The 144,179-nt window shown below is 41.9% G+C and overlaps 6 protein-coding genes and 2 long non-coding RNA genes across 15 annotated transcripts in view; 3 read left to right on the forward strand and 5 right to left on the reverse strand.

Moving 5' to 3' along the window:
* Positions 1–8,410: 8,410 nt before the first annotated feature.
* Positions 8,411–25,408, reverse strand: LOC118216002 (somatostatin receptor type 5-like). 2 transcript variants are annotated; one of them, XR_004762947.1, is made up of 3 exons: positions 24,986–25,408; positions 11,937–13,674; positions 8,411–8,998 (listed from the first exon to the last, which is right to left on the reverse strand). XR_004762947.1 is itself a non-coding variant. In XM_035396996.1 (2 exons), exon 2 carries the CDS (start codon positions 13,606–13,608, stop codon positions 12,151–12,153), a length of 1,458 nt encoding a protein of 485 aa, XP_035252887.1. In that variant the 5' UTR covers positions 13,609–13,674; positions 24,986–25,408; the 3' UTR covers positions 11,549–12,150. The 2 variants fall into 2 exon arrangements, 1 of the variants encoding a protein (XP_035252887.1); XM_035396996.1 differs by lacking the exon at positions 8,411–8,998 and having other exon boundaries at positions 11,549–13,674.
* LOC118216005 lies at positions 8,547–11,587 on the forward strand. The gene is made up of 2 exons (XR_004762948.1): positions 8,547–8,627; positions 10,944–11,587. It is a non-coding gene; the product is annotated as an uncharacterized LOC118216005 (long non-coding RNA).
* Positions 25,409–36,526: 11,118 nt separating the features above from the next.
* On the reverse strand, positions 36,527–52,057 carry rac2 (Rac family small GTPase 2). Its single transcript, XM_035398522.1, has 7 exons — positions 51,901–52,057; positions 45,680–45,751; positions 45,186–45,303; positions 44,369–44,431; positions 38,387–38,546; positions 37,749–37,881; positions 36,527–37,094 (listed from the first exon to the last, which is right to left on the reverse strand). The coding sequence occupies exons 1-6, from the start codon at positions 51,933–51,935 to the stop codon at positions 37,751–37,753; spliced, it is 579 nt and encodes a 192-aa protein (XP_035254413.1). The 5' UTR covers positions 51,936–52,057; the 3' UTR covers positions 36,527–37,094; positions 37,749–37,750.
* An 827-nt stretch (positions 52,058–52,884) lies between these two features.
* LOC118217392 (cytohesin-3-like) lies at positions 52,885–70,207 on the forward strand. 3 transcript variants are annotated; one of them, XM_035399353.1, is made up of 14 exons: positions 52,885–53,129; positions 54,027–54,179; positions 56,771–56,853; positions 58,207–58,271; positions 60,602–60,668; positions 62,807–62,925; positions 63,038–63,118; positions 63,333–63,445; positions 64,720–64,868; positions 66,948–67,059; positions 67,629–67,705; positions 68,152–68,223; positions 68,540–68,694; positions 69,306–70,207. In XM_035399353.1, the coding sequence occupies exons 2-14, from the start codon at positions 54,134–54,136 to the stop codon at positions 69,385–69,387; spliced, it is 1,221 nt and encodes a 406-aa protein (XP_035255244.1). In that variant the 5' UTR covers positions 52,885–53,129; positions 54,027–54,133; the 3' UTR covers positions 69,388–70,207. The 3 variants fall into 3 exon arrangements, with proteins under 3 accessions (XP_035255244.1, XP_035255243.1, XP_035255242.1); XM_035399352.1 differs by having other exon boundaries at positions 54,121–54,179; XM_035399351.1 differs by lacking the exon at positions 52,885–53,129 and adding an exon at positions 53,794–53,990 and having other exon boundaries at positions 54,121–54,179.
* Positions 70,208–74,865: 4,658 nt separating this feature from the next.
* Positions 74,866–80,117, forward strand: LOC118216786. The gene is made up of 3 exons (XR_004763069.1): positions 74,866–75,839; positions 79,183–79,283; positions 80,035–80,117. It is a non-coding gene; the product is annotated as an uncharacterized LOC118216786 (long non-coding RNA).
* LOC118216784 (protein FAM83F-like) lies at positions 77,716–89,839 on the reverse strand. Its single transcript, XM_035398269.1, has 5 exons — positions 89,121–89,839; positions 80,090–80,257; positions 79,145–79,266; positions 77,924–78,672; positions 77,716–77,828 (listed from the first exon to the last, which is right to left on the reverse strand). Exons 1-5 carry the CDS (start codon positions 89,622–89,624, stop codon positions 77,779–77,781), a joined length of 1,593 nt encoding a protein of 530 aa, XP_035254160.1. The 5' UTR covers positions 89,625–89,839; the 3' UTR covers positions 77,716–77,778.
* A 145-nt stretch (positions 89,840–89,984) lies between these two features.
* Positions 89,985–105,646, reverse strand: LOC118216785 (growth factor receptor-bound protein 2-like). Of its 5 annotated transcripts, XM_035398271.1 has the most exons (10): positions 105,530–105,645; positions 105,342–105,404; positions 99,109–99,172; positions 97,342–97,452; positions 96,908–96,999; positions 95,566–95,685; positions 93,458–93,665; positions 92,675–92,785; positions 91,990–92,106; positions 89,985–91,087 (listed from the first exon to the last, which is right to left on the reverse strand). In XM_035398271.1, exons 4-10 carry the CDS (start codon positions 97,417–97,419, stop codon positions 90,911–90,913), a joined length of 903 nt encoding a protein of 300 aa, XP_035254162.1. In that variant the 5' UTR covers positions 97,420–97,452; positions 99,109–99,172; positions 105,342–105,404; positions 105,530–105,645; the 3' UTR covers positions 89,985–90,910. The 5 variants fall into 5 exon arrangements, with proteins under 5 accessions (XP_035254162.1, XP_035254166.1, XP_035254161.1 ...); XM_035398275.1 differs by lacking the exon at positions 99,109–99,172 and having other exon boundaries at positions 105,530–105,646; XM_035398270.1 differs by having other exon boundaries at positions 105,342–105,594.
* Positions 105,647–133,139: 27,493 nt separating this feature from the next.
* The window catches only part of LOC118216977 (voltage-dependent T-type calcium channel subunit alpha-1I-like), a 217,843-nt gene continuing 206,803 nt past the window's right edge, over positions 133,140–144,179 (reverse strand). Inside the window, exon 38 of the transcript XR_004763109.1 lies at positions 133,140–133,432. The gene's annotated coding sequence lies outside the window, so the exon portion shown is untranslated. The remainder of the gene's footprint in view (positions 133,433–144,179) is intronic.

A 144,179-nucleotide genomic window follows, 5' to 3' on the forward strand; every position in this document is an offset into this window, starting at 1 on the left:
GGAGGGCTCTGAACTTTCTCTTCTGCTTAATTTGTGTAGTGTCAGTGCAATTCTATAACTGATAGCAGTACTTCACCTCTTTGACTGTCCCCGTATTCCCCTTCACTCCTGATCTTCGTTGAGAGCAAAACTTGAACTCACAGCTCCTTCATTAAAAAAAAGAAGATAAAATCGGTGAAAGGTAAAATCGGTGCAAGTGCTGGCCCTTAGCGATTCTATGCGCCCTCCTCATGTTTTTACAAACTGAACAAAAGTAACAACCATGGTCATTTCAACAAGTATGAGATGAATGACTTTCCTGGTTCTGCTGACATGTCCACTAGGCACTAGGCCTTACTGGCGATTTTCCTAATCGACAGGAAGGTAATTCCTCAAAACGTGGAAGTGAACTTGGCTTACGTACCCAGAAATTCAGCAGTACAGTCGGTAACCCCTTTGCGCAAGCCCCCTAGTGGCCGGGAGCCCAGCGTCCTGAGATTGCTCATCGCTTCAGACATTAATTGCTTCTGTAACCATTCTACCGATGGTCATTTTAATGCTTTATTTATACCTAAATTATGAGAATAAACTGAAGTAAAGCTATTATTGTAATTGGTACAAGTTTCTTTCTCTCATCTGGGGTTATACAGCCTTAAATGGAACACCCCCTGAATTGGCAAGAATTGGCCAGATTTGGCATCTGCCTGAAGGGGTGAAAGGATGTCCATCTAGGGCTTCTGATAAAATGGAAAGCAAATGGAATTGGATGTACAGGACATTGTGATACCTGGATCACAGCACAGAACAATACAGCACAGCACACTGATTTCATTTCTGCATTGACAATTCACTTCATTTTGCAAGTGATTTTTTATTTAATGGGGGAAAAAAATTGAAATGCTCCTCAAGGTTGACAAGCTTAGATGGGCTGTAAATGGCCTATTCTCCTCGTTATATATTCATATATTCTATGCTCTTCTATTCTTAATTGTCCTGTTACTGTGCTGTTCTGTACTGCTTCATCACAGTTTTTATGCCCCCCCCCCCCCAAAGTTGCCCGTACTTTCTCATGCATTCAAAACTGTGATATAAGCCCAAAGCTACACCATTTTGGAAAAAACTTGTTTTACGGTTATATATGGTGCCGCATAAAATAACCTAATGCCATAAAAGAAGCATTTGCTGTGGGAGGCCACCTCTGTGTGTTGAGGGGAGAGAGCTGACAAAGCAGTGTGGAGATGGAGGGAGGGGAAGGGTTTCTCTAAAAGGAGAGGAGGGGAAGGCAGAAAGGATTGAGTGGAGGGGGGGGGGGGGGCTGACGCTGCAGGTGCTGAAGTCTCTCCTGGGGATGAAAGAAAGCACCCCGAAGCCCTTCTCACACAGGGGGCTGCATCTTAAATGGCAGCCAGCTGCCTCGCTGCCTATGACCTCGTTGTTCACGGAAAGAGCGATGGGTAATGTGATGATTATCCCTTTGGATCCTTCACGCGTGCCCTTAAGGGTACATTCTTTCCGTTAGTGCATGTGTGTTCAGAATAGGTGTGGCCTACAGTTCAGTCCACAGTGTGGAAATAAATCACAATTTTATGGCGATGCAGACCCACTGTGGGGTGTAGTGGGTACCCATTATCGGGTCTGCTGGATTTCGTAGCACCTTTGTTTTTTTTTAACCATTGTAATTGTGGAGTTTTGGACAACCGGGTGAACTTTTTAATGAGATGTGCCTCAATGCCTTCTTGCCTCAGAGCACTCCCTGTGAAGGCAGCATTTTTACAATTTGAGACACAGCCAGGAATAACAGTCCTGTTCCCTTAACCAGCTTCTCACCTATCTCTGGAGATTTTTGACCAATCAGAAATCATTCCCTTTGCAAAATATGTGAATATGTCTTTTTTGGGAATTCAGCACATCCATTTAGGACATTAGCCCACTTTTTCTTGAATTCAGAGTCAGTTTATTATTCTAATGAACCACTTGTACACTATGCTTGACCTGCCTTAATAGGATGTAAAAAATAGACAGTGATGGTTTGTGGTGAACCCATTTTGCACAAAACCTCCACTTAGAATGGTGGTGCTCAACTTGAGTGAATGGTAAAATGTTTTCATAATTCACAATGGTGTTTTACTTTCTTCCCCATGGCATTGCTTAAAAACCTGTACCTACACTCCAGGTTAGTTATAAAAATCCATTGGTAGTGTGCTGTGCAATGTTATTTATAAAATAATGCAGCATCTGCAAGATTTAGCTGAAGATTATATGGTTTATCATGTCTGTTTAAGTGACTCAACTTGCTGGTTAGGATATGCAGCCCCAGCACTTTTTATAAATGTCTCAATTAGAAACTCAGATTTTACAATTAGTCACTTGCCTGTGCCATTGGAGTGCCTATGGGTACTCCTGGTGGATAAGCACTGAAATACAAGTTTAAATCCCTGCAAGTCCCATGGTTTAGACCAGGGGTGTCAAACTGAATCCAAAGGGGGTCTACAGTGTCTGTGGGTTTTTGTGGTTTCCTTTCAATCAGCTGCCAATTAAGGCCTTGAGAACAAGGTGTGTGGATTCCTTAGCCAATCAATGACGTAAATGAAACACTTGTGCTGAGAACACCCCAAAAACCAGCAGACTCTGCAGCTCTCCAGGACTGGAGGTTGACAACAGTGTTTTGAGAAACTGGTGGCCCCACCAAGAACACACATTCAGGGAGGACTAGTGATACACAGGGACCAAAATAAACAGACATTAACTCGGGACTCAATCTACATTTGTCCTTAAATTTGATTAACAATTCAAAGCAACTTAGTATACACACTTTGATGAGCTGAGCAGTCACTAAAATTAACTTTGCTAAACTGAGTTTGTGAAGAAATAGTGTTAGGCTTGCATTTGTAAGTGAAAGTTAAGGACAAAAGTTGATTGAATTAAGGCCATTCATTGACAATGGTGTAGCATTAGTAGACAAAAGTGCTGAATGTTATGAGTATTGACACATTCTGGAGTATTGTCTAATGTTCATGTTCATTGTATAACAGTTCAGAGGTATTATGGAGTATTAACGAAAACTCTGAAGCATTGTAGAATATTAGCAATGGCTTTGGAGTGTTTTAGTATTAATGCATTTTATGAGCTTTTGCGGGCTGTTTAGAGTGTACTGTGATAAAGGCTATGCAGCATTGGCCTGTAATTCTCGATGTTAAATGGATTTTCAGGTTGAACCGTTCAGGGTAATGGCGGTATATTGTTGACTGTTGCCCAATGGCGATATTGTGTACTTTTCAGTTCATGATTTAATTTTTTTTATATGTGATGAATGATTCAACATCTCTTTTGTAGGATCCCAGTATAAAGGGGTCATTTATTTGCAGTTGTGCGCAGTTCTTTATCGCCTTCCGTCTCGGATGCATATGCATGAATGTTTACAATGAATAAATGCCTGTGAAAGGTGATGGTTAATGGTTAGCGGTGTGGTTGTCAATACCGCTTTTTTTCCCTTTTTTTTTGGAAGGCTTTCAAAGGTGAGCTTCATCGCTTGCCTTATCTCATTCACCGACTTCACATTTGCACTCGAACGCTAGCGCTAATCGAGAGACTGGAATCGCTCCAATATTTGGGAATGAAATTACCGGCAGCTGCTACGTCTCCATTAGGCAATGTGTCTGTGCCTGGGAGGGCGCTGGGGTGAACGCGCACACCTTTCCGGCCCCTTATCTGCCTCTTCATCTCCGCACATCCAATGGCGCCAGGAAGGTTTCGGAACAACGAGTTGCTAAACGATCCTTTCACGGCGCCATGAAGTTCTGTACTGACTATCATGGCAACGCTATTTAGGGCTCCTTGTAGAGATGGGTGTAAGCTACTGAAGGCAGTGGGAGATAAATGTAAGTGGTTCTGGGGACACTGATGGTGTGTTTAACCGGAGCATAGACAGGTAGGCCATTTTTTTAGGGTGCAGTGTGGACCCCCGGTACACCCGGGTGCTCCATTTGTCAGCTACACCGCTCCCAGTTACCTTTATCTCCCGCCTGTTTGATCATTCGTGAGGCGGATACAGCACGTCCAACAGCTGTGACATCTCCTTGACGCATGGTTAAAAAAAAAAGTCCTCGAGCTGAGTCCCCCTGCCGGCCATCGACACCGGGCCCACGTCCGAAATTGCCCCCTGTCCATCCATCCATCCAGGGGCGTCCCGGGCTTACACACCCCCCTCACAGTCGAGCAGGTCGGCTCACCTTCTATGAAGAGAATTGAGTGGCTGTTGTGTAGCTAAAAAAAATAAGTCATTGATTCCTCTCGAAAACTCGTCCAACCTCCTGCCCTCATCGTACGTGGGAAGCTTCTCTCTCTCTCTCCCTCTCTCTCCCTCTCTCTCTCTCTCTCTCTCCCCCTCTCCCCCCTTCTCTCTCTCTCTCTCTCTCTCTCCTACTCTCACTTGTCAGCTGCTGATCGATGCCCACTCCTTCGTTCCTCTGACAGTCCCGGTTTTTATCGACACAAATTTCAGAAACGAATGAAGAAGCAGAGCAGTCAGGCCGCAGGGCCTGTTGACGATAACTAGTCTGTCGGCTCAGGGTTCAGATTACAGGGAAGTCTCGGAATCTCAGAATGCGCAGCCCTTTCCTGCGGAATGCAGCCAGTGGGATAAGAATTCTGTGGGTGCTGTTACTGGCTCTGAATGGCTAACACACTGAGTCACGCAGATACCTCTGCGTTCCTCTCTTCCTGCTGCTAGACCAGCGGAGAGCAAGTTCATTCCTGGGGGTTCTTGACTCCTGGGGCAGCCGTGCTTTACTAAATTAGTTAAATGTACTATTGGTTACGAAACTGGGTGACTGGGAAGATTGTGGGTTCCGTTCCCTGCTGGGAAACTGCCGTTTTCTCCTTGAGCAGGCTGTTTAACCTGAATTGCATCTGTAGACTATTCAGCTGCGTAAGTTGAATGTGTTAGGGGAAAAAAGTAATCTATGTAAGTCACTCCGGATAAGAGTGTCTGCTAAATGCCGAAATGTAATGCGATTACCCTGGCTTAATTAGCTAATTATCTCTATACACCAATGCCAATTCATTTGTAGATTAGATCACTGTACAACATCTTGGGGACACAAGACGCTATCAGCTCTGATTCATGGGTTTATCAATAAATTTAGCTAGAATGACAGACCACATAAATTATTAGGCTAATGAAATAATCAAGTGTAGGTCTTTTCATGAAATCCAGAACCATACATGGCCGTCTGCCTGCCCCTTTAATGCATTTATTACTGCATGATACATGGTTATCAACAGTGTGTCATGTAGTAATAAATTGGATTTTTACTGCATAATGCACTGTTTGAATATTGCACAGCTCTAGAATTCTAGAATCACAAAACTCCAACATCCTAAAACGAGCTCATCTTCTACAGAATATAATATTTTGGTGAAAGGACATGCAACTTGCCGAAATGGGAATGCCCTTTCATGTTAGGAGACACTGAAGGTGGTAAGCAAGGCTTGAGATGTTCAAGAGGGATGCCATACGCGCTTTTTAAAACTGTGTTTATGTTGTATAACTGCTCTTGCCTTGAAATGTGCATTTCCAAGTGGTTACTCAGTGGAATCAATAGGCAACAGCAGGCACAGTGGGTGGCAGGTTTAATGTCCATTTGTGTGATGCATGTAATTACTGTAAATGGAACTGTTGCAGTGAAAAAACTGTTCTTTGGGCCTACAAGTGAATTACTGCAAATGCAATTCTGTAAAGCACTCTGTACAAGTGAAACTTCAATTTCAAGTTTGAGTCTAAAAGGCATTCATTAAATGCCTTTTAGAAAAAAAAAGTAAAATTTATGCCCCTTTTACTCCCCCCCCCACCCGCCCCCCCCACCCAAAGCACACATATACACCCCAAGGGCACAGGAGCAGGAGAATGTTCAAACCCCTGAAACACTGTTCTTCAAGCGCTCTCCAGAATCGCAAACCACCTGGTGTAGGCTACCACAGGAGAGCTAGCAGTAAATAGATGAGGCACATCTCCCTCCAACCTTAACCAGAGTCTTTCAGGTGCCTGCTCAGGGCCCATGAGCTACGTGTTGCTTATTCAATTCAGCTCAGTTCACTTTCATTTGTGCAGCGCTTCTCACAAAGGACCAATGCCCCTGGAGGCAATGGGAATAGGCACTGGCAGACACTGTGCAGATTAATTAAAGTGGTGACAAGAGCATGGGGAGAGGCCATTTTGTGCTGTTTTAACCCATGGAGTCTGGCCAACTTAATCCCACCCTACTGTGACAGCTTGAAGTCAATTGAGTCTCCTCCTGTGAATCTCTAGTCACAGTCAACTAAGGTGTCTCTGCTATAAGGATTTTAGTCACGGTCAGTTTATATGTTTATGCTCTAGGGATTTTAGTCAGTTAGCTAATGTGTCTATGATATGCTATAGTTTTTTTCTAGTCGGTTAGCTAATGTGTCTCGCCTGAAGAGCATAATCTGTTTTTAGAGTGAACAAATTTATTTTTTATTGTATTTTTAAAGATGTTATTCTGGTATTCTGTTCCTTTAAAATATCTTGAGTAAAAATGTTGTCTCATGAGAAAGCTATCTGTCACTTGTCTCATGTTACATGCAATGCACTTAATGGAGTAATTACACAACGTGTACACAGAGGGCCCATATTTGCTTACTGCACATTGCGCTGCACCGATCCTGAGAGGGTTTTATAATTAGCTCTGTGTAGAAATATTAGATTGAGGTCAGCTATGAGGTTAGGATTTTAAAGCGAAGCACGGGTACGATAAACAGGGAAAGCAACACTAACCGATTCCCGCAGCCTCACGGTAGCCGCGTGAGATTTTAATTTGCATCACGCGCAAGCGGAACGCTTGGTCTGACGGAGGCGCCGGGGAGACCCGCTGATCCCAGCTCGTCTGTTAACCTTCTGCGGAGGCTCCGCCGCGTATCTGATTGAGTCCGGAGACGTGTCATAACAGCGGCGTTTTGTCAGCCGTCCTCCAGATCCAATCACGGCCGGAGCCGCCGCCGCCGCCCGGCACCCCGGGCTGAACTCGTGAGAGTGTAAAACAGGGCTCCGGTCTTTTATCCGTTTGGATGTTATTGTTACCCGCCTGTGTGTCCCCGCGGCCAGCCGGGCGATGCGATTTGAGGAGCATCGGGTCCGTCTCTCATTCGATTAGGAGGTTGTTTCATTCTGTTTGCGTTTGGCCTTGCCGAACAGTTTTCGACAATAACCACGGATCGGTTAAAGTGGCATTATGGGTGTTTGGTGTTGTGTGATAAGTGCTCTTGCTGGTGTGCTGGACGTGGTGTCTGCAGTCACATGTCTGCAGCCTGCCAATCGGAGAAGTCAGTGGCGTCTGCAGGTCTTTATGGTTTCTTTTCATTCTGCAGCTTGCTTAGGTGATGGAAAGAAGGTGTGTGACTCTTTAGCCAATCAGTGACTTAATTTAAGGCATCTCAAACTCAGATCCAGGATCTAAATTTGAGATCTGTGGTATAAAGAGTTGTGAGACATCAATATCAATGAAAGGACGAGAAGGCAAAAAAGATCCATTTCACAATGAGCTAATGTTTATTTACACTATCCCACCCCCACCAATATGAGACTTGGCTGCTACTTGAAGAACAAACGCTGGCTCACATGGGAGGATGAGAGAACAGTTCAGTAAATGACAGTTTTACTTCCTTCTTCATCGTCACATTGCGTTAAAAGTTGGGCTGCAGTTGGCAAATCGGTTTCTGAATTTTTCAAAAGGGAAATGCACAACAACAAAAAAAAAACTTCCAAGGTTTTGCATTTCTAAGTGGATGCCCTTATGGGGTTTTCAGAGATGAGCTGCTGGAATGGTGTGGCTTCATCTGCCACCATATTAGTGCTAGCATGGGTCAACAGTGACTCATTTATTTGAAACCTTGTTTTTTTTCTTTAGTATAAACTCTGTTGATTGGTTCATGACTCAACGACTGACGGCACACAATAATGCCTCCCATTATGGAATTCACACAGCCTAAATCTCGCATTACTACTAATGATTAGATGGAATATTACAGTTTAGTCTTCCATATAGTGTCTCAGAGCAGCAAAAGAGAGCCCTTTAAATTTCTTGTTTTCAGATACCCATGAGCTTCCGCTGCAGATGCCTTTTAAAAAGACCATTTTGTGTATCAGATTGTATCCATACAACATTGCTGAGCTGGTTCAAGTGCTACAACGTTAAATATGCAGTGTAAACACCTTTAAATACTGAAATAAAGATTAAAACAATAGAATTTTGCACACCTTAATGAAAATAGGAAACATATCTTGTGGCATGTCAGAATGTCAGGTACAACCAGAAAACATATGTACATGGTAAGGCTGGCAACACTGAGTGATACAGTTATGTGATCATCAGCCTGGGAATTGACTCCGGTAGCGGCTGCAGCATTATGATCTTGTAAAAGAGAGTAACAGCGAGAGAGAGAGAGAGAACCAGGTTTCTCATTAAATTGTCAATGTAAAAATTAGTAAGTGGCAAAATGAAATGAGCGAAACGCAGTGGCACTTGAAAACAACGGAGTCTTTGTTTCTTCACGTCCGCCAGTATACGGCTCTGCCTTATTGAACGGGCTCAGAAGTTTCCTGTTGGCTTATCGAGGGAGTCCCTGACCGGAGAGTGAGTAGCAGATTGAAACGCTGCCAGAAGCCTCCGTGGTTGCCTGCGTCAGCTGGTGCGCGCAGGACCGCGGGACGCCGGGTGATTCACTGCTGCAGCAGAGAGATCTCGCACTCCCCCAGTCCCGCGCTCCTTAGACTGCCACACGGCCTGCGTCCGTACGGATGGGGGGGGTGGGGGGGGGGCATGTCCCGAGGGCGGGGTTATAAACAAAATAAACAGACAGCCGAATACCACGCAGGACAGATGGAAGCGAAGGAGAGGAGTCCGTATCCATTCCCTGCCTCCTCTCCTGTGACTCCTGGCCTCCGGACGCAGCTCCTGTGGAGGAGCCAGTGTCCGCGAGCGCCTCCTCAGCTCTCAGTCCTCCACTGCAGACCATGAGTGAGGAAGGGAGAGGAGGAGAAAAAACTGCTTTTAATTTCCGTTTGAACTCCACTGCCGGTCTTTCTCTGCGTGCGTGTGTGTTCGGCAGTAGCCAGCATGGATCCAAGTGATTTGTGCATTTTTCCTCCCCGCCCCCCCCCCCCCGTACCGCCTCCCTGTACGCCGCTATTTAAGGTAACCCTCTGTCTCATCGCTAACCCGACGCTTCATTAAAACAGATGGAGGGGGTCCTCTTTAAGTGGTGTGTGGTCGGGTGGGAAAAGTGAGTCGTGGGTTGTAGGCACTTCAGATCAAGGCTGAGGGGTGCATTTCTGCAAAAAGCTGTTTATGAATTTGCAAGCACAGCCATCCCATTAGAGCAGTGAGTCAGAGCACTGAGTTGTTCTCTAGTTAGTACAGTTAGTATATCCACCTTTTATGGCAGAAACTAAAGGTAAGATAATATTGATTTTGCAGCAACCCTTGCTGGTTGGGGTGCAGCTATGGTTTTGTACATCCTGATTGCTCTCTGTTGAAAGTGGGCGGTCTCTGTCATGTGACATTGCAGGCAAAAGCCGGTTCGTATTTTGGGTTGGAGCTGTTAGAAACTGTAACATTAGCTAAAAGTGGATGTTTTTCTGTTAGCTCTCCTCCTCTGTCTTCCTTTATGAATGGAGAATAACACAATTATGGACTGGAAAGCTTGCTACATTCACAGTGTCTATCGTGCATGTAATTTTTGTTTTATGCCACTCCTGTTCAGTTATGCCATCACAATATAACCCCATCTTGGCAACTGAATGGATATTCAGCTTTGAATATTCATTACTAAAAAAAAAAACAGAGCTCTGATTATCAAGAGTTACTTGACCGCAAATGTTAGCTAAGTACATTACATTAATTTAGCAGATGCTCAGCATCTACAGCAAATTACAATATATGAGAAATATAAGTGCATTCACACGATTAATATGAGTAATAGTACCAGACCTGGCTAACAACATTCCCAGACCAGCTCCTATAGATGCAACATCACTAAAGCAACTAGTGGAGGTTAACTAACCAGAAACCAGAGGAAAAAATCTGAATGCAATGAGTTCATAACCACAACATATCAATGACTAGTTAGTTTGCAAGGTGGACAGATAAGGGTAGTGAAACCCTGTGTCCTTTTTCACGATATTGGTACTTTTGTAGTTTTGCATTATGGCCCCATCACATTTTCCTTCTCATCTGTTAAGTTTATCAGATGTATGTTACTGAATAGGCATTGAAATTTGTAGGCAAGTTAATGTTAACCAAGGACAATTCTAAAGGGACTGGCCGTATTGCCACAAAATGCGCTTATCAGTTTAGGTGGATAATGTTTCATTACCATGGTAACAAACATAAATTATATTAAAATATTTGTAAAAAAATCAAGAAGATAAGTATTCATAGTTATTTAATTACCTTTGAAATACATATCCGTAAACTAATTTCAAAGATATGATACTCAATAGTGAGATGGACTTGGTATCACTTTACAGTTGGTGCATTTGTGTAAGTGTAGTATAATGGGCTATGAACTGGTCTTGTATCCTGAAGGTCATAGGTTCAATCCTGGGTACACTGTTGTTCCACCCTTGAGCAAGGTACTTAACCTGCATTACTTCAGTATATATAAATGGATGCAATGGCAATGCTATGTAAAAAAAGATCTGTTAGTCGCTCTGCTAAAAACGCCTGTAATGTAATAAAAGGAACTTGATTGTAAATTCCGAGCCTTAAAATAGTAATGCCAAGAAGGACAGGTTGCTCAAGCAACTTCTAATTAAATTTTTATTAAACTTTTAAATTTAACTGAGACAGCTTCACTGCACTGTAAACAGCATTATTTCTCTGCGAAATATACTGTGCAGCTGGCCCATCTCAGATAACATCGAACCCACGTCGGCATTCTTTCCACAGGCAAATCAAACCTGACTGAACTGGAAGCGGCTGAAGCGAGACCTCTCCTGTCATATCCACGCGCCCGACCAGCGTGGCTGCCGAGAATGAGCGGTGGCCTACGCATCTCCGCAGCCCCCGGCCCCCCAGCCAAAAAACGCAAATGCGCTTTCTATATAAAAACCAGCGGCTCATTGATATTCTGCGGAGGGCTGAACGTGAAAAGGGCAATCTTCCTCGTTGGTAGTGTTTTCTCTGGAGCGGAGCCCGGTCTACTCATGCAGGAAGATGAGCGCCTGGGAGTCCACCTGCGCTGGGAGCGATGGCTCCCATGGTTTCCAACAGTGTACACCTCCAATTTAGTCCTTTTTAAATATCTTTTCATGGTCCCTCTCCCCAGAATGAACCCATGAAACCTGTCACAAATGTGCCACCTATTATCAGTGAAGCAACACTAAAATGATCTCGTTATCCCCGAAGACGAATATTGTCCCAGGATCAGCTCGTTAAGCCCAAATCCACATCCCAGCTATTTTTTTGACAGAATGCGGGTTTTGATCAAGATTGAAATCAAGAGAATAATTTAGCCCACATTTTTTGTAATTGGCAAAGGCTGTCAAAAAAGCCACTGTCAACTGCTTAATAAATGGATATGCCAAGTTAAATTATGGCTCAGACAAACTGTTATTGAGAGTCACAGCCCTTGTTTAGGCAAGGTAAAATCACATATACGCACTTTTTTGTTTTTGTTTTACAGGTTTAATGAACATTTTTATCCTGTTCCTGATAGTTTCAGTGTTTAATTCTCTACCTCCTACATTAAACCTGAGCTCTTTATTCATTTTGTTTTTCCTTTTTAAATGTCACGGAAACAGCAGCGAATAAATACCAAAACTTCTCACCCCTGATGCTCCATCTGGAGCACCTACACAAAAAAAGATGGAGGAAAACGGTCAAGCCACTGAAATACACAAAAACTCAAGCTTTTAAGACAGAAATTTTTACATATCTTACCCTTTCTTCACCCGTAACATTAACTAAGATACTGTGCTGATTCAGTTGGCAAGTCAAGGAATTGGTCTGATTAAAATCTCTGTACAAAGCAGTCAGTCAGTGTGACTAGGTTGAAAAGGGCTGCCTGGGTGTTTTAGGATAATTCTTCAAATATAATACTGTGATTCCACTTCAAGTGACAAAAGACAAGGCGGTGAAATGCAGTTTCTTTATATTACAGGTAACTGATCTCAAGTAGGGCATTCTTCTCCACAGGTTCTTCTGGCAGCGGTTTGACGCTGCCGTTTTTGGCCCCATTAAGCAGCTGGGGCATGCCAGCCGCAGGCCCAGAGCCTGGTCCTTTCCCACTGCCCTCCCCAGCTTTAGACCTCTGGCCTGGGGAGTCCGTCTCTACGGCCCCGGCCTGCTTTCCCCTCTCCAACTTCCCGTTCCCATTTGCGTTCTGCGTGATCCTGCAGATCTCGGTCATATCGGTCACCTCCTCCTCCTCCTCCTCTTCCTCCTCTTCCCTCATGGTCCTCCTCACGCTGTCCCGGGGCTTCAGCACCCTCCTGCACTCGTCCTGCTCCTGCAGAGGGTCGGTGGCATCCTGGTTGTCCACCCTACGGGAGGAGCGGCACAGGGCCTTCCGGAAGCCCTGCTTGAAGTTGTCCGAGAGGAAGCCATAGACGAAGGGGTTGGCGCAGCTGTTGGCATAGGAGAGGACGACCACAAAGTAATACAGGCCCTGGGGCTCCTCCGGCAGTAACACCATCTGGTTGATGATGTTCAGGGCGTAGAAGGGGAGCCAGCAGAAGACGAACACAGCCACCACGATGACCACCATCCGGGTGACCTTACGCTCTGACTTCCTGCGCTTGGCAGAGGTGGCGTGGACCTTCTTGCCCGAGCTGCGGATCTTGACCACGATCATCAGGTAGCAGAGGCAGATGACCAGAAGGGGGCAGAAGAATCCGACGGTGGAGGTGTAAATGATAAAGGCCGCCTTCCAGATACTTTTCGGTTCGGGCCATATGATATTGCAGATACCCCCCTCCTTCAAGACGTCGGCGAAGATGACCAAGGGCAGCACCACCATGAAGGAGACTGCCCACACTGTCCCGTTGACAGCTTTGGCCACCTGGGGCCGGCGCCATTTCGAAGAGCGGATGGGATGGACCACAGCCAGGTAGCGGTCGATGCTCATGACCGTCAGGCAGAAGATACTGGTGAACTGGTTGATCCCGTCCACAGTCATCACCAGGCGGCACATGATGGAGCCGAAAGGCCAGGAGTGGATTGCGGTCTGCACAGCCAGGAAGGGCAGGCCCAGCATGAAGAGCTCGTCGGCAATGGCCAGGTTCAGGATGTAGATGTTGGTGACCGACTCGGTCTTGGAGTAATGCAGCACGATGTGGATGACCAGCGTGTTCCCGCCCAGGCCAATGATGCAGACGGTGATGTAGATGAGAGGAATGAGCACCCCCGCTACGGTGGACCCCGACCCCATCCTGGGTCCCGTCGAGTTGCTGGAGTTGAACGGCAAGAAGGAGTCATTCAGGAAAGAGTCATTGAAGAAGGAGTCGTTGAGGATGAAAATGAGGGACTCGGAGAAGCTGGTGTGAGGGGGCAGGGTGGTGACATTACCCCATGTCTCTGGTGTCGCCGGCGGGAGTGTGGAGGTGGATTCCATGGAGGCAGAGGGGAGGAAAAGAGGAATGGAGGGATGTTGGTTTTATTCAGCGTCTGTTCATTTGCCCTGCGGGAGACAGAAAGGAATGGTTGAAAACGGTGGGGGACATCTTTTCAGAATAACACCTAACACTGTACCTGTCTGCAGATGTCAAGGTATTTCAGGAGGTCGTTCCATGGCCAGTGAGGCACATTAAAGGCCTTTGAATGAATTCAGATTCACGTGTTTGGGTGCATGCAGGATTACTGCCACTGAGACACTAACAAATTCTTATCTCCTAAACAATTTGAAAGCCTGTTTCATAATAATCGGTCATCCGGTCGATCAATTAGTCTTCACAACGGACATTTTCCAGAAAAACTTGGTGATATTAAATAATAATAAAATAATGAAAAAACTGGGAAAACTGGGAAATTATTCACAGCCCCGCCCCTGAACAGCTATTGAGCTGAGCTTCTGGAAAGTGGTTATGAATTTTTAAAAGAGCAATACTTTTGATATGCAAAGCTAAAGCCTCAAAATGTGTCTGTGGCAAAACCTAATAACCCTATAATCCCTAGCAAATAACCATGGTATACCACCAGGAAAGACTAGCAGATGGAAAAAAAAAAATCATCAAAGAAAGAAAAGATTAAATGAAAAAGATTAGAAGGGTAAGAAAAACAAGAGAACGTTAGGAAGAATGGGCCGATGTGACTCAGACGGGAAATGATTATGTCAACGGGGGAAGGGGAGAGGAAAGAATGGGCGATAGAGCAGTTGTGTTTGGCTTGCCTTTGCAGCTATTGACACCTCGGAGAAATTAAACAATCTCTGGAATGGCAAATAATTGACTTTGTGTTAGCGACCAAGTGTGGCGGTACACGGATTGTGTTTCTGAGCATACGCGGTGGGTGATTAGTTTGGAGGGTGGGGGGAAGGGGGAGGGTGAGCAAAGAATAATTGAGAGTCATCTCAAAGGAACGGAGGACTCTTAATATCTTGTATTAACTTCCTCAGCTGGGTAAATATGCTTACCGACTGACGTGTCTCTGTGTGTGAGCAAACAAGGACCCCCCCCCCCCCACCCCCTTTGTTTACCAAAGACCAAAATTGCAGATTTTTGAAAAATGAATGTTGACCTATCCTTTCGGTTACGTTAACGGCCCTCTGGCTTTGTGTGAGGGATGAGTAAGCACGTGCTACGGTAAGACCATTATTTTTCGCAGGGTGTCGATTACTGCGCACAGTGAGCACTGATGACTGTGTCTAAGCTCTGATGACTGTGCCATGGTCTGGTCCACGCACACCTCTCGGGGGCCTGGTATGGGACTGTACCCCTGACACTTATATCTGTAAATCCACATGCTGAGCGCTTATTATTTCTTCTTGAGATTTCTGCCATCTCTTGCTGTCCATAATATCTTCTTTATGGGACCTTGAGAGGACCCGTCGAAACAAGGGTGAACCCCTGGGTGCACAGGAGATGGGAAAATTGGCTCACGTGAGAGTATCCCTAACCTGAAGGCTTACATACTACAGCTTTACAAGACCTTCCCATCATGCTCTTCTGCTACCTTATCGTTCCTTTTATTTTATTACAGTTCTTAATCAGCCCATTGTTTGCTTCCAGGAAATTGGAAATGCTGGGCGACGGTGCCCTGTAATGCTCTTGGCCTGTAACTTGTAAAGATTGCGGATCTGATTCCCAGCTGGGGCACTGTCCTTGTACCCTTGAGCCAGGTATTTAACCTGAATCGCTTCAGTAAACATTCAGCCGTATAAATGGATTGCATATAAAAGAATGTAAGTGGCTCTGGATTGGAGCACAGTGCTGTAATGTAATAAAATGAAACCCTAGACATCTCTCTGAAACCGCTTTCCTTTTCCTGTCACCAGATGCTTAAGGGGAAACATAGAATACACTGAGGAATGGGCCAATGAACTATGAAAGATTTTTGTAGTTCACTGCCCCCCTCTCCCCCCAGGAGAGCCAGTATCCCCCCCCCCCCAGGAGCGATATGATCTCTCTCTCTCTCTCTCTCTCTCTCTCTCTCTCTCAAAGCACAGCAGGCATTCTTTTTTTCCTGCAGTTTTTTCATTAAAAGCAAAACGACGTGAATGGAAATAGAAATGCATGCGATTCTCTCTCTCTCCCTCTCGTTTGCTCTCTCTCATCTCTTCACTCGCTCTCTCTCGCTCTCAGCATCTTTACCTCCATACAGTTGAAGGATTCATTAGATAGACACGCTGAGGACACCGTTCCCATTCCACCGCCCCAAACGCCCACGCATACAACGCAGTCATTTTTTAGGGGTTTCCTACAACGCTGTTGACACCAGAGAGAATGCCTGCGGCCGGCAGAGATAAATCAAGCTGTCTAAATGTAAAGGTTTCTCATGGCAGGGTAATACGCTCTGCCTCTCTGTTTTATGTACAGAAGCCAATATTGGAATATGTGCTGTTTCAGTACATCCCCAGGAAAGCTGTCCTTTGATACTCTCCCAAAGGGTTGTGAGAGGTAACCGTCCCTGTGGCCAGCACTGTAAGACTGGAGGGACTGGATTTAGGGCTGTTCCATTGGAGGCGGAGTCTACGGGAGACCTAGCTAATGACACGCCACTCTACAGTGACTGTGCTCCCGTCATTAGTGAGTTTGATAGCACTTTGGGCCAATCGGAGCTCTTGGTGGAGTGCTGTTTAGTTGTCTTAATGGAGGGCCGTTGAGTTGGCTGTACCATTACCATTGTTTTACTTGGGCCACTGCCTCATGAAGAAGCTAAATCCTTCTGAGAAAGGCAATAAAGGCAGAGTGAGCATTCTTAAGCCCCAAAATGGATAAAGCTAACGTGATATGAGTGACACAGGTCTTTAGCACTGATTTAGACCTGGGACACCAGGTCACTGGGATCTCTGATTAATCAGTGCCATTAATCTATCATTCAATTACCTATCAGGTAGAAGAAAAAACTGGCAGTACTTCTGGTCTCTGGGGGTCTGTATGGACAGTGGCAGTAGGCGAATGTAAATGTGATTGCAGAGAAGGGGGACATTTTCCCGCTTTGATTTGATTTCCCGCTGTACCATGTTATGTTCTGCGAGGCCTGCCAACGATGTCCGTTCTGCTAGTCAGAGACCAAACAGCGACACCAAACAGCTTCATATCTAATCTAAATGAGACTTCTCCACATCCCCAGCCCCCCCCCCCCCAAATCATCCCTGACCTCCCCCCTCTCATGGTGCTTCTCTCTGGGAAATCTATTTATCTCACCAATTAGAGTGTGCCATTCTACATTCTACTAGCACAGAACCAAGGGAGTCGGGCATAATAATGAAATCTGACGTGCAGAAAATTGAGAATTTTTCTCCCAACCCCCAAACCCCCCCCCCCCCCCCCCCCACCCCCACCCCATCGACGCCCCATGGGACCCACCAGGACCACCATGCAAGCCCGGCAGAGACACTGGGTACACCATGTCCAACAGCGGACGCCCCCCCCTCACTGGTGACTGGGCTCACGGACAAAGTCCTGTGGTGCGTTGGCGGGTCGCTGCAGAGCTCAGGTGTCAGCCAAATGAACCGTGTGTTCAGTCGGCTCTTGGGGGACCCCTCTTAAACGAGGGCGGGAGAGTGGAACAGTTGTCATGGCAAAAAGCTGCGGATTCGCGGTGAGCCCCATGGCCAACTCAGGGGTGGTAGCGGGCGATTGGTCGGCTGTTGTCGGACCCTGTTCCCTTTTAGTTTTCCAGTCTTTCAAAAACCCTACACCATGAAAAGATTTATGGAACATGGAGCTCCATAAAAATCTTGTTGCACCCCCTCATATTGCAATGTTCTGCCATGCTGAGCTTACTTTAGCGAACACACACACACACACACACACACACACACACACACACACGTCCTTTAATTACTCATGTCAGTTTATGAACCCTGTAATGGATGGAGTAACTGTACTGCCTGTGTTAAAAAAAAAAAAAAATAAATGAAAAAAAAACAACAGAGTTGAAAGAAATACTTCGTCACAAAAATCTCACATTACCGTACCTTAATAGGTGATAACAAAACTGTGAAGGTTATACAAGTCTTATCTTAAAGTGCACAGCATAATAATGCATGCTGGAACCACGCAGAAAAAGCTCTCGTTATACATTTCGTCGTCACAGGTTGAAGCCTTGTAGCAGTTCATCAACCCACATTGAATAATTCGCCCATTGAATTGTTGCTACACTTGAAACCCATAAGGAAATATAACAAAATGGCCCAGGCTTCCCAGATGTCTTAGAAAGGCCTGCAATTAAAATCAAACACAAGTACTATTATGTCAATTTTAAAATAACAATGAAAAAACAATACACAAGAGAAATATATAATCAAAAGGCATATGTATGAAAAATATGTTGAGCAAAATGTACATGTGAGTGTATATATATATATATATATATATATATATATATATATGTGTGTGTGTGTATAATGTGCATATTGCGATTTATATACGATTGCTGTGATGTCTAAGCCTTTTTGAGTTGAAGTGAAATAGCTTATTTCTCTGCTGTTTCATTCAAGGTCATTTAATCACATTTTTGTGGGAGCTGTGTTTTTGCCATTCTTCCTGGCTTTAAATGATGCTCTTTCAGACACACGGCCATCTGGCTTGAAGGGAAGAATGATGAGAAATACTGTGTTTTTCAGAGCCATCTTATGACAGCCACCTTTGCCCCAAACCCCATCAGTTCAAACTATCTCTGTTCAAATAGAAAAATAATCACTGCCTCAAAAACATCCCTACTCACTTCCTTTTGGTAAGCACACACATATATATATATACACACACACACAACATTTCATTAATAATGTCAGTTTATGAACCCTGTAATGGATGGAGTGACTGTTTTGTCACTTACATGTATAAATCAGTCTAAAGACTATGACCTGTTAAAACAATATTTTGATCATCACACAAGTCACATTTTATCTCTACCCAGTTTGAGGTTTGTGAATGCTCACTTAGCACTGATGCAAATGCCATGATAAAGACAACTCAGCAGCCCTCCACCGTGAGCCACAGTGAACAGCGTCAGTCCAGTTCGCCTCAGCCCATTGGTCATCCAGTTGCACTTCCAGAGTAGGAAATAGAACTAAATAACTGTAATTATGTGAAGCGTAATCAGTTTGTGCTTTTACAGTGACCGTTCTGAGAATTAAACCTTTGAACCTTTTCAGTCCCATTTAATGTTCCTTTGACATGTTCCAAGACGCGTTCAAAAACAAATCGAGAGCATGGATGGGGCGCTTATAAAACCATGGTTGTGTAATGCCGTAGTGAACGGCTACAGTACTATGACAGTGGAGCCGATAATTATGCCATCCGTCACAAGCTAACCCGCTCATCTGCCCTGTCAGGCATGCCAGATGGACTGCCATTTGGCCAGTTTGCTTACGTAGCAGTTCAGAAACTGTGCAAAGGGACCCACTAGTTGCAACGTACAGTACACATGCCAAAAATAACTTGATGTATGTACTAAACATTCCACTGACAAATTAATCACAGCACCTGTTGCACACAGCATACTAGCCATGGCTAAACGCTTTATATTTATGCGCTTTTTTTTGACACGTTAGAAACATCTGAGTTCTATATATGAATATCAGATGCGGAAGCGTGCCGCTGGAGATGTGCTCCCTCTCTGGGTTTGTGGGGTCTAAGAGTTTAGGAACCACTGTTCTATGGGGCCAGCAGTAATTTGCATGTTCAACAGCATGTTCACTAAAGTTTGTATATCTTGGCATCCTGTAGACTAATCTGCGAGCCCTGCATCCTTAATTGTAAGCTTAACGTGCTGTAATTAAAGATCTCCCATTGGGCAGAGGGACGGAGTCGCATCAGGTGGGATTTAACGAGAGATTAAGCAAAAGGCTAAGGACACTGGAGGTCCAGTCATTCGCCTTTCAGGATTAATACCCTTGCCTGCCCCCCCCCCCCCCCCCCCCAGTGCTTTTTAATGGCACTTCAACTCTGAGTCTGTGCTTTACACTTCTCTACGTGATTATTTTGTGGTCTGGTCTCCAATTCTAACTACATGAGTCAAACTCAGCTGGCAGCTCCACAAGGTGGGTAATAACTGCCCATAGCCCAGGAAAGGGAGCGTTCCAGTTTGCAAGCGTTCCAAATTCACAAAAATGATAAACAAACTGGGCTTAAAACCAGGTATTTGTAGGAGTTGAGCACTGACGAGGGAATCCTCATTGTAAACAACGTGAATACAACTTGCCATTCTGAATTAAGAGAAAAAGAAACAAAATTTGGGTTATAAGTACATTTGAGAAAAGATTTGGTTATTTAAACAATTGTCATTATCTTGGATATGCGGCTTCATAAAAAAATAATTCTAGAAGGGGCTTTGCTAGCCCTCTGTAGATTTGTTCCACCAGCCAACTCAGTAGAGTACCCCTGATTTAGCCATTCTGAACCTGCGGACGCACAGATGCATACACATTACACCCTATTATAAACCTGACAGTAAAAACAAAAAAGGAACTGGCACAAGTTTAACCTGAGAGAGAGAAAAAAACAGTGGCACAGGCAATCAGGGAAGGTGGTGGGGGGAGGGGGGGCAGCCTTGAAAGACTATGCCCCCTCCCCTCAAATTTAAGATCCCATACCTCACCAATGCCCCCCCCCCCCCCCCCCCCCGCCACATTTCACTGTTCTCCCCGTCACTCACGTTTGGCTCCATGCTGCACTGAGAGGTGGGCTGAGTGGGCTCCAGTTAGCTAATTAACCTCCATCTCCAGCTTGAGGCTACAGCCTCAGATCTGAGTCACTGGCGGCAGTCACAGCTGCAGCACATCTTATTTTCTGTCCCTGCTCCTCTGAAAACCCCTGGAGATGGGAGGCTACCGAATACCCTTAATCAGTGACTCAGCTCCTGTTTCAGCCGCTAGATAGAAATCACAAGTCATATTTACAGCTCTCCAGGCACTATTTTCTATCTTTTTTTTGTTTGTTTGTTTGTTTTTTTGCAGTAAACTTTTTATTTATTTATTTATTTATTTATTTTTGTGCAAATGACAAGATGGTGCTGCACCTACAAGCATTTGCGTGTGAGGATCTGGTGCGAGAGCTCGGTGTCTGCATGTAGGAGTGGAGGCCGCAGGGATGGTGGGTGTATTGCTGTCATACAGCAAGCTGTTCGACCCAAAGAAGCCTGGCTTTTATAAGCCCCTCAATCGCCCCTCCCTCACTCGAGTGTCCATTAAAGGAATACCATTCACCCGAATTGCATCATTAATCAAGAATAATTGCGTTATGGTTTACTCTGCAGAAGATAATGCCAGCACCCTGAGTCTCATATCTGTAACACCCTGCATGACAAGATGGCTAGCGCCTGAGGTAAAGAGGTGCAGATTTAAACCAATCGCTCCAGTTGATGTACAGTAGGTGGGAAGAGTTCCACTCCTGTTCAATATGCACAACCGTATTCATGTTTTTGGCTACTTGTTAATTTCACTATTTTGAAATCAGTCTCGTGTGCAGATATTTGTCAGTGGAGCAATATGACATTTGAATGTGTTCCTATCTAACTGTATGCAGCCATGCCTGTGTTTATCTTATCGAAGTCCCGTAGTTCATTGCAAACTCACTGCTTATGGTGTTTTTTTTTGTAAACATTTTTTTGGGCTTTTTCAGCTTTATTGGACAGGACGGTGTAGAGAGACAGGAAGAACAGGGGAAGAGAGAGGGAGAGACCTGCGGCAAAGGTCGTGCGGTCGGACTCAAACCGCCGACGTCGCGGCTCGTAATGAGCATGTGGACAGTGCTCTACAGGCTACGCCACGAGACACCCCTTGGTGTTTTAGAGATGATGTTAATACATTTCATGGGAACTGAATTACAACAGCAAATTGGGGAAAAAAATATGTTAAAGATTTTTTTTTAAAGGTATGTTTCATAACTTATAGCAATAAGAAATAACATACAGATTGAACTAAGCATGGTTAATTTTCCTTGTTAAAAGGTTCCTTTGCTGTTAAATTACTCCTCTTTAATTTGTTTAAGTATACAATACTGTTAGGTTATTAAAATGCATTTAATAATACTTTACACAAATCTAATTTTCCATCTAATTCGTAAGAGATAAAATACTGGCACATTCTAAAAAGATTATTTGTGAACATTCTAACATTCTTTCAAAGTAGATTATCTAATAGGTTTATCTAGTATTTTATTTAATTGTTTGTGTAGCTCAAGGTAAGCTTGTTTTTTTAATATTTAGTAATGGTGCTACAGAATTCATATTTGAATTCATATTTCATATTTGCCTGCATAATAAGACTGGTCCTTCAAGGATCTCTACTCAATTGAACAGATTTGATCTTTTGAAAAAAAATAAACATCCCCTTACGGAGCCTCAGCCTTCAGTCAGAGGAACAGTGTGAACCACACAAAGGACAGAAAAAAGTCAGAAATGAAATCGAAAGTTTGCTCCATTCAGCCTTGCCTGCCTACTCAATACCTGAGTAGGTCTGCGTGCTTCTGTGTCCCCAGATACTTCCAGCACTTTCCACACCAAAAACTGAATGTGCAGAATTCTGAATATTTTATACATATATTTTTTGGATACAATGCAGGCCTAATTCTGTGGAAAAATACAGAATGGAAAAAGTCTGATCTGACCCTTTGTTCCTATTTACCTGTGCATCAAAATTTTTACCTTGCATATTTTTAAATGCTTGCTCTAGCTCCATCTAGCTTTTTTTCCATGTACACTGTGCACTCATATAGATATCTGAGTCAGACCTCATAGTCACACTGCAAACAGCACTTCTTTTCTCATAATTGAGATTTTTGGCTTTACGCACCTTCTGTTTTCTGTAAGGACCAGTGCGTGACAGATGAGGTTATAATGTGTATTGCGGCCGTTGTCAGGTGGAGGGGAAACGGGCACCTGTGATTGTTGAGGTTTACAGTACGTGCATGTCAAGCGTACGGTCGTGGAACAGGCGTATGGATCTTGCGGTGCCCAGTCCGGTGTGAACACCTCTGAAACACAAATGCAAACGGTGCCCATGCCAGTAGGGACAATGGAATTCCACGTTAAATTAAAAAGTTTGTCGGGTGGAATCCAATTCGGCGGAAATCCCCTTCTGGGTAATTCAGAGAGTCAGGCTGTCCGATGGAGAGGGAGTCTCTAATTGGGCTGTCAGAGGGACTATTTATCACCCTCGCGCTCCCGCAGAGGGACAGCAGCTGGATCTAATGTTAAGGCGCGTGTGTTTACAGGCGCACAGCTAGAGAACTACGCTTAACAGACAGCGGAACGAGACAAGGAGGAGTAGGGACTGGGCCACGTTATATGTGTGTGTGTTCTGTTTTCACCCCTTTAGATTTTTTATTTTTATTTTTTCAGCCTTTAACTGAACTTTTTTCTTGTTTCAGTTATTTAACTTATTTTTGAGATTATTCTAGCGAGGTATTTTTTACTTATTTAATGTATTGTTATTGTTATTATTATTATTATTATTATTTTATTAATGTTGTTGTATTCCTGCTTAACCAAGACAAGAGATGAAGGAAGATTACAGATATAATCATATTATAGCAATAATAGTGATGATAGAAGGAAAATGCAAATGATGATAATAACGATAATGATAGTTATGGTGATGCTAATGGTAATGAAAATTATAATTATAGTAATAAAGCTATAATAAAGTGGTCCTCTGATGAGGGGGGTGGTGTGGGGATAAAAAAGGCAAGGGACTAATTGTTAGCTGCAGATCTCACTGTAACCAGTTTTAACATCATATGAAGCAAACCTGTCAACCACCTGGCATCTAGATACATGTTCCCAACACAACTACATAATGTGGGAGATGCCCACACACCTCAAAACTATATATTTTTCTCTATATGTCAATCCAAATAAATTATGATTCTTAATTTGCCAAATGTCCATGGCAGGCTTAGTATTTTCAGCATTTAAGTAAACATACCATACATAACAGGTGCACAGCTATAAGGTATTAGGTAATACCTTAATTTTGTGAAATATGAAACTGCACCTTGAAATGTATTTGCTATTCAGAAATGTTTTGTGTATGTATATATATATATATATATATATATATATATATATATATATATATATATAGAGAGAGAGAGAGAGAGAGAGCATAACTTGGATCTCAAAATGGTGCCAGTGATATGTAAATGTAAATCTAAATGTAAATATTTACATTCAAATATATGGACGCAGTGCCTCCATATATTTAAATGTATTGTTGAATGTATTGCAGTGCATTTTTAGATATATAGCAATATATTTTCATTGTATTAGAGACTTCCACAGCCAGCAGAAAGAAAGCACCCCACATGCATTAAACGAGACCATAATCTCCTCGTGTAGTGTCTTGTGGATGTCTTGCTTTATGAGACAGAGATTACCAAAGACTGGTAGTGCGGCTGTCTTAATCATGTCTCTAACTTCCGTTCTGTCAAAGCTTGCAGAGCAGCAGTGGACAGTCTCTGCTGTCCAGTCACATCAAGGTCTGTGAGACTACATCATCTAGACCTGTCAAGTACTTGTGGTTTCCTTATATTGTTGGGACATAACAAGACTGCAATGTAAAACCTCTTCTACAGTCTTCTGTGTGTGCATGCTGGAATAGAATTTACATGCTAACACAATTCAGATATGAATTGTGTGTAATTCAGATATGAGTGAATATGTAAGACTACTTTAAACGCACTCACTTGCCTTCTCTCTCTCTCTCTCTCTCTCTCTCTCTCTCTCTCTCTCTCTCACGTACACATACAGAGAGAGAGAGAGAGAGAGACTATAAAACCAATCTACACTTTGGATCAATTTCCAGTTGAATTACACTGGAATTGAATCTCCCACGAACGTCCCAAAGTTATCGTGTCTTGACGCATTCATAAGAAGGCTTACAGGACTTTATTTAAATATTGTTTTAGACTTAGGAACGAAAACATCCATTTAATTTCAAGCAAATGCTACTTTTAATGAACGCACAACAAAAGACCGTTACTTAAATGTTGCCTCGCGTGGTTAACGTCAGCGTGATGTGAGAATCGACTGTAATTTGCACACATCTATTTTGACACCCCTGCGACAGTAATAGAAAGTTAATTCGATAATTCATTCTTTTCCGGAAATGTCCGTAGTAATACAGAAATTTTTATAAACACCAAATTCTCCAGTCTGCATCATAGCATTGTCTTGTAGCTTTGCTGTAGACTGTAAATGCGAACATGTGTGACAGTTTTATTGTTAATTTGAGTTCCATTAAGTCATCGGTGCATTTTGATTTTTCAGTTCTGGCGCGATCCCATATACTCATATTATAAAATTACAACGAAATGTGTACTTACCTTATCAAAACTTGCGTGGTCTGTATTGTCTTGTTACTGCATGTATCCAAAAAGCGATGATTAATGAATGGGTCGATAAAAAAGTTGTAAAATGACTATGATATAAAATATTGCATCAAAGCAGTAAGGATGCAGCTCACTCTGACCCGCGCTTATTTTAGGAATGGACGCAGTTACACGAAAAGAATAAAGTTGACCGGTAGGGACGAGACGACAGAGAAATACGCTGTATCCGTCTGTTACTGTTCCATAACTGAGCTGAAACCCGCAACATTACATTACTCGATGCACCATCTCTCGTTCGTATCCAGGTAACCGATCTCAGCGCCCGTGACAGTGAAGTGGGAGGTGTTGGAATAAATCCCTTCTGTTCCTATGTACGTTCGCGCGCGTATGTGCGGTGCTATGCTGTGTGTGTGTGTGTGCGCGCGCGCGCGCGATCGAAAGAGAGAGAGAGAGAGAGAGAGAGAGAGAAAGAGAGAGCAACAAAGAAAAACGACCGCCGTAATTCATTGAAAACTTTTTATTTGTCCCGTTGATAATGGACGTGATAGCTAACGTACACGAACTGTTAAAATGGAAAATGGCTGAGACTGGCTCAAGGGCGCTTTGTCATTTGGTCACTGGACTTATGCGAAACGCTAAAGCAAACAATGGTACGTGCAGAAAGGAAGGTTATCTACAACGATAAGGAATTTTTCTCTTCGATGTGTTTTTGTTACATTTAACCCTTCTGCTTACTTATTAGCACCTGTGAAACTGTTAGCATGGGTCAATTAGACCCAATTACATTATTTGGGATTTTAAGGCAATACAGAACTACAGTTCATGAAGAAAAAAATCGTATATATATATTTTTTTTTAAATAATTTGATCCAAACTATATAAATAATATATGGTTAATGGTTTCCATTTTCCTCTGCTATATCACATTTAACAAAGTGTCATTCATTTTTGTGAAGATGTGATTTATATTTTGAAAAAATCAACCATGATGAAAACATGTGGGCATAAATCAGGTTTATCTGTGAAATGCTAAAATACAGTAGATTATTGATATTTGTTGTCTGAACTGACATTCTCAATTATTTTTCATCTTTATCTGATTCAAAGAAACCATATTGACAAAACATAATACAGATGGTGAACAACACAAAAAAAGAGCCAGATTTACACTGGTTTAGTCACTGCTTGTGAAATACATCTCTCAGTCTTCCTTTACTAAAAGTTTAAGTGGGTCAGTAAAGGAAAGAGTAAGATTCCCTTTTTCACCCAATTAAAGTTAAATCAATGCAATGCAATGTTTTTGCAAAAAGACTATGCTAACAGTGGACATTTTCAGTCAACATGTACAGTTACAATCACATGTAAGTTACAGTACATGCACCTTGAAAGGAAAAGCAATTTGACAACAGGAAATAAATCCCCCAGAGATAGTCATTGGATCACGCTGAGGCATGATCCAGCTCTTCTTGATCTTGTAGATCTCAGTAATATCTCCCAATGAACATATTGTAGATATCTACAGTGCTGCAAAAAAGCATTTGCCCCCCCCCCCTCCCCACGTGATTTCTTCTATTGTTACATATTTGCCACACTGAATGGTTTCAGATAATGTAATATTAGACGAAGGGACCTCGAGTAAGCACAACACATTTTTTAAATTATTATTTCATTTATTTATTGAAAAAAAAAAACACCCTTATCACCTGTGTGAAAAAGTAAGTAAATATAATAACTGGTTGGATCACCTTTATGAGCAATAACTGCAACCAAATGCTTCCTATAATTTGATAGCAGTATTTCTCATTACTGTGAAGGAATTTTAGCCCACTTTTCTTTGCAGAACTGCATTAATTCAGACAAATTGGTAGGCTTTCAGACATGACATTGCTTGTTTCAGGTCCTGCCACAAAATCTGTATGGAGTTCAAGTAAGGACTTTGACTAGGCCACTCCAAAAATTTAATTTTGTTTCTTTTCAGCCATTCAGTTGTGGGCTTTTGTGTTTTGGAACATTGTCTTGCTGCATAACCCAATTAAGCTTCAGCTTCAGCTCATGGACAGATGACTGGACATTCACAAGAATTTTCTGGTACAGAAAAGAATTCATGATTTCTTCGATAATGGCAAGTCGTCCAGGTTCCAAGGCAGCAAATCACACTTCCACCGCCATGTTTGACTGCTGGTACGATGTTCTTATTATGAAAATAATGTGAGATGAGCATTGATATTTCTTTTGGTTATCAGTGGTTTCCACCGTCCTACTCTCCCATGAATCCCATTTTTCCCCTGTCTCTTTCTTATTGTGGAGTAAGGAACACTGACCTTAGTTGAGGCTGGAGAGGCCTGCAGTTCTTCAGATGCTCTTCTGGGATCTTTTGTGACTTCCTGGATGAGTTGTTACTGCGTCCTTGGAAAAATTTTAGTTAATTGTTTGATTGAGTAACTGAGGGGACAATTACTTTTTCGCATGGGGAATATGGGTGTTTTATAACTTGTTTCATTAAATATATTAAATGATAATGAGAAAAAGTGTCTCTTTTTTAGTGAGAAACAGTTTACTGAGAAACTAATACTTTTTCATGGCACTGGCTATAGGATGGTATTGCACGTTTTGTATTTGAGAGGATGGAAATCTTAAAACCTGAGATATGTTTATGAATTTAAAAAAATGAATGAATTAATTCCAACAATGGCAACCCAGTGTTTTTAGTAGATTTTGATAAATAATTGAATTTAGCAGTCTGTTAAAGGAGCTGCACTGTTATAGGTGTCTGCAGTTCACAGAACGTCCAGTGATTAACATCAGAAACACAGGAAAGAGTCAGGGTTTGAGTTGCATTTTCAGTGATCCAGAGCAAGGAGAGGACCACTATGGGAGCCACAGATTTTTGTTTTGGTTCCCCATGGCGTGGGTGGACGCGTCATCCATTGTGTTTTTCCCAGCCACCGGAGAAGGATGAGTAATTTGATGTAAGAAGTGGTAGCTATGATGATTTTTACAGACTCTGAGCAGAGCACAGGGTGGTGCGATAATTCTCATTTGCAAGCGCTCCTGACAATAATGTCCTGCAGATTCCTTCGGAAAGAGCTTTTCCTTTTTTTCCCCTGCTGAACACAGTTTCTCCGTCTGTCCAATTAATCTTCCATTCGCTCCTGGTGGTAACATTTGATTATTTTCTTTCTGTCAGCATGAGACTGTTGTGTGAGCTGTTTGCCCTTGGGGGAGGGGTGGAGTGGAGTGGAGTGAAGTGCACTGTTATCACTTGGAAGGACTCGAAGAAACAAACAAACAAAAGAAAAAACCTGCTTTGCCTCTTCAGTTCCTAAACAATACATTTTTTTCCAGTGAATGGACACTATATGACCAAAAGTATCTGGACACCTTTTGGTCTGGGGCTATTTTTCATGGTTTGGGCTAGGTCCCTTAGTTTCAGTGTAGGCAAGTCTTAATGCTACAGCATACAATGACATTCTAGATGATTCCGTGCTTCCTCGACAGTTTGGGGAAGGCCCTTTCCCGTTTCAGCCTGACAGTGCCCCTGGGCACACAGTGAGGTCCATACAGAAATGGTTTTGTTGAAAATGGTGTGGAAGAATTTGACTGGCCTGCACAGAGCCCTGACCTCAACCCCAGCCAACACCTTTGGGATCAGTTGGAAAGCCAACTGCAAGCCAGGCCTAATCACCCAATCAGTGCCCGACCTCACTAATGCTCTTCTGGCTGTATGGAAGCAAATCCCTGCAGCAATGCTCCAACATTTAGTAAAATGCCTTCCCAGGAGAGCAGAGGTTGTTATAGCAACAAATGGTGGACTGACTCCATATTAAAGCTCATAATTTTGGATGCGATATTGGACACCAGGTGTCCACATATTTTTGGCCATGCAATGTATGTTCCATTACTACTGGGCTTAAGTTGCATGGTTACTCATTTAACATTTTTTTAACATACTGTGCTGACATTAGAAACGATCTATTTGGGTACTGGAGCATTTTGAATACAGAATTAATGGCCCGAGAGCTTTTTGGCCCAACAGTGGAAGCTGCCTGGCATCAGTCTCCATGTGGTGGGGTGGTGATTCAAAACGCCAGATGAACCAGACGAGCATCAGAATGGGCAGAAGGAGGAGAGGCATTTGTGATTTGGAGAAACAAAAATCAAATAGATATGCATAGAGACTAGTCATATCATTGAACGGTTGCATGAAGCGGCTTTGTATTCCACGCAGCTACATTTACAATTGAAGGATTTGGCAGATCCTCTTATCCAGAGCACAACGGAGCCCTTTTTTTATTTTTTTTTACGTCCAATCCATTTATACAGCTGGGTATTTTTGCTGCAGTGATTCGGTTTAAGTACATTGCTCAGGGGTATAACGGCAGCACCTCCAATGGGAATTGAATAAATGACAATAATTACAATAGTGGCAGGCCAGCCCCTGTTCCTTGTCTTTAAAGGCAAGAGTGGCAACACAGCATCCGCTTAAGAGATGACAGGCCACATTATTTCCTTAACGCTAACTGCTCATTAATGAACAATCGATACATCCGCTAATTAAGGGAAAAGGTTAACAATGCCAGGCTTTTGCCATCGTCTCACTTGCCCATGTCTCCTGGATAATTGCTTTTTTCAGAGCTGATTAATAACAAGAGAATGATGCTGTCCCCACGCTCAACTGAACTGTTACGTGACAGGTTTATTTTAAGGGTGAAAAATGAGGTAAAAAAATTTACTGCAAACAAGCCAATCTCTCCAAATGGGTCCAGTAGGACTGCAGCAGTCCATGTTCGATGCAACTAATGTATGATAATCTTGCTGTTTACAGGACATAATTTGCATGGATTTTTACCAAATATGATTGATTTCTTTGGCACTCTTATATTTGTTCTTGTAATGGCAATGGTGCTGGGATGGAAAGGGGTGGGTCTTGTTGCTGGAAGATTCTAATTGTGGCTGGGACGCTGCTTATCTTAAACCAGGGACTTATTCTGAATCACTTCTACAAATATCCAGCTGGCTATCGTGTAAACAGTGAGTGATGTATTTCATTCTGAATGGGAGCATCTGCTAGACGAATAAAGGTAAAGTCATGACTATTTATTGTATGTTTCCCTTTTTCTGTCCCTATACTTGTAATGGAGAATGAGTTGGTGTATTAGCATGTCAGCCTGTTAGATTGGTTGCTCTTATCCCCTATTGCATGCTGAATGAATAAGTAAATAAATGGGTGTCTTCTGCTCCATTCTGCACATAGAAGCCAGAGCTACGAATTCTTCATGGTACAAAGACATTGGCGTTGAACATGCCTGAAGGTGCTCTGAATCTCCTCAGGGTGACAGGGGCCCCAAAACTCCTTCCTGTGAATTAAACTCCTTCCTCAAGCCTCAGCTGAATCGGGAAGAAAATAAACTCAAAGTGTGCAGCCTCTCTGATTGATGGTTTCTGGTCCTTGTCACAATAACATCTGTTAAGCACCGGAGCATTTGAAATTCATGAAATGCAGCTTTGACAAGAGAGGAACATATTTTGTAATAAATACGAAAGATCCTTGACTTCCATTGCAAATGATTTGGCTTACATCTTTCAATTGATATTAATAATCCCGCCCCATCTATCTCTCTCCCGTGAAAGTAGACAAAGATGGCATTCACTGGAAATTACCATAAATCACAAGCATGATGAGCATTTGCTTCAAAAAAAAAAAAAAAAAAGAAGACTATAAAAAACATATGCACTATCACTGGAATCGTGAGGAATAACCTTCAATCACAGTTATGACGGTGAAGATCAAAATTGTGGCAATCATCTGAAATCACTGGCAAAGATACATTCGCACATAATTTTCTTGCACATTTAAGCTGTGTGTGTGTGTATGTGCATGTGTGCTTTGAGTAGCTGAGTGTGAATGTGTTAGCTGGGTGCAATAACAAGAATCTATGAAGCCCTATGCCCATATACAAAGAGCAAGAAAGGAAGAAAACAAGTATTAATATTTTCCTCAATGTGAAACGCTGCAGAAAAGGAAGCCGTTCTCCTGTGAACAAACAAAGCTGTGATGCAGTCACGGGGTTGAAGTGTCCCTTCCCCATGCCGGCTGGCGCTATGAAAAAAAAAAAAAAGAAAAAGCACAAGCCGCTGCCTGTTCCTTTTGGCAGGGAAAAGTTACCATTTGTTTGCGATGAAAGGATGGAGGGGGAGGGAGAGAAAGGCCGCGGTCTGCGGAGAATCGATAGTTCATTACTCGCTCATGACTCGAGCGGCGCGCTCCTGTTTGTTTGGAGCGGCCGCCGCCGCGGTGTTTTCGATCTCTGCGCGCCGTTCCCTCGCCGTTTACCGACAGGCGCTCCGAGCTCCTGCCAAGCCAACTGTCACCGAGTTTCAGGGATCTTAATTATTCAATTATATTTAGTTATGGTGCTTAGAGCCCGGTCTGCCCATGATTTTCATCATCTGCTCCTTCCCTCCTCCCTGCCCACCCACCCCTGTAACCATTTTTCAACCCGTTTGGAATGCCCGATTGCTGCTGTGGAGGCCCATGTGGCAGTGTAGTATAATGGCTCAGGAGTTGGTCTTGTAACCTGAAGGTAACAGGTTCGATTCCCCGGTGGGACACTGCCGTTGTACCCCTGAGCAAGGTACTTAACCTGCGTTTCTCCAGTAATATATCCAATGTAAGTCGGTCTGGAGGGTCTGCTAAGTGCCTGTAATGTAATCTCATAGCTGCAATGTCCTCTGTTATTTTGGAGGGGGTTGCATCCTGGTGTGTGGGCTAGCCGGCTTTACGCACTCTGTCTTTAGCCAGCTGAGGTCATGTACGCTGGCGTCTGCACTGCAGCACTGCGCAGCCGCTGGGGTAGACGGACAGCAGACACCCCATGGACTCGAGGGGGTCACTGGAACACTCCTCCTTGCGCCCCCAGGTGATGCTACAGCTAGCTCACTGTGCAATGCCTTAAGGGACTCCCGGCCTCTTCTGCAATGGCAAGGTTTCCTCCCGGCCGTTGGGAATATCCTGCAGCTCTCCGCACTGATAGGCGGACGGAGCATTTGGGAGGCTCCCCCAGACTTATAGCAGTGCGTTTGTGTCACCACTAGATGGCGAGAAAGAACTGTAGATGGGATCCCCTGGCACAGTGCTTGTCCTCGTGTGATGGCTTGACTGATTAATTGCCTGGCTCTGTTCATATATCCTTTGAGCCCTACAGCAAATTAAGAAATGCGCAAAGCACTTATATTCACAGAGCGAGCACAAATGAGAGCTGAGACTTGGGGACAGGACATTTAAACACACAGCAGGCAGCAAACATCGGGCAAAAAGCTACTGCAGAGACACGCCTGATATTACATGAGCACCAGGCATCCAAACAGAGCTCCTTGCATAATGTTTGAGTCAACTTCACTCCCGGCAAATGGCTACAGAGACGCCTAGTTAATTGATTGATGAAACGCTGTTGCCTAGAAACAGAGACTCCCGCCTGAACCTTCCCTTTGCCACTCTAATGAAGTGCAGTGATCAATCTTGATTTTGAGATTAGTCACAGAGCATCCTTATACCGCACTATTTGTTTTGTTTTGTAAAGATTATTGGTTACTCTCCCTCTTTCCCTCCCCCCCCTCTCTGTCTCTCTCTCTCTCTCTCTCTCTCTCTCTCTCTCTATATATATATATATATATATATATATATATATATATACACACAGTAAAATGTCCAATGTTAATTCAACTAACAGATAATAGTTTGTTCCACTCTGGTCCTTTAAAACATTAACACACTCTCATAATTAGGCAAACGTAATGCTCAAAAGATCACATTAGGCAACGCTAATGGGATGTCTTTAGCCATTGGGTGGGGGCGTGGTTAATGGAGCTGATGTAATCAGTGCTTATAGTAATGACCCTAATAACCCCCCCCCCCCCTTCCCCACGCTGGGGCCTGAGGTCACTGGACAGGCCTGTAATTTCCTCATTTCCTGAGTGTAGACGGCTGGCCGCCATTAAACAAGCTGTGATTTGATCAGTGTCTTTGGAGATTGATTGACGGCTCGGGTGAACCAGGGTGAACCACATTCCACAGCTGCAGGCAGCTTATTCACATAAATGACCATGCCGATCTGTGCGCAAGTTTCCTTGAGCTCTCCATAATTACCCCCTCCCATTTCAGATTGCCCATTTGCTAATATAGGTCCATCCTCACCACACACTGGGAGAACAGCACTTTTTCTTTTTTAACTTATGTACACATAAATATGGCAATTTAGGCATAATTAAATAGATTATCATAATCATAATCAGTTATCATAATCATTCCTTCCTCCGTTGGTATCATTTATTTATTTTTTGTGCAGATGGGTAGAAAGCAGAGAGGGTGACACTGCTGAGAAAGTGCTATGTCTGGACCCCCACAAGCGCTTGGGGAAAAAGTGTCGACTGCCCTACGAACACTTATTAGCAGCACTTTACAGTATGTCATCACATCATGTAAGTAATAGGTTTGTTCATTAGGGACACGGAGAGAAGCTTTATTGCAATGTTAAAAGCGTCGGAAACATTGCATTAAATGTTCACCACCAAAGGCTGATTTTCTGCATCTGTCATTACATTACATTGCAATCACTTAAACGATGCTCTTATCCCAAGTGACGCAGTCCCTGGGTGAACTATGTAAATCAGAGGAGAAGCAATGCTTGATCAAAGTCTGCATCCCCATTAAGTATTGGGGGGTTTCGCTTAAAGCTGGCCCTGTGAATGCATCCCTCTAACATAATGCTTTCAATGCATTTCAATTCCAGATGCGATTACGCTCCTAGGAAGCCGGATCATTGCATTTCATTAACAGACGAGCGTCGCTTTGCAGGCGCTGAAAAAAAAAGGGAAGGTCGATAAATCGATGAAAGCGCCGAGGGGTGGAGCGTGGCCCGGGTCTCGTCTGGCGGTATGCAAATGCAATCTCCCTCGGTCCCGGCGAAGCCCCCGTTTTCGGTCCCCGGTGCGCGCGCACGCAGCCCTTCTCCCGACGGCATCAGCTCATTGAGATTCTGCAAATTCCTCCGAGGACCGGGGGAGACGCCGGGATCTCGGCGGAGCGATCCTTTTATCCGGGCCTGCAGTCGGGTTTACCGAGGAGGCCCTCCGGTGAAGGGGCTGCTTTGACCGCGGCTCTCTCTTCCCTCGCCGCGGCCCCAGCGCTGCTTGTTCCAGCGGGCCCCTTTTGGCTCCGGCCCGGCGAGGCCCTTTTTACTGCCGCCCGTTCCCCGCCGTCGCGGGGTGCTTTCCCCGCGGGACTCGCGCGTCGCGCGCCTCCAGTCGTTTACCTTCCGGAACGTTCGCTAAGCGCCGGACGCGCGCCGATGCGCCTCGAATTAGGCACCTGGGTCTCGGGCGCCACATCTGCGCCGCACACCCGGGATATAGAGGCTGTCGCCTTCCGGGCCGAAGACCCAGTTTTATAAGCCTGCCCTCTCAGGCTTCTTCGGGCATGCTCCTCTGCCGTGGACGAGTGGGGTTTTTTTCTTTCTGTTTTATGTTTAGAACTGCACTCTCTGGCACTCGTCCTCATCGCTCTCCAGGTCTCCAGATTTATCCGGCCAATGGGGTCAGGTTTTGTTGGTACGCCCGTGTCCATAAAGCAGACATTGGAGTGCCGCATGTTTCTTTATGGCGGGCGCTCCCCCGGAGGCCTGGGGACGTGTCTTCCCTGTGATGAGCTGAGGTAAATGGCAGCGCTTTGATGTCCCTGGGGCTGCCGGGGTGACGGGGGGCTGCTGGCTCTGGGCAGAGGGACGCCGTGTTTGAAGTGCGATGGCTCAGCCGCACAGGCCTGACAGAGCAGCAGGGTGTGATGTCATTGGCCGTCTCTCTCTCTCCCTCCCTCCCTCTCTTACTATTTTTTACCCTCTGTCCCTCACTCTTTTTCTCCCTTTTTTACCCTTTCTGTCTCTTTTGCTTGTTCTCTTTCTCCCTCTTTATCACCCTCTCTCTTACATTCTCTTTCCTCTTTTTCTTTCCACTGTCTCCTTTTTCCATTCTATTTTTGTACTCATGTACCTGTCTACTTGTAAAGATTATTGGTTACTCTCCCTCTTCCCCCCCTCTCTCCCTCTCTCTCTCTCTCTCTCTCCCTCTCTCTCTCTCAGGTGATGGTGTGCAGAAGCAAATTTCAGTGACCAGCTGAGAGAGCTCCAGTCTCCCACGCGGTCTGTACGCAGATGCAACATTGAATTATTTATAAGTGACTCTTCCTTGCCATTTGAGAGGAAATGCAAAAAATAGAAAAGCGTATTATTGTAGAAGTCCTCCAGACAAGTCTGTTGTCGCAGGGTGCAGCTAGTCAGTGTAGTGGAACAGAAAAACCTCACAGGCAAGATAATCAGTCAGACAGTCAGTCACCATCAATCAACATGTATGGAATCATGGCTGTCCTCCTTTGACACCAGCCCATAGAGGTTGTGGAGCCCTGTGATCCAGGGTTGTCTGAAAGCCCATAATCCTAAAAAATATGACAGAAATGGTATTTGAAGCACCCACTCACTTACACACACACACAGTGTAAACATCTATGTATCTAAGCAAGCAGAGTAGGTGTGTATTTGTGCATGCACGTTCATGTGCGTGTGTGCGAGTCTGTGTGTGTGTGTGTGTGCGTGCAAATGTGTATGGAGTGCGAGTAAGTGTGTGGGTGTTTGAAATACCATTTCTGTCACTTTTCTTAGGATTATGTTCTTTCAGCCAACCCTGGATCAGGCACAGGCCACTACAACCTCCGTACTGGGCACACAGTAAAATCAACTCTGACAGCAAATTATTTCCTCTGACAGTGAGCAGGATAAGTTTATTCTGACACGTTATCTCCTTTAGTCTCTCACCTGTCAGCAGTTTGAAGAGTTCAGCAATCACCAAAATTAACTTTCCAAAATGTGTCGTGATGAAGTAAATAATGACCGCATTTATTTGTTAGTCATTGTGTCAGGACAAACACTGACTGGATCCAGGCCTCAGTTGGAACGGAAATTAACTCTCAAGATTTACTTCTGCAAATACATTCGCACCATTGTGCTTGGGTTATTCTAATTATTCTAGGATGCCGCCATGAGCATTCCCATTTGAATAGGTGGGTGTATTCCTATGGACAAACAGTGGAGCTCCGAGATCAATGAGCAGGAAGTGGTTCTGATAATATTCTCTGCTCTGCACACTAGCAGTCTGCCTGCAGTGCAAAGTCAAAAATAGAAGATGACATCCTTTTTCCACGAAACGAGAGGCAGCTGGAGAGCAACAGGTGCTCGTACCTGAGAGGCTGATCTCTGTGTGCGTGGGCGTGGCACCCAGGAAGGACAAAACCGTCATTCACGTACATTTCATTCCACAGGAAACCTTTTCAGATTTCTTTCTACCAGGAACCCTTTCAGTCAAATGTGTTTATTGAGGAGAAGTGCCCTCCCTTGTGTGTGTGTGAGAGACCTTTTCATCTGAGATCTCATTGTATGATGTGAAGAAAAACAGAAAAACATTGGACAAGAGATAAGATCACTCCGCATGGAACTGAAAACAAAGCAACAGTTTTATTTAGAAACCTTTGAAAGTTCAATAATTAAAAAAATGTTCATTTCAGAATATGGTCATGTTGCCAAAACCAAACAGGATCATTGCATTTCTGTTGACAATACCTGTTGACCTGTTGACCAATATGTTGACAGAATTTTGTCTTTTATTACACACAACTGTTAAAAATATAAAATAAAATGCTGAACCCCATTTATGAAGAAGAAAGTATATATATTTTTTTATATTAACCACTCGGATTTTATATAATTTTCACAAGCAAATGTGCAAATTCCCTGGCAAATATAATGTAATATGCTGAAATGTGTTCAAGCAGATACCAGTATACAGGACAACACCATCATTTTTTTTTAGGTTTTTAAATATTTGTAAGACTATTTTTTTACAGTGGTTTTAATTGAATTGAGGTGGAGTTATTAAAATAATTAGGACAAAAGAAAGGCTATAATATAAAAAGCATGAGTGAACCTCTGGTCCTTGTAGTCCCCCCGTCGGTTTTTTCCATGGCCACAGGCCATTAGTGGCTTAGGTAAGCAACGAACGCCTAGAAAGGAGAAAAAAGTTGATGAATCTTACAGATGCTTGAATTTTAAAAAACGGATGACCTGTACAAATGTGCACTTGGCTCAGCCAATGAAAAATCCTTGACATTTTATTACCGAGCAGCACTATAGAAATCCGATGTACTGTGAGTGTGAACTCATCTTTTACTAGTCCCAGAGGATGAACAGAAAGAAAGACTTTTTCAGACATCAGATTTTACAGGGGTTAAAAGTTCACTGTTAGCATTGACGTGCGGCTACATTCAGCCCGACACATTAGTCATACTTAAATAAGATTTAAAGGCAGTTCTGCCTTTTTCTTTTCTTTCCTAAAATTAATTCAGCATTTCAGCAGTCAATGATGACCATGAAAGTATGTGAGAAACAAATAAAAATGTACAAAAATAAAAAATAAAAAAGTAATTTTGTGTTTGTTTGTCTTGACTAGGGCTGCCCAATCCTGTTCATGGAGGTTTGAATTTCAGTCCTAATTTGGCACACCTGATTCTACTAATTAGCAGCTCAAGGAAATCTCTACTGAGATGTTGAATGAGGTGTGCTTTTTTAGGGTTGGAGTGAAAACCTTCAGGGCGGTAGATCTCCTGGAACAGGATTGGGCAGCACTGATCTGGGCTCTGTTCCTCCCCACCTCTCACCTTCAGAGTAGCTGGCAGCCTCGCTTCTTCACCTTGGTGGGCTGGGGGCAGAGCACGGCCCGGATGGCCTCGTCGAACACCGTCTTCAGCCCCCTCTGCGTCAGGGCGGAGCACTCCAGGTACTTCACAGAGTCTGTCCGTGCGGCGTGCACATACAGGACAGACGGACACAGTGTCTCTCATCAGCATGGGGCATAACAGATCATCTGCTGCACGTGATCCTTCACAGATTGAAGAGTCAGGTCCACAGAATCGCTCACAGATATGTCAGACACTCAAAATCGACTGAAAGGGACTCGGTAAGGGAACCCCCCACAGAAAGACTTACAGACGCAGAACAGTCACTCACAGATTGAGTCAGTGTGTTTACTGTATATGCGTCAGTCTGTGGGGACTAAAGCGGTATTTATATTTCAAAAATATATTACAAAAAATATAATGTCTGTTTCCCATCATTCTGTGGAAAAATCCTTCCCGGCACAAAGCTGTTTGTGATTGCTCTTCCCAAATAGTGGGCGGGGCAGTGCCCTCAGGGCAACAACACCAGCCATCTGCAGCTGTTAACAGGTATTGCGACAGGAGCTGAATTAAACAACGCAACACCGCGGTTATTGGAGACAGGGCTGAGGCGAGCCTACCTATTTCCTTGGCCAGCGCCAGGCCTTGTGGGTAAGTGATTGGCGCAAGTTTCTTCTCCTTCAGTTTCTCGATGGTCTCCTTCTCATCCCTCAGATCCAGCTTGGTCCCGACCAGGATGATGGGAGTGGACGGGCAGTGGTGCCGTACCTCCGGGTACCACTGTGGGAGACGGAGACGGAGACGGGGATGAGGACTGCAAAACCAGGTGTGTCAGGGAGAGGGCAGGGGGGGACAGAAGGACATAGGCATGTCCTCCATATTGGCTGTCAGGCCTGGGACTGGGCACGCGGCTAAGAGGCGTGTTTTGGCTTGATCACGGCCCTGATGCTAACGACCCCTTTCTTTCAGGGAGTTTCATGCTGTGTAACTTCCCACTGGTGCTCAAGGAACTCAAATGGTTAATTTTTTAAATCATAATGCAAGCAGTGTATCATGCCAACATTTTCAAAGTGACAGCCTGCCAATCTTAGATGCTGACAATCTAGGTGGGTGGGAGAGACAGTTCTATGGGTGTGCCAAAGTTGATTATTAGAGTTCCTATCACATGCAGTACATTGGTGAGTCACTGTCACCTTTAATTTAACATTGGCAGTAAGTAATATTAGCAGTTTTAAGCATTGCTAGTTCAATGAATTAAAATGGTCTTATTGCCATGGAACGGTAAACTGACCTTTATTTGGTATGAAACAAACAACGGCAGTCATGCAACACCAGTCCAAGTAAATCAGTATTTACAGAAACAGAAAATATAAAATGGAAAAATACATTTTGTTGGCTCTTGAATCACTTCATCGGTACAAGATAGAATTCTATGGCACAGACCAGGAAAAACATCTGTGTGCAGAATGTTTTGTGGCCTTCTGTTCTTCTCAAGGGTGCTGTGGTTGTTATGAACCTCCCACCCACTATTGTACACCAGCACGAAATCACCTTCAAACCCCGAGAACCTTACAAAAGCCAGTGCTCATCGATGAGCCGGCTGCCGAAAGACTTTTTTGAACAACAGGGACAATCCCAACGGCCTTGCTGTTGTTCTCAGTGACGTAGTCATGTAGGGTTCAAAATGTTGTTTTTCCAAATGGTGAAATATATGGGCATGAAATTATTTACAGAAATGCAGTAACAGACAGAATGTGTCCTTCGTGTTCTTTTTTTATTTAAAAAAAACCTATTGCAGATATTCATGTATTGAAACAGCTGTCCTATATAAGAGTTCCATAATCTCAGGGATGACCCTACACATTTTAAACATTCAGAGGGTGCTGTTCTCCAGAGCAACACTCACTCACCCAGTTTGCATTCTTTCGGATATACATATATATATATATATATATATATATATGTGTATATATGTATATATATATATGCACATTTATACAGCTGGATATTCACTGCTGTGATTCAGGTAACATTCCTTGCGCAAGAGTGCAATGGTAACACTCCACCTGTGCGTCAAACCAACACCCTTGGAGTTGCAAGCCAAGCTCCCTGACCATTATGTTACACAGCCAACCCGAGGCTTGTCACATGTCCATTTTCACCCAGACTGTCTGGTATTCAGCCTCTATGTTTGGGTGGCAACAGAACGGCATTCTTATTGTTGTTCAAGAGATGCATCATTGAATTAAATTTTTTTTTTTTTTTTTTAATTACGTAACATTTCCTCTCCAAGATTAGTTAACCCCACCACCACTGCTTGTTGCTTCCTATGACTGGTACTCCAATATCAAATATCGCCAGTTTATCCTGTTCTGGATATATCTGTAAACAGAGGCAATAATAATCCATATTCTCCCAGTGGAGTATCAGGATCTGTTACAACTTATGTAAAAAAAATAGTCTTATTAAAAAAAAAATATGGTTATGGTATTGTTGATGAGGTCTGAGGGAAAAAAAACCTTCAATATAGCACATTGTGCCACTTAGGGGGGAATGTATCCAGTTTTGGCGAGGTGGAAATGTGATGATCCTTAGTGATTCACTGGGCAATATATATAAACATTTGGGTAGAGATAGAGATAGATAGGCAGGTTTTTTCTCTATACCAGGTATACCATCACAAAATGGCACCAAAATGCCAATTACGTTTATGTGAACACAGCTTCAGAGAGTACAGTATCATTATAGATTTTAATAAACAATGATTTTCTCAGGGTTGTGTTACTACTGATTTATACATGCTAACTCATTCTTATATGGGTTAAATTAATCCCAATTTTCCATTATACTATAGTATTAATGACCACAAAAGAAGAACAACAATCATTTGAGAGACCGAGTAGTGTACAACGCGACTTTGAAGAACGTTCCTCTGCATTCTGTACATGCACCTTCCTAATTGTTTTATATCATTACAGAGATTGCATTCGGGTATTGTTACCATGGTTACTCCATGGGAATGCTAGAGAGTGGAAGAGGGAGGGGGAAAAAACTGCTTAGGATTTTGTTTCGGGAAGAAAGTGGAATCTATTTGCATGAAGGCAAGGAAGAGGAGATTGCTACTGATGAGACAGATGCGAAAATCAACAGGACTCTGTAATCACAATTCTGTCGGGCTGTAATAAACAACAATGGATTAATCTTGAAAGTTTTATAACAAATGCCAGTATCAGTAGATTTTACTTTCCTGTCTCCATTATGCATCAATATCCCTGTGAAATGGCTTACTGCTCTGAATGCTTTAACAATTGTAAAACTCTATACTTTGTTATACAGACAGATTTTTTGTGAGCAGATGTACAGAAGTAACTCCAGGGCCTTAGACCCAACCACTGCTATTTATAGGGGTTCTCCAAAGCGGTTAAATCCCTGCTACGTGCTGCATAGTTCTGTGTAGTTAGGTGCAGAACTACCTTGTGCTTTAGAATACTGTGTGAGGTACTGTGCTTTTTCATGAGCTTCATTGTGATGCAATGATCTTATTTTAGGGTTTAGTGGCTTTGTAAATTTAGTTGACTTTCACTGGTTTACTTGTTAAAAAAACCTTCTCAGTGCCTTAAAAACAAACTTGTTTAATTTTGACAGTTGTGGCCAAAAGCCACTGTTGGTAGCACAAACAACACGTTGAGAGAGAAACAAGGGCTGATTTGTCTAAACAGACTTAGAAGACATGTCACTTACGCCATTTTACGCTTCTGCCTAATTTTACACACTCAGAATGCCTCTTGCCCTCACCTTATGTGATACATTTCAGAAAGTTAAATGTTTTCACTTCTTTGAGATTTTATTGTCACTCATCATTGTTTGTTTACTGGTCAATAACAAAACGTGAAATAATAAAAAAACATCAACTTGATTTTTCTTCTTGAACAAGAAACACGAGACTGAATCTGGGCTTTAAATGTGCCTGGTTTAATTGTATTTTGCTGCCCTAGAGCTGATGTTTTTAGGCTTAACATTTTCACGACTTGATGCAGTGCGCTTATTCATTATTCTAAAACCGATAGCATCTAACTGTGCCGCAACACCAATCATCCATTTTACTGACATTGTCGTTACTTTATGGTGACATAAATCAATAGCATGAAAACAGCAGTTTTTCCTAATTTACATATTTAAACAGTCATGTTGAAAGGTGTCGTTTGTACGAATCCCAGATATAAATGCAAGAAGCAGCTAAAATTGTGGATGCAGCTTGTCAGGGCGGGGAGAAGATGGGAGTGATTTATCGATCTGCGTGTTTTCAGAGTTTGTTTTAATCGTCGACATCAGTCACTCCGGTGCTTCTTAGCATCTCTGGAGGTCATAATTTCACGATCTTTGGGTTTTTGTGTAACATTGCAAGAACAGGGCCCTTTTAGGCAGAACGTGAATGGCCTTCCATTGCTTAGACATGACAGTGACAGCAGGCATGCAATGTCTGTGTTCCACAGTCCTTTACGCAGTTACCCGAGTCTCAAACCCAGGGCACACAATAAAATGCTCGGTGTTAATTCTTCTATCAGAGATCTAGTCTGTAGGTAATCAGAGCACTGGGTACAATTTAAGTCAGGAAAATGGCGAGCATTGTTGGGCTGAATGGCCTGTTCTCGTCATCATGTCATGTTATGCTAGGTTATGTTAGATAGGAGCAATCTCAAACATAGTTTAGTAATGTACTCTATCAGAGTTGATCTAACAGTGGATATTGTACTGCACGGGATGGGGTATGTACAGACAAAATGGCATTGATGAAGTTCATTAGGGTGTATTATTTCTTCCTGCAATCCCATGTCTGGTGTGAACTGATTAAGACCCTGCACATCATTCCAAGTTATTTGGACGGACATTGATGAACAGAATTTTTTGGTGCAGGTGTGGTACTGTGGCGAAACAGACTCACGGATGTTCGGGACTCAGATGTGCAGGCGAAGTGCAGCACTCAGCAAGGCTCTTGACCTGCAGAGCTTCATAAAACCTCCAGCTGTTTTTACACTTAGTAATAACTGTGATAAAAGTCTCTAAGCACATTCGTGTCTGTCAAGCAGATGCAGTATTTCATTCAAAGGTCTCACTGCAATAGAAATATGAAGTGGAATAAAATGGTGAGGAACGTGATAAACTGTCACTAGGAGTCACCAAGGACATACAGTCATATTTTAGCATCATTTATTAAATTGCAATATTAGCATTCTGGCTAATTGGTGGTACAGGACCCTACATGTAACTGGTTGATAGAAATTGTATTTTGTTTGTGTTGAATTAAGTATGAACGACACAGGATTAACTTAATACATCTAAAAACTCTCCTTTGGACGTGAACTACACTGTCACAAATTCAGGCAGTGCAGCAAACAATCGTGTTGAAGAATAAAAAAATCTGTTTTTACTGACAATCCATATTAGTTGAATTAGATAACTATACAAAAATTTTTAGAAATGCATCCTACATTAGTGGTGTTGAGTTACTACAGAACAGGATAATAAAAGCATGGAACATCATCTTCAAGAAAATTATCTATGACATTTCACTGTAATCTTAGACATAATTTATGCACAGTCATAACTGGAACACTGGGGTTGTGTGTAGGAGTGTTAGCTAGAGCATAAACGTATTTTTCTGGACTGCAATTCGCATGGCTGACAGTACTGTATAATGTTCACATCGCCATCTAGTGTTAGTTGCAACAACTGCAGATAAGATCAAACTCACTTTTCTGAACTTCCATGTTTCATGTAACCTGCCAGTACATAGCCAATGAAATTAAAAGGAACTATAACTCCCACTACATATTATAGACACGTCTGTAAGTATTAGAATGTATTACAAGAAAGCCAATAGTTCTGTGCTGTTAGAAGTGAAAAAAAGGTTTTCTCTTTCTCCTGGGATCCTTCCACAACTTGTTCTTTCTGTTATGTAACTGACACACCCACCGTGCAATTTGGCTGTATCTGCTTACCACATCAGTTATATGCTTTAGAAGTCATGCTTTTCCACAGAAGCAAAGATAGATGATGGGATCTTAAAGACTTTTACTAAACCACTTGCCTAAACAAACAACAACGACAACAAAAAATCTTTGGCACACAAAAGTGCTACATCCCAGGAGCAGGTAACTATGAGGATATAAACTCGTGCAATCCCAAGTCCATTTTACTTGTATGTAATGAACATATATGCCACGATTTAGCTCCTTTTATTCATGTTATTCTGTTTGGTAGGTCCAGTTTTATGGAAACAACATTTATACAGGGCTAGCTGTATACAAAACAGAATCAGGACAGTCCTGCTTAACACTGTTCAGGGGGTCAGTGATAAATTTGGGCCACGGTATGGCTGTGAAATGTAAGGGTCCTGAGGTGAAAGTGGGGTGCGATTCCCCATATATCACAGCTTGTGTGGTCTATCAGCCTGATCTTCCTGAATCTCCAGGAAACTCACGGCAAGCCTGATAGTGATGTTCAGGTGTCACGTACAGTGGTGTGATGGTGTGAACCAAGGTTAATGGCATTCCTTTTACACTCGCTGGTGCAAGTGCGGTGATTTCACAGCTGAAACTCACCTTGGCCCTGACGTTCTCATATGAGGCTGGGCTCACCAGAGAGAAACAGATGAGGAACACATCCTGAAAGAGGTAGACAATACACACACACACACAAACACGTTAGCACTGCGCTGCGTTAAATGGACATCATTGCAAAATGTTTGTTTTAACAAGTGTTTTAATCTCATAACAAGACCTAAAATCTTATTTCTTCCATTATATACAAAATATTTTTTAAGTTACTGTTTGCCTGTTTGCAAGTGACATTTTCTTACCCCAATGCTGTTTCAGCCTACTGGGAAGTTTTGTCTTATTTAGTAAAAAAGTAATAGAAATAAGATTTTAAGTCTAAATATAAGACTAAAATACATATTATGTTTTGTTTTTTGTAGTGTGGGGAAGGAGAGGGATGGAATGTATTTCAGGGGCAGCCATCCACAGAGCTGACGCTCACTGCACTACGTGGGTAAAAAGTTGTTGCTGAATTTTTAGAAATGAAAAAAGACTTTGACACACGGAGATGCTTCTTAGTGTAAGCGAGAAAAGCATAACGCGACAGACAGCAGGGGTTGCCAAATGTTTGTCTTTTCTTTTTGGTCTCGAGTCGGGCAGAAAACAATCTGTTGTCTCCCAAAAAAGAAGAGAAAAACCTTTCTGTTGCAGCGAAAGAAGGAACAGGTGCTTGGTATGGTGCACAGATGCCCGGTAGGTTGGGTGACGATGTCAGTGTGTGCGCATGGGCGATATTCGCATGAGTTTTAGTCATCGCGCGGGCGACTGCCAGTGTGTGTGTGTATGTGTGTGTGGACGAGGAGTTAGTGCCATGCATTTTTACCGTCTGTGGGTAGGACAGGGGCCTCAGTCTGTCGTAGTCCTCCTGTCCCGCTGTATCCCACAGTCCCAGGTTCACTGGTTTGCTGTCCACCATGACGTTGGCAGAATAGTTGTCAAACCTGCAAAGTCAGACGGACACAGAGCTTCGTCCCGATCATATTCATTCAGCACCCTGGACCTGTTCTGGGTCTAGATCTGAGATCATCCTGGGCTTCAGTCTTGATTGCTGATTGTTACGATTTTTCTAGTTTTGAATAAGATACAACGTGCATGCCCAAGTGTAGCAATGACAATGGTGATCTGTTGCTAACCAAGTGTATGGACATGTGCCTCAGTGTTCAAGATGCTTTATTTCTGCCCCAGTGTTCAGGATGCTATATTTTTTACCCCCAGTGTTCTGGATGCTATATTTCTACCCCAGTGTTCAGGATGCTATATTTCTGCCCCAGTGTTCAGGATCCTGTTTTTCAGCCTCAGTGTTCAGGAGATACTCACACAGTGGGGATGTATTCTCCGGGGAAGGCATTGGTGGTGTAGCTGATGAGAAGGCAGGTTTTCCCCACGGCTCTGAAAGACAAAATCCAAAATCACATCAAAATGAATGCAGATGAAATTATGCACTGATGTCAATTTCACAGATGAGAGTGGCTTATTCTCATCCTTAAACACAAGATCTGTGAAATCAGGCTTAAAATAAATGTGTGTGAGTCAAAATTCATGGGCAAAGAGTGCAGTGGATAGGACAGAATCTCCCTCATTATCTGTGGCCAAAAAATATCTGTCACAAATGATCCACTTTAAACCTCCCTTTGCCTTTTTAAAAAAAGATCTTTGTGCACCACCTTTATTCTTGAAATACTTTGTGTCCACTTATTCCCTTTCCACTCGGTGTGGAATGCTGAATCATATTTTCAGACCTGTCCCATTGCTGAGACTCTCTCCACCGGCGTACAGACTCCTGTCCTGCAGAACATGGCAGCTGTCACCTCTTGTCACTCAGCTGTCACGCAGCCGAGCTGCGCAGTCGCCTCTCTGGAGAACCGCCGGTTTATGCGCAGGCGACGCAGGCAACAGGCTGCAGCCATCTGACTGCAGGATACCGATACCCTGCCGAGTGAACCCCTTCCTCCTTTCGGCGGTCGCTACCGGCACGACCTGGAGGCGGGTCTGTGTCGGACGCGTACATCTGGGACCAGCGCTTTCGGGCGGCCCTCAGTCTGTGCTCCGTCTCGCAGCACGTTTCAGTGAACGTTCCAACGTTCCAGCTCGGGGAAGGTCAAGACAACGGCAAAGCTCGTCAAAGAGTCAAACTCAGCAGAACCAGACACGCCAATTCAGCCGCGGCAACAACGAGGGCACGCGTTCCACGGTCCCGCTGGAGGCTCAGGGCACAGGCGGGACGGTGCGCCGGGAGAAGCGAGCGTGCACAGTCACGAACCCGCAACTCCCGTCCCAGCCCCTCCTCGTCCCGCCCAGACGCACTCCCCGCTGCGCGGAAAAGTTCACTCCCGGTTACATAAATGCACGTGCGACGCTCGCAAAAATACTAATTTACTCCCCCTAGGAGAACGCGGACAGACCAGTGATCAGCCTGGACTGGTTAAACATTAGTACCCATAAAGCTGAATGCAACAAGGAAAAACTATTTCAGATTCCTCTTGCAGATATGAAGGCATGTGCTGACAGGAGTCTTGGAATGTAGAGCTCTGAGCCATTCTGACAGCGGGCATTTAAACAGACCTCAAGGGCACAGCAAAAACAAAAAACAAAAAAAAAAGGAGGGATTTGGAGCAACACACGGGGCTTAAAGATAAACTGCATGTACACACGGATTGATGTAGAAAATAATGTGATCTGTCTAAGTCACCGTGCATAAGAGGGTTCTGTTAACTCGTATTCAGAGTGACTAATATGGATTACCTTACTTAAATGCATTCAGTCTAATCCATTTATACAGCTGGATATTTTTACATACATACATACATACATACAAATATACACACATACATGCACACATATGTGTCGTTTTTTTCACTGTATTAACCTGTAAGTTGCAACACACACTGCACACACATATAACAAACTCAGAGCTTAAAGGCTTCTACATTAGCGGCAGATAGCTTGATCAGACTGTGCCCTAACTTGTACAGAACTGAAGCAGATGCCATTGTCTCCTCTCGGTAGGGGTGCGCAGCTCACGGTGCGGTCTGAACGATCGCTGCTGACAGGGGAAACGATCGCTTCAGAAGGACGGGGTATTCTGGGATGCGGGGGCGGCGGTTTCAGCCGCTGCTCGGTCCTATGCTGAGAGAGCGGTCTGAAGTGGGACTTGGCCAGACACCCCCCCCCCCCGTGAGGGTAACAGAAGCCCTGCTAAACTTCTGCAGCCGTAACCTTGGTTACAGAACTGGCCATATTGCCCAGAAAGTACAAGAGAGATAGAGAGGGAGAGAGAGAAGGTGAAAAAAGAGAACGTGAAGGAGAAAGAGAACAAGAGAGACAGAGAGAATAGAAGAGACAGAGGGAGAGAGAGAGATTGAGATAGATGTAACTTTAATAATTATCTATGTAATTAATTGTGGGCTGTTATTCTTTGTCACATTAGCCTTGGTAGTGCTTTACATTGTAAAGCTAAAGTAACTCTTTAACGCTGAAAATGAGGAGAGATCTGAGTGAAACTAAGATGCTGGTTTGAGCAGTTAAGCGAGAAGTTTCCAGCGTAACTGACTCAAACGCAGACTGCCTCGTTTTAGCCTGAGTCAAACCAGCGTGGTGAAGATGACTGCAAGCTTAATGGTGCTCTGCTTGGCAGCGCCTGCCACTGAACTCAGCCATGCTACACGGATGCTCGCGCGCCACTGAGAAAAATGGCTGAATGAAAACGCACAGAAGAACCACTTATAGCAATGAGATGGATCTTTTCATCTCAAAGTTATGCATGAAGACACCAGCCAGTATTCATTCAACATCTGCTCTTAACTTTGACTTTGACAAGTAAATGCACTACACTAACTCAGAGTGGCGAGTTAGTTAGATCACCGAAGAACTCGCTAAACTGTTTTAGTGAAGGAAAAAAATTATTTTGCTTTTAATCATCAGTCAACGTTAGGGACAAATGTCAGCTGAATCCCAGCCATTGTGCAAACACTAAAATCCTCTATAAAATAATGATGTAAGTTTTAATGTTTCGATTTGCTCTTGCTGAATCTACGCTCGATGTTTGGTTCCAACACTGTTAAGTGCACAAAAATGTAATGCTACAGTTTGTGTATAATGTATGGGACCATTTCATACAGATTACCTATAAGAGCCGAAGTGTATCAACAACAACAAAGCCAATTTGATTGTGGTTCTGTTCAGCGTAATGCTGAATTTATATGAGTTTGTTTTCACAGACTTTGCAATATTTAAGCTTTTCTTTCAATGAGCTGGTCGGCACTCTTCTGGGAGTTGACTCGTTTTAGGAAGCTACGAACGCCTGTCCCCAATCTCCCCAATCTTGAAGGGCCCAATTCCCACAACGAATGTGCACTAGGCGGGTGCCAAGGATGCCACACATTACAAGGAGCATACTACATGACTCCTACTACATGGCGATTGGCCCTCATGGAAATTCAGTATATTGTAAATAAATGTATAATGATAAATATATTACACATCAATGCATTTTAAAAATGTACATATGTTGAAAATATATTTTATTTCAATGTAATTTCAGTATAAAATATATAAATAGGTCTCTTGTGGGCAATGCTAATTGTCTCATGAACCTTGAGTCCTACCCTCAGGCTGGTCTCATTCAGACTGCAAAGGAAAGGGATGTTCAGGGGTCAAAGAACATCTTTTTTTGTTCTACTTGCACTATCTGCAAAAAAGGCTGTTTATTTCACAGTTATTCTACAGGTTTGCAGAGGGAAGTAAGATGGGTAAGATCTTGCATGCCTCTATAGCCCAGAAAATTCAACATAGTGGCACTTTTAGTCATTACAAAACAGTTTAAGTCCTCTTGTCTACAGAACTATACTGGTATGTGTCATCCTTTTGCCAATGTATGTGTGTAGTTATTAACTGAAAAAAGCCTGGCCACCATTTCCAAATTGTATTTTATCAGTAAATTTGGGATTTTAACTTATGTGGGTATGCGTCTGTGCGCACACTCATATGTGAGTGAATGATTATTAATTGTTACTGACAACTGTTGTTCTGTTTATTTGACTGGGGATACTTTACGGCATTACAAACACACCACTGTGAGCGTCAATCAAATTACCCACTTGTGTCTTTTCGACAACACTTGTCATTAATCACAGAGCTCTCCAACAGACACAAATAACTGCATCAGTTTACTAAGAGGACCTGGACTGCTCTTTTTGTGAGACACAGTCCTGCCACTGCCTCTAACATGAGAACACTCCCATTTTGTGGTATTTCTTAATGAGACTGATGCAATGATGAATGCAGCTCACTGAGTTCTCTCTACCTTCCACCTCTATTTATTTATGGAGTTCCAATAGTACTGAAACTCTATCAGGTTCCTGTGGGATCAGTATTTCTAAACATATTAAAAATCCTAAATTTCTTCTTGTTCAACAAAAAGGGAACAACCCAAGTTACAATATTGCCCTGTACCTGAAATATGTCATAAAAATAAACATTTAAAAACTAAGATAACAAAGAGGTTAAGTTCACTCCCCAGCAAAAATTGTATTCTTAGTGATCCAAAAAACAAGGGAAGCAGAAAAAACATAACATAAAATGAATCGAGATTATTTTTTGAGATTTGTTCTTTAATGTGTTGGGTACTGTTGGGTAATGTTATTGTGTCAGCTTTCATTGCACCACTATTACAGCATTGTCCTGGTCAGTGCATTTCATCTTGAATCCTCCTTTTTTAATATCTGCTGTCATTGAACAGTACCCCCCCCCCCCCCCCCCCCCCCCCTTACACACACACAACCAAACACTGTTGACACTTTGGCAAGTCTAGGTGAGTTATTTTGTTAATAACTATAGTCTCCAAGTTTTGCACCTTTGCATTTAATCATTCAAAGTTAAAGACAATTGTTCGCTGAGTTCATGTCTGGGTCACTCATTACGATGATAGCTACGAGTTTCTGAGGTAGACTGAGGAAGTTAGAGACTTTACAGGGATCATTTTCATCTTTGTGTGTGTGTGTGTGTGTGTGTGTGTGTGTGTGTGTGGGCAGGGGGAGGGGGGGGGGCTGAATCGGACCCTCTGCCCGGCCCATGGCGTTGGAGCATCTTAGTGCCAAACATGGCAGAGAAACGCAAAGAGGAACTTCACTCGCGGGGCGTGCATGTCAAAATAGCGCAAGAGGAACTGCGCCGTTTCAGAAAAAGAGACACTTAAAACAGGAAACGCTTTACAAAAAACGGCACAGCCTGCTTCTGTAGAACAACCCCCTCTCTCTGTTCTTTCTTCCTCTTTGCCTTTTACCTTTCTCTCTCTCTGGCTCTGAAGCTTGTCTTTTAAGGCAGTCATTTTCCCTCATTTCTATCTGAGCCTCTTTCACTCTCTCCATCCATATCTTCACTTCTATCTCAGTCCCCCGTCGCCGTCCTCATCTTATCTGCCCATCTCCCATTAGGTTCGCAGAGTCACTTCCTGTTCTCTCCGGCAAAAGCCCCGCTCGCCGCTGTCATGAGTGTTCCTTTAATGTTTGATAAGAGGGCTGCAGTGAGCATTTGAATTGAGGGCCACTTCCTACTTGTCCTATGGGTATTAGATGTTAAAAAGCAACACAGTTCTCGTGGGAGATCTATTCACCATGCACCCCGGTTAGTGCACGGTACACAGCTTTGAAGCTCACCCTCGGTTTTCTTTAAAAGTGCTGCATCGACTGACTCTCACACTGTGATACTGGGCCCAGTTCCTTTGCGGTTGTCATGGCCGGCGAAGCCAGTTATGGGACTGAGAGTGTGGTTTAGGTGTGCAAACTGGCAACGGTGTTCAAGTCAAGCGCTGCACAGTCATTGATAATCCCATAATCACTCAAGACTAAATTTTGAATTGAAAACCACCCTATAGTGCCGGTGTTGAAACTGGACCAGAATTGCCAACACTTGTTTTTTGAAAGTTCAGTTTGTACAGCATGGCATTAAGTAAATGCCATAGGAGAAAGGAACAAGTGCAGACTCACAGAGAGATATGGGCCTGTACAACGCCTCATTCTCATCAGTCATAAAAGAAAAATGTTTTGTCCATAAACAATGGGAATGATCTACCCGACCACATCAAATGGACACACAAGCAAAGTACAGGCAAAGCCATACTGCAGAGTTTGTGCTGGAATCATGAAATACCTGCTCGGGTTTACTGCATCCTACTTGAAATAAAATCTTGAAATAAACCGCGGAAAAAGGCTGATGTGACAAAAAAAGATGGCATCAAGGCTGAGCCGGAACAAGACGAAATTACTGTAATGTGTAATCTGCAATAATTAGATAAGCCATACACTGAACATTGCTGTTAAATTTTTTGTAAAACATGTGCTCGCTTGTGGATAATCTGTGTTTATAATTGAGTTCTCTGATTTATGAAACTCACATACCAACTGAGTTTGCATGGATAACGGATAACAATTCGAGTTAGAAACAGTTACCCAAATGACGTTGTCGAGTACCACTAGATTTACATACACGAGGAACTTCTAAATAAAATAATTCAAACCAATACAAATAATTCAGTGACTTACCCATCGCCTACCACCACACATTTAATAGCTTGCATTATTCCAACGCTGGATCAGCTTTTCAAACTTTATGAACAAGCGAGAAAGAAAAAACACAAGATGGTACAATTGGTGAAATACAGGAAATATCTCTCTCTCTCTCTCTCTCTCTCTCTCTCTCTCTCTCTCTCTCTCTCTCTTTCTCTCTCTCTCTCTGGCGCACAGAACAAGCAAACAAGCGAGCGAGCGAGAGGGAGCATACTTTCGTTTCGTGTCTCATCTTGCGAATAGGCAGCCAAACGTGTCTCAATTTGTCAGGTGCAGTGTAAACTTGGAAATGGAAAAACCTTCCACATTGTCATAGATTTAAAAGTTAGACATATGTCAACAGTTAATTCACACATGTAGCCTAAATGTTTTTGTTCGAACGGCATTGTTATTTTAAACGATGTTCATTTAAAATGTATTTATTTATCGTTATCATGTTGGTTTGTATGATATATGATACATTTCATTGCAAAACTGAATTACGCACACGATCATATATTTTAAAAAGCATAGCTTTAACCATGCGTGATAAATAGACTACAGGTAAGATCCTACGAACTACTACAAATAATTGTAATACACACACACCTCCGCCAGATGGAGCCAGACAACAGTTCTTGCACACCACAAGACGAATATGTCAACCCCAACTCGCCAATTCAGAAAGTATAACTATATTACGAGTTATTTACTGAGAGTTGTGTTCTTGTTCTACTTTATACTATACTTTATACAACTGTTTACACTAAATCCGAAGACTTAAGATAATGAAACACGATTTTTGAAGGGCGACTTTACTGAACTCTTGACATCACCACAAATCATTGCGGAACAGGCTTTCAAAATGTGCCTTCAGAATACGATACGCATCACACATAAGTTAAAGCTTGCGACGTCAAGGACAGTAATAGTATAAATTACTCGTATATTCTTGCTCAACAGCCATTATTTCACTGGAGAAAGTTGGTTGCAGTAATGTAGTTCATACTGCCCACGTAATCGTAATAAGCAATGTAGCCTATCTGGTTAAAGCAGAAGAAAGTTCACGCAGGCTACATCATTCACGGAAATGGCGCACAGAGTTCGGCGAACCGTGACGACAGAGCAGTGAATGTGCTCTGTAAGATTAAGAGACTTTGCGTTTGATTTGGTGACAGAAGGCTGAAATTCAAGTATTGTCCTCAAATGAGAATGTTACTGCACAGGTAAGTTGCTACAGTTCATTTTATTTCGTTCACTTTTTGTCATTTGGTTTTCGTTTGCTTTTGTCTGTTCAAATGTCAATATATAATACATGAATGACTTTTATTATTGTTGTTGTTGTTATTATGATTATTAAGTGTTTTATAAAATTCGAATTACAAGGATTATTGATTGATGTACACATATTTAATATCTTAATATTTAATCTGTAGTAATCCTTGTGCACCACTGTATAGAACAGAGACCATTGTGAATCACCACAGTTGTATTAAAAAATGTTTTCAGAGTTAACATGTTGTATTGCTGCAAGTAAAGTGGGGAGATTAGCAAACCTGCTCGCCAATGATGATGATGATGATGATGATGATAATAATAATAATAATAATAATAATAATAATAATAATAATAATAATGTGTCTGGATTCACTGCAGTGCTCTGAGGTGCTGCTGACATTTCTTAAAAGCTTGATAACGTAGGTAATCAATTGGTCATATTTATTTGGTCTTTCATCAGTATGAAAAGGGTCATAATTTAAAGTGTAATCTACGCATGCCGCACTGAGTACAACAAGTGCCAAGAAAATGAATAACGGTAATTGATTCTGGAGAGGCTCTTAGTGACTCCTGGATTTGCATTATTTTCCCACAGTTTATCAAAAGTTATATAATATTTAATATATAATCTCCTTTATTATTCTTGGAACACTGTTCAGCAAATATCTCCATCTGGGGCTCATGCCTTCCCCTTTTAATGCGCTGTCATAAAATTGTCTGTCCAGTGTCTCTCCATCGTCAAATTTCTGAAACGAGGAACCTTACACAATCGCACCAGCCACGCATATGCACTTGCAGTTAACCCCTCAGTGAGTAATGACTGCTTCCTTTTATGTTGCAAACAGCATCTTTGTAGGCCAGGCTCTGCGATAAAGGTCTTCTGAGAAGTGCCTTCTTCAGACTTAACACTGACGTACATTTCCTGTTTCACAACCCCAGAGAGACTGCGGAGATGGGCAGCCAACGAAAAGACAGCTTTCTTTGGGGAAAAAAAGAAGGTAAGTGCTTAGGCATCATATTTCTCCATACCTAGGAGTGTATCAATGTCAGCCTGATAGCTCAGAGTTGAATGCGTTTTCATTTACCGTATAAAGGATTAGCAACATCCCTAACACTGTATTGCGTAAGGTCGAGATCATGACACTGTGAGATTACAATGTTTGTGCAGAAAGAACTGAAAAACTGAAAAAAATAATTGATAGACTGAGTTGCCATTTAGAGTACAATAATGTCTCAACAGCCACATGTGCAATTATTTCCAAGCACTCCACAGCCCAGTCAACTGCACACACTAATCATACTACAACAAACTGGATATCTCTGGCTGCAAAGTTCTTATGCCATGACTGGGTTTTGATCCTTCAATAGTCAATGGATAGATGTGTGTGTAATATCAGGGGTAGAGAACTGGGCTTGTAATTCAAAGGCTGCTGGTTTGATTCCCAAAATTAGACACTGCCACTGCCACTACCCTTAAGCAAGGCTCTTAACCAGAATTGCTTCAGCACATACCTGCCTACATACATTGATGTAAAATTGTGTTGCTCTTTATAAGAACATCTGCTGAATGCCAGTCATGTAAATGTAATCTGTGTGTGAGGTCAGGTGAGCACGTATGTATTCAGGATTTGTAATTTGGATCTTGATTAGCACAGTTTACTTGCCTTAGTGCTTTAGCATCCTTACTTGCTGGTCAGGGGATGTTATTTGCCAGGGCTGTCACCGTTGCTAATTTTAATCAGGTGAATGCTCTTACATTTCTTCTGCTCTAATGTAATTCACTGCATGGTATAGGGCTAATAGGAATCAGTACACTCAGGTTTTCACAGAGGGATTTTTAGTGTTGATTTGTTCACTGTAGTGACTGGCTGAATCAAACAGTTTCTTGGGTGGAGCTGTACCCTGCTAACCCTGTGGCCCTATCGGGAAACATATGGGTAGCAAGAATAGGCAGAAAAGTCAATCATACATCAAATAGATTTTCCTGTGGTTGACTAATCAGGGACACAAGCAGCGTCTGTTGTGATGAATAAACCGTTAGCCTAAATTAGCCAAAAATCCACCATTTGTTTATATTACGGGTTGTCATCCAATTGTTTGGTCATTTAAAAAATAAAATAATATATACATAAGTTCCATGAAGAGAGACTGACTTTCTTATTTATTAAAAGAACAACAGCTTATGGGGAATTATTTTAAAAAGTGTGTATGACAGTTACTGTTCATAATTTGTAAATGGGGGCTGGTCAGCAAACCATAGAGTTCCACATCCCTCTTTTAGGTGGGTGAAAGGCTAAAGAGGAAGAAGTGAATCAGATGCACATGCACTCACAGTTCAGACCTCAGACAGGAGCAGCAGAAACGGTCATATATTTAGTCAGAGCTGAGGAAGGAAGTGTATATTTATCTATTATAAGGGACGTGTGTGCATATCCAGTATACTCTATGTTCTAAGGTACCATGATATCACCATGAACTGTTTGTGTGTGTGTATGAGTGAGAGAGAGAGAAAGAGTGTGTGTGTGTGTGTGTGTGTGAATGTTTGTCAACCACTGGGTATATATACGGCAGTATATATACTTCCTTATTGTCTAAATGGTGTATGTTGCCTTTACCACTGTTAAACTGTTGATTTGTTAATTCAAGAGGGATAACATCACTGTACAAATAGCTTTCCTGTAATTTAAAGTGTGGTTTATCACTTACAAACTCACAAACCTCCAAATATCCCTATGCCCACCATTGTAAAGCCAGCATATAATCAAAAACTTATCAGAATATATAAAATATCATTCATGGCATACAAATGCTATCTGTGACATTTGAAAACAAGCAATAACACTGCAATAATATAAAAAATCCTGAAAATTAATTATCTTTTTAACTGTACTCTACTTGTGTTTGCTCTTGTTTTCAATTAAAATATTTAAAACTCTTTCAGCCCTAAGGTGATTTTGATATTTTTTTCACTTTCCCTTAATTTCTTCAGTGTATATCCAGCTGTAAAAATGGATGCTAAATAAAATATGAAAAAAAGCACCTCAGGTTAAGAGCATCTGCTAAACGCCTATAATGTAATGTAAATGTTTCTTGATTGTGTGGCAAATAAATAAACAAACAGGTGAGCCTGTTCTGCTTAAGTACATTGCTCAAGGGTACAATGGCAGTGTCCTACCTGGGGATCGATGCAACCTTTTAGTGTACAAGCCCAGTTCTTGCACATTATATTACACTGCCACCCCCATTTTGTTTCTATTGTTTATTGTTTGTTTCTATTGTGTAATGCGCATTTTATAGTTCATACATTATCAACATATTTGTGGCTTTAATGCATGGAATAATAGCCTACAATATTTTCAGATGACAAGGATTATAAAATAATTTTACCCGAAGGATAGAAGACTGGAATTTCTTGGTATTATAAAACTGTGTCATAATTATTTGAAATGATCTTTTAAAAAAATCTGTGTGTTATATTTTAAAAAAACACTTCTGCATCCGGGTTCAGTGGATATGGCAGTTTAATAAATGCATGTGTGATGTGTCATGGACAACGATATCAGCAGGGTTTAATCTGCATGTTTCACAGTGTCGGGAGACCTCACACCAATGGAGGAGAAGCAAATCCAAGTCCTGAAAATACACAAGAACGACCTATTAGACGACATTCAGGTACCGGCACACTGAAAAAGAGATTAAATAAATAAATAAATAAATAAATAAATAAATAAATAAATAAACATTTTTTCTGGAGACCTAGTGCTATATTTTAACGATCTAAACGCACAGTCTAAAGCACATGGCGCAAGTGCATTTAGGGCGTGTCCAAATCCACTTCAGATCAAGATAGTAATGCGCCAACAATGCGCCTGACCACACCTCATTTTAAGACCAACAAGCCCATGGGCGCTCAGATGGCCGCAAGTACATTTGTATGGAAAGCCGTTTTAGCTTTAATGCATTTCTAGAGGATATCGCAAATTCAAATTCTAACTAGTTAGAATGCAAATTCTTGATATCAGAAATTCAATTGTAACTAGTTATAATGTGTGTTTCTGATATCAGAAATTCAATTGTAACTAGTTTATGGCAAGCCGTTTTAGCTTTAGTTCATTTCTAGAGGATATCGCAAATACAATTCTAACTAGTTAGAATGCAAATTCTTGATATCAGAAATTCAATTGTTATAATTCAAGTGTTTTCCCCATTCATTTCAATGGGACCTTTCATTTTTGATATCAAGAATTGAATTTTAACTAGTTAAAATAGGAATTCTTGATATCAAGAATTGTATTTTAACTAGTTAAAATTGGACATTCTAATTAAAACTTAGTTAAAATTATATCATTGATATCAGGAATTACAATTTTAACTAGTTAAAATTGAATTAATGATATCAGAAATAGGTATTTTAACTAGTTGAAATTATATTGTTCATATCAGTAATTGATTTTCTGATATCAGAAATCGGCATTTTAACTATGTCAAATTCCAACTTCCATTGAAATGAATGAGAAAAACGTTTTAAATCTGACTAGTTAAAATAGAATTTCCGATATCAAGAATTGGCATTTTAACTAGTTAAAATTTAATTTCCGATATCAATAATATGCATTAAACTAGTTAAAATCGAATTTCTGATATCAGAAATACACATTATAACTAGTTACAATTGAATTTCTGATATCAAGAATTTGCATTCTAACTAGTTAGAATTTGAATTTGCGAGCCCCTAGTGTTTTTATTAAATCTGCCACACATCATTATGAGTAGGCCTAGGCTACTCCTTCAGTAGCAAGATAAAATATTACATTTGTCATATTAGCAACTACTTATCACAATCTGAATGTTTTTAGGAATGACTACGCGGAATATGTTCCTTGTTTTGAGAATAACTTTTCTCCTAATAATTGGAAATGATGCCACCACTACTAGGAAATGTGAATGGTGTGGGTGTGTCAAATTTTCCCGTTCGACATTGATCTGCAAGTTGCCTGATTTTTGTTTTAATTTCTTTGCTTGTAGAAACTTAAGATGGAGATTGAGACCGTGATGGAAGAAATCGAGAATTTTGAATCGGACGAGGAAAAGTAAGTGACATATTCTTTCTCTGATCGCGTTAGGAATAATATCCTTGGATTATCGTCTGCATGCTCTCACACATTTCAAACAGCATCTTTGCCTGGGGGAGCCTCATTCGGGCGATGAGAGTCAGCACCTTGAGTTAATAATGCCACAGCTGTTTGCTGCCCTCCATAGACATGAGACAATCAGACAGTTCAGCACTAAATTATGTTTTTAATAAATACGTTGGTCTGGATAGCCTCTGGAAATACACCGCGGGAGCTGACGTATTTGATGCAAAAACAGAAATCAGCTAAAGGTTACTGCTGCCTTTCACAATGCCTGTATCTGAAGTTATCAAGAGCCCAATTAAGGCATGAAGCCGGATCTGCGAGGGGCCGGGAGAAAACTCTAACGCAATTAGCCATCGTTCTCGCAGCAGTAGCTTGTCACGGAGAAGTAATGTTGCAATTACGTTCGGCTAGCTTGGAACCAGAGGGTTTGCAGATTCTCATCACGCATCTGCGTATCCCCTGGCACTGTAGTGAAAACAGGCAAAGCTCCACTGATGAAGATTTCACATGATCGACAGCTCATTTGGATTTATACCACAGTTTATCATGCTTGGCTCTCCCGAGCAAAGATGCTCTCCTTTGCTGGCGCCGTATCTGACAGGCGAAGCATCAGCACATTGAAGGAAAATAAATCCTAGACTAGCTTTCTTTATTCCCTTTGGTCATTTTACATCCAGCCCCAGAGTGACAACAACCGTAATCTGGGACTGATGCAGGCAGCAAACCGAGCCTTTTAACCAAAACGTTTTTAGTTTGAATCCAGCACGGGGCTGCTGTGCTCTGGAATGAGTCTACTTCATCCAAACCAACTTCAGGCACTATCTTACCACAATAACCGATTTTATGCAAATTATCCTTTGCTTTGTGTAAACTCATATTCATAAGAGCATACCACAGAATATTCTAACTGAAATCTGTTCTGATGGAGTACATTTGACCTCTTTTGGACTCTTATCAGAGTGGAATTAGCACAGAACATTTTATTGTGTGTGTATGGCAGTTGGCGATATTGGTCTTGTTCAAGGTACATGGCTGTTTATCCTTCTGCATAGTGCACACATTTACTTGGATTGCACCCATAGCATTGTGGATGTGATTCATTGATGCCCTTCTGATGTGGAAAAAAAAATTTTATGCTGAAGTTGATATAATTATACTGAAAGTATGCTGAAGTATGCTATTCTTCAAACGGGTTGGTGTAGAATTGTGGTAAATTCTCTCATTATCTTAGTTTCATTCTGAGATTACCACATGGCGTGTGGGTGAGAAAGTGTATATGTCAAAAAAAAAACTGATTTCTTTCCTTTTTGGATTTAAAAACGAGGGTACAGATCTAAAGAATTCCGTAACCACATTCAGAAAAGATCTGTGCTCCAAGTACTCAGCATTCAACATCATCTTACTGATGAAAGCAGTAGGCTGAAACATTTGAATTTTTTTGCATCGTTTTAGCTAAAGAAAAAGTTGAGTTGAGATCTTTCTTTGAACGCAGTTACTGAATTCCTTAGATTTGTGCTTAACTCAAAGGCCTGAAATAAGATCGCAGTCCATGCCTGTTTAAAATGCATACAACTTGGATTTGCTGCCATGAGTGAAATAGTCATCAGTAACCTTCCTGAAAATAGAGGCTCTAACTGATAGTTCCACTCTGATTAGCTTGTACACCTGTGGTGACACTGTGGAGTTAGGTATAAAAGGCTACCATCAACACACAGCATCATTTCACTTATTGAAGGCAATATGTCAAAAGAGAATCTTTTAGCCTCGTCTTAACCAACCACTCGAGTGTGAAACTACTGAATGTAGTTACTGTAAAGGAAGTGGAAATCAACTTTATAACCTTCCCTTTCCTATTCATGGTGACGATTTGCACTGCAAATAGAGAACTACTTTGCATGCACTAAATACACCCAAGCTTCTCCTGTCGCAAAGCAAAAAAGAAAAAAAATTTTTTATTTCTTGTATGCTGCTCCAGGGACGGCCGCCCTGTAGCGACCACTGCATTGTTCCAATATCTATTTCAAGGCAAATATGTTTTTTTTCTAGTATCTGACCCTTACCTGACCTCCACAATCTCTTTAACAGCAACCTGACAACCTAATGTTCTGCATTGGCTAGGCTAATTAGCACTGAAACGCTCATTGTGCATTGACAAGGCCTGCAACGCCTGAAGAGGCTCGCCAACAGTAGACGTTAGCTTCTGGCTGATTTTGTGGCTGGGGGCTGTAGTGGCGAGGGTGGACTTTTCACTGTGCTCCATGCACATGTCTTCTCTTCCGCAGCAAACACATCATAAAGAGCAAGCAGTTCTTGTGCGGGAAGAAGAAGTTCAACATGGATCCTAAAAAGGTGAGTTTGTATTCAGTGCTCTGACCTCAGACAGGGTCACATGACAGGGACCTCTCACAGGGTCACATTGTCACAAGAACACATAACAGTGATAGAGGATGAGAATGGGCCATTCAGCCCATCTACGTATGTTTTTTTAAATATATTCAGGGCTTTCTAGTGCTGTCATGCCTGGACTTGAATACCCCAAGGGTCTCCACTTTTACTGCTACGCTGTAAATCTCGAGAGGTAGTTTTACTCAAATTTCAGTAAACTGGTTTGAGTAAACCGGTTGTCTTAAAGCTTTCGAGTAGGGCACATTAATCTGTTTGAGTACTTCATTACTCTTTTTTAATTGATTTAAATCGATTTATTCCATTTCTTAAAATTGAGACCACTCGAATAATGTAGTAAAACTCAATTGAGATTTGTCAGTGCAGTGGTTCTGGTTATTGTTAATGGTTTGCAATGGAGACTCATGAGACAGAGAAGGTAGTAAATGCAGAAATCCATTTATTTTTACTGATAGGAGAGTCAGGCGTCACAGACCCCATAGTGGTCAGAGCAATTATGTTGTCAGCGACTCGCTAGTCTGAACCAGTTAAAACGCTTTGCTATCGAGCCACATCTTTTGATTGGCTCCAGTGAGTTTGTGACTTGAGCACAATGTTATTGGCATCCATTGAGGGGTCGCTTGCAAATTACGGTCTGCAAGGGAGATTGGCGTCCGCTGCCATTTTTCGAGCAGCCCTCTGGGTGCTGAAGCGCGCAGACAGCAGAACAAAGATGGCCGCACGCATGTCAGCGGAGGACAGCGGTACGCCTCGGGGATACGCGAGTCTGAGAGCGCGTGCAGCGAGCTCGCCGAGAGGCGCGCTGGGCTCAGAGGCGCAGGGAACCACATCCTGCCTGCAGGAGGAAGAGTGAAGAACTGGGGCACGTGGTCGCGCCTGCCGAAATGCAGAACTCTAGCTGCGCTGACACTCCACCGGGGGATCATCTGCCATTTCTGTACCCCGAGAAAACATATTCAGACTCGGTGTTTTGCGAGTGGAGGTTTTATTTTGAAAAAGCAGCTTCAGGCCTCTATGTTAAGGATGGACAGACTCAGTGCTGTGTGTGTAACCCAAGCAGATTAAGTCTTCATAATACGGAAATGAAAGCAGATCTTGAGCCAGCATGGTTTAACTTTCACAGAGTAATTATTATTATAATGAATGAAAAGGAAAACCTGTTCAGGGCAGCTCACACCTTTATACATTTTATAGAATGCAGCCCATTTAGGGAGCTGTATTTTTCAAGGTATCCTTGCCCCAAGGCTATTATGGTAGTGCTTAAATGGGGAAGCGAACCAGTCACCTGTGGTTCATGTAAGTGCGTTAACCAAAAAGGAGTGTTGCTTGGGCAAAATGATTCAACTGGAGTTCTCAGTCAGTGTCAGCTGATGTTGCCACTGCAGGATGATTGGACGCGTGAGGCCACGACCTGTGGACCGAGGAGTGCTGCTGGGATTCTCTCTCGGTAGATCAGCGCAGTTTGTCGATTGGACTGCTGGTGTATTGTATAGGAAGTGTGGTGTGCGTGGGGGTTAAAGCTGCCAGGAAACCATTTGCACGAAGACCAGAATGCAGTTTCTTCCTCTCTGTGAAGCTCTGCGGGTTTCACAGGTCTGTGTGGTTGAGAAGGCGTGGGACCCTGCAAGCTGTTAACACTAAATGTTTTGTTTTTTATTGTCTTTGTTCAAGCACAGATCCTCACTACTGTTGCTGTTAACATAAATTCCAATCTCCAAAGTAGTTAATAGTTTTGTAATTGAGGTATTCTATTTTGAACTTTTTTTGGAATTGCCTTTCCTACCATTGGAAAAGTGAGTGTCTCTCACCATTGGCTCCCATTGGCTGGTAGGGTCTTGCGACCTAAACAATGTGTGATTGAATACAAACTGTACTTTATTATACTGTAGGTTTTGTACCCACTAAGCTTACCACACAGTGACCAAAATGGAAGTTAGAATGACTTTGGATAGCTTTTTCTGAGCTGTTGTTGAGCCCTACCCCTTCTCTCCTCTTCTTCTCTGGTACTTCCTTTCCCTGGACCCCCCCTTCACCTACCCACTCTTTCTCTCTCTCTCTCTCTCCCACTCTCTCTTTGGCTCCAGGGTATGCAGTACCTGGTTGATAATGGTCTTCTGGAGTGGGAGCCCCAGGCGGTGGCAGAGTTCCTTTACAAAGAGGAGGGCCTTAACAAGACGGCGATCGGGGACTTCCTGGGCGAGAGGTATGATCAGGAGGACAACGGTGATGACGATATCGACAGTGACAGCGATTATGATGATGATGATAATGATGATGATTTTGATTCACTCTTATCTCACTGTGTTTGTCTGCAGGGAAGATGTGCACCTTCAGATTTTGAGAGCGTTTGTGGAGCTGCATGAATTTTCAGACCTTAACCTTGTGCAGGCACTGAGGTGAGTATAAGTACAGAGTAAGGACAGCATTAGTACTGAGCATTTTAAGCACACAGAAATGGTTGTTGCTCCGAATGAGGGGGTCTGTTCAATAAATAACAGAAATCACTGTAATGTCAATGTAAAGTTTTTTACAGTAATCACAGCAATATTCAGTGTAATGTAAGCGGTTGGCTGTTCCAAGCCTTGACCCAATTGTCCATCTGTCCTTCAGGCAGTTCCTGTGGAGCTTCCGCCTCCCAGGCGAAGCCCAGAAGATCGATCGCATGATGGAAGCCTTCGCCAGCCGCTACTGCAGCTGCAACGCCGACGTCTTCCAGTCCACAGGTACGGCAGCCGTTGTCTACCCCCCCTCACTTTACCTGGGAAACAAGACGGTAAGGGCAGGCAGGCAACGCTCGAGCGGAACTGTTGCGTTCAAATTTGCCCAGTGCTCCAAAAACCAGAGAAAGGATGGGAACAATCTGTGTTGAGTGACAGTTGACAGATAGACAAAGACAAACAGACGAAGGAGAATGCCATGTGTCTGCTGTCAGAGCAGAGCTAAGGCTGACATGGAGTGTTTTGTCATGCTCCAGCGGTCTGATCTTCATCCAGCTGGCACTGTCTATGTCATATGCCTCATTCCACATAACAAATGGTGTTCTATAGCCGCAGGTATCGTTTTACACAGTGCAGGTTTCTGAAGTCCTTTCTTTATGGTTTGTGCCTTCGCGTTGTTGCTGGAGAAACCTGCACTGCCGCCACTTTGATTTTACCGTTAAATACCGAAGGGGAAAATGGCGGCGGTACCCTGTTTGCTTGTTAGGTTACAAGAAAAATCAGCGTTCAGAAGAATTTTCAGAAACTCTGGACAGAGGACAGTGAATTCAAATCTGACTTGGCGCTTGAGCAAAGAAAACATATCTACTTGTCCCTCAGTGACGTCTTTAAGAGTTGCTGAAAGTGTCCTGAAACAAAGGAAATGGTTTCACACAGAACAGTAATAATGGTGGTATCTGAGTGATGTAACAGCCATGGTGTTGGCTAAGACACACACCTCCAGATGGTCCATTTGTAACTCACTTGTAACGGGGCTGTTGGATGGCAGGATCTGAAAGCACTTCTGGCATAGGCTAGTGTTCTCTTATCAGGAATTATAATGTGTTTATTTATGACAAAGCCACACGTGAATTCCTCTAAGAGCCTTTTTTAACACTGTATATTTTAACCCTCTCAGCAGACATCCATATCAAGAAGAGCTTGCATAGATTGCCTCTTTAAATGCAATTGGTATTTCGGCGTGAACTTTATGTTAAGCTATCTTCATATTATGAACTACTTTGTCGTCGTAAAAAAAACCCCAGTTTGACGCATGAATAAAAAGCGTGCACCAGCTGCTGTGTATTGTCAGTGTTTATTGTCTCTATGAATAATAAAGTTAATTGAAAATACCATGCTATTTAAAATTGAATGTATGCAAAGTAGTAATGCAACAGGTTTTCTCAGCTCCTCAAAAAGGTGTTTTTCCTGAAAGATTTTTTGAAAGGTTTTCTTTGGAATGCTGATTTTTTAAACCTTAGTTATTTACTTTTATTTATTTTTTTGTGGGGATGGGGTAGACACCTGCTACATCCTGTCGTTTGCCATCATCATGTTGAACACCAGCCTCCATAACCCCTGCGTGAAGGAGAAGACCACGCTGGAACGCTTCATCAGCATGAACCGAGGCATCAACAACGGCGGTGACCTACCGAGCGAGCTGCTGACGGTGAGGGGGCGGGGCTGAGGGGCAGAGAGGGTGGGGCATGCACAGACCCCACCCACTACCACAAGCAGGTTGATTCACAACGATTCTAGAGTGGATGGGTCCAATGAGGAACTATCCCTCATGCAATTCTGTGGGTCGAAATCAGACTGTTCTTCAGCCTGTGTCATTTATTTATTTATGTATTTTTATTTTTTTAAAGATTTTTTTACACCATGCAAGTGAAGCTGCTTGTACCCCAGTCATGCATACACACACATATATATATTCGGCTCCATAATGTTTGGGACAAAGACTTTTTTTTCTTGATTTGGCTCGGCACTCCACAATTTTAGATTTGAAATTTAACAATTAACATGTGGTTAAAGTGCAGTTTTGTAGCTTCTACTAAAGGGTATTTTCTTATAGATTTTGGTTTCACCTTGAAGAAATGACAGCACTTTTTATACATACTTGAACCAATTGTTTCATGATTGGTTCAAGGCTGGTTGCAAGTGTGTCACTGATTTTATTTATATCTGTGTTAATAAATGGGCGGCAGCGGGAAAACAGGGATGGGTCTTTGTTAGGCTTCAGTATTACTGAGAGATAAGGCTGTCAAAAGTGCCATGAAATTGAATTTGAATATTAGCTTTTGTAATTAGTTAGAGTTCGAATATATTCGAATATCATTTGCCTATAATTAAAAAAAACAAGCTGCTTATTGTCGGGCGCGTGATGCACGTATGCACGTGACGCTCCCTCTAAACTGGTCTGCGCCTTATTTTCCACAAGCGGGCAGTAGAATAGAAGACATCGGTGAACTTTCATACTAGGTTAGTACATCTGGGGCCTCATTTATAAAACGTATTTTAGATGAACTGTGTGGCGCGTACGTAGAAAATCACGTCAAAGTGGTGATTTATAAAATTTCAACATGACTCAATTTGACCGTGGAAACGGCTGTGGCTCTACGTCAGGTCTTCATTTGACGGATGCACGCAAGTTCATTTTTATAAATGAGCCCCCTGCTGTTTCTATAGCCTAATGCGCAAATGAATAAAGCACGTTCCCGTGGATGTAATTTGCCACAACTTGGCATTTATTAATCACAATAATAGGAAAATGATTGTTTATAGTAAATCCCTGTTTATTTCTTAACACAAAAACTATTCAAACGGCTAATACCTGTAGCCTAAAACAACAGAAATTACTTACTCTGTTTAGTTTGTTTAACTTCTTTTATCATCCAATTTTATCAAAATCTTCAGAACAGAAAGGAAACATAGCTTGCCTTGTGGACATTATTTAGCCTAAATTGATAGCTGACCAGATCTGTTGAACGAAGTGAAAAAAGAGACTGGCTCTCGAGGCTAGCTGACCAGTAACGTTAGGTGTCCATGGAGCTGAAAGTATCACCGGAGGTTATTGGCAAGGAAAACCAGACGATACACTTGCTCTGGGTCCAGGGCAGAATGTTTTTTGTTGACAAAGGAAGTAACGTTAGCACAGGAAATGAACTTCGCGTGCATGAACATGATTCGCCACATGAAATTAAAGCCTGTATATTCATGTTAATTACAAAACGCGGGGTCCAAAACTAATATTCGAATGCTCAAATTTAGGTTCGAACTTAAAAAAATAAAAGATTTTCGAATAGTTTTCGAACTTAAAATATTTTTTGACAGCCCTACTGAGAGAATAGCGGTGTTCATGTGGGGTGGCATATGTGAGGTAGATTTTATTTCTGTTATCATTCTCATGAATAATAGTGATAATTCTCTGAATTGTTTGTAGAATTCTGCAGGGTAAACTTACTGTTATTCAGATTTTATGGATGAGCCTCATTAGGCACCATGTGTTCTGACACATGGTGCCTAATGATAATTCAGCTACCAGTGATGAATTGAATTATGAAATATGAATACCCTGTGTTGTGTATGCCAGCACAGACCACTGAATTCTATCTCATTTTTTAAGCTTGATCTCATCGAAATAGCAGAATGACTTTCTCAATGGGGGTTCCCCTCATGTTCCTAGAAATGGTGACAGTATTTAACCCTGTATTCACTGTAAATACAATAACCCCCCTCCCCCCTTCAGAAACTGTATGAGAGCATTCGGAGTGAGCCCTTTAAAATCCCGGAGGATGACGGGAACGACCTCACGCACACCTTCTTCAACCCTGATCGAGAAGGCTGGCTCCTCAAACTCGGTGAGACACACGGTGATGCGTTGCGGTGCTTGATGCAAATAAACCTTGAGATTGCGAAGTCATCCGCAATAAGATGGAAATCGCGTCATGACAAGGGAATCTGAATTGTGTAAGAGCAGAGCGGCGTGCAGATTTAAAATTCAGTCACTCGGCAGGCACTTTTAGCCAAAGCAACTTACTAAAGTGCATTTCACATGGTAAGCAAACACCATTAGAGCTAGAGATAGATAAAGTCAAAGTCATAAGTGCTACCAGGGGTGTAGCACAAAATTCTGGTCCCTATACATAAGCAGTCTCTGTGGGCCCCCTTCCGCTCTTGATCCATGTCTCTCACGCATCATACTAGGCTTTTTGAGGGCCCTCCCCCCATTCGGGCCCTAGGTAGTCAGTCCCACGTTTCCCCCAACTATGATGCCCCTGAGTGCTACAGTACATGTATGCCTTAAGACCTGCAAGATTAAAGCGAGGGAAGGGTCAGGGTTTTACAGGGAAAGATTTTTTACCCCATAAACAGATACCAGTTTACTAATTAAGTTCTTACCCTGTTTTTTTCTGCTCCTGGCCAATAGGGGGCAGAGTGAAGACCTGGAAGAGGAGGTGGTTCATTCTGACAGACAACTGCCTGTACTACTTTAAGTACACAACAGTAAGTTGTCATTGCATTGTACAGTGCTGATTACTAGCATTATATACTATATAGGGGTCCAGTCAGGTCAAGTGATAAAAAGATTTAGGTTTAAAGAACTGATCCGGGATTGGTTGTTTGGGGTAGAAGATTTGTACTGGTTCTTCCCACTGTAGTTCCTAAGATATGGACACAGGGAGAATTGTAGCCAATCGTGTGTATGCTTTAAGTTTAATAATTTAAAAAACCCCCCCAAAAAAAACAGTTTTACCTAGAGCACCAGGGGAGGCAACTTCCTGTGGGAACAGTGACTTTAGCTCAGCAGTCACAAACAATGACAGGAAGAACAACGACATACAGTACACGTGGGCCTTTGCAGCTGAAATGACCATTCATGGCTGTGGACCGTTTTTAAGGAAGTGAAATGCGCTGGGTGTCTCATTCTAACAATGCGCCTCTCTGATCAGGACAAAGAGCCCAGGGGCATCATTCCGCTGGAGAACCTGTGCGTGGCAGAAGTCATGGAACCTCACAAACCAGTACGTCGGAGACACGCTCTTCTGTCATTCAAGAGGAATCATCATTTGTGTCCCGCCCTTTATTACGATTATTCATTTTTTTTCAAGCACAGTTACTGTCTACAGAAAGATATTGTCCTCTGTAAGACTACGCCATTCACTTCCGATCAGAAAAAAGCAATGTTCAATATGTATTTTGTATATGTAAAAATATATATATATATATATATGAATAGAATTTATTTATTTATTTAATTTTATATAATTAACAGCGTCATTTTTTCCCCAGTGTATGATGTATGTACTTATGCACACATGTACGCTTGTGTCTGTGTAGTACTGCCTGGAGCTCTATAACCCCATCTGCAAGGGTCAGAAGATCAAGGCCTGTAAGACGGAGAGAGACGGACGAGTGGTGGAAGGACAGCACCAGTCTTACAAGATCTCTGCCTCCACGGGCGAAGAGCGAGACGATTGGATGAAGTCAATCAGGTCAGACCCGCCTCCAAACTGCTCCAGCAAACTGGCAGCCAGGACTACCAGCCAGGTCCCGCCTGTCGTTCAGACACCAGATCTCTTCTGGAAAAATGATCGACAGTGAGGGTGACGTGCATCCATGGCTCTTTGCTCTTCACTTTTTAAAATTTTTTTGGCAAGTATCAAAATCGGAAAACTTTGTGTTAATTTGAAAAACAAAATGTAGAAAATGTAGGATCAGAAAATATGCTTGTCAGAGTTTGAGTTAAAATTCAAGGTTACCTGGATATTTTGATTGAATGTCCCTGTGTACAACTGCATGGTATTAGCGACATATAATAATTTAGAAAGAAAGTCAACCTCACTTGTTTATATGATGCATTATTTTAATTACTTGTATTGAGAAGAAATGTTATAGTGGCTTATAATTTTACATGATCTTCTTCCTGATGTTTAGATGTAATCTGGTGGTTTCATACAGTACAATAAAGAAATGCCATTTTGATTTATCTTCTCAAATCAATTTTTATCAGTTTGAGAGCTCAGTTGTTCTCCTGTTTGATTTTTTAAAATTTGAGTTAGCTATCACTCCTGAATGACAGTAGACTGCTTGTGTCCCTCCACAGGGCGAGTATCACCAAAGATCCCTTCTACGACCTGGTGAGTGTCCGGAAGAGAAAGGTAATCAACCATGTCTCCCAGGACTGAGAGGTTATAGGTCAGTCAGTGCCTGTAGGACTTCGGATTCTGGGAAATGGTGTTCACAGTACAGAGGTGAGATGGACTACTCCTGCTCTAAGAAGATCAGGTGTTCTCATTAATGGAATGCTTTGCCACAACGGCACCCTTTGCCTGGATTGGACAGAAGCACCGCATGGGTGTTGCCCTCTTAGCCAATCGTCTCCCTCTATCATCCAGAACATTTTTTTCCTGAAGTGTTGCTGAAAATGTTGCCTCATTAAGATAGGACACAGAATTTGTTTAATGGTGCATTACTACCGTCTGTAAGACAATTAGGAAACTGTACCCACTGATGTGCCCTCAGCTGGATATGGGAGCTTTCATCAATTAATCGCAAAAAAAGACCAACAAGTGTGAAATATGGCACCATCAGCAGAGAGGACTTAATGGAGTTACACCCTGAACTCGGACCCTGCCCCGTTCCGACCAGAATGAACATCACATAGACAGTTCTGCTACATGCAGTGTGCAAGAAATGAGCCGAAACTACATCTGTGGTTGTTTTTAAAAATTGGTTTTTAATTACTGTTCTAATATCGAATTGAGTTCTTCGCTTCGTGTCGCGTGTTCAAATAGAATTTTGAAACAGTTTGACCATCAGCATGTGGTAGCTCAATTTATTGCAGGGGTAGGCAGGTCCAAGCCCGGAGAGACGGTGTGTTTACAGGAACTTGGTTTACAAATTACCCTGGTTCAATTGAGCTAAATTGTTGGATAAGCCAGTGCCTCACATTTAATTAATATAGGGACAGTCTTTAGCTGTCATTCATAAGCTTAAGTAATTTAGCAAAAAGGTCAGACGTTGTAGAGGACTGGACTAATTAAATACTTGAGGGTAGAAGTTGACATGAAAAGCATAAACTGACCTTTGGCCACCAGTGCTCTATAACGTGCCTACCTGGGTGATGCATGGCAGCCTTTTTTTTTGCCAGAACCACACATTAGCTAAGGCAATGCATTCTGTCTACAAGAAATGTAGATACTGCTACAGTTTAGATACAGTACATTTTTACATTATATTTGCAAAGAAAAATCTGAGGTTTCAAACTGAGATTGTGAGCAACATGGAACATTTATTCAAACTTGTCAAAAATGAAAGGCATTAAGGTTGAACAAAAAGACTAATCACTAGCTGTGAGTGGCCTGTTGTCGTTGTTTGAATGTTTGGGATGCTCAAAAGGTCTTTCTGGTGTTTGGACTGGTCTGGTAGTAAGGTGAAATACACCATTCACTTTAGAAATGACTCCATACACTCCAGCTCACGCAATAGGGAATTCAAGTGATGACATCACACCTCCTAAGTCACATCTGAGGGATGTGGCAGAAAGCATGCACTGAGCCACCAGGTATGGGACAACAAGGATGTAGGATAGCTGTTAAAAGTGAAAAGGGTTCTGATTGGTCAGTCCACAGTCACACCTTGGGCACACCTTCAGCTTTTTCTGGAGGTATTTCCTACTTACCTACCCACCTGTGCCTCTTTCCATGTGTATTTGTAGTGCAGAAATGGTGAAGTCAACTTGGACATGTTTTTTAATCTGCATTCGCATTTACTGGCTGCACTGTGTCTTTAAATTGGGGCCTGTAGTGGAATGGTAATGTGAGAGATAAGAAAAGGGAAGTTTCTCATGAAACACAGTACCAGTGACAGAGCCCCTATTTTTAGAGCCACTCACATCCACCCTGTTCAAGAAGTCAAGCTGGGAGCACAGGGGTATATACATAGAATGCTAAATTATTATAATAAATGTAAATCCAAGCCAGTCCCCTCCTGGTCATCTCTGATACCCTAAAATATGTTTTACTATGACTTTGCTCCACATAGTCAGCTTGGGTTATACATAATATAGCTATAGGGTTTACATAATTGTGGAGAGACATTTGAATGTTATACTGACCGCTTCCAAATTCCAAAACCAACATCATTCTGGTTTGTTAGCAGCCCAAATCAAGCCTCCAACCTGCTTTCACTGTTTAATAGAAAAAGAATCAATTTTTTTTTATTCTTTTGTAAGTTTTCTTTTTGTTTTTTTGTTGCTGATCCTGATAAATAATGTCCCAGTCATCATTTTCTATTCCTCCAAATTAGTTCTTATTAGTGCTACCTCCTTCCCCCTGGTAAAGGCTATCTGCAGCTATTTACATATAACTAAATTGTTCAACCAGTTTTCATTATTATTTATCATTTTTACAGAGGGTTTCCCCATGGACTCCCATGTTAAACTAATACTGCATTTGACAATAGTAAAAATAAATCTGAAGCAGTTAATAATGTGTATGTAAAACCCTGTATGTCTGTTTTGTGACAATTATTTTGCCATTATAATGCAATTTTTAAATATCTTGATGTGATGTTTGCTATGTTTTTGTAGATTTTTCCTTATGAATGCACTGATTTTGTGGAGCTGTTTCTTTGTTTATAGCACAATATCAACTGTAAATGTTCTTGTAAATAATTAGCAAAGAAAAAATATTTTATTATCTTGTATATATATATTAAAAGCCTTATTTAATAAATTAATTGCTCTAAATCAACAAAGATGCACATGTTTCTGTTAGATTTACTCTTTCAGTCCTTTCAATTCTTTCATAGCCTTTTTGAGTAACATCACTGAAACCACAAACAAGAATGCCAACAATTCACCTATACCAATGGAGCTAGCAGAACCTAGCAGAACCTTTCAGCTCTAATATCCATAGCCTCACAGTGTGGTTGATAGCAATAACTGCGCTACATGTAGGGTTTGTGGTACTTATTACTAATGCAGTTATAGGCTTATAACTCCATGGTGGGGCCCTGCTCTTATACCTTCAAGTCTTTACAAAGCGAGCCATGTAAATTGGGTTATGCCTTGACGAAAGTTTTTTTTTTCTTCTGTCAGGTCTACAAGCAGATTCATCAAGATAAACAAAATTTTGTGAGGCGAAATAGTTACACTGTTCAGTTGTTTCCATTTAAGGTGTATAAAGCTGCACAACATGCACTGTACATCACTATTTCTTAGTAGCTATAGATCTGATCAGCAGGTGGCTAGCAACCATCTGTTTGTATCATGGGTAAACAGTTAGAACAAAACGATTGTGATAAAAAAAGCTCCCTTTGTGTTCTACCATGAGCAAATACACAAATGGCTTGGAGAAATTAGCCTGTTTTCGTAAGCAACGAATTTTTTAGCGAATACAGACACTTCTTGTAAGAGGCAGGAAAACAATTAACAAAACAGTGCTTAAAAACTTTGGTCACATAGAATAGGATATAAGATTTTCAGATGTATTTTTTTTTCCAATAAGCTTTTTTTTTAAAGTCTACTTTCTGCCAGCAGGTGGCGCCCACTGATAAACTTTTGTAAGTAGGCTCAACGAGTCCCCGCCAGGTGTTTGAGGACAAAATTTAGGATGCCTCTTATTACTTGACCTTTCAAAATGGCAGTTTTGGATTTTTTCCTGTCTCTGTGCTGTTTGGCTTCTGTCACCCGATGCCAGGGAAAATTAAGGAATGAAGAGATACAAAAAATAAAAAGGACTTGAGGATCACACCCTCATCTTTTATTGAATTTCAGCCAGGACACCTCGCATATTAAAATATTTACATGGATATGTAAATACATATTTTTGGTTTCGCAGTGAATGGATCTGCTTTAGGTATTACTGCACTACCCTATCTAACAGAGAGTACTATACATCTCCCCTACTAAACAGGAGGAATACCAGAAAACCCCCCAGTTTCTAGAAGCAGATCCAAACAATTGGTGGTGCTGGGGTGGTGGAGGGTGAGTGCAATTCTCAGCAGTAGCAGTGAAGCATGCAAAAGCAGCGCAGGCAAGCGGCAGCATTGAGAGGTCTAATTGTTGGTTTAAAAAGGCACTCCATTGGTGATGTGTGCCTGTGATTGGATAGGTAAGAGAAGAGTGTCATGTGTATGCAATTGGATGATTGTGGAAACACGTGAGTATGCGGTTTAAGGGGCCAACCAATTGGTTGGCTGCGATTCTTGAGTTTCCTGACAGAACTTGCTTTGCGTACTCCGTGAGCAACGCTCATTGGATATAGGATCTAATATATATACCTATTCTCTAGTACTAATAGATTATTATTAGTAATCACACACACACACACACACACACGCATATGCACAGTCAGCTGTGTAGTGCAGTTCTTGTTCACAGGTACAAGTCCTGAATTTCCAATTTTATCTTAACATTACAACAAGGCAGGACTACGTTCAGCATTGCTATCAGACCAAACAGTGACTATATGGAAATGCAGACCTTGTTGCCAAGAATAAACTGTAGACACAGTGTGCACTAAAATGATAAAGTACATTACCTCGGACTAACATAATCACCAAGCAGAGACCAATGGCAACCTCACCCTCTATATAATAGTGACATGGATGTTGGTGGTTGGGGCTTAGGATGCTTAAAAAAATGTTAGTGCAAAAAGTGCAAGGTTTGCTAGCACCTTAGTTTAAAAAAAAATACTGGTAAGTTTACTCTCTATTCAGCAGAAAGACATACCATGGTGCACAAAAAAAGTTTCTTTTGAGGAATTTCAAAAAGGAACTCTTTGTGAGCATTCCCAAGTAATGGGCTTCTACTAAAGTTGATCGGTAAATGATTTTTAAAGGCCAGCGAAGTGCTTTCTTTGGAATTAGTATTTCAGAGAGGGAATACTAGATTCCCTTTACATATATACAGTATTTAGCATGTTTGCCCGACATTGTAACACAAGCAGATTGTGAGGCATGACTGTGAGCCTGTGAGTCTGTTCAGGTGTCTGGGATGGGTACATGTTTCCAAACACATGAGGGCAGGGCACATGTCTAAGTCAGTGTCCTATGAAATGGACACGTTTAGGCATAGTTTAGCATCAGCCTTTCTGTTTCTTTTTTCCTTTCTTTTTGCAGTCCAATACAAGGGGGCGCTCACACCTCTTGGCAGAGAGAGATATTTTTGACACATTCACCAAGGGTGTTGATAGGTATAGCCCTGGGCAAGAACAACACACCCTTGACGTTTTATAAAGTGAAACAGCACAAACGCTCCAGCAGGGAAACTTCCAGAGAAAAGCAAGTTCAGAAGAAAACCGAACTGATGGCATGTTATAACAGCAAAAATTAACAGACACGTTATGGGTCCTTTGAAAAATATACAAGATTTTTTTTTTTCCAAAAAGAAACTTTAAAAAAGAACTAGAGGTTGAATAGCTCTTTTCATAAAGGACCAAAGTATCAAGCACTTTACAGACATTCCAGGCCCAGATCCCCAAACTAAGGTCAAGAGTGATTTAAAATAATAAATACATTTTAAAAAAGAAAAAAATTCCTGGAGGAAATGAGAATACACCTTGGTTGGACCCCAATTCAGAGGGGTGGCTATCCACTCCTGGCTTACACTGGGCAGAGTAATTAGAGTGAAGACCGATTATGGAGAGATTTGGGTTAAAGCAGAATACAGGGAGGGCCATTGTCGTAAAAAAATATATATAAATCAGTCGTAAAATGGCGGTTAATGTAGTTACTCCTGCACTTCTACAAGACACTACACACCACAGTGCCCATTCTATAATGTCATGTAACACTATGGTCTTGTGACCCTAATGGCAAAGAGTCATGCTGACTCATTAATTGCATTAGATTTACATTTCCGGGCTTGTCGAACGTTCATCCTGGGCGATTTAGGTTTAGGCAAAAAAGAGCTTGTGCCACCAAGTCATTAGGGTCACATCCGACCGTAGTGTTAGTGTTACATGATTTAGCCTACTTCGAAGTAGTTTAAACCTACTACATAAAATTACCGGTCCCATTTGATTACATTACATTAATTTAGTAGACGGTCTTATCCACTGTAACTGCGACGCTTAGGAGGACACACGCACACACTTTTTATTTTCTTTGGACAAGCCACTGAACAGTTAATTGAGACAAGTCTATTTTTCATACAGTCTGAGACAAACTCACCCTGGCCTGGGGAACAAGATGCAGGGAACGGAAGTACGAGCGGAAGAACTGGATTTAATGGCGGCAGTTTGAAAACTTATGTTTTTAAATTTTATTTTGTGTTACTGTGTACAATATTTTTTTGGGCTTGAGGCCCAGTTCAATTTCTGATTATTGTATACAGTAATGAAGGGGGAAGTGTGTGGATGGATCTTCTGGGAAAGAGAAAACCGCTGTGCAATCTGAAAAATGCAGTGGAGTGACGGGTTTGCACATCCTGGTCTCCGTTTGTTTGTTTGTTTTAGTTATTTCTCCCTTTTGTTTTGACGTGTTTATTTTACATTTTTTGCGTACTTGCTTTTAAAACAACTGAACGAACTCCTCCGAATTACAATGGAGAGAACAAGGAAAGTGCCTGGCCCTTGGAGAAAGTCCAAAGGCTGGGCTTGAATGGGCCTCTGGACAGCTTCTTACACCGGCGGTGAGTCCATCTGTTTCCCTGTTTGGATTTTGGAAGTTGCCTCATTCTGGTTTTTATGCCAAATGCTCGATTCACCTTTTGTTAGACTCGTTATCTTGGTAGGAGACCATTATTGCAAACATCTCTGGGGTCAAAAGGAAGAATCGTAACACGTGGAATATAGAGGAACGTAGCCTAACTGCATCTTATTAACATGAACGACAGTGCCAGACCTGGAAAACAGCATTCCAGCACCAGCAAGTAAAGACGCAACATCACTAGAGCACTAGTCCAAGTTAACTAAGAACCAAAATGCACGTTCTGAATACGTACAGATCAGAACCATTTGTCATCTGTTGGATGAGCATCAAGTAAGATCCTTACACAGCTTGTCTTGTGCCGACCAGTTAACTGCAGCCAGAGAAAGACAGTTTCTGGGCAAAATGTTTTCTCGTGTGGTTTGGAAAAAATAAAGCTTTAAGGTTTATAAAAAAAAAAGCCAACCTGTTTTGTTCCTAACAAAATATTTTTTTATTTGCACAAACATTTAGTGAAGACAGACTGCCGTCTCATAGGTAAAAATCAGTTCTTTAACATGTAGGCCTAAACCTTCCTCCACATTTTCTGCTGTTATGAAAGTTTTCACAAAAGATAAAACCTCAGTAACAACAACGTGGAGTTCAACAGTCACACAGAAACTGGAATTATTGCCTACTGAAAAATCATTTATGAAATTTTTATGTGAGAGTAGAACTGGTAAAACAGACCTTCTGCATAGTAACAATGACTTGTATGACGTTCCCCATGCTATGCAAATTGTATTACCAAAGGAGTTATTACTTTGTAAACTACAAAATGTCATGCTTACCTGTTCTCAGTATAATAAAAATCAAGTCCTTAGTGTTATTACTCCTTTTAAAAATAAGTAATATTTTTCTTACCCTTTACAATAATGCCTCCCAAAATGTGCTGACAGTACTTAAAAAAAAATATCTTACACATTCGTTTTGTCGTAATTTTTAACAATGAAGAGAATGAAGTTTCTTTAGTACTGTACTTGCCAGGAGGCTTGATATGTCTCATTGGCTTTAGTACTGAGGTCAAGCAGAAGTCATATTTTAGGGTAAAGGGTGTCAGTAGATAGGCTGCTCAAACACTCATGTATGGTGCTAAAGGTTGTTGAAATACACCCTAGTGCTCATAAAAAGATTGCGTGTGCACAGTTTATGGTGTGGCTGTGTCAGGACTAACCATTGCTGTGTGCATATCATCACAGATGAAGAGTGTCTGTTACACAGTTTTACAGTACGCACACTGCTGAATCAAGGCTATTTCCCAGTAGTGTCACCCAGCTTGACCTGTCAGATTTCAGTTTTGCAACACTATCTGTGTATCGAATGAGGCGTCGCTATGTTGCTTTTGTACACGGCTGGCTGACCTTCTCTGGTCTTTAGCGCTGGCTTCACGCACGTGACTTGTTCCGCGCAGGACACCATCTGGTGACCTTTTGGTGACCTTTGTGATGTGGGGAGGACCTGTTTAGCCCACTGTGCCAAAAGAATGGGGGGAGGGGGGGGTTTGATGCTGCTGTCCATGAGGAATGTGGCTGTAAGGCACGTTGTATTGCACAAAGTCCCTTCGTTGTGATTAAACATCCATTGTCTCTTTATTACACAGTTTCGCACTTTGTGCTTTTGACAGAAAGTGAGTCCACTTAGGTACACTCTGTTACACTTTGCTACACTCTGCCCAAGCTGATCTTTTCAGTGCCTCCTTACCCTTTCTCTGGCTCACTCACTCGCTTGCTCTCTCTCTCTCTCTCTCTTTCTCTCTCTCTCACACACACACACACACACACTCACACTCACACTCACACTCACACTCACACTCACACTCACACTCACACTCACACTCACACTCTCGCTCTCTCTCTCTCTTTCTCTTTTTCTCCTCCTCCAACTCAGGACTGAATACAGGTCTTCTTCTGACTTCGCTTCCGACCTTTTGAGCCTATAAGAAAGAAAGAGGAAAAACATTACATTACATTACAGCAGTAGCAGATAGTATCCCTGAAGTGCGGCCTGTTGCGTAACTTGGACACGTACCGTCTTCAGTGTTGACGGCCTGCAGAGACATGCTCCTCTGGCTCAGTTTCTTCTTGAGTTTCCCTTTTGGCGGCGACGGCTTCTCCGAGGCCAGGGCCTCGCAGCTTTCGACCAGCCCCCCCCTCACGGCCCCCAGGGCTTTGTGCGTGGGGGAGGGGTTCGGAGTAGTGGGCGTGCTCTCCCCCTCTTCGGGCACGCTCGGAGTGGCCGTCTTGCGATTCAGGAAGAGCCTGAAGGAGCTGCGCTGTTTCTTCCCGCTGGGGCCGTTGAGCTTCTTGGAGTCTTTCCCATGGGGCTCGGCCATGGGCAGCGGGGCGAACTCGTCCGGCATCTCGCTGCCGCCGCTGCTCTGGAGGAACCTCTCCATGACGTTGAAGACGCTCTCCGCGCCCTGCGAGTCCCTCCTGGCGGCCAGGTCCTGCAGAGAGCCCATGGCCGCGCTGTTCCCCACCACCAGCAAGTATTTGGGGTTGTGGTACTTGTGCGCGGGGATCTTGAAGTTGGCTTGGCGGGAGTCGCCCAGGGAGACCTGGAAGCGGGAGGTGCACACGTTGGAGGTGGGCCGGAGGCTGGCCGTGGAGAAGCCCGGCACGGGCTTGGGCGGCCTGGTGATGTGGAACTCCTTGTACAGGTCCACGCTCTCCGAGATGGCGTACATTTCCCGGAAGTCGTTGTCGTAGAAGTCCACCACCTGGCCCGTCATGATGGTGATCATGTTCCTGTCCACGCGGGAGGTGCTCCACGTGAAGCTGAAGACACAAGGGCAGACGTTCACTACGGTGTCACGGGTTCGAGATGGCCATGTGGCATAATGACCTAGGCTTGTAACTCCAAGGTCATAGGTTCAGTTCCCAGCTGGGCTGTTGTTGTTGTACTCTTGGGCAAGGTAACCCGAATCACTTCAGTAAAATATTCAGGTTTATAAATATTTTGTGTGTGAAAGAACATAAGCTATACAAGTCTCTCTGAATAAGAGTGTCTACTAAATGCGTGAAATGTGAATGTAAAATTTTGATGCAATTCTGAAACTGCTAAACTGTAGACTGTAGAAACTGAGGTGTGTTACCTTGAGCGTGACTGAAAGATGATGAAGTGAGAGGAGAATGCAGTGGAAGGTAATGAAGTTAATGGTAACATAAAAAGCAGTGGATGTGAACGGGATTATGGGATGTGAGCGCAGTGGAGTGGATTAAGAGGAGGGCCGTGAAGCGCACCACTGACCTATATGACCCGAACATGACTTTGTCTCCGTCCACCAGCATATATTTGCTGCAGAGAGAGCCAGGGAGCTTCCCCTTCGCCAGGCCCAGCCCAGAGCCCTCCACTGTCCGCACGCGAATGTTCTGAAGCACACGAACAAGTAGGGTCATATCGTGTGGATCTGCACGCACGCGCACACAAGCACACGCACGCACGCACATACACACTCAATCACCCACAGAAAGTAATAACATATCTGTTACATACAACCCTTATTTAAAATGATACTTATGAATTTTGAATTGACTTTGAACTACTGGGGTCAGAGTTCAGGAAGGGATCCATTCTGCTCATACAGTTGAAGACTACACCAAGGACACTATTGAAATATTGAACCTCCCTTTGTCTTGTCTGGGGTTTTGTAGTGTCACACTACAAGCAAATGACCCAGAAAAGCAATGGAGATGGTAGAAGGGCTTCAGAAACCAAAACAAACCCTGCACATACCACACATGGGTGTGTGAAGCACTGCACAAAAGGACAGGCTTCAGGTTTATATCATGACGATGAACGATCAACAGATAAAGAGTCAAATTATCACGGTGACACAATGGCCCAAACTTGTGGGGAAAGCTCATGAAATTCCCTGGAATTCCCTTGAATGCCCTGCAATGTGCCCAACAACTAAGGCCTTTGTTTAGAATTTGGAGTATAACAATAATAGCATCCAGAAGTATTGTGCAACAGCAATACCATGAGCTTTCATATAATGATCATTGTGTTTTGCTGTGGAGCGTGAACGAAAAAAAGAAAACCCTTTAGATAAGTTGAAACAAGCCAGTGATTGACAGCTCATTGTAGCTCCACCCATTACAAGTTTCACGAACCCTTGCTTTTATCATGTCGCCCAGTAGTTCTAGACACGGACGGTTGTCCCGCGAGGGAGGAGTCCAACCCCCTGCTTACCCGGAGGTGCATGGGGCTGACCTGCAGCCTGCCGCACATGTCCAGGAAGTGGGGGACGCCCCGGGCGTCCAGGATGATGTAGACGGCCACGCTCCGCTTGGCCGCGGCGTCCATCAGGTCCTGCAGGATCTGGAGGTCGGTGAGGAGGTCCATGACCAGCGCAATCACCTGGAAAGCAGAACCGGAACGTGGTAAACCGGACCGGCGCTGATCGGCACCCATCTGGACCAGACTGCCGAACGACGCCAGCTTAGGGTAAGGCTGACGGGCAGTAGGGTTCACTCCGAAAGTGGCCATTTTTGACAGTTGCTTAGAAACAGCATGGCCACAACCACATTGTGTCTGGTGGCGGCTGCTTAACCAGAAGGGGCTGCAATGCATCTGTAAACTAAACATGTTCATTTGCTCAGCAGACAAGCTTCTCCAGAGTGACTAATAGTCACTGGGTTAATTGAGGTGCTGCGATGAGAACTCCCAGGAGATTTAACTTGGAGAGATTGAGAGCTAACAGCACTTTTGACAGCCGTACAGCTGGGGCTTCCCTACCTGGGAGAATAGCGCTCGAGTCAGTGCTTCAGACTGCTGCCTCAACCTGCTCGCTTTCCTCCAGGCACTTTCTCCCCGTGCAGCTGATCTGGGACCAGGGTTTCATGCCTGTATCCAAATCACAGCTGTTTTCTGAGAGTGCTGGACCCTTATACAGGACCAGTGCTTTTGTACACTCTACCTCCGCACTCCTTTGATCCAAGGCGTGCCCTGCCAAACTGGCATACTCAGGCCTGCTAAACTGAACCGTTCAGATTTGAGCGTGCAAGTCTTGTGCAAGTCGCGTGACTACGCATCTGATTTAGTTCCAGGAACCGATGTGGCACAAATCGGAACGGGAAAGGTGTGACTCTGTTGGATTTCAGTTTTGCCGTTTGCACTGTACTAAGAGCGTCAGAATGGTGTCACGCGCAAGGGAAAGTCATTTGGAGTCGGGCCACTCTCAGACGCAGTCTGTACGCAAGCCGCAGAGTCCCGCCCAGTGCTAGCAGGAAAAACCCGTAAACGGGTGACTCAGTTTGGGCTCTACGTCGCGTTGTGCCCGAGAGCTGGGGACAAACCAGAACTGACACGATTCCAAAACGCTTTAGGGGCTTAAAGCCAATGACAAGGGAGAGGAAAAAACGGCTGCCAATAACCTTTATAATTACCTAAAAAAACTTGTTATGTTAAAATGCCACATGCCGTTAAGCGTTTTTTGCCTCCTGAATGTTTCCTCCGGTCTCTGATTGACTTTTTGGGATACCTTTCCTTGCGTCTACCTGCACAGCATATCGAGGCGGTACTGTAATAATCGGAGAGAAACAACACGTTAAATAAAGACAATGAGTTGCGCGCATGCCCAGACAAAAAGTGAAAGCAAATACATCTGTTGTCATTAGGTTTAGCTTGAGCTGAAAACGTGGAACTGATTGATGATGATGTTATTTTCCTAGGCCATTTTATGTGACCGTACTGGAATGTAGCTTAGCAGCTCTCAGTGAACGAAGCAATTTCGCAAACGCATCTACTTTGATATTCAAGAATTTCCAACTATAAAAGATATCAATAAAGCTGTAATGCCTGTAATGTAAAGCTACAAAACAGATTTTTGTGTGTGCGTGTATGTGAGTGGATACCATGCTTGTATTTTGTGCTAATGTGTGTTTGTGCATGTGTTCATAGTTACAGTTTGTGTGTGTGTGTTCATGTTTATCTATGGATGGGTGTCTTCTCAAATTAAACAAGTCTTGTTTTTTTTCCAATAAAGCAATAAAATACATACATGCCTGCCTGACTGGTACTACCCTTCAAATCCCATAAATGTAATCACTTGAGGAAAACGTGTCAGAGTCATTCCGCGAACAGACTTCTCACCTGTAACGACACCTGTTCTCACCTTTGGTGCTTTTTCTTGATGAGTTTTTTTTTTTTTTTTTTTTTTTACATTTAAGGGAATGTGTTTTTGTTGTTTTGGGAATTTTAAACCAAGGACACTGTTCCACATCAAGGTGAACTGACATAACAGACGTCAGGACCTGCCTTTCCCAGAGAGAAGCACGTTTATTCTATTCTAATTCTAATTCCATTCGATTACAATCCATTGTAAGATTTATGACTCTACCGGTCAGTCTGTGTGGCCGCAATATAATAATAATTTCCAGTATTAAGAAAATAGTGGTATGTTCAGTGGAGGAATATAGGATAATTACTGTAGTATAAAAAGCAATGGCTACTTTTGATTCTATATAATGGGCACTGTACGTACTGCACAAACTGTGGAGCTGGATATTTCAGGAAGCAACTTGGGTTGTGTGCCTTGCATAAGAACAGTATGCAGCCGTGAACCAGAAGAGCAGTCATCTTTCTGCAAGCGCAGTTCTTTAATCACAACTGAGGTACACACTGTTGGACTCTTTACTTTTGAGCTGTCATGGTCACTGAGATACAAAAAAGGTTTCACAATAGATTTTACTGTATACCACAAGCTGTGAAGTTTTGTCAGGTTAACTTGGCAGGATGTCATACCTGCCATCCCAATCAGCAGTGATAAAGGTGGTCATATAGATCTATTCATGACCTGGACTTCGGTTGTGAAGTGAAAGTGAAATGTTCAAAAGTTATCATGCGCTTATCTTGAACTCATAAAGTACTGCCTTATCTAACGAAAGTATCATATTATTCTGTTCTCACAAGGTAATAACATACACAAATAACATCTGCGGGAGTGGAACAGGGTTTAGTGCAAACCCTGGGAAGAGCCAGGAGGCTGCGGGTTTGAATCATGCGTAAATGCTATGCCCTTGAGCATTAATGGTGCCATAAAGCCTTAAGTAAATCCGCAGTTTTATAACTGGGTAAGATGAACACGTCAATTCAAATGTAGTCAGGGAGTGTACAAAAAGCAAACAAACAGTGTCAGTGGAATCAAGCAAGTCAACAGTGTAACCAAATTTGAACTGAGCTGGCAGTGCTCTGACCCCATATTCACAAAGCATTCTGAGCTCGCAGTAGAATGACTGATCTAGGATCAGTTTTGCCTTTCAGCACATAATGGATAAGGTTTGGTTATGGACAGTGGAACTCTGTAAAACTACATCAGTGATTCCTACTCTGAGACACTGTGTCAATACGCTGGCCTGGACTCTCTCAGGGATCTAATGCCACACAGTGTGACAGAGTAATTTTTTACGTACGGTCCCTAAATTACTGCACAATAAACCACTGAGAGTTAAAAAAAAAATTTTTTACCTGGTAATCATATTGAGCCCTCAAAAGACCATATCTGAACTGCAATATTTTATTTTAAAAATGGCTGTTTTTTCATGTTAATGCTGTCATGAACTATTTCCATCTCTTAACTGGTCATTTAAAATGCTTTTCCATTTAGGTCTAACTATTGATATCTTGGTGTAGCTCATTCAGCTGTAGTTACCCCCATGTTATTTGTGTGTGTGTGTGTGTATGTAATGGCTCAAAACTTGTTCAAAATTGTTCATTGCTAGTTGACATTTGAGTGCAAATGCAGTCTGAGAATACGATCTTCTATAGATTCTAAAATGCTAATGATGCACATACTTGTATTTAGGCACACTTAAACATCAGATTATTTTTGTCTTCGAGTCTAAGTCTAGCATTAAGTGTACTTGCGTGCAAATATAATCAATTTATGTATGACACTGAACATGAAATCTGCTCCAGTTTGAAATTACAGTTCACAGCCTGGGCATGGCACAGTGGTATTGTGATTATTTATTCTGAGAACAATGCAACGACAAACTAATACAGTCAATATTGTGATGGCTCAGCTAAAGCCACAGCAGGCTAACCATTACTGTGATCTCTGAGCTGCAGTTCAGCTGCGGTCCTTCCCACCTAATCTTGGAGATATGCATCAAAATAAATGGCTCCGCCTTGGATAAACAGCACAACCAAAAAATGGCGGCCGTTTGATTTCATAAGTGTGAGGTGGGATCTGCGCGACTACAGCTGTACTTGGGGCTCATTTTCCCCTTCGTTAAACAGCCTGATCCTTATGTCAAGTGATACCTCGAAATCCTAGAGGCAGACCTAGTCGTTCAGACTGTTGTTATGGTGACAAATGTTGGGAGTTTGATGGGAACAGCCACATGCCCTTATTTCACAGGACATCATGTAGCATATCGGTAAATGAGATCATCAGCGCTCATTGGCAGAACCTCTGTCGACTTGGGAGAGCGAATGCAAGCGAGTGCCCTTCAGCGAAGCACACGATACCCAGCACCGTGTCTTTTATGCGGACATGAGCCCGAGGGGGGCGCTACTCGTGTGGCTTAGCGGGCAGATATGCGTGCTCGTGATGCACCAGCGGGGGGTCGCTGGTTTAGAAACCTTCCCATTCCTGAGCGACGCAAAGGGCCAATTGCACGTCCACCTGTGGGGCTGCTGGATACAGTCAGCGCTGGAACGGTCAGCATTCTACCAGACCATGGGGGCAAACCATACCCTACAGCAGTAGGCTACCTTAACAGGATGAGCCACCCAGCAGCCCCTTAAAAGACGTCTTGATTGCCAAACTGAGAATAACAGTACGAAGTATAAAAAGAAGTGTGTGTGTGTGTGTGTGTGTGTGTGTGTGTGCGTCTGTGTGTGTGTGTGTGTGTGTGTGCATCTGTGTGTATGTGCGTGTGTGCGTGTGTGTGTGTGTGAGTGTGTGTGTGTGTGCGCGTCTGTGTGTGTATGTGTGTGTGTGTGTGTGCGCATCTGTGTGTGTGTGTGTGTGTGTGTGTGTGTGGTGTGTGTGGTGTGTGTGTGTGTGTGTGTGGGTGTGTGTGGTGTGTGTGTGTGTGTGTGTGGGTGCTCATACCATGACTGTACAGACGCACGCTGCGGCTCAAACCTGTGCTGAGTTCCAGCGGTTTTTGGAGCTGTTCCTCAGAACAGAGGCATCTCCCTCCATGCAGTGATGATCTTCACGTACGCGTATGAAGACACTCTGAGGTAACGAGGTGACTGAAACCGATGAATAAGCGGCCGTGGCGAGCATGCTTGCTTGCAGCGCCTTACTCACTTCCTGGTTGAAGCTCGGATGAGTCACCATTTTAGAAGAAAAAGAGTACCTGACGCAGTCACTTCTGCTCAAGCCTGTTCACACAGACCACACACACGCACTGGGTATGCAGGTAGTAATGGTACCTGCCTGGAGGTATGGATACCTGTTTCCATGGATTGGAAATGTGAATGTATCCATTCAGTCCTAGCTGTCTTTGACATGGAAAGTAATGAGTCATTTTTTCCCATCTTCTAAGGTTATTGTTGCTAAATGCCACACATTAGTTATTGATTAAATGTTCCCAGAGTTCAATATGATCTTTAAATGTACATGTGTATGTTGAACTGGAGACCGTGCGTGATGCATAACTGGCCTGCTTGTGTGTGTGAAAATTGGCCTGAAAACCATAAACCGTTTTTAAAAGGGCCTCCTTCACCTGTTTACGGTCCTCTTGCCACTGTTATGCGCTTTAATGGCATACAGGTGGACCTGAGGCTCATTCTCATCTCTGTCATCAAAATGAGTGCCCCTCATATCACTGCGACAAATTGTATGAGTAGTGATGTCATATTAATGCGCCAGTGTGCCTTTCTGAAACGATTAATTCAAACGTGTGTGTGCATATTTGTGTGTGTGTGCGCGCGAGTGTGTGTGTGTGTGTGTGTGCGTGCATGTGTGTGTGTATGCATGTGTATGGGAGTGTGTTAGTATTATCTGAGGAGTCACTTGCATCCAGCCAGTACTTAATGTGCGGAAGTAAACTACCTTTTAGCACTTCCACAATGCAAAGCTGCTTATTCCACTATTTGCTCTGAGATAAATTGGCCTCATTTGTTTTGTTAAAACTAACAGTAAGACAGGCTCGGTCTCCTATGTTTATGAATGTGATTTATTTCAGTTAAATAAAAGTACACAGGATTTTTTTTGTGTTTCAGTAGCTTTTAGAAAGTAATTGGGAAGAGGAGAAGTGAAGAATTACAGCTGATTTGGAATCGGTAAAGCTCAGAAGAACTGCAAAATTCTGAATGGGCATTAAGGCGGTTCACCACCGCTTCCAGATCACACGGAAATAACCCCTCTGCTGGCTTCTGAGGTCACACTCGTGACAACCAAAAAATGGTGAAAACAAAAATGAAAACTGCTATCAACGTGCTAGCGCAGGCCTTGAACAGCGATGATTAGATGATCCTTAAATTGCAGATCTTTTTTTTGCGGTTTCTTTTTTTGTTGCCGTTTCATGAAAGATTTTCAATAAAATTTTCCACGATCTGGGAACATAAAACACATATTCCGTATTGAATAAAAAATATTTGACTAGCTGTACAGTCAAAATTCCCAGTGTTCACCAGCTGCAGTAGCTAATGAGCTGGGTACTGTTGCTAAGTCAGCATTAATCATGTTCAATATCATGCTCACTAGTTCCACTTTAGCAAAGCATGTGACAGCAATTAGGCGTTTATTGTATTAATAGCTCACCAAAACATAATGCAGAGCCTCTTTTTAAGGCAGCCAGCCAAAAAGAAATGGTTTAGATTAAAGCAATAAAGTCAGGTTGAGGTACTAAAATGCCTCTCATTGTGTTCATAAAGCCAATTTACTGCACGCAAATTTAAATAGTTCTGCCATCTCTGAGAGCTTATTTTCCTAAGCGAATACACTTAAACACTTTCCTTTTCCCTTCACAATGTGGTTTGTACAACCTCAGTGCTAACCTTTAGCCATTTTATAATTTAAAAAATAACTGTCAGGATGGAGTCCCGGATGCTTGCAGAATGTTAGCTATGTTGACTACATCACAAGCAGTTGCTGTGGCGACAGCATAATGATAGTCGTACAACGTTGGGAGCCCCGCCTTACTGTGTTTTTTTTTTTTTTGGGTTCTGAAGAGCAATTGTCATGTCCATCAAGCGCTGAGCTTTGACTGGCCTTTTCAGTCAGGACACAGGGAGCCCCACAGGGAAGACTTTGTGATTTAAGGCGAGCGTACCTTGTGTTGCAGGGTTCCCGTGGGATGGGTTCCTATGTGAAACTGACATTTATGCCTGTGACAGCTTTGCCTTGAGGAGATGGGACTTGTCAGAACATGTCTCCGCACTTTGTCCTCAGTTTCGGGGAATTCTATAGTTTACTATGCGATTAATTACACAGATTTTTAAAAATTTATTTCCCCCTCTTACTCCTATTCTTTTTCTTTCATTTTAGGCATTTAGCGGACACATTTATTCAGAGCGACTTACACATTTATACATACAATGCTTTTATACTGCTTGCTGTTTACTGAATCAATGAAGGTTAAGTACCATGTTGAAGGGTATATTGGCTGTGCCCCATTTGGGAATTGAACCAACAAGCAAGCCCAGTTCCCTAAACATTACACTACACTGCTGTGTAGAAACGCCAAACAAGGAAAAAGAAAAAGCCTGAACAACAAATGGTCACTGGTGCCTGCTAACTTGACAGTCCACGTCTAATTAAATTAGCTTGCTGTGCAAACACAGCATGCTTGCAAGTGAGACCCACAGAAGCCGGTGCTGACGTATACATACCTTATGCGGACAAAAAACCATAAAGGGAAAATATTTCTCGATCTGACCTGGTTCCCACATGGCTTCTTTGCTGCTAGAGTAACCTACGGCACATGATCCCTCTATTGTAATGAGCCCTGTGCGACTAGCACAGTACTCTGCTCCATTGATCTGTCCTTTAAATATCAACACGACAGAGATGCAGATTGGTGTTTGCCAAATGGAAAACGTTTGCCAACTGAAACGTGACTGACTTCGCTGACCAGGGCCCTGAGATCTGATGACCCCGCAAGCACAAGGAAAGGTTGACATTATAAAACAGGGCATCTCAGACTAGGACCTAGAGTGCAGGACCCAGAGGGTCATGAGTTCTGTTTCTGGGTGGTTCTCTGCTGCTGTTCTATTCCCATCAGAACCTATATTTGCCCATGTGTTTCCTGTAATATTCCAGCCTGAGAGGATCCAGGCATCCCAACTTTCCGCAGCTTCACCAATCAAATACTATGTTGGTAATAAGAAACCTGAACAACAGCAGTAGTGATTGGAGGATACTTCCGGCTACAATTCCAGAATCCCTTGTGTCATCTAGGCAATGTAGCCGGAAGGTATCCTCCAGTCTTCTCGTTGCTGGTTCTTATCGTTGCTGCCAACGCACTCCATGATTAGTGGAGAGCTCTTCTCTGCTTCCTTTTCGAACTAAATTGATGTCTATTGCATTTTGTTGCCGTACGTCAGCACGTGGAGGTTTTTGGAATTGTACATGATTACACAGTGAATTGCTCAGTGTTTATTTAAAGTCCGTTGGAGTTAAACAAACACTGAGCAAATCATATGAGTCCAAGAGCGATTGTATGTACATATACGTACCCTTTCAGAGTAAGATTTACTTTGGTTTAACACAGCATTTTACAGCGCGTAAACTCATCCTGTAAGAATGCTGTAATAAACATGAATGTAGGCTATTTAAATAAGTAGCCTGATTTGCTTCTTAAAATGAGCTATCCTAAAACCAAATATTGTATAAGGCTACTCTGCACGCCGTTGTACAGTAGCCTACATAATAAAACTTTCATAAGGACGGCTGAGACGGGAGAAATTTCCATAATAATCAGATTTGCTTGAAACCGCGTCACTCAGTCACTGGAAAAAACGGTAGCAACTCAAGTCTAAAATATTTACTGTTGGTTGAAAGTTCGTTTATACCTCTAGGCCAGTCATATACTTTCTGTAATTGAATTGAATGTTAGCTAAATAGAAAATTAAAGCAGGCTTTGTTTATTAAAGTGGGTATGGTTGTTGGACAGTCCCACACTGTGGATACAATTTTACACTTCTTATATTTGGGTTTAATTGTTAATTACTTCGATATAATTAGGCAACGTCTATCAACAGTTAATATAACAAAAAAAAAAAAAACAAAAAAAAAAAAAAACAATGGCAACGTCATTACCTTATTGGATTCTTGGATCAGTCTACGAACCACCTCTTTAATGTGGGGTCCGTTCTGCTTGGGTGGGTGCGTGTGCACTGCCACTCGCGTCACGCCTTTGTAATGCCCCCCGTCCGGCCAGCCGATGTCAAGTGGTGGAATCTCCGTATCTGAAAGCTCAGGCCAGTAAGTGGAATGAACACCGGAGTCCGCTTTGGACTCCTTCGCCGCTTTGGACTCCTTCGCCGCTTTGGACCCCTTCGCCGTTCCGGCCCGCCCTTTGTCTGTGGCACCATCTGTGTCATATTCACGGAACGTTTCCCGGATCCACTTAACCTCACGGGCTGAGAGAAAGTCTTTAACTTTGTCCTCTTTCAGCCGCATCTTGAAAGCGCCGTCACCGTTCTTCAAGAGCTGCTCGATCGCCGCACGCTGCTCTTCGCTGTAGTAGAACTCCGGTTTGGATTCCGGTACTTTTTCATTGACGTGGTCATCGTCCATGCACATAAGCTGGGATTCGGCCATAACTGTCACCGTTCCAGGAAGTGCTCTTCCTACCTTTACCTGACCGTTTATAGAAGTGCACAGGTGAGCTAAGCACTTTTCCAGCGAATAGGGCGGAACTAACGTGTCATTTACAAGGAGTGGCTATAGTTTCGACAGGCAAGGACCAGCCAATGCACCGTGAATGCAAATAGTTGTTGTCAAAATTAAAATGTCATTCTGAAAATGCCAACCTGCTACCACGCACGCACGCTCGCTCGCTCGCTCGCACGCACGATGTTAAAAACTAAAGTTATGAATGCTATTAGTGTTGGCTCCGCTATAGCTCAACGTTGTCATAACATCACAAAAAGAAACTTTCATATTACATTTATTCTTCTCAAAAATACTTTAATTGGACTATATAATGTAATTCATTAGGAAAATTATATCAGTACAGTTCATTCAAGTATGTATCCTAATACCATGATGAGCATGTTCCTGAAAAAAATAAAACAAGGTTTTCAGGTAAATTACTGGTTTATGATCATATCGAATATAAATGCAGCTAAAGAGTCAGCAGTTATGAAAAAATAATAAACTGTTGTCAACATGAAACTTTTCCTTTTTCTTCCTCATTTTGATTTTATTGCATGCATTTATTAACTTGTATTATATATCTTGGGTCATGTGTCTCACAATGACTAATTGTATAAAACAGCTGATTTAATGAAGCCCTCTATGGAATAATCTAATCAGGATGGACTTTGCTTTAGAATGGATAAGGAGGGAGAGGAACACAAAGACCCTTGTAGAAGTACCCACACTGGCATCCTAAATACACCACAGAACAATTTTCCTACCAAATGCAGAAAATGCCAAACACCTTATTGTTTTGGTGTCTTCTGCAGTCATCATTCTGTCTGTATTTTATAGGCAAGTTTCCTCTTGGTTTCCAGGGATACCAAGTATGGTTTATGGATAATTATTACACACATACCATATAAAAATCATGCCTTCCTCCACTTTGACATGAATTTTCCCCAGATTTACCCCAATGATACAGTATTTTACAATAGGTTTTATCATTTGACCTTTAACCAAGTTAAAAACAAATTTATCGCTGTCTTATATAATACACTCTGTTAAAATAAACAAAGAAAACCCGCTTGTCAACATTTGTGACTAGAGTCCATGAATCTCACTCAGTTGCCTGGGCTTCGTTCAGTTAGTGGCAAGCGATGTTCAGGGTGCGCAACATTCTGCTTTTGCACACTATCCTGAATGAGGCTGCATGTGGACCAATGGCTTGGTTCGTGGGCGTGGCTTCATATGGGCGTGGTGTAGTTGGTGGGAAAGAGGCCGATCCTGCCCCTCAGCCTTCCCTTCCACCATGACGAGTCTGAGTTGTCCATGACTTCGATCACCTCACCAGCACTGAAGCCCAGCTCGTCGCTTTCTTCTGCGGTGAAGTCGTACAGCGCTCTTACGTGCATGGCTGGCCTCTGTAAGATGTATTCACACACACACACGCACACGCACACACACACACACACGCACACGCACACGCACACGCACACGCACACGCACACGCACACGCACACACACACACACACATACGCACACACACACACACACACACACGCACGCACACACACACACACACATACGTGCACACACACACACACACATATGCATGCACGCACACAAGGACATGCACGCACATAGAGAAATGTGCACAGGCATGCACACGTGCACATGCGCATGCACATGCAGAGAAGTTTACATACATGCGTGCACACACACACACGCCACACACACATACGCACGCACACACACACACACACACACACATACAGAAAGACAAGTTCAATTTCATCATCCCACCATGACATTCTGATATGTTAATTTCCAGTGATGTCACCCACCGTAAGCCCAGTACTGTACTACGCCCTAATTCTCCATCTCAGGTCTGAAAGAGACTTTTGCATCAGGCACACCTTACAGACCCTGATTAGCACTAATCAAGCAAAATCAACTATTCATTCTGACCAGGTGTGATATCACCCTCAACCAAGCCCAAATTGAGCCCTGTACACTGTAATGCTTATATTTTACTAGATTATCTGAGTAGTCTCAATTTAAATAATGGACCAAGTCATAACTCAGAGTAAAAGAGTTTAACTTAAAGACTACAGAACAGTTGAACGATTGATTTCTTTTCAAGGCAATCTTAATCTTTTCAAGGCAATCTCTTTCCTCAAATCATTTTCATAAATATCCCAATCAAATGGTGACCATGTTAGACTGTCTTATGGAGTCTGCATGAGTCAGAGATTCTGGTCCACAATTTGGGATTGCACAGGACCTTTTTTTTGAGGGGGGATGGCTGACACTCATCGTGTACCTGTGGGAATGGCATGTTGTCGGACGGCCGGCGTAGGGGAGGGGCAAATGAGGCAGGACTGGGCATTCCCATGGTCCCTGAGGTGTAAGCTCTGTCCTCCAGACTGCTTCTCTTATACTGAGGAAGAAAAGACAGGAAATAGGAGTCGATTCTCTCCTATGTTAAGAGTAAAGCTGAGCCAGGTGCTCACCATGAAATGTAACCTTTATTGACAAAATTACTGGATGAAGAAAACCATGGGGAAAACATACAGAAACTCTTAAGCAGTGATTTGTCTCCAAAAAACAAAGCCACACATTAGAGGTATTGAGGTGAAAACTGGTGACGCAGAAAAGCGCTGTATTTTGGCATGAAATCATTTTCTTAAGCTTACCCATGGATTCACTGTAAAACCGTCAAGCCATTTTACAAAAAGTGTCAAAAAGTACAATTTGATAAAATACGATAAATATTAAATAAATAAATAAATCAATAAATAAATAAATAAATAAATAAATAAATAAATAAATAAATAAATAAATACACATTGTGGATAAATCTGCCACTATATTAGATTAGTTTTTCCTCATTAAATGGCTTGGTGGTTTTGAGTGAATCGTGGGGATTCCACATTTATTAGTATTCACTGGAGCTTTAATGCGAGGAAATTCGATGGAAGGGTTCATATATTTGAAACTGGGGTTACCTGTGCAGTCGGGAGAATATCTGAGGCCCTGCGTTGGGCTGCGGGGTTGGGGGAACCCCCAAACCCTCCACTGGAGGAACTCCTCTCCTCAGGGAGACTTCCTCTCTTTCCCTGTGAAGAACAGGTGCCGTGTCACTATAGCATCAGGCCTGTAATACCAGTCACTGGATTGACAGGAGATATGTACATTTTCTCTTACACATTAATCCTTATAGTATTACTCTTTTTTTTCTTTCATTATTTTATTCTTATTTTTTATTGAATGTAAATAACATGGTGCTACTGTGGAAAGTACTATACAAATCAGAATTATAATGATGCTGGTGAAGATGGACTGCAGTGTAGTGTAATGGTTAGGGAGCTGGTCTTGCAGCTCAGAGGCTGTGTAGGTGTGATGCCCAGGTGGGGTACTGCTGTTGTACTCCTGAGCAAGGTGCTTGACCTGAATAGCTTCAGGAAACATGCAGCTGTATAAGTAGATTGTATGTAAAAGAATGTAAGCTGTGTATGTTGCTCCAGATAAGTGTGTGTGCTAAATGCCTAGAAACATGAGGTATGCATATAAAAATTGATTGTGACTAGTTATAAAGGCTGCCTGCAAGCATGTGGTTATACTTAATCGTGGTACCTGCTCAACTTGTAAAAAAAGCAGGGTAGCTGTACTAGAGAGGAATGACTGTTTCCTTTGCATGGAAGAAGCAGATTGCTGGTAACCTGCTCTGACCGGGAATTCTTTTTGGAATGTGGATAAGACTCCCCCCCCCCCCCCCCAAAGTGTTGTACCGGCGGGGGCAGAGCTGCAGGCATAGACATGGGCGGGGCCTTAAAATCCCGGCTTCCATCCTGCAGGAAGATCTGTCTCTGCCGGGAGATGGAGGTGGTCTTGTAGAACTCCACCAGCTTGTTGAGGGAGGTGAACTTCTCCGTCCACAGGAAGTAGTGGCCGCTGTGATCCGTCATCACTTTGAAGTGCTGCACATCGTACTCGTGCCTGAGGAGGGAGGGATTAGCCAAGGTAAGCTCACTGGTGAGCGCTGTCATACAGACAAAGGTTCTCATATCCTTCATCAGTTATTAGAGAGAGAAAGAGAGGGAGAGCGAGAGAGAAAGATAAAGAAAGAGTGCAAAATTTTTTTAGGAATGTTTCTTTACAGACTTAAATGTTCGTATGTTTGTCCTACGATGACTCCATTACATTTCTCACCGCTTACAGTTCTAGTGTGGTGCCCCCCCCCCCCCCCCCCCCCCCTCCTGGTGGATGTAGACATAGCACTGTATATGTTTTCGTAAATTAGTGAGCAATCAAAAATTAGCCATCAAACGGTTGAGGCTGATTCACAGAATCATTAACTAGTAATTAGATTATGAGCGTTCATGAAGCAAAGAAAGGAACTAGCATATACTGTCAGGAACCAGTGCTTTAAAGCAGTCACTGTGCTTTGCACTGGAGAATGAATGACACAGTTAATCATGGCTACTCCAATTATAGAATTCTTGAAAGGTCAGTCTCCCTTCACAATTCACTCGAAATTCAAAACGAAAGAGACTCTCCAAGGTATTAATCATGTAAGTGACTCAATTGCTGGTATTATTCCACCTGGACAAATGATTAAAGGTAGAACACACTAATAACTTGAGACAGAAATTTTTGTGTGTGAGTAATCTCAGTTTTACCCTGAGTCAGAGGCTGTTGTGGACAAATTGGGATTGCAGAGAGCCTTTCTCAATGCGAAGATCATGGTTGCCTGGACTACGTTTGACACATGCAGTACCTAGACTGGCCACTGGGAGGAGTGCTTGGTGAGAGGATGCAATCGCTGTTCACTCTCAACCCAAGTCTGATAGAGCTGAACAGCTGAAACCGATGGATGATTTATGAGGTGAGGTGGGTTCACTTAAATTGCGCCGTTGGACCACGCCGAAAAGGAGAGTTGTAGGTTGTGAAATATTAATGCGACTAAGTGCTTCGCATTTGAATAAGCAGGCCTGCATGTAGGCTGGTTCTGCTTAGCTGGACCGCCCTGGCAGTGGGACACGGCTTTCTGTGACGCGCTGCTGCGTTGTGGCAGAACAGTGTTGCTGCCAACCCTGCAGTTTGGAGGACGGCCGTGTTTCTTACACAGATCTGGCCAGTCCTCCGTGCGGCTCGACTGAGATTGCAGCAGTACGGAGGCAGGGACAGACTAACTATTACAGGCTGAATACATAAGAAGTTGTGGGTGTTGTTTGCCATTATCCACGTAATAGCTGCTCTTATTAACCCATTTGAATGTACTTATGCCCTTTGTTTTTAAGTTGCTCTTGACACCATGAGTGCCTACTGAATGAATATAATGTAAAGTACATGTCATGTGTATCAGCACTGATGGACAGATACAATCTAGGAGAGCCAAACTGAAAGTTGTATAAGCCACCAACCGGCTAGCGTTTCTTTGATGAGAGGAAAACCGTGTGCAGCCTCTTTCTGTGCAAATAGTGGCTGTAGTTATCTTTACCTCTAGGAAAATGACCAGCTCCCCAGCACTGGACCAAGCCTGAGGGGTTTTCATGACATAGTGTGTGGAATAGCGTGTATCAGGTCGCATCGTAGAGGCAGAAACTCTGGGGATTTTCAAGACCAGGCTTGATACATGTGTTAGATACTATCTAGTCTGTAGGTAACCAGAGCACTGGGTACAGTTTAGTCAGGAAAATGGCGTGCATTGTTGGGCTGAATGGCCTTTTCTCGTCATTATGCTATGCTGTGCTACGAGCTGAAGGCTGTCATAGTTTTGTCCAGCTGTCTGAATGCTAACAGCAGTGCGCAAGGCGACTGGGGCGCTCCTCTTTGTGGGGAACCGTGTGCTGTGCCATTGCAATCGGTCCCTTGGGGGCCCGGGGCCCACACAGACCTGACGGAGATGGAGAAATCCCCCGGGGAGCTCTGGCTGCCGCGGATCAGGAAGGCCCCCAGCTCACAGGGCATCAGCATGTCCTCTGCTGAGCTCCGGCTGGCATTCTCCTTGAACCAGCTGCACAGAGGGAGACCCAGTCAGCACACACACGTACATATAAACACTCACACACTCACACACACACACACTCACACACACACACACACACACACACTCAAACATATAAACGCACACACACTCTCTCTCACACACACACACATACACACGTACACACACACACTCTCAAACATAAATATAAACACTCACACACGTACACACACACTCTCAAACATAAACACACACTCTCTCTCTCACACACACACACACACACACACACTCTCACACACGTACACACACACACTCTCAAACATATAAACGCACACACTCTCTCACACACACACACACACACACTCACACACGTACACACACACACACTCACACACACACACACACTCACACACGTACACACACACACTCAAACATATAAACGTACACACTCTCTCTCACACACACACACACACACACACACTCTCTCTCTCTCACACACACACACACACTCAAACATAAATATAAACACACACACGTACACACACACTCTCAAACATATAAACACACACCCTCTCTCTCTCACACACACACACACACACACTCACACACGTAAATATAAACACACTCACATACACTCTCAAACATATAAACACACACACACACACATACACGAATATAAACACACTTACACACACGTAAATATAAACACACTCGCACACTCACATAAACACACTCGCACATACACACATATGCACACACACAAATATAAACACGCACTCACTCACACACACACTCAGACATAAATATGAACCCACTCACGCACACACATATGCACACACACAAATATAAACACGCACTCACTCACACACACACTCAGACATAAATATGAACCCACTCACGCACACACATACACTCTAAAACATATATATGTAAACACACACACACACACTCTCAAACATATATAAGCGCATACGTTCACATCCACATAAATATAGACACACACTCACACCAACATGCATATAAACACTCACACACACACACAAACATGCACACACATACACTCAAACATATATATATAAACACACACTCAAATGTAAATATAAACAAACTCACTCACACCAACATAAATATTCACACACACACACACACAAACAAATATAAACACACATACGCTCTCAAACATATATATACAGTAAACACACACACACACACACACTCGCATACATTCGGATTATAAGATCATGAGTCTCACCTGGGAATGAATCTGTCAACATAATTGGTGGGAACAAAGCCTTCGTGTCCATGAAACTCTGCCTTGTGCCAGTTATCCTCGGTGCTTAAGATCTGAGGAGTTTAGCGAGGGATTTAAGAGAGGTGAACAGAGTTGTCATGTTCTCACTCTCCTTCAGAGAAAATGAAGGACGAACGCATGTACAAAAAGCAGCACTCACTTTAGTAAGCGTGACGAAAATGTGCACTAATCTTTTAAATCAGCCGCAAATGTCACAGAGTGATGGTGGTATGCTCGGGCAACGCAGCAGATCAGAATGAATACACGTGTTTGAACTTAAACCTGCTCTGCTCTGCCACTGTGACAGGTGTGTTTTGGTAAAAGGCTGAGTTTAGGACGTGTTTTGGGAAGGGCTAACGATGGCTAAGCCACGTTGAACCCCCGATGGTCGTTACCTTCAGAATATCCCCCTTTCGAAAACTGAGCTCTTCCTCGGCAGTGGCCATGAAATCATATTTTCCAACGGCTTCCATGGCCAACAGGGAGAGATGCACTGAGCAAGAATACTGAGAATGGGGGTGAGAGAAAGAAAGGGGGGGGGTGCAAGAGAGGGGCAGGGAGATAGGTAGATTGATATAAAGGAAGTACCACAAGAAGAAGAGAGAAGGGGGGGTTGGGGGGGGGACACAGTGTTTATCGCATGCTTACTGGTTAAAATGTGTACTCGTTTTTCTACGCTGCTACTTGTGTGTTAAGCTTTAGCAAAATATGTAGTAGTCTGCAGGAATTTACTATTATCTGAAAGGTTAAAGTATTTCAAATTTCACCCAGGTCTGGAGATCGACTGTGAGAGTGTCTATATACAAAAGTATTACTTCTCATTGTGTGTGTGTGTATGTGTATGTGTGTGTGTTTGGAATAATACTTTGTTAGCACAGTTATCTGATAGTTTTGGCTGTAGTTCTGTCCTGCTAGCTCAGACTGGAGTTACTTTAATGGACTGTGCAATAGAGGGTATGCATTGACGTCACTTTCCCACTCGGGACTGAGTGGCAAAACATGCTGCGACATGGCTGCCTTTAGTAGAGGAAACTGCAAAACCGGGAGTAAAACAAACGATTATCTGCTTAAATTAAAGGCGGTTGGACTCAACAGCGATCCTTACAACTTACCAAAGAACCAGTGGTCCATGGACATTCAACAAGAAATCTTTTTACAGACTGCCGAAAGCTAAAGAAAAGAGAAGAAAATGCATCGCAGCAATTCGCAGAAACAACTCGAATCCAGGCACCGAAACGTGGATTTGCGGTTGTTATTTTGTGTCAGGTATGTTAGATTTTTGGGTAAAATCATATCTTAGTGTTAGCTAGCCAAGCATATAAATTATCTAACCATCATCCCTTTGTTTGTAGAACACAAGGCTCATCATCATGGATTTTTTAATAAATGCTAACAAAAACTTTACAGTTACACAGAATATAAATGAAAGATGCTAAATATTTAATTGATGAGTAGTCAATACAGTACATAACTTAAGGTATGATTTTACCCAAAAATCCAACATACCTGACACAAAATGACAACTGCAAATCCACGTTTCAGTGCCTGGATTCCAGTTGTTTCTGCGAATTGCAGCGATCCATTTGCTTCTCTTTTCTTTAGCTTTCCGCAGTCTGTAAAAAGATGGCTCCGATTGCTTGTTGAATCTATTTGTACAGTCAATCGCACAACAGCTCTTTCCCATTTTAGATGTTTTTTGTGTTTTCGTGGAATTCAAGCTGAACGCTAACGCTGCCACTCAGTGGGTGTAACCGCAGTGACTTCCACTTACTGTGATGTCATGTGCATACCCTCTATAGCCCTTTTTCTCCACGTGGGTCTGCAGGGGTGGTGGAGGTTGGTTAATGGTGGTTAATAACGTGCAGACAAATAAAGGCAGATTCTCTTTCAGCAACAGCAGAGCAGTACAGTCAATGTGTGCCGGGCCTCAGATGTAATGGAAGAAGGCGTGAGTAAATGTTTGATCGCGCCATGGATTTCTACATCGCTTGTGGTAAATCAATCACTCCGGTTGCTTTGCCGTGCTCCCTGAACCAGGACGATGTTATGACTGTTAAAAATGTTTCCCCTGTAGGAAAGAGAGGCACGTTCGCACCCCCGTCCACACCCCGGCCCCACCCCTCACCCATCCAGGAATGTGCTCCCCTTTCTTCACACCTCACCTCGGGTCAGAAACCTGGGGACAGTCCACCGGCCGTTAAAGACTCCCACAGTTCACTGCTCCACCTATGGAATATCAGATGATGTGGTGAGCTGTAGTAATGAGAGCCATCGCAGCAGAGGTGTCCAACTCCAGTTCTGGGGGGGGGTCACAGCATCTTCAGGTACTTGTTGCTTCCATTCAATGTGTAGCAGTTAAAGTCTTAAGAACCAGATGTGTGGATTCTTTAGCCAATCAATCACTTAAATGAATAACTAAAGAGCTGAAACACACTAAAACCCAGAAGACACTGCAACCCTTCAGGATTGGGAGTGTGACACACTTGCCGTACAGGAAAATAATATCACCTGGGCAATCTGTAGGAATCGTGAATCAGGAGCCATTTCAGATTCCTGTTTCTGTAGCCTATTTAATCTCTTTATTTGCATTGCTGTTTTTACATTTGTAGTTCACATCCTCACTGCCCTGTCTTAATTTCCACTCAACTCCACCTCCCCCCCCCTTGCCCTTTTTTGTCATAGAAAGCACCCTTTAGCAAATACAGGGCAAAGGCTTTGGACCCCAGCTTCACCCCTACTCCTCATTTCCACCTCTTAGCATAATGCCCGGGGTGGTGGGGGTGGGGGGTGATGGGGGGGTTCTGGAAAGTTCCGAGGAGGATAACCGTAACTTGGGGCCTCCGAATTATGAGCGAGTGGAAGAGAGAGAGCGGTCTGTTTCCCACCCTTTCATTCACAGAGCGGAAATGGCACAGACTGGCCGGTAATTACAGGCACATTCACATTAGAGTGACTGGGAGGATGATTCCGATTAAATGCCTCTAATAAGGCATGTTGATAAAATTGAATTACGCGCACAGAAACTGCCCTCGCTGTATTAGTTGTTTTGGGTTGTTTTATTTTCTTCAGTGTGTTCCCAAGGTACTGGGATGCTCCCTCTCCAGATGTCTGTGCTTGTCTTTCACTTCCTGTATTTTTTAGGAAAGCACGAACACACTGGACCCTTTCATTTTCTAAACGAGGGAACGGGGCACGCCATCGTTGCCCTTCTATCTATCCCAGGTAACCGTTTAACCTCATTAAACGTACTGGTTTACATATTAGAACCATGGGGGGGGGGGGGGAAGTGACATCTCTCTTGCATTCAAGATCACATTTACCAACACAGACCTCCGTAAAAGTACCTGCCACAAAGCAAAAATCAAGAGAGAGAACATTTGTGTCCTAAAAGAATTTGGACACCGTTTAATTAAACTGCTGGGCATGTGACAGTCTGGTGAGACACATGGTGCAGTGTGTAGGGTGGCTGACCCCCAAGCCATACACAACCCCCCCTCCCCACGATTCGAGCTTGACCAAGACACCTTCTGACCTATGATCCCTTCTCTCTCTCTTACTGCTTTACTACCATCTGAATAAAGCAAAAAAAAATAAAAATAAATACAAAAGAAGAGTGCACTGTCTGTTCTCCTTAAAAAATATGTCTATGCCTTAGTACAGCATACTTTCACCATACTGTTCAGTTTGATTGTTCTCTCGTACGTTCTTACAGAAGCAAAGTTGTGAACTGTTTAAGTTGTGCTGTTTCATCATTTAACCTTAAGGTTCTAGAACTCCATTGCTTTCAATTACCAGTTGGATTGTTACATCTGCATTAGAATGTTCAGTTAAGAACATTCTAATCACATGTTTTTGTGATCTTACGTCTTAAAGGGTTAATAAGTATCATTATGTGTCATGGCTGAGAGAAATGTTTTGATGTGAAATATGTGGTTTCAGCTTGAAAAGTTAAAACTTAAAAGGCTTAGGCTGCCCAAAGTATAAACTGGGTCACAATCTGGCACAAACCACTCTCTTCAGTGAGTGCTATGTACTCTTGCCCCAACCTTAGAGAGTGCTTTGAGAGTCATCTGGTCTCCCCCACCTCTGCGGTCCAGCCCCTCTTTCGTCATTGCCTCCACCCTGCCCATATCTGTCGCCACCTGCTGTTCCCCATCACCGCCACCCGGCCCCACCCATCATCTGAGCCACATCATAAACCTTATAAAACTGACTGACATGTTGGTCACCAGTCGGCACCCTGAGCCGACCAGCGGAGGATGGGTTTCCCCCTTGAGCCTGGTTCTTTCCAAGGTTTCTTCCCATCTGCCACAGGGAGTTTTTCCTTGCCACTGTTGCCTTAGGCTTGCTCCTGTGGGGGTTTAGGCCAGGGTTGTCTGTAAAGCGTATTGTGACAACTGCTGTAAAATACGCCATACAGATCAAATTTGATTGATTGATACCACCAATGCTGTACTGAGCTGGTACAGCCATGGATTCATTTTACTAGGGCAGGGGGGTGAAGGATCTGAACCTAATTCAATTATCTCTAACTGTCCTGTGGTCAATGAGACATTAAGCAGTGACACGGCCAAGATTCCTACAGACCAGAGGGAAATGTGACGCTCAGCTATGGATCCCCCCCCCCCCTATCCTGCAGGAAGCGCATGCCATTTCCATGGTGACCAGGTGGATGCTGTATGGTTCAGGGGAGCCCCTCAGCACCCCCCCCCCCCCCCCCCCCCCACCAATATTCCTACTGTATGAATGAGGCCCATTTTAAAATCATAGCAGTGTGTGAGGCCCATTTCAAAATCACAGCAGTGTGTGAGGCCCATTTCAAAATCACAGCAGTGTGTGAGGCCCATTTCAAAATCACAGCAGTGTGTGAGGCCCATTTCAAAATCATAGCAGTGTGTGAGGCCCATTTCAAAATCATAGCAGTGTGTGAGGCCCATTTCAAAAATTGTTCTGAAAGCCATCGCAGTGAGGCAGGGATTGCTCTGTAACTGATGTGAATTCACTTTCCTGGTGGCACTCATATGATTGTAACTTTGACTGTCTCAAGCCAAGTGGTGTTTGCTTACCATGTGAAATGCACTTTTCTGTTGTTGCTTTGGCTAAATGCGTCTGCTAAATGACTGAACTGTACCCTGTTCAGCTCCAGGCCATTCACTGACCACATACCACATTTCCTGCATGCATTTTCTTGCTCCACCCAAAGCATGCTTCAGTGACAGCACATTGCTAAGGAAGGATCTTAGCATCACTGAGCACCTTAATTTAGAAAGAGGACCTACCGCCCGCATTATCTTATTTTAATAACACAAAAATAAACAGTGGCCTGTGTGTCTTCAAAAAAAAGAACAATAAATAAGTTATTTTAATAATAAAATATAAAAGCCAAATTATACTTTTGAAAGCTTCATTGCATATACTACAATAACATTGCTGCAGTTGGCTAGGCCGTTTTCATGTTTGCCAAACCAAACTTAATTTTTAACGCCTTAATTCTGAGTTGACTGTTGCCCACAATGCCTTCTGGATTTGCGAGTGATCAGAAAACAATGACGCTGGATTTCCTCAGAACAGATTGATTTAGTGTCTGGTGCTTTCTGTGTTTTGTTTCTATACCAATTGTACCTTTCTTGGTAAGTTTTATGTCGAAAAAAGTTAATCTAGATCTCTGATCTACATTATTTTAACGGAAAAATCTGCTGTCTTTGGGGATGGCTGGCTAACATTGAATGACTGGATGTATACTAAACTATATAAATCTGAGTAAAGTGGTGACTTTGCAATACTTGTATTATGACTATGAAAAGTATCCAAAGCTACAGTCATCATTACATTTCAGGTATTTAGCAGACGCTCTTATTCAGAGTGACTTCACACAACTATTTACACAGCATTTACATTGAATCCATTTGTATAGCTGGATATATACTGAAGTAATGCAGGTCAAGCACCTTGCTCAAGGGTACAATGGCAGCGTCCCACCTGGGAATTGAACCGGTGACCTTTAGGTTACAAGACTAGCTCCTTACCCATTATACTACCACCCCATCATCAGCTTGCAGCCCAAAGTTTAAGAGGAAATAGATAGAGAACAGAAGTAAAGTCTGATGGTTGTGATTCCTCACTGAACATTTTGATTTGAAAGTTCAAACAGCAGCAAAGTTTACAGTTAAATGGCTGAAGCAGCAATCTGCTTCAAAGTCCCATACTTCTGCAGCAAAGTTGCCATGTTTTGCAACAGGTTGAACTTTATTGCTAATCATAATATTTGATTCCATTTATATCGTATCTTCGCAATGCCAAGACACATTACAGTTTATAACTTTAACTGCTAGATTCTAACTGAGAAAAAATATTTATATGTTAGCTTATTATTGCGATGGCACAAACTGTAATTTCACTCAGTATTACCTGTCTGGCTGTATGGGCTGTGGATGGCTGGCATGAAATGAAGCGGAGGGAGAAGTATAGCCGTGATGTTGCAGGGAGAAACGCAGACAGATATTGTTCTGCCGGAGAAACCAGTTACCAATGATGTGCTTTTTTCTCTTCGTTTGATATTCAAATATTCTACAGCTCCCAAGAATGAATATTCAAATAATTAACCATAACTCTTTCCCGCGAGCTCTGTACAGAATTTCAGTTGTCTGTGCGCAAATAAATTGACTCCCTGCCTCAATCACCCAGCCATTCAGGCATGGATATCAATGTGAACTAATTATCTGTTAATTTATTCTCCATTGTCTCTTTCTTCTTTGTGAATGGAGATGAGAGGGAATCAACCAGATATTTTAGTTGCTTTTAAAAAAATGATTAACAAGCTTTCAGGCTGACTTGGCCCTTCTGACAAGCTTAAAATACTGTCCCACAGGCTTGTATTTTGCAGTTGAAGACAAAATGAATTGACTACTGTCTTGTTGAAACACTTAATCCCTTCACCTCAGTTACAGCTTCCAGAGAAAAATGTGTTACATCCTTGTCTGCTGCAATCGTCACTGTTTTCATCTTTCATAATTCATACCTTTCCCTTTCACTATAGCCAAAAACACTGGTGAATACAGGTTTCTTGCAGGGAAAAAAGATTGCTAAACATTGGTGGGGTGTCCATTAATCTTGTTTCTGTTATCAGTACATCTTTTAATACTGTGTCATGCATTCATGGTCCAGTTGCAGACAACATACCTGCACCGTGTGTGTTTGTTTTGTAATTGAGTTTAAGAAGCCATTCCAACATCAGCTATTCAAACTTTAAGAAGTATACTGCACTCGTTCTAATAAATCCCTGCATCCTTTGCTTGCGCACATGTGATTTTTCCAGTAATTGGGGTGCTGTAGACCTTAATGGGAACCCTAAGCAGGGAGTCTTTTCCTGTATCTCTCCTCATACACATTCAAGTTGTGGTGTCCCTCCATTTAAACTGGCCGCCCCATCTGTCAAGGGTTAAACCACTTTCATGAAAGCCAATCTCCTTGCACCTGCTGTTTCATCAAGTGAAACCCATTTCAAAATGGGCTGCCACAGAGATTTAAGAGAACGATGTTCCAGTCAAATTATATTCTTATGCTATCTTAACTGAAAAGTGCAATAGCATGAATTAAAAAATGACTTTATGGCCTCTCTCTAACCACAAAAACCTTTGACAAACAGCCGGGTGGACGCAGGCTTGTGTTGTCTTTGGCAGAAATACCCACACAGCAACCAATAACTCAACCATCAGTCGGCTCTGATGTCTGGAAGAGCTATTGGCGGTGAATTAAGCGCGCACGGGGTGGACAGGGTGTTGGAGGAACTTTGTTTGCTCAGTACACTGAATAGATGCACGGCGTAGCCTACTACGACATGTGCACCGGCGAGGAGGAAATAAGAATTCTTCTCAAATCGCACTGTTGACTAAATATACTGGAACCAAGCAATCTCACGTTTATTGTCTGAAAGCGTTCACAAATATAGACAATAGAGTTTACTTTGCAGTTGTAATCACAAGTGCAATAAATGGTTTTCAGGAAAATGTATACTTAAAAAATTAGTAAAACACAGGGTACTTATGAAAACCATAAATGGCCAGATTTATAACTTTTAAAACGACGTTTCGACAAACTCAAGAGCTATACCCACAAATTGAGCAGCATCACTGGTCACTTGACAGTTTAACCTATAATAGGACGTTCTGGAAAATTCTACATAGGTAAAGGTAAAATAGACACAAACAAGCACATAGCTTAATCTCGTATGGATTAATTCTTCTGCAATCCTTTTTATGGTCTCCGCCCCCGGTTGACAAACACTAGTTACATTTAAAATGGCCTAAATATTGCACCGAATAGCAAGATGTGAACCATTAGAATGGGACGAAAAATCGTCAATCTATAATGAGACAAAACAGCAAATAGCACTTACTTATGTTTTCCACATAAAGAACCACAAGGAAACGATACTTCCAGGGTTAGGATTCTCCAGAAACTGTCGAAGACAAACGTACAAAGCAGAAGATGAAATGCTGTATATAGTTACTCTGGCCGTAAAAATAAAACGCGGACAATTTACCGACCTATACATCAAATTAAAAGAAATCTAAAAGCGATTACTTTCGCTTCGGCAGTTTCACATCCGAATAGCTGCGTCCGCGGCTGTCATAAATAGTTGAGCAACAAATTTGAGAATACCGCCCTCCCACCCCCGTTAACTCCAGCTACCACTTCCCTAGGCAGCGTCCTGTAAATGAATAGTAAACTCGGGAACGTGTGATTTAAAGTGGCAACTGAATGCCATCACTTTTAAAAAAAGCACAGTCTTGGGTCTTATCGACGTTTTTTGAACTTAGTAGGCCTCTATTTTTAACTGAAGTGGTAATATGTCACCCGTGTGCGTGTGTTCGTTTGGGCGTGTGGGGCTGTAATAATTCCAGTTTTCCCATTCAGATTGAGTTTTGTTTTGTTTTTGCTTCAAAAAAATGTCTTGCTGCATTCCCGTGTGTAAAGTCCATGGGCATCATCTGGAACTTGGCCAGATGTCTAGCATTTTTTTGCATGTCACGTGTCCTTTGGGACCTACTGAGGGAAAGAAATTTGCGTATACTACGGTATGTAGATGCTCTTAACCACCCTAATAAACAGGCATGGTAGTTTGTTCGTGTTTAAACATGATGATAGAAAAGTGACATTTAGGCTGAAATTAGAGTGTAAAGGATACTGGTGAATATACGGCAGTATGCTCGCTCACCAACCATTGTGTGCTGTACATTTCTCGATGCATACGGAACAGTATGCTGAAGATTATATGTTACATATATGCAGGAAATCTAAAGTGCAGGCCTAATAATACGACATGAATATTTAATCAGGGGTTGTATGAGGGACACCAGCTGGACTGGTTGCAGTACATATGACATTTTTCTTATATCAAGACTAATAAAATAGAAATATTTTTTCAATAATTCTATTCCTGCTTTTGTTCTTTTGAGTTTCAGGCTGGTGGCGTTTTGGGGCGTGAGTGCACAAAAAACACCCCCTACTGTAAGTTCCTGGCATAAAAAATTTACATCATTCACAGCTAATAGTTGGACAACTGAAATCATGTACATTATCAAAATTAAAACCAAAAGCTGATCTCTGAACTTCTACATTTCAAGATATTTATACACTGAGAGATCTGAAGGGAGTATACCGAGACGCTAATTGTCTTTTTAATTAAAAAGTGGAACATTAGTGTTTGATTATATAAAAATATTGTTTACATGACTGTTCTGTTATTGTTCAGTTAAATTGATCTTATTTCCCATGGTGGAAATTCTTAGAGGGAAGACAAACAATTCCAGGCATATATGCGAGAGTAGCAGAAGCTATCGCGCACGTTGCATGTGAAGCGTGCTACAGGAAGTCAGGACATTACAGAGAACGACAGTGTGGGACTCTGTGGTTTCAGTCTGTTTATCGCACTCTAAATTCCCTTCCCCTTCTACTATCTCCTAGTTCCACACCACATTCAAAATGTGTGTTTCAGGGCAAAAAATGCATGGGTGAAGCCTGCCTTTACCTACTTTTGGGGGAGCAGGGACATGCCAAATTTTTCAGTGCCTGAGGATGATACTGATGGGCCAATGGTGTGTCGGTTAATACAGCTATTTTGCATTCATTTGCTGTGTTTAGACTGATATTGTGGAAAGATTAACCATATTAAAACTGTGGGTAAGGAGTGAAAAAATTCTCAATGGGAGAGCTGTCTAGGATAATGCTGATTTTGCACTTTTTGTAGGATTCAATCTCAGTCTTAGTCATCAACACATTGAGTTGTGTGCATTTCTTAAAAAAAAAAATCATAATAATAAAATGGTATGTTGTCATTTCGCAAACATGATGCAGAGCTGCCTAAGACATACAATAAAATAATACAATGGAAAAAAAATACTGATAGTCATAATGAATGCAATTGTCTGATCACTAATATTATTCCCTGTGGTAATCATCTAAATTTGAAAATAGAAAATGAGAATTGTCATTGTTTCCATCAGAATAGAATCCCCAGCTAAAACATGAAATTTTAAGTTCATTGGTGAATATTCCAGTTTGTGTGCCATTTGATTTTTAGATGGTGTTACAAAGAGATAATTTCCCAAACGGGCTTGGAACATTTTTATTGTTTCATGCAAGAAAAAAAAAAAAAAACCAAACAACAAACCTATTGTAACATCCCCTAATGGTCATAGTTTCATCATGAAAAATGTGATGAAGGATGCGCGTCAGTATTATTTCTAGAGTGTTCTAAATGTGAGCACTGATATGTTGCGAGAGCTGCATTATAAATGTGACAGGGGTAAAAAAATAACACCACTGGCATTCCTCCAACACCTGTAGTGAAATAGCAGTGGATTGGTAACTGTTTTTTGTAACCAGAAGATCACAGGTTTGAGTCTCCAGGAGTCTAAATGCCTAGATTGCAAAAGTAAATACCCAGACCTTTAAGCTCCCAATACAATTAGCTCTCATGGACAAGGGTAATTGCTAATATAACAGGCGACACCAATGTGCCTGATTGCACTTCTCAGATATTGGCATACAAAGATGCTATAATTTAATTGTATTTGGGAGATTGAAAAAACATAAAGTAGTTAAAAAAATTTTTTTGGAAGTAAAATTATTCAAATTATCTCACATCAAGCTCACATTTATACTGTAGATCAAACTTAAGGGTGAAAGTTGAGTGAGTGTATGTCGTCAGTCATAGTAGTCTCTGGTGTTGCAGACTTGTCAACCCATTTCCTCTGTGAAACAGTGTAGCCAGACTTGAGGGGACGCAAACCCTGTTGCCTGCAACACATTTCAAGGAGGGAACACCATTGGTGAAGGAAAATGTCTGAAACGGCAACCTTCCTGTTGTGCCACTGCCTGTCAGTCAGAGCTTCCTCAAACTCCACCTCTGCAATAACGATCTTGGAGGCGAAATAAAGAACTAAGAGACAGAGAGTTCCTGTGTATCTCCCTGTTTGAATTCATACCCAGAAACCAAAGTGTGCTAGGTAATGATATGGCTTATTTTTGTGGACCGGGTTGTAATCATTTAACCATATTATTTCTGTGGACCGGGTTGTAATCATTTAACCATATTTTTTGATGTGTAAAATATTAACCAGTTTGCCATCGTGAACCATGGTCAGCACTGAAATAATACTTCTTCTCCAGTCCCAGAAATTACACAATAAACTGGACAGAAATGACATATTACCAAACAAAAAAGGGAAGTTACTTTGGTTACTGATTTGTAAAATGCAAGGTTGTGTTATCACACTGGCAACAGAGTTTAAACAAACATTAAATCTTCCCCCCCCTCCCTGCCTTGGCCTGAGAGAGAAAGGGACCTTCCAGAACCTTCCACATGCTGTCATGCTGTCACATGACCTTATGCCAGTGCAATTTAAGAATTCATTCTTGTAGGAAGGCAAAAAAACTAGCTTGCAACCTATTAAGAACATGTAAGTATTGCATATTAAAGTGAGCAGTGAATTGCAGTAGCATCAGACTCTTACTTGTATGAACACAAGTCCCTCAATCACTAAGTGTTAGTCTGAGTTCCATAACTTCGACTAGCTGCCTAAGAGATGATAATTACTATGTTCTACTGCAGCATTTACCTTGGCATACTAAGCAGTTCATATGTATGTATGTGTGCCTGTGTGTGCGTGCGTGCGTGCGTGTGTGCGTGCATTTTACTTCGACAAAAAAATCCCTTGAATATCATACTAGACTCAAATGGAAGTGGTCCATATGGTTGGTATGCCAGTTCGCTTTATTATTAGACTTCTTTTACACCCTTTGCCATCCCTTATAGGTGTTCACAGCAATAAATGTGTGCTATTGAACAGCTCTGTTGTTTCGTTACACTCATTTTTTATTAAAAAAACTGCACTTCCGAGCTTCAGATGAAGAGCAGTTGAGAGCGAGAGGTCGAGAGCTTCCAGGGCTTTTAAGATCAGGGTCGAGTGGAGTCGAGCGATACTTTAATATCACATTTGACGACATTCATCTGCTTGCTGTTTCCCTGCCTTAAAAACAATCGCAATACAAAAAAAAAGAAAGAAAAAAAAACTCCCCGAAAAAATAGAAAATAGAAATAGAAATAGAAAATAGAAAATAGAAAATGGAAAATAGAAATAGAAAATAGAAATAGAAAATAGGCACATCTGCGCAACAATGGCAAGTCTGGTTTGTAAGACCTCATGGCTGCTGGAAGGAAGGAGCCCCCAGGTCTGGTAACCATGTGTACATGTGAGGCGATAGTATCTGTGGTCCCTGGAAGGTGACAGAGCAGAGAGGGGGCCATCATCGCACGTGTGCGGTCTGCCGTAGCCCCTCTCCACTTCACACCATGGTCTAAAATTGGAGATATCAAAGCTGAGAGGACGATGCCACTGGTGAAATGTTAACATCTGCTTCACACATTTAAAAAGCATGCACGCGCATGCGTTCTAAATGTGTAATGTGTAATGTTCTTGCAGTGCTGACACCAACTATGCAATTATCTAAGTGCCAAAAAGCTTTAAATGATATCGTGTATCATATATACGTTACAAATTCGTATCATGTCTGACCTTGAGCACTTTGGCTAAGCAGTATTGCCTGTGTCTTATCTATGCTAAAATCTCTCCAAGAAAGCACACCTGGTGTTTGACGGTAGCCCATGGACAGCCCTCCATCTTGCTTTACCACAACTTCCGGCAAAATCTACATCAAAAAGGTGAACTTCTCAGCGAGGAGGGTTCCTTCGTCATTGACGTAGTCAGAAGCCAAAGTAGTCTCACCTATTTCCTTTAGATTTTTAAAAATCATTTTATTTATATTTAAGTGTAGACATATTTCTAAATCATTTGTGTTTGTGTAAGTATTTATGTATGCACGCACAGTATAAAACACATGCTGCATACATGCATACTTGAGTTTGATGTTTGTGTGTGGGTCACAGTGTCACCTCCAGTTTTTCAGCGTATCTTTATATTCTTAAATTAGATAATTTCATTTAAACAGGGATGAGCTGAAAGCCAAATGAAGGCCAAATTAGTTTCTTATGAATGGAAAATGGATAGTCAGTGATTTTGTATTCTTTAAGCGACGATGCTATGAATTGTTCTTTGTGGGAGCGAGTAACACAGTTTTAAAATAAGTAAATGAATGTCTATTTTTTGGTGCATGGTGCTGATGGCTCACATCTGCACCTGAAGTAGGAGCTTGCAGGCTTCCGCCCTGACAAACCACACAGCTGCTTTCTGCGTACTGTGAGAGAGATAAAGAGATGGGTGGGGGTGGGGGGGAGCTGCTGGTGGTTTAGAGTTTACTCAGAGTATTCTGTATGAGAACTGCGACTATTGATTTCGTGTTACTTAAGTGTTTTAGGGATGAAAATGTGTGTGTTGCACTGTACGTCCTATTATGTTAGCGCTACTAGCCTCGGAGGTGTGCATTTTTGGCATTGTATCGTGCTTGCTGCCTTAGCCCTTGTAGCTGTACTGCTGATTGAATATGAGAAAGCCGCAGAGAGGGAGGGATTACATCATGCTCAGCTAAAAGCGATTGAGACTGTGTGACATTTTGTAAAAAATCTTTTATGAAAAATTAATCTCTTCTCCTAAATGATGTATGTCTTTCCAATACTCAATCCTTGACAACTTGTCATCCTTTCAATTGAGCAATCCATTTAATTTCATATGATTCAAAATACTGAAATTCTTTTTTTCTGTTTAACATTATGGGAGAAAACCTGGAAGGCCAGGCCATGTAATAGGATCTGAGACACACTGTGAAGTCATAGTTATTCATCTACTGAGCTGGCATCCCTTTGATTCATCGTTGAAAGTTAAACACAGCTCACTAGGAAAAGTATAAGTGTATATGAGGTGGCAGAATCCAAAGGTATTTGTCAAACTAACTGTAATTGGTTTATAATCCCACCAATAGGAATCCAGTCAGGCTCAGAGGAAAAAGAAAAATGCAGGCAACATGCCAAAAAAAATTATACGTCCTGTCCTGTCCTTAGGTTGACAACGAAAAGGGTTTATTTTAACCAATGTACTTGGTGTGCTCAAGCATTTTGAAAGCTTGCAAAGGCAATGGAGGCAATAATAGCCATTATGTGACAAGTGGCTGTTTGCACAGAATGGCATAATATTAAAATGAGTATAATTTGAGCGCTGTGGAGTGGCTTTATTTAACTGACTGGTGTTCCATTCCCACTACTGTTTGGTGACATTAGAGCAGTGGACTGGAAAAAATCTTGACTGAGAATTTCCAAATGACAAAATAATTGGTACACTTTTCTTTCTTGTAATATCCTTTTTACAAACCAGTTTTATAACCATGGAAATCCATTCAAATAAATTGGGTGTTGCTTTTTTAAAATACTCTTAACAACATGCTACTAAGTGCTTGTTGTGCATTTATTAATTTGATGTTGATTTGGCCAAACCACGTCTCATGTTTTCTTTTAAATCCATAAGCACTAGTGAAGGAAAAAAGCTATATCCCTGCTCATAGTCACGAATAGGCTAAATAGGTCAAGTGGACATATTGAAAGTCAGTGCTTATTACACATTGCTAAACATGTTGTTGTTATAGGACCCATACAGGCTGGCTGTACAGGGCCTCCTGGCAGTAAGTGCAGGATGGTGTCCTTTGAAACTCATAAATCGTGCTTGGCAGGCAGGCTGCCCGGATCTCACACTGCCACTGTTCCCTGTGGTATTACTCTGGAGGGAACGGGAACTTATCGATCCAGGGAGATTAAACCAAGGCCTTCGTTAGCAGCAGCAGACCATGACAAAGGCTGTCGTTGCTATGGGTTTTGCTGGATCCCCACCTTGCTTTTCCTTGCTTTTTGTATAGTTCCTCCTACTATACAAACACATGTTCTGCAGGCTCAAAGCCCCGTTAGATCCAGGTCTATCACCCGTTCCTGGACACATTTCCATTTCTAAATCAACTCTAACGGAGTTCATATTACAATATACGCATATGTTACAAAGCAAATTGTTGTTCGTTAGGTTTATATTACACACAGTGATACTAAATGGGCCACTGGATTGGTGTCTGCAAAATGATTGTAATGATTATATGGCTCCAGTAGGGGCCACAAGAACTCTGCTAGCATTAAAAGTACTCTATCAGTGTTGATTATAAACAGAATATTGCCCTGTGAATCATTTGAAACTGACTGGTTTTGTGGGATAATGCATTACCAGACATTAGGTCCACGTGGCACTCATTCTACCCCCAAAACACCGACTTGTACTCCTCCTGGTAGTAGCTGCCTAATCTGTAATACCAAAGATCATTGTTTGAATATTTTTGAATGATAATACACACATTATTTTAGAAATGCACCCGTCACTTCACAGTATGTAGTTTAAGGCAGTGGTCAGCAACCCTGGCCCTGGAGAGCCACAGGCTTTCCTGGATTTTGTTGTTAATTTGCACTTAATCAATTACAACAGTTAATTACACAGTTAACTCACTTTACCAGGTTGCTTAGGCTTGAATCGGGTGCTGATTTTAATGTGACAACAAAAACCAGCAGAGCTTGTGGCTCTCCAGGACCAGGGTTGCAGATCGACTTTAAGCAAAGCAAGCAGAAAGACTAATAGGTTTTATTAGTGTGTTGCCAATGCAAAATGACGAAGACATTCCCGACTTGCAGTTCTTGTCATTTGTCAATCCGCCGATGAAGTATAAATCAATAAATATGTCACAAAGATTAAAAGCAGAAATAATACATAAAAATAAGAGAAGCACTGCGCACATTAGAGTGAGCGTGCGAGGATCATGAACCGCCATCGCCTTCCAATTCATTCCTTCGGAGATCGATAGGGCTTAAACTGTCTTTTCTTTTCTCGTTGTCGCAGCCACGCAACGCTGATCTCGCTCGCAGTCGCCGCTGGACTGTGCATCTGCCAGGCATATCGATCCTCGGGTTTGATTAACCGCGTCTGAAGGAGCGAGGGGACTGGGGGCGGGGACACAGCGCCGTAGTTACGCAAATGAGACGGTTAGCAGAGGGAGGAACAGGGATTTCCAGTGAGAGGAGAGGTGACAGTGTGGAGGAGGTATGACTTCTGTTGGCGAACTCTCCCATGGAGATGCGATGCTAAATCCACAGCTGCAACATGCCTTGCATGTGTTGTTGCCAAGTAAAAACCGATTAGTCAGACGTGCGGCATTTTTGCAAAGCGCTTGTGATGCACGGCTGTTTCCTTGTCTGGTTCCCGGTCTGGTGGAAATTGGGGGAACAAACACTCATTTACTGCGAGAGCTAAACAGCGGCGTTTGTGAATTACGCAGCGGGGGGCCTCTCTTACTTAACAGGGTCAATTATATGGTGTGTGTGTGTGTGTGTGTGTGCGTGTGTGTGTGCGTGCGTGTGTGTGTGTGTGTGTGTGTGTGTGTGTGTGTGTGTGTGTGTGTGTGTGTGTGTGTGTGTGTGTGTGTGTGTGTGGGCACGTGTGTAAATATGATTGTGCAGCTGGGCGTTTGTGCTGACGGCAGGGACTTCGCTGTACTAAAGTGAATCCGGAGCCTTGGCTGGAGAGCCGAGCAGATGGCCAGGAAGGACAGACTGCTGGAGAGAGCAAGCCATGCCAGTGACAGAGAGAGAGAGAGCGACAGAAAGGGAGTTCATTGAACTTGCCTGTGGTCCTCCTTTTTATTAATTAATTAATTAATTATTTATTATTTATTTATTTATTGTTTCATGCTTTGGCAATATTGTCATACTCTGCTATGCCAATAAAGCATAATTGAATTAGAGAGAGAGTTCAGTGTTCCAACACAACTCTCCATTTCTGTTCTTTTATATTATCACATAAAACATTACTAATAGTGCAGTCACAAAAACAATGTCGCAATAGTAACAATAGAACAGTAAGAGTACAGCATTTTCTAACAACAATTCATATGTTGGCATAGTTACAAGATATGAAATATTGTGCTATATTATCAGAATTTGTATTCATTTACAATACAGTATAATAAAAATTCAACAATTGCAAGGCATTATTGCACAGCTGCGGTATTTGTAATATCTTACTATAATGACTGAATATATACTGTACTTTGGATTGTCATGTTGGAATAGCAAACATAGTTCTTCAAAGTTGCCAAGTTGTGCTTTTAGATATTGTTCTGTATAAATATGTGTGCACGCTGTTGGATTACTGATAGGTAGAACAGCAGCAAATGTCATCGTATGATAGTCCACCTTAGGCTCAAATTATATTGCATCAGTTATGGTGCCAAACATCGATCAATAATTGCAAGATTGCTGCACTCATTCTGATGTCCTCAACAATGATCTGGAATAGCCTCATCATTAAAATTGGATTTCACTTAATCACCCCTACCTATGATTGGAGACTGTGTGCCAGGAGTACACTGTGACCTAAGCTGGCCAAGATAATGTTTAAAAACATATTTTTTAAATTATGGAAATTCATGACAAGGCTAGTTGTAAGGCTGTGACTTTGGAAAGTTGTCACTGCAATGTTACTGTAATGTTGCTGTTCACTGCAATCTTACTGGAATTTTGTAAAAATGTTGCCGTTGATACTGTATGCTTGAATTGTTTTCAGTCACTGTAGGAAAATACTTGGCATTTTGACAGAGACAGTTTGGAAAACAAACACCCAAAGGTGAGGTGGGGGGGACTCCATTATTTGACTAACACGATTGAGCACAAACTGGTCCGGGTTCACGAAGGTTTACTCTCCCTGTTGCTGTGGGAGATGCAGAGGAAGCGTGTCATTATGTCTGCTGCTGAGCTTGCCTGTGTATGAAGGTGTCCACAGTTGACTGGGAGGGAAAGTGGGGTCTGTCACCACCACTACTACACACACACACACACACACTCCCTCATACACAGACACACACACACGCACACAGACACATGCAGACACACACACATGCAGACACACGCACACACAGACATACACACACATATGCACATGCACAGACACACACACAGACACATACAGACACACAAAAACACACACACACACACACATGCTCACATGCACGCTCCATGAGTGATTGCTGTTTTGGCTGGTGGCCGCTCCATCTGTCCAGTGAGGGGCCATTGTAGCACATGATCTCCCTGCTTTATCCTTATCCCAGTGTCACCCCCCACCCCCCCTCACCCTCTTACATCCTTCAGGACTCGCACACACAGGCAGCACGTGCTCACCCCACAGTCTCCTCATACCCTTCAGCTCCTGAGCCAGTGAAAATCAGCAAGGCCCGTTTCCAGCCTTTTCTGTAAGTGCGTTTTTAACTGTTGCTAATGAGGGTCTCTGGGCTGACTCCCAGTTCTGTACCGTGCATCACGAGAGAGCTCTTGCGTTACCGGGGGGAAGACTTTGATGGGCGGGGCTGCCTGCCAAACCTGTGACGTTTTTTTTTTGACTGAGGGGCCCCTTGTTCGGGACGTTTCCATGGAGACTTGTTCGCAGGATTGATCCCAGAATTCTGCGGCCGTTTTCCCTAATCCAGCCCAGCGACTGCGTAATTGCGTTAGTGATGGAGTTAAATGGAGCGAAACTGCACAGAGATTGGGGCTCTCACACAGACACAGGTCAGGCGCTCCCGGCATGTCGAATGATTTAATATTGAGTGCAGGCCATCGATACCGCCCGGATGCTTTCCGCTGAAGAAGAAGAAGAAGAGGGAGAGGGAGAGAGTCGGGGAAAAGGGGAGGGAAGGCAGAGAAACAGACGCAAAGGGATGCGAGGGAGAAGACTTGTCCGTCTCTCCACCTCTTCTTCCTCTTTCTCTCTGCATCCCCATGTATTTGCTAAGGAGTCTATAATAGCGAACAGACCTGACAGAACGGGGGGGTGCGGGGGGCATGCAGTTCGAATGAGGGTCAGGCTGCGGTGTGTTTCCATGGAGAACAGAGGGTTCCTGCTGGAACCTCTCTCGCCATATTGATACGGTGCTCTAAATAACTCCCGCCTTTATTAGTCAGCATGCTGTGTCGTCGACGGGTGGTGAAAATATGCGCTCGCTTGTATTTCAGGACACTAAAGAGGAGCGGACTCATTATCTCCACCGTGGCACATTAAAGATATTGTCATGGCCGGCTGAAATACGGTTTAGGTCATTATTTTGTTTTTATGAATAGGTTAAAATTTACGCATTGTACACTGAGCCATTATACTGTATTTCAAAGAAAATGCTTATGCTTTGTTAGAATGTTTTATATTGAAAAATGTAAGATTTTGTGTTATTATTATTATCATTATTATTATTATTAGTGTTGTTGTTGATGTTATTGTTCAGTGAGAATGAGACCAGGCCTGTGGATAGGACAGAGCCTGACTGGGTCCGACAGGTCATTTGTCAGTTAATAACGGTTTGGACACATTTCAGTCACAGCAGAAGGGCCAGACAGGTGCTGGGCAGCCCTGTGTTTGGCCAGAATTTGTAATGAGGCAAAGTTGGATCTAACCAGGAGCAGTAGATCTCAACCTGAACCAGGTGTCAGTTCTAGCCATCCTAATCCTTTGCTCAGTGTGAGCTGTCACTTTGAAGCAGGTTGTAAATCTTCTACTTGCTTGTAACCCCTCCATTGCCTTTACTGATGAGATACCTAAGAGATCAGAGTGTGATGGGAGGCCATTTTGTGTTATCTGGGTTGCAGATCAGATTAGGGGGATTTTTCTGCTGCCTTACTGGAAAGTGAAAAACAATGGCAACAAGGGGGAAAAAACTTCAGCTAGACTTCCTCGCTACCAGCAGCTATTACGTGTGATTGTCCAAAACCCCCTGTTCACTAGCTATGGATCATGAATGGTGCACAAATGTTAGCTGGCACTTACAGCACTTGTCCTTGATGAGACTCGCAGCTTGGGAGTCCATTCATATTTAAATTTCTTCAGGCTGCAATTCACAAATGCATTCAGTAGTTGCTGTTTGAACTTTTTTTTTTTAATTATTATTTTTTAACCATTTTATTACCTATTCGAATGCCTCTTGAACACGGAAATGCTGGAAACTACCAACAGGGGGCAGTGTGGAACTATGGTCTCTTTTTGTGTTTTCAATTATGAAGGAAGATGCATGTGATGGAAACCAGGAAGGGGGGAAGGGGGAAGGGGGCTGTGCGGTGACATCAGCACCGCTCTTGATATTCTGCCTTAAGCCTTAAAGAGGAACTGGCACATTGACCAGAATGGTGAGAATAGCGAGAAGAGAAGAGGGCAAGTGTTGACGCACAATAAAAGATGGAACTAGAACACTGTGAGTGTGACAGAAGCACCAATCAAAATGAGAAGCCGCACGACACACAGAAAGGTTGCCTTTAGAGATCTCTTTAAAACAGAGGTCCTTGCAAGGAAGGGAGAAAACTCTTCCACGGCCAGGTAGCGACTCAGATCCTCCGCTTAATTACTGACAGATAGATCGATGCAAGACTATTGTGGCTGGGGGTGGGGGGGGTGGGGGGGGTGGAGAAAGTGCACTGTGCAGCCATTGGCATTTCATAGAATGTGTGTGCACATACACACACACACACACACACAAACACACACACGCTCACGCACACAAACACACACACACACACACACACAGAATACAGAAATAACTCACCTACACGTTAGAAACTCAGGGGAAACTGAATGTATAATCTCCCAGTGCCTTTTGAAAGAATGTTTGAGGACAGGCGGAGTGGACCTCCTGTAGGCCCACACCACAGGGACTGCAGCGTTTCGGCAGGAGAACTGCGCGCCCGTGCTGTACACTGTGTACTGACAGCACTGCCAATCAGAGCCCTCGGCTTGGCACTTTCACATTTTAATATGTCACTTCAATAAATTAGAGATGAAGGCGGGGGAGAGAACAAGCGGGAGAGGGAGAGGAGGAAAGAGAGAGGGAGAGGGAGAAAGCCGGAGAAAGAGAACCATCTGAAAGAGTGGGAGGACCCCCCCCCCCCACACTGAGGGAGGGCCAGGTGGATTCTGCATCAAGGCGGCCCTTCATCATGACGGTGAGCGAGCGATGTCATGCCCTGTCACCGTTCCGCCTGATGAAGCACGAGGATCTCCCTCTCCATCAGCCGCCGACGCTCACGCCGACCGGCATGTGTCACCCGTCACCCACCGTCCGGCCCAGACCCACAGCACGCAGCCGAGCAGCTACCGCACACAGCTACCGCACACCCGGGCCGCAGGTACTCGCACACCCGCTGATCACACATCACTGTGGGTGGTGCTGTACTCCACTGAAACCTGTGGGCATACGAGTAACGGTGCCCGAGCTGGCGGTCTGAGGGGCATTTCAATTCAGCCAATTCAAGGAAAATTAATTAAAATTCAATTAATTGGAAATGTAACATAATGCTCTGTGAGGAATCGGCTAATTAATTGAGAGCTCCGCGGCGAGCGCTAGCCTCGGTTAGCGTTGGACGCTGCTGCAACGCCACGGGATTTTCGGATTTGCAGCTCTGCTGGGCGCAGAGGAACCTCCGCAGAGCTCCGCCCTACGCCCCGGGGACCAGATGGCATCCCGGCGGGAAGGCTGTCGCGGCGCAGCCTCCGCGTCCGCGCGCCGCGGCTCCGCTTCCCGCTCTCGCTGCTGCGTCGGCAGTCCGGACCTCTCCGTCTGTCTGGCGCCAGGAACCGCTGATGCTGTCCAAGAGCTCCTCGGGCGGCGTGGTTTCTCCGCCTGCCCGTGGATGTGCAGTAAGGGGAGAGGGGTCTGCCGAGGAAACGCGTGGGCTGTCGGTTTCGTTCTGGCCGTGATGAACCCATTCCTGGTGGGGGGAGGGGGGGAGCAGGGAAGGGGGGGGGGGGGGGGATTTATAGAAAAATATCAATAAGTACACTTTGCTGCACTGTCAAGTCATATGCTGATATGACAAACCAAAACAGATAAGCAGTAACAAATTGAACTATAATAGAATGTTTATTGTAACGAAACTTTTACAACTACAAGACAGACACTGTACTGTACTGTATATGCAATTATCTGTAGGCCATAAATGATCTTTCCACCTCTTCAGACTGTACCATGGTTCCCTCTGTACCTCTGCAGTTGTCCTCTTTCTTTAAGATCTTTTTGTGGTAGTAATGTTATAAGTATGGCTGTGTAATGGTTGGATCGTTCAGCTAAGGTTACACGTATTGATGATAGATAGACCTTTTGTGTCCTGTTGGTGATATTGCACTTCTGCATTCCTGATCGCTGATGTTTCCTGGTCCTGTAAGTCGCTATGGATAAGCGTGCCTGCTCGGAGCTCGCTATGTGAGGTCATCATTTCCTTCGTTTTGCGCATTGTCCTGCGAGTTGAAACCCTGCTACAGAAAGCGTCACATTCTCGCTTCTCACATTCTCTCCCGAGAGGAATGGCAGACTCTGCCTCCGAGGAGCCTTCAGACCAGATTTTCTACACATCAGAGGAGGCGCGGTGTTCTTCCCTCCCGGTGTTTTTCCCATTTCACCCACAGGAAGTGCTGCTCTGACTCCTTCTACTTGTCAGATGTGACAAAGTTACATCGATCTGTCCTGTCTTCCTTCGAATCTCAATGGCCAGGTAATTTCCTCTTATTCGCTCACCTGCTCCCTTTGTGAATGGGGGACTCCCCCCTGATGATGTCAGTACCTGTTTCTTCCACTAGATGGCAGAGGTACAATAAGGGGACTGAAACAAATTTAGTGGCCGCCTCTCAACTGCATTCTGTTCTTGTTCCATGCTCCCTATTTATAATGCAATTCAACTTTTTGCACAAAAACACATTCTTCTAACATGTCAAACCCCAGCCGTGCACAAACAGGCCCTACATTACAATAAAAAAGCTATGCACTTTTCATGCGGGTAGCATAAATTGATACCTGTGGTTTATGGGCAACGGCACTGTCCCCCCCCCCCCCCCCAATTACCAGTGCAGTGAAAGACTGCCTTTTGTGGCAGAAAGGAATGGCGAGCTCTGGCGGAACAGCAAAAAAGTGGATCGACGGGGCATCTTCACCGAGGCCAATTAGTCATGCTGCTGTGCTTTCCGTGCGTCCTGGCTCTGGTCCGTTCTGACCCACTGGCGTTTGACGCGGCTCAATACCTGAGACTGCAGCAGCGGTGAGAGGCAAGAGAAGGAATGAGCCGGAACCCAACGCTCGCTGGCTCCTGGCCTCGAGCAGCCGGGCTAAGGCCCAGCCAGCTGCAGCTTTGCGGGCGTAAGACCTCCAGACCACCTGCTGTTTTTGTTCCGTCTCTCCAGCTCATGGTCTGTGTAGCTGCAGCTACGGAAGCATGCAATGCAAGAGCACATTTTGCATTTGTCAGCTTGGCTGCATCTGTGAAGCGTTTTAGATGATTAGTTGGCCCCTGGACTTCCCCTTTTTTCCACTTTCTGTAGTTAAAACAGGAAACAAAGCTCTCTGTGGCTGAGGTCATGTTTGCTTTTGCATGTTTGCTGTTCCATGCTTGCTGGTTGTAGTAAAACTGCAGGAATATTCCTGGGCAATGGTGGCATTGGTGGTTCTGAATTTACTTTAAATTGTATCATATATTTCATAAATACAACACCTCTATGAGCAATGTATTATTACTTTCACTCATGAACAACTGCAAAGCTTCATGATAACAGACAGAGTGGAAAAGCAAACCAGTTTTTGCTCATAAGTGCTTATAAGTGCTAGTGCCGTGCTTCTGAAGGTGCAATGTATAGCTCATAAAGGCCTTGTGAAGCTACATATAGAATAAGACTAAGTGAGCTGTTTTTGCTTTTGAGTCAGCAGTCCTCCATGCAGAATCTGTTTCAAGCACCGTTAATTCCCTTTCTGTTTAATAAGGTGTTTTGTATTGTGTTTTACAGAGCTTATCTCACTTCTGCAATATACTGCAATGCCACATTTGTATTTTACAGAATAGAAATTGTACATTGTTTTGGTCTCAGAACTGAGTGGCCAGGCCACAATGTTTTATTGTCTGCTAAAGACGTCTCCCTCGCTTTACAGTTACTATGACGCTTCATTTCCAAACGTATTGGTCTGTGGCTGTGGCTGTGGCTGTGGTTGTTTGTGATGCTTGAATATCTGCTACCGGTTTTACCAGCAGCGTCTTTGCTTGAAAAAGAGCTCGTGCACGGTGACGGTGATGGATCCAGAGCTACAGAACACTCCAGACTCCAGTACCAGAGGACTGCCCTGCCAGACACACAGTGTTCTCACTGCGAAAGCCTGACCAGCATCAAGATACGAGTAAATTGTTTCACTGCATAGTGTTGAAGCGACCACTGCGTGTGTTGTATCGAGCCACTGTGAGAGAGTCCATTTAGACCGAAGGGAGAAGTTCTCCTGAACTGAAAAACTAGCTTGTTACTCCCGTTAATCAGATTAATAACAAGCGCCGAACCTCAGAGAATGGTTTAGTAGCATGACATGATGACGAGAACAGGCCATTCAGCCCAACAATGCTCACCATTTTCCTGACTAAGTCAGTGCTCTGATTACCTACAGTAGTAATTGTATAGTACTATAGTAACTGGCTATATTAATTGTATTCATTATATTAATTAATTACATTCATAGTAGCCTACTATAGTAATTATATAGTAAGTAAATAAATAAATAAATAAATAAATAAATAATTATTGTCATCTCTACAGTGATATTAGGCATAATTATTAGATGCTTTTGCATGTGTCTTCCATGACTGATCTCCACGCGGTGCTCTATGTACATTTGCATTGTATCAAATGCCTTGTGATAAATCTCACTGCCTGCATTTTTTTTTCTCCCTCCACAGCCTTTCACACCTACATGGTCTCCAGCTGAAATTAACGGGTGAGGATAGGGGGAAGAGGGGGCACTTGTGTGTGAATGCTGAATAGCCGGAGGTGTAAGATAAACTGTGGCCGTCCGTGGAGGATGTTTTGTCTCTGTGTTGGAGACATGAAAGTTCCAGGCAACAGGAAGACAGGCAGCTTTATTATGTTGGGTGTACGGACTTACAGAGGAAGGGAGGATATAGGGAATTAAAACAACAGACGAGAGAGACGGTCAATGAGAGTAATTGAATTCGTATGCCAATTGTTAGACAAATCTCAGCCGTCATTCTGGAATGGTGAGAGACCCCTGCAGCGGAGCTTTCACACCTGAAGCCTCAGGCTGCTTTTACTTTGAAGTAGTCTCGTGAATTCACGTGGCACCCGAGAAAAGGAAGTGCACGTGTGCAACAACGGGGCACTCCAGAAGGTTGGTTCGAAAAATGCTGCCCCAACACGCCTGGTTTAAAAACACGTTTTCCCATGCAAATGTAATTAGAACACATGGTGGTGCTCGTGTGGTCGTGTATTTGTTTGCGGTGATGTAACCTAGCCTCACTGCCAAGCCGATTAAAATAAATAAATAGATAAATAAATAAATAAACAAATAAATAAATTAGTACTACCTTGCCAAATTTTGGCATAGTAATTTTCTGTATAAGGAACTTGGTGTGATGTACCGTGCACCAACACATTAAGTCTGTGACATCTTTGACTGAAGGTTAAACTTCAGTAGTTTTTTTTCCTCAATGTTTGGTGCTCTCTTGCACCACCATGCTGAGAAAGGCCATGTCACAGCCGTGAGATCTGGTCGTATATGAATAAATATGTCTTCGGGTTGCTTGATATCTCATCAAACCATGTTAAAGTTACAAACATTTGTGTAAAAAGCCATGGCCACAGGTGGTCATGCGTTGCTGAAAACAAAAATGATATTTGTATTGTGGTATGTCCATAGATACAGCACGCCACAGTTTGTGCAAATCACGGTCAGTTCTTGCAGAAGCAGTACCATTTTAAATGTTTTACAGACCAATTTAAATGGTGAAAAATCCAATATGGCGGACATTATGAGTCCTAAAACTAATTGTGTTCTTGTGTTCTAATTTTGCCTCTAGGATAAACTGGGCAAAAGTTATACTTGTTTAATGGGATAGAGTCACTTTCTGAAGTTAAAAAAAGAAGTTATTTCAGCTTCAGAGTACATTTACAATTAGACGTTCTTATCAGGAGTGACTTACATAAGTGCAAACATAGAGGTTTAGAGTAAAAGACTCTAATAATTGAATCAAGGTAATTTCTCATCAATTTGAATGGGAAAAAACAGAATTACAAAACAATTTGTTTCACTTTTTGTATGCAAGATATTTTTGTTTTATTGTTTTCAAAGTTTTTCCAGTGAAGCCGATTTTTAATCAAGAAAGTGTTCAAATACATTATTGAATAATGGTGAATAAAATAATTAAATCCATCTGAGTAGCAAAACACAAACTCACTTTTTGAAAGAAGAGCTTCATGCTTACCAGTGAAGCAGATTGTATACTGCGTGACTAAGTGCATTCAAGTGGTGGAAAAACTAAAAAGTAATGAGACCTCCACAATAACACATTAGTGCAATTATGTTTATTTGCAGTACTCCTCCAAACAGAATGAATAACAAACGTTCAGAATATGCAGCCATTTACAGACAGGCTCAAATATAGACAGGACACTTATATAAATATAGACAGGTCTTCTTTTCCCTGTTCTCTGTGGTCCACTTGGGCCATATACCTGACTGTTCTCCTATTCTTCATGGAAATACGTAAATCCACCTAACTCTACCCACCAGAAGATAGCAGTAAATAATGCATTCACCAATGCATTTAGCCAGACATGAAAATACACATTTGAATGTAAAAAAAAATATGGGAATACTACTATAAATTCAATGTTACTAAAATATGATTGTTATATTTGTTGATACCACATATGAATAAATAATAACCCATTCATAATTGCACTTCCTGATTTGCAGAGCAATCGTGCATGTACAAAAGGAAACCAGCACTGGCAGCCTGGGTGCTGAGATTCGGCTTGGATCTGCAACTGTGTGGTGGTGGAAGCAGGATGCTGCAATGCATTAAACTAACATGGACACCACACATAAATAAGGACAGAAAAGGAAAGCACTTGTATAACATAAAATGCAATAAGCATTTGCCTTCGTTCTACCTATGGGTTTTGACGTGTTTTATTATTGCCGTAATTTTCTTGATTTTCAGGTGAAATAGAATTTTCATAATCCATGTTTCAAAATTCATTGTATTCAATTTATTTGTTCGTATTGACTCAACATACCTCTTTCTGTATGCATTTCAGTGCTAAAAATATTTTGAGTTTTTATATTGTTTTCACTATTTGGAGAAAAGACTATAGTCTTTTGTATTTTGCTGTTTTCTGGTAAAATTGTTTTTTGACCATAAATGTCTCAAAACTGACTGTGTTCAATCAATTTCCTCATATTTACTAAACATACATCATTATGTGTCCATTTCAGTGCTTTAAACATATTTAAACACATCAAATTTTTGCATTTTTTTAGAGGGAGGAGAGTTTTCTCTAGCATAACTAGAAGTCTGTACAACACTAAATTCCTAGGCCTTGCAGCAGGACCCCTCCATCTGAAGGTACTGAACCTTCCAAGGACAACAAGAAGATATAAATATTGCATTTAAGTGTGCCTGTGTGTGTGTTTCTTTCTCTCTGTCTCTTAAACAGTTCTTGAAGTCCAAACTGGTGAGAGTGGCCTTCCTCTTTATCCTCCCCCTGCCATCCTGCCAGGGAGGAACTGGCTATGATGCCATGCTGCCCAGGATCCTGAAAGAAACTGATAGATAAAGAATAATTATTTCTGATTTAAAGCTTAGTTTAAGACTAAGAAGTCACTGTGTGCTTATTCAGTATTCAAGCAATATGATTAGACACAGCCAATCATTTACTTTATTAAATCTTACTTTATGATTATGTATTTACTGTGTACCAATCGGACATAGAATTATGTATGTTATGCTTAAATTATGTTTGCTTATAAAAGCAAGGACTGCCCCTGTTTTCTTCAGTTCAGTCTTGATTATCTTGTTGTGTGTAATTGCTGGACTCTTTCTGCAGGAATAAATCCTATTTCTTTTATGGATATCTTGTCGTGCCTGGTTATTCTAAGGCGAGAATATTCTCTGCTCAACAAAATAGAAGTTATACAATACGTATCTCTAAACTCATTAAATTCAATTTATTTCTTCATATTGACTCAACATACCTCTTTTTGTGTTCCTTTCAGTGCTAAAAACACATATTTACATTTTTGGCATTTTGTCACTTTAGACATAAGACTATAGTCTTTTGTATTTTAGTGATTTTCTGGTAAGGTATTTTTTCACCATAAATGTCTCATTACTTATTGTATTCAATTTTATCTTCATTTCCACTCAACAAATATCATTATGCATCCATTTTAATGTTAAAAACACATATTTACATTTTTGGCATTTTGTCACTTTAGACATAAGACTATAGTCTTTTGTATTTTAGTGATTTTCTGGTAAAGTAGTTTTTTCCACCATAAATGTCTCAGAACTTATTGTATTAAATTTTATTCTTCATGTCCACTCTACAAATATTATTCTACATTCATTTCAATGTTAAAAACACATATTTACATTTTTGGCATTTTGTCACTTTAGACATAAGACTATAGTCTTTTGTATTTTAGTGATTTTCTGGTAAGGTATTTTTTCACCATAAATGTCTCATTACTTATTGTATTCAATTTTATCTTCATTTCCACTCAACAAATATCATTATGCATCCATTTCAATGTTAAAAACACATATTTACATTTTTGGCATTTTGTCACTTTAGACATAAGACTATAGTCTTTTGTATTTTAGTGATTTTCTGGTAAGGTATTTTTTCACCATAAATGTCTCATTACTTATTGTATTCAATTTTATCTTCATTTCCACTCAACAAATATCATTATGCATCCATTTTAATGTTAAAAACACATATTTTAAATGTCAGCATTTTGTCACTGGACATAAGACTATAGTCTTTTGTATTTTTGTGATTTTCTGGTAAAGTAGTTTTTTCCACCATAAATGTCTCAGAACTTATTGTATTAAATTTTATTCTTCATGTCCACTCTACAAATATTATTCTACATTCATTTCAATGTTAAAAACACATATTTACATTTTTGGCATTTTGTCACTTTAGACATAAGACTATAGTCTTTTGTATTTTAGTGATTTTCTGGTAAAGTAGTTTTTTCACCATAAATGTCTCATTACTTATTGTATTCAATTTTATCTTCATTTCCACTCAACAAATATCATTATGCATCCATTTTAATGTTAAAAACACATATTTACATTTTTGGCATTTTGTCACTTTAGACATAAGACTATAGTCTTTTGTATTTTAGTGATTTTCTGGTAAAGTAGTTTTTTCCACCATAAATGTCTCAGAACTTATTGTATTAAATTTTATTCTTCATGTCCACTCTACAAATATTATTCTACATTCATTTCAATGTTAAAAACACATATTTACATTTTTGGCATTTTGTCACTTTAGACATAAGACTATAGTCTTTTGTATTTTAGTGATTTTCTGGTAAGGTATTTTTTCACCATAAATGTCTCATTACTTATTGTATTCAATTTTATCTTCATTTCCACTCAACAAATATCATTATGCATTCATTTCAATGTTAAAAACACATATTTTAAATGTCAGCATTTTGTCACTGGACATAAGACTATAGTCTTTTGTATTTTTGTGATTTTCTGGTAAAGTGGTTCTTCACCATACATATCTCAGAAATAATTTTCTGCATCCATTTCAATGTTAAAAACACATATTTACATTTTTGGCATTTTGTCACTTTAGACATAAGACTATAGTCTTTTGTATTTTAGTGATTTTCTGGTAAGGTATTTTTTCACCATAAATGTCTCATTACTTATTGTATTCAATTTTATCTTCATTTCCACTCAACAAATATCATTATGCATCCATTTCAATGTTAAAAACACATATTTACATTTTTGGCATTTTGTCACTTTAGACATAAGACTATAGTCTTTTGTATTTTAGTGATTTTCTGGTAAAGTAGTTTTTTCACCATAAATGTCTCATTACTTATTGTATTCAATTTTATCTTCATTTCCACTCAACAAATATCATTATGCATCCATTTTAATGTTAAAAACACATATTTTAAATGTCAGCATTTTGTCACTGGACATAAGACTATAGTCTTTTGTATTTTTCTGATTTTCTGATATAGTGGTTTTTCACCATACATATCTCAGAAATAATTTTCTGCATCCATTTCAATGTTAAAAACACATATTTACATTTTTGGCATTTTGTCACTTTAGACATAAGACTATAGTCTTTTGTATTTTAGTGATTTTCTGGTAAAGTAGTTTTTTCCACCATAAATGTCTCAGAACTTATTGTATTAAATTTTATTCTTCATGTCCACTCTACAAATATTATTCTACATTCATTTCAATGTTAAAAACACATATTTACATTTTTGGCATTTTGTCACTTTAGACATAAGACTATAGTCTTTTGTATTTTAGTGATTTTCTGGTAAGGTATTTTTTCACCATAAATGTCTCATTACTTATTGTATTCAATTTTATCTTCATTTCCACTCAACAAATATCATTATGCATCCATTTTAATGTTAAAAACACATATTTTAAATGTCAGCATTTTGTCACTGGACATAAGACTATAGTCTTTTGTATTTTTGTGATTTTCTGGTAAAGTAGTTTTTTCCACCATAAATGTCTCAGAACTTATTGTATTAAATTTTATTCTTCATGTCCACTCTACAAATATTATTCTACATTCATTTCAATGTTAAAAACACATATTTACATTTTTGGCATTTTGTCACTTTAGACATAAGACTATAGTCTTTTGTATTTTAGTGATTTTCTGGTAAGGTATTTTTTCACCATAAATGTCTCATTACTTATTGTATTCAATTTTATCTTCATTTCCACTCAACAAATATCATTATGCATCCATTTCAATGTTAAAAACACATATTTACATTTTTGGCATTTTGTCACTTTAGACATAAGACTATAGTCTTTTGTATTTTAGTGATTTTCTGGTAAAGTAGTTTTTTCACCATAAATGTCTCATTACTTATTGTATTCAATTTTATCTTCATTTCCACTCAACAAATATCATTATGCATCCATTTTAATGTTAAAAACACATATTTACATTTTTGGCATTTTGTCACTTTAGACATAAGACTATAGTCTTTTGTATTTTAGTGATTTTCTGGTAAAGTAGTTTTTTCCACCATAAATGTCTCAGAACTTATTGTATTAAATTTTATTCTTCATGTCCACTCTACAAATATTATTCTACATTCATTTCAATGTTAAAAACACATATTTACATTTTTGGCATTTTGTCACTTTAGACATAAGACTATAGTCTTTTGTATTTTAGTGATTTTCTGGTAAGGTATTTTTTCACCATAAATGTCTCATTACTTATTGTATTCAATTTTATCTTCATTTCCACTCAACAAATATCATTATGCATCCATTTCAATGTTAAAAACACATATTTACATTTTTGGCATTTTGTCACTTTAGACATAAGACTATAGTCTTTTGTATTTTAGTGATTTTCTGGTAAAGTAGTTTTTTCACCATAAATGTCTCATTACTTATTGTATTCAATTTTATCTTCATTTCCACTCAACAAATATCATTATGCATCCATTTTAATGTTAAAAACACATATTTACATTTTTGGCATTTTGTCACTTTAGACATAAGACTATAGTCTTTTGTATTTTAGTGATTTTCTGGTAAAGTAGTTTTTTCCACCATAAATGTCTCAGAACTTATTGTATTAAATTTTATTCTTCATGTCCACTCTACAAATATTATTCTACATTCATTTCAATGTTAAAAACACATATTTACATTTTTGGCATTTTGTCACTTTAGACATAAGACTATAGTCTTTTGTATTTTAGTGATTTTCTGGTAAGGTATTTTTTCACCATAAATGTCTCATTACTTATTGTATTCAATTTTATCTTCATTTCCACTCAACAAATATCATTATGCATTCATTTCAATGTTAAAAACACATATTTTAAATGTCAGCATTTTGTCACTGGACATAAGACTATAGTCTTTTGTATTTTTGTGATTTTCTGGTAAAGTGGTTCTTCACCATACATATCTCAGAAATAATTTTCTGCATCCATTTCAATGTTAAAAACACATATTTACATTTTTGGCATTTTGTCACTTTAGACATAAGACTATAGTCTTTTGTATTTTAGTGATTTTCTGGTAAAGTAGTTTTTTCACCATAAATGTCTCATTACTTATTGTATTCAATTTTATCTTCATTTCCACTCAACAAATATCATTATGCATCCATTTTAATGTTAAAAACACATATTTTAAATGTCAGCATTTTGTCACTGGACATAAGACTATAGTCTTTTGTATTTTTCTGATTTTCTGGTAAAGTAGTTTTTTCCACCATAAATGTCTCAGAACTTATTGTATTAAATTTTATTCTTCATGTCCACTCTACAAATATTATTCTACATTCATTTCAATGTTAAAAACACATATTTACATTTTTGGCATTTTGTCACTTTAGACATAAGACTATAGTCTTTTGTATTTTAGTGATTTTCTGGTAAGGTATTTTTTCACCATAAATGTCTCATTACTTATTGTATTCAATTTTATCTTCATTTCCACTCAACAAATATCATTATGCATCCATTTCAATGTTAAAAACACATATTTACATTTTTGGCATTTTGTCACTTTAGACATAAGACTATAGTCTTTTGTATTTTAGTGATTTTCTGGTAAAGTAGTTTTTTCACCATAAATGTCTCATTACTTATTGTATTCAATTTTATCTTCATTTCCACTCAACAAATATCATTATGCATCCATTTTAATGTTAAAAACACATATTTTAAATGTCAGCATTTTGTCACTGGACATAAGACTATAGTCTTTTGTATTTTAGTGATTTTCTGGTAAAGTAGTTTTTTCCACCATAAATGTCTCAGAACTTATTGTATTAAATTTTATTCTTCATGTCCACTCTACAAATATTATTCTACATTCATTTCAATGTTAAAAACACATATTTACATTTTTGGCATTTTGTCACTTTAGACATAAGACTATAGTCTTTTGTATTTTAGTGATTTTCTGGTAAGGTATTTTTTCACCATAAATGTCTCATTACTTATTGTATTCAATTTTATCTTCATTTCCACTCAACAAATATCATTATGCATCCATTTCAATGTTAAAAACACATATTTACATTTTTGGCATTTTGTCACTTTAGACATAAGACTATAGTCTTTTGTATTTTAGTGATTTTCTGGTAAGGTATTTTTTCACCATAAATGTCTCATTACTTATTGTATTCAATTTTATCTTCATTTCCACTCAACAAATATCATTATGCATCCATTTTAATGTTAAAAACACATATTTTAAATGTCAGCATTTTGTCACTGGACATAAGACTATAGTCTTTTGTATTTTTCTGATTTTCTGATATAGTGGTTTTTCACCATACATATCTCAGAAATAATTTTCTGCATCCATTTCAATGTTAAAAACACATATTTACATTTTTGGCATTTTGTCACTTTAGACATAAGACTATAGTCTTTTGTATTTTAGTGATTTTCTGGTAAAGTAGTTTTTTCCACCATAAATGTCTCAGAACTTATTGTATTAAATTTTATTCTTCATGTCCACTCTACAAATATTATTCTACATTCATTTCAATGTTAAAAACACATATTTACATTTTTGGCATTTTGTCACTTTAGACATAAGACTATAGTCTTTTGTATTTTAGTGATTTTCTGGTAAGGTATTTTTTCACCATAAATGTCTCATTACTTATTGTATTCAATTTTATCTTCATTTCCACTCAACAAATATCATTATGCATCCATTTTAATGTTAAAAACACATATTTTAAATGTCAGCATTTTGTCACTGGACATAAGACTATAGTCTTTTGTATTTTTGTGATTTTCTGGTAAAGTAGTTTTTTCCACCATAAATGTCTCAGAACTTATTGTATTAAATTTTATTCTTCATGTCCACTCTACAAATATTATTCTACATTCATTTCAATGTTAAAAACACATATTTACATTTTTGGCATTTTGTCACTTTAGACATAAGACTATAGTCTTTTGTATTTTAGTGATTTTCTGGTAAGGTATTTTTTCACCATAAATGTCTCATTACTTATTGTATTCAATTTTATCTTCATTTCCACTCAACAAATATCATTATGCATCCATTTTAATGTTAAAAACACATATTTTAAATGTCAGCATTTTGTCACTGGACATAAGACTATAGTCTTTTGTATTTTTCTGATTTTCTGGTATAGTGGTTTTTCACCATAAATGTCTCAGAACTTATTGTATTAAATTTTATTCTTCATGTCCACTCTACAAATATTATTCTACATTCATTTCAATGTTAAAAACACATTTTAAATGGAAGAATTCTGTCATTTTCGACATGAATGCAAGCACACTATTATTATTATTATTATTATTATTATTATTATTATTATTATTATTATTATTTCTTAGCATTTAGCAGACACGCTTATCCAAAGAAACTTACTCAGCTTACATTGCTTTCCATATCATATTTCTATTGAAGCAATTAGGTGAAATACTTTGTCCAGCAGTACAGGGACAGCACCCCAGGGACAATTCCATATTATGTTCCAGGATAACCCTTTTTCACACTTGGGTTCCTGGTTTTTGTTTCCCCCTTTGGCTTAATGTGCAGGTGTCAGTCAGGCAAGTAGTGTCTGATGGTATACGGCGTGCTACAGCACCAGTGATGAATGAATCATTCATGCTGTTGATTGGCACACAAAAAATTCACACACACCGTATTCTCAAGGCCTGCGAATAGCTGCTGATTGAAAGTTAACCAGAAACGCCTGCAGACGCTGCAGCTCTCCAGGACGCGAGTTCCACTTTCCCCTGGCTTAATGGCTCGCCCCCTTCGCACGATCTCCTGCCGCAGCTCAGTTGATGTTACCAGCGTCTCCTCAAGTTCCTTGAATGTACCCGGTGGGAGATGTGTTCTGCAAGCTTCCCTGCCACTGAGCGTACATGAGCACAGTGAGCACACAGATTGCATGCACGGCCAGTATAAATCTCGATTTACATGATTCTTGGCCATTATGGGATGCTGTAAGGAATATTAAAAAATTTTTTTTTTTAAAGTTATAATTTTCATCACCACATGGCTTTGATTTGGCTAATAGATTTACATAAATGTTGGGTGAAGTGCTGTGATATCCTGGGCAATCACACATCAATCAAAGAGCATTGATTGTGGAAAGCCGTGAATTACACAGCTCCACATTTAGTCACATTTTTATATGATTTCCCCTTTGATCACCCAGTTAATATTTCATACTGAAGCAGTGTTGAACGCAATGCAGCTCCTTTTTACCCATCACCTACGTGACCTTTTTTAAGCAGAATTTCAAAGCAGAGACACCTGTTTAATCTGCAGGCTGGAATGACATTGAGATAATGCTGAGAAAGCCAAATTTGCCTACATCCAGACTCTGTAAAACCACTTCGTTCTCTGTCCTTCATTGTAAGTCATCCATTTATGCGGCTGTTACAAGGCATTACATCATGTTCTCAGAGGTCACTGAATTTAAATTTTAAAAGTTGTTTAAGAAAAAAAAAATTAGCATAAGTAAAATTTGTTGCTCAAAGTTATAGAAACTGAATACAGACCTACATTTAAGGCCTAGACAAAAATGGAATGGTGATAACTTTTCAAAGAATCCATGTTAAACTGTTTTAGAGATCGGAATTATTTTAAGATTTTTGCTGACTGTTGGAAGCGGATTCCATCCCTCGTTTGTCAGAGGGAAATATGAGGTGAACGGTGACCTCAGAGTGGCGGTGTCATCACTCACCCGCCTGTTCCGGGCCATTCGAGGCAGGGGAAAGACTGCTTTTCAACGGCTGCATGCATCGACTTTGCATCGACCTTCTGCCATGGGAATGGATCTGGGCCATCAGCATTGATTTCTCCGGTTATTCCTTCCCATTAAAACGACACAGAGTCACTTTTAATTAATCAGATTGATGGCTCTGTCTGTATCCTTTAAGCCACACTCACTACGGGTGTGATAACTGTCATAGCAGCGGTCACCGTGGACATTGCTTCCCTGAGAAAACACGCATGTGGATTTAACTTCTCCACACACAAATGCATGCACACACACACTCACACACACACACACACACGCGCGGGGACGTGGGAGGGAAGACCCTGGTTGAAGGCCCTGTGGCCTGCGAAATGGAGACACATAACTTTCCCATGATGCCGCTGTGGCTTGACATGCCCGTTTCCATGGCAAGCCTTAAGCCACTTTCTCCTGAGAGAACACAGCCTTCCATCCATTCTCTTCAGCTCTGGGACTGGAGGACTGTTTGATAGGGTCTGTCTTTAACTTTTAGTTTCACTCCCCCCGACCCTGACACTCTTAATTTCCCTCTACTCCCTCCATCCCACCAACCTCTATCCTTCCCTCTCTCTCCACTTTTTCTTTCAACCCTTTTTTTCCCTCTATTTTATCTTCAAGGGAATTTGAAAAAGCCACTGGAAGCAAACAGCAGTAGCAATGGTAGTACTACACGCACACGCACACGCACACGCACACACACACACACACACACACACACACACACACACACACACACACACATAGTGAGGTCACGGGGGGAAGATAATTGACTCAGACAGGCAGCAAAGCAGAAATGGAGTGAAGCCCAGGAGACATTTTGGGGTGAAGAATGTCTTACCATAACAAAGAGATGGAGCATTTTAATCAATATTTACTAAATCTGAATAATTCACCACTGATCCCAGCTTTCCATCCTCCCCTATTCTCCATTTCTCTCCTCTCTCTCCTCCCCCTCTTCTCTCCCTCTCAGAGAAATACAAACATATCAGTGTTTATTTTGACAACAACAGATTTAGTTTTAGCCATGATCTTTTGACTAAATAGCATTTCATTTCAGTCACATTTTAGTCATCTCTTATTCGTTGATGATAATGATAATGCTAGTATAATTCAAATGTGGCCATCAACGGTGAGCTTTTATTTAATTATGGTCTAATTTCTATCATAGAAAAAATGTTGTTGATGAACATTTTTCATCCTAGTTTTTTTTAAACAAAATTAATAGTGAAACACACACACACACACACACTACAGAAAAACTATAGTTCATATTTTCTGATACTGAGACTGGTTTGCCCTGCTTTTTAAAACTAAAACAGCTAGCTCAGAGAGGACCTGGAGTAATTCCACAGCAGCTTAATCCTCTTGGCACAACACACTGATATCTCAACATGTTTGGGCAACGACTAAGAGCTTTTGTTCTCCAGCAGCATCAGGACTTACAATTTAAACACTCGTGTATCACACATTTGCAGTTAAAGTTAAAAATAAAATAAAATAAAATAAAATAAAATAAAATAAAGCTTCAGCTGAAATCTTTCCAAAGCAGAAAAAAGGTTTTTCCACTTCAGAGTTCCATGAATGTAGATAGTATGTTGGAATTCTTTGTAAATTGGGTTCGGTAAGAAGTGAATGCCACATCATCATAATTGCTGTCGCAGTTTAACCTTTAAAACGATGATATTCCCCTGTCTTGCTGTTATTAATCCGAGCTGCTGTTGCGCTTGTAAATGAGTTGACATTTCTCTGGCCTCCTGGCTTGCCCTTGCAGGGACCCACATTCAGAGTCGTTTGTCTCTGTCTGATGCTAAGAGAACGGTGACTAAGATCTGTTCTGGTTCATTAAAACAGATGGACACGGCTCTCCTCCGACTACAATCTCACCACATAGGGTTTCCACCTTCAGGTAAATGTGCTACATACGGGCTAGAGGCTTAATGGGGAAACTCAGGCAAAGCCTCTTGATTATGGAAAAAAAAAACAATGCCTTATTCTGGAGAGCACAGGCAAGCGTGTGGACAGGCAAGTGTGTCTTCGAAGCAGGTGAAAATTGCTGCTGCTTTTCGATCACACCACCGATTGCAAGTGGGGCTCGCATAGACGTGAGACGGAGGAAGATGAGTGCATGAGCAGCTTGACAGGTTGACTCGTGGACCCCCAATAGACCAACGGGAGTTATTGGGGAATGATGAGACACTGACATTTTGGTGAACTGATAAGCCTCCCTGGGTGATGTTGGAGCCAATCGTGCATCGCTCCTGCGAAGCTGCCAGTCGCGATTGGCTGGAAACCAGATCGTAAGGCCAGAAAATATTTTTTCCCAAACCCGTTAGACTAAATACTGCCTCCTCTCTCTCTTTTCCATCTAATCCTGAATGGTGAGAAACACTCTGCTCCACCATAGTTTCCAATGGTCAACTGTCAATTGCTACACATTGCTCGTGTTTAACCCATGTGCAAAAAAAAAAAAAAAAAAAAAGGCATTGCACGCATGTGCATCACGTCTGGGGAACATGATAACGATTTTTTTGATTACGTTTTTTGCGTAATTGTAGATTCACATCACAAGCTACATTTCTCTTTTGGGTAGCTTTGCAACAGTTAACAGTTACTACTTTCACTGCGAAGTAATTGGCAGTCTGTACAACTACGCTTTCAGCGTAGTTTCCCGAACACTGCTGGCGGCATGCGGCACCAGGCGTTAATAAAGGTCTCTTGTCTCAGCCCTCTTCACAGGGTGGTGCTGAGCGCTAACGATAAGCAGGGAAGTGGAGCGAATGATGAGCTGTCACAGCCGCTGCCGAAGAGTGCAGTCTGAGGCGGGAATGGCGAGCCGCGCGGGGCCTCGTTCAGGCGACGGCGGTGTGGTGACTTACGCGTTAATCGCGCAGGGCGTCGCCACTGCGGCCAAGTGATGTCATTTTGAGGAGGTGTTGGGGGGAGGGAAAAAAGTGCTCATCCTGGGCATGGAAGCGTAATGGCAGTACTTCAGTTGGGTACGCGGCGAGCACCTGATTTCGCGCTAAGCTTGAGGGTGGGGGTAATAGCGCCCCCGGAGGGTCGCTGCTGCCACTGCGGTCCCCTGCTTAATTGAAGTGGTTACTTGCAAAGGAAATCAACCTCCCCATGTTTCCAGGTGTCAAAAAACTGCTGATTGAATGATGTCTTTGATGATTGCAGCATCCCAACCCGTCAGGCCTAGCAAACATGATTTTTCAACTCACGTCTTTTATAAGCGAGGGTTACTTTATACTTATGTCTTTTCGAAGTGAGTGTTACATAAGATCACGTGAACCATAAAATAGAGCCTTGTGGAGCATGTGCAGCAGCACTGAGGGCACCGTTGTCATGACAGCGGGCAGGTTGTCCGGGGCACTGACCCGAACCCAAAGCAGCATCTGAGCTGCTTGAGGGAAAGAGCATCAACGTGACACTTTTTTGTTTGAATTTCCGACATAGTTTGTAAATGGCTGCACCATACAGCATTATTATACACACGCATATTCAGCTGAACTTTGGTTACTTCTTACATTATTGGCTTTTGAAATGGCTTCTTCTCCCCTTTTCTTGAATGTACAATCATACTCATCAACAGCACCCATTTCCGCAACCTTCGCTGTTGGATTGGTTGCCCTCTGCTTTGAAACAATGTATCACCGTCATGAGCTGCTTCTTATCACACCACAGTCTACAGGTCTGGCTCGCACAGACATCATTCAGAGGAAGACCCTTCACATGCAGCTGGACAGGCGTGCAGGAGGGGCCCGGTCAGCCAGTGGGGGTCTCTGGAGAGTGATGAGAAGAAATCATCATGGCCGACGGAACCCCTTTGAGGTCAGTGCCAATGGCGCATTTCCCCGCGGGGCTGGCAGCCACAGTTGATTCAGTACCCTGGGGCCCATCCGTGCGTTAGAACAGTGCTTTAACAGGATTAGCCACCCAGCAGCCCACTGTTTGTGCCAGGGCTGGATTTAACCCAGATGGCTTAACAGAGGAGGTCAGAGAGCAGCCTGTGTTTCCCCAACACTGCCTGGAATGTGATGCACACTGTGCAGCCGACCACATCAAGAGAATTACAGGAGGGGAAGACAGCTGCCGTCAAATTGCTTTTTTTATTTAAATGCAGAGTGTGTGTGTGTGTGTGACAGAGAGAGAGAGAGGGTGGGGGGCAGAAGTTAGAATGGGGGTGGGGGAAATCTGCCGATTCCCATGAGAGCGCACAGTTAACACTGATTTTTATAACCACTGACATTGCTGTTACCATAATGTATTTCCCTATTGCCTAGGAAATTATACTGCCCAAAATAATTTTATTTTATGTGCTTATTTGTAAAGGATCACAATGGTGGAATGTGCATGAAATGAAATGTGCGGATACATAAAATGTGCCATTGATTGTAGGGGGCAGCAATAAAAAGAATAAATGAAATTAGCAGTACTAAGAGAAGTTCTGATCTGTGAAATAATTGCACAGTGTTCACAAGTCTTCTGCTCAGGAGACTGGACTGACTGTCAGGAAATAAATAAATAAAATTAATTCATGGAAAATGCTCAGGGTACATTATGGGTATTTTTTAATTGATTAATTGAACTTGCACACTGTTTCAAGAACCATTTCAGTGTTTTTTCTTCCAACAGGGAAGCAATTTTTTTATTTTTGTGGGGGTGGGGGAGGGCTCAGGCTCTGTCTTGTTTAAATTTTCTTTAAATTTTTCTGCAAAGCATTTTTGTAATAGGATCTCTGTGAAAACTGCTATACAAAAATACGCTTAAATTGAATTTGAAAATTAATTGAGCCCAGCCTTGCTGAATGCAAAGTTATTTGGGAAAAAGCTGGTGGAGAGCAATCTTCTACAAGGCAAAGTGCATAGTAAGCCAGCATTATAAAACACATTTAAACAAGAATTACAGATTGTAAATTCCATTCACAGCCAAATCCAAATCCAAATTAATGTGCATGAACTGGAGCATTCATAATGACTTCTGCTACAGACACATTCGTTTTAATTGGTTGGTGCTCTAATAAAGAATATATTACTATACAAAGTAGACATTTGTTCCTTTGTCTCAGCTCATGTCCCTTATGATTAAATACAGTGGATTATATTTTGCTTGATTATTTTATAATTGTTGTTCAGGATTATTCACTCTGTCATTATGCATTCTCATTTAATGGTTGACAATTACCCAAATATATGTCACATAACTCTAGTGCTTTTTTTATTCTGTTTTTCAACAACATATTTATCCAGGTACTTACATTTCTTTTTTAATATTGAGATTATCATTTCAAAATTCTAAAAGAGCTCTGCACTGCATTTTTCATTGATTCATTAATGCAGTGATTACTTCTGGTACTCGTTTAGAGACACGGGTTACCCTGGAACCACCGCAGCGAAATACCCCCGACAGCTGCACTCCCCGGCGGACTCAAACCTGCAGCCATCAGGAATGAGCGGACACAAGCGTGAGCACGAGAGTGTCACCTCTGATCCGCTTAACCAGAAACACACACGGAAAGCACTGCAGCACCCAGGGCATTGCCAAGCACTGCCAATCTACGCAGTTCCTGAGGCTAAGGCCTGGTCTGTTCAATTCTGTGGTTTTTATCACCACCATGAAAAAGTGTGCATGTGTGTCATGCGTTTCTTTAAAGATAGTCAATGGGCACTTTAACAGAAAAAAGTTGTATATACCCTGTATATACACAATAGAAAGAAACCCGACCATTGGTTCCCACCTTTTGGAGAAACTTGATGTTAGTTGTGCTAGCTAAAAGTCACAGTTTCACATTTACTGAACAGCAAAAGCTGATACCAAATTGGGGGGGGGGGTTGGACATTATTGGAAGCACTCTTATTGGAAACACTATTGCAGGTCAGGTTTTCCATTCATGAGAGGAGAGGAGAGCTGGCTGCACACTTGATGTGAGGAAGAGATCTGTGAGAGTGGCATGTGGCTAATTGCAAAGGGGATGCAGGCTGCATGAGCCGGTTCTCCGCTGACAGGCTTGTAGCGAGCGCTCAGTCAGCTGTACGCTTCACAGCTCATTCGGATCCCGCCTCAGCTCTGACTCACGTGTGCTCCGACCTTCTTTCTGTTTCACCTTCTTTACTTGCCTTCGCGGTTCTTACCATCAGAATCAGGAAATGCACAGACAACTATAAAATACTATATAGTTATAAAACAATGATTCCTACCCTCAAAAACTGACCCAGGACCGGCTTTCCCACAATGAGTCCAGACCCTCGCCTTTGTTTTTTGCACTGGGTGGTAGCTGATTCAGGATGCGCTTCGGGGTGGAATGTATCCTCTAGCGCACAGGCGTGATGTGCACACTCAGGCGATTTGCTCTCGTCCGCACTGCGCCCGGTTCCTCGCGCGGATGAAGCGCGCGAGATCCAACGGCAGCGCCTCTGCCAGCGGCGGCCTCCGCAACGCGCCACTTATTCCGTACACCGTGTGCGCTTCGCAGGGACTGGAAGAGCGATTGCGGGACTATGAGCCCATTTATCCAAGTGAATGATGAACAGGCATGTCTGAGCTCCTCCCTTGTCTATCCATCACGGGCAGCTGTTGCGGAATTACCCAGACGAGCGGAGGTGGTGGGGTCAGTCGAAAATGATTGAAAAACTGCGACGGGAGCGTGGCGAGCTCTGGAGACGGCGAGGGGTGCGCGGCGGTTGGAGCTATTTATTCACGCGTGCATTTGGACAGGCTCCTTCGGTCAACGGTGCGTTTTTTTTTATTTTTTTCAAAAGCTGCTTCGGGAAACGTGTTGGACGTTCTCTGGGACAAACGTGCTGATTAACGACAACGGGCATGGCTGTCATTGTCTCCGTACACAGTCATGCCCGGTAACCTGCGCAAGTGAGCCCTGGTTAAAATGCAGGGGATACATGACACTACAGCACCACTAAGGTATTTTGGGGGGAAAAAAACGAGAGCTGAAGATTGCTTTCTGCATTAGCCTGCCAACTTGGATAAACTACACCATAAAGATGTTCAACATTAAATATGCTATTGCACTGTGTATAAATTCATGTACCTTTGAGTGGGCGACTGACCTTGACCATGTGAGGAAATATATAATAAAAAAAAATATCTGAACGCTTGCAAAAAATTTTGACAGCCCATTTTAAAAAATACCGCTCTGTGATGATGTAAAGGGGGATTTTGTTCGGTTGGACTACTGAATGCATCACCCAACGGAGTGGAAAAATACGGCAGTGTTGCTGTTTCAGATCAGAGGGAAAATCATGATGTAGAGCTTATTACCAGATGGCACAGTGAAGTGGGGGAAATAAAGACTTTAATGAACCTCAGCAGATCGAAGGTTTTATCTCTTTTCATGATTGTTCTGAGCAGGAGGCATTTTGCTGTGAGTGCCATGTACTTATTGGATCCCTCTTGTTTGTTAAGCTCATGAACGCATGAATATAATTCAACCAAAAGCAAGTCCATGTCATGGACTCCTATCTTGTCATACAAAAAATAGAATTTGGTGTTTCAAACACACATATGTGTATCATTTACACATACATGTGTATACATCTACAGGTAGTGGCCAAAACCGTTTGAAAACTTTGGTAAATGAGGGGCACAAAACATTGTAATTAGATTAGACCTCCACACAATTGTGGTTCCTGGGTTAATTAAATAATTAACATCCCAGCATGCTTAAAGTTATATACGAAAATACAGGATAGGCCCTGCTTGCAAATAATTATGCCTAGCGTGGCAAAGAGATGAGACCTCAGTGACATTTAAAATGATTGCTGGGGCACATTTGGCAGGAGCTTCAGTGACAAAGATCATTGATCTTTAATGTGAAACTGTATCTAAGGTAGTGTTGGCAAGGAACTCTAAGACACAGACCTTTTCAACAAAGTGCAACTCTGCTTGGAAGCCTGTATTCCAGGCTTCTGATGTCTGTGCGTTTAATTCAAGGTACAAGGCTAAACAGACTAGCAACTGGATCAACAAAAATCAGACAAGCAACTGCAAATTTCAATCCAGGGCATTAGCAGGCAGTTTCATCAAGAACCATTGAGAACTTTATAAACAGGATATCATAGCAAGGTTGCAGTGCACAAACTACTCAGTACACCTGCCAATGCACATTTTAGAGTACAGTGGCACACAGAGCACAGGCACTGGGCTACAGGGTGGTGGAGGAAGGTGATGTGGCCAGATGAATCGTCCTTCACCATGACCAGGTCAGCGCTAAGTGCTAATGAATGATTCTGAGTGATTACCTTCATCCCATGTTGCAGCATATCTGTCCTTCCAGGAGGAGTGTCCTCCAGGATGGCAAAGGATCTGACCACAGCACACGTGGGGTCGCCCAAAGGTCCGATTGGCATGGCAACAATGTTATCCATACGCCACGGCCTTTCCAGTCACAAGATCTGAACCCAATTAGGAATTAATGGGGTATTCTAGAATGATGGCTGAGACAGTGACACAAACACACACACATACATACACACACACAAACACATGCATGCACACACACACACACATACAAACTCACTCACACATATAAAAGATACAAGAAATAGGCTATTAAACAGCTACGGATGAAGAATGCTGTCATGTATAGGAAATGAAAAGCATAAAGGATGGAATTGCAGCCATTCAAGGACCGCGGCCCGGGTCAAAGCGCACGAGCTGGAGCCGAATCTCCAGACTGACACCCAAACACAACGAGGAAAAACACAGCAATTAGAAAAGGAGAGATTGATTTTTCATGGATCTCCATCCAGTCCTCTGGGGATGAATCAATACCAAGACACTAATTTCCTTTCCTGAGCCTCAGGGGTGAGAAGGAACAGTTGGCGGTTTCCCCACCCTAGAAACATGGAATAAGCATAATTCTGTGGTCTTTGAACTGTACGTGTAAAGGAACGGCCGCTGGGTTTCAGTGCAAATCCAGACTCGCTTTAGGACCAAGCACAATACAAAAAAAGTATTCAGGTGAAGTCAGTTGCATGAAAGCCATAGCAAGAAGGACATGTGACAACCGTTTATTTTTTTGTCATAAATAGTCTTCGATTTCTTTAAATTTTATTTCATACAATACATTTTACAATGAAATCTATACCAGGTACCATGGTGAATGTACACAGGAGTGTGGGAAGGGGAAAAAGGAAACTCAATTATTTATTTCTAATTTGAAATCATCTATTTGGAAGTCACTATTTCTTTATTGCCTGCAGGCTCAATATTTACAGTTAAATTACAGGTTTAATTTTTTCGTTATTTTTCATTATTGCACAATTTCAGTTTGGTTGAACAAAACATAATCAGTAAAATAAAGCAATCAATTAGTTTTGACGATATTGTACAAAGAAAAAATATGCTATGTGTACAGGTTTATATATATTAAATATATATGTATATTCATAGACCCTTTTGTATAGAAACATTTTTTTTTATTTGTTTAAAAGTCTCATGGACACACAGAAGAAAAGAAAAAAAGAAGAGAGGATAGTTGACTTTGTGACTGGATTTTTGGATCTTGAACTGGCAAGCCGACCAATGGGAGGAATAGACTCCACCCACCTTGACATGACCACAACCTTTTCGAAGTTCTCATCTGAGAACACGTGACTGACAATGTTCTACGCCCTGCTGTCTGTCACTAAAATCCCAAAGCCTACTGCACACCCCCCAGCATTAACCCCCCCGCCCCCCCTCCAATAAATAAATAAAAATAAATATTGGCATGCCAGTGCCAACAAGCTGGATTTAATGAAGAGGAACTTAAATGTTTCCATATCCCAGCCCCCGAGACTATTGGAAATGGGGCTGTACTTGTGAACACTGAGACACTGAGAGCCCCGTTGAGCTCTTCTTGTAAAACTGTTGTGGGTCGACATCGGCATTAAAACAGGAAATTCCCTCATCCGTTCCACCATGTACACATTTTATGCGATGGTACAAAACAGTCGCGAGAGAGCATAATGGAGCACCTTATCGACTGCTGGAATTGTATCGAACAACTTTAGCGGATTGCATTACCCTGCTCAATGAAGCAGATTTTTGTTATTTATTTCTGGAGTTTGTGCCATCTCATTTATCATATTCCCCCTGGTCACATAAGATCCATATGTATTCAAGTAAACAGCCTGCTAAATATTTTCCGGAAACAAATGTAGCCCCACTCTGTGAAGTAAAGAGATAAATAAGTGGAGGAAATGTTGTTTTTTTTATGCTCTCTCTGAAATCAGTTACAGGTCTCTCATATAAACCTCCTGCTCCTTGACTCCAACCACTGAAGGATGACATAAGTAACACATTATACTACCAAATGTAAATGACCCATTTACACTTCAGTTTTTTATTTATTTATTTTGTTAGCGAAGCGTCATTAAGCACTGGAAAGTGCCGGTTTTCAAAAGCATTGCTTTGTTTTTGCGCAAATGACAAGAGGCAGTATATTCCTGGAAAATTCAGACTCAACAGAGCAACTGGACTGCATGTCGTGAAACAATACCATGAAATTAAGAAGCCTAGGGGAGAAAAAAAACAAATGGAAAAAAAAAATGGAAAGGACACATCCAGTCAGTGAAATGCTCTCTGCAAGAGGAGATAAAAAAAAGCCTGACTTGGCCAGCGCTTTCTCCATGGCTGCTTGCCGGCTGATGTGTCGTCTGCGCCATTGTCTCTACTCTGAATCAGTTGCCATGGAATCTTTCCCGCAATTGAAGAGGGATGGGAGCTGGCGACCAAGACAAATTAGGCTGGTTGTGCCCTGTCTGCGTGCCTGCGCACCGCGGGACATGCTGGTGTACCTGCGCACCGCGGGACATGCT

This window comes from Anguilla anguilla, chromosome 17, assembly GCF_013347855.1.
Source record: "Anguilla anguilla isolate fAngAng1 chromosome 17, fAngAng1.pri, whole genome shotgun sequence".
In the NCBI taxonomy this organism is placed as follows: Eukaryota; Metazoa; Chordata; class Actinopteri; order Anguilliformes; family Anguillidae; genus Anguilla; species Anguilla anguilla.

Bases quoted from the DNA above. Each gene is read 5' to 3' on its own strand.
- LOC118216002 (XM_035396996.1), bottom strand. From the start codon at position 13,608: ATGGAATCCACCTCCACACTCCCGCCGGCGACACCAGAGACATGGGGT.
- LOC118216784 (XM_035398269.1), bottom strand. From the start codon at position 89,624: ATGGCCGAATCCCAGCTTATGTGCATGGACGATGACCACGTCAATGAA. The intron at 80,258-89,120 runs GTAATGACGTTG...TCTGCTTTCCAG, and splicing joins TGATCCAAGAATCCAATAAG to GTGATTGCGCTGGTCATGGA. The intron at 77,829-77,923 runs GTACGTGTCCAA...TCTTTCTTATAG, and splicing joins GGCCGTCAACACTGAAGACG to GCTCAAAAGGTCGGAAGCGA.
- rac2 (XM_035398522.1), bottom strand. From the start codon at position 51,935: ATGCAAGCTATTAAATGTGTGGTGGTAGGCGATGG. The intron at 38,547-44,368 runs GTGAGTTTCAGC...CGTCTCCCACAG, and splicing joins ATGAGAACGTCAGGGCCAAG to TGGTACCCGGAGGTACGGCA. The intron at 37,882-38,386 runs GTAGGCTCGCCT...CCGCACGGACAG, and splicing joins GGCGCTGGCCAAGGAAATAG to ACTCTGTGAAGTACCTGGAG.
- LOC118216785 (XM_035398275.1), bottom strand. From the start codon at position 97,419: ATGGAAGCCGTTGGAAAATATGATTTCATGGCCACTGCCGAGGAAGAG. The intron at 93,666-95,565 runs GTCTGTGTGGGC...CTCCCTCCTCAG, and splicing joins GATTTCTCCATCTCCGTCAG to GCACGAGTACGATGTGCAGC. The intron at 91,088-91,989 runs GTACACGATGAG...TACATCTTACAG, and splicing joins ACAACATGCCATTCCCACAG to AGGCCAGCCATGCACGTAAG.
- LOC118217392 (XM_035399351.1), top strand. From the start codon at position 53,968: ATGCACTTGCAGTTAACCCCTCA. The intron at 60,669-62,806 runs GTGAGTTTGTAT...CTTTGGCTCCAG, and splicing joins TCAACATGGATCCTAAAAAG to GGTATGCAGTACCTGGTTGA. The intron at 68,695-69,305 runs GTCAGACCCGCC...GTCCCTCCACAG, and splicing joins GATTGGATGAAGTCAATCAG to GGCGAGTATCACCAAAGATC.